The 138,963-nt window shown below is 45.7% G+C and overlaps 7 protein-coding genes, 4 long non-coding RNA genes and 1 other non-coding gene across 17 annotated transcripts in view; 9 read left to right on the forward strand and 3 right to left on the reverse strand.

The window, feature by feature from the left end:
- Hoxd11 (homeobox D11) overlaps nucleotides 1-1,205 on the forward strand; it is a 7,459-nt gene extending 6,254 nt beyond the window's left edge. For both annotated transcript variants that reach the window (NR_073086.1, NM_008273.2), the window contains exon 2: nucleotides 1-1,205. This exon is cut by the window's left edge and continues 1,909 nt beyond it. The gene's annotated coding sequence lies outside the window, so the exon portion shown is untranslated.
- Nucleotides 1-9,295, forward strand: part of Hoxd10 (homeobox D10) — a 10,834-nt gene extending 1,539 nt beyond the window's left edge. The window contains exons 2-3 of one of the 2 annotated variants that reach the window (XM_006498789.3): nucleotides 5,228-6,913; nucleotides 8,280-9,292. In XM_006498789.3, coding sequence (XP_006498852.1) covers nucleotides 5,959-6,913; nucleotides 8,280-8,557 — 1,233 coding nt within the window. In that variant the 5' untranslated portion in view covers nucleotides 5,228-5,958 and the 3' untranslated portion in view covers nucleotides 8,558-9,292. Of the gene's footprint in view, nucleotides 1-5,227; nucleotides 6,914-8,279 lie in introns of those variants that run through there. The other variant, NM_013554.5, reaches the window with a different exon arrangement.
- Nucleotides 9,296-11,951: 2,656 nt separating this feature from the next.
- Nucleotides 11,952-14,397, forward strand: Hoxd9 (homeobox D9). Its single transcript, NM_013555.4, has 2 exons — nucleotides 11,952-13,022; nucleotides 13,369-14,397. The coding sequence occupies exons 1-2, from the start codon at nucleotides 12,245-12,247 to the stop codon at nucleotides 13,608-13,610; spliced, it is 1,020 nt and encodes a 339-aa protein (NP_038583.1). The 5' UTR covers nucleotides 11,952-12,244; the 3' UTR covers nucleotides 13,611-14,397.
- A 2,794-nt stretch (nucleotides 14,398-17,191) lies between these two features.
- On the reverse strand, nucleotides 17,192-26,247 carry Gm38462 (predicted gene, 38462). Of its 2 annotated transcripts, none has more exons than NR_164327.1 (2): nucleotides 26,159-26,247; nucleotides 17,192-17,811 (listed from the first exon to the last, which is right to left on the reverse strand). It is a non-coding gene; the product is annotated as a predicted gene, 38462 (long non-coding RNA). The 2 variants fall into 2 exon arrangements; NR_164328.1 differs by lacking the exon at nucleotides 26,159-26,247 and adding an exon at nucleotides 19,706-19,790.
- On the forward strand, nucleotides 18,804-22,122 carry Hoxd8 (homeobox D8). 3 transcript variants are annotated; one of them, NM_001290731.1, is made up of 3 exons: nucleotides 18,804-18,913; nucleotides 20,160-20,307; nucleotides 20,703-22,122. In NM_001290731.1, exons 2-3 carry the CDS (start codon nucleotides 20,283-20,285, stop codon nucleotides 20,999-21,001), a joined length of 324 nt encoding a protein of 107 aa, NP_001277660.1. In that variant the 5' UTR covers nucleotides 18,804-18,913; nucleotides 20,160-20,282; the 3' UTR covers nucleotides 21,002-22,122. The 3 variants fall into 3 exon arrangements, with proteins under 3 accessions (NP_001277660.1, NP_032302.2, NP_001277659.1); NM_008276.3 differs by lacking the exon at nucleotides 18,804-18,913 and having other exon boundaries at nucleotides 19,678-20,307; NM_001290730.1 differs by lacking the exon at nucleotides 18,804-18,913 and having other exon boundaries at nucleotides 19,678-20,307; nucleotides 20,706-22,122.
- Hoxd3os1 (homeobox D3, opposite strand 1) lies at nucleotides 24,233-30,319 on the reverse strand. Its single transcript, NR_027899.1, has 3 exons — nucleotides 29,895-30,319; nucleotides 28,460-28,590; nucleotides 24,233-24,470 (listed from the first exon to the last, which is right to left on the reverse strand). It is a non-coding gene; the product is annotated as a homeobox D3, opposite strand 1 (long non-coding RNA).
- Nucleotides 26,182-62,460, forward strand: Hoxd3 (homeobox D3). Its single transcript, NM_010468.2, has 3 exons — nucleotides 26,182-26,505; nucleotides 58,117-58,744; nucleotides 60,511-62,460. Exons 2-3 carry the CDS (start codon nucleotides 58,201-58,203, stop codon nucleotides 61,266-61,268), a joined length of 1,302 nt encoding a protein of 433 aa, NP_034598.2. The 5' UTR covers nucleotides 26,182-26,505; nucleotides 58,117-58,200; the 3' UTR covers nucleotides 61,269-62,460.
- On the forward strand, nucleotides 36,167-43,349 carry Hoxd4 (homeobox D4). The gene is made up of 6 exons (NM_010469.2): nucleotides 36,167-36,366; nucleotides 36,742-36,820; nucleotides 37,521-37,556; nucleotides 39,652-40,167; nucleotides 41,065-41,894; nucleotides 42,451-43,349. Exons 5-6 carry the CDS (start codon nucleotides 41,468-41,470, stop codon nucleotides 42,774-42,776), a joined length of 753 nt encoding a protein of 250 aa, NP_034599.2. The 5' UTR covers nucleotides 36,167-36,366; nucleotides 36,742-36,820; nucleotides 37,521-37,556; nucleotides 39,652-40,167; nucleotides 41,065-41,467; the 3' UTR covers nucleotides 42,777-43,349.
- Nucleotides 40,259-40,326, forward strand: Mir10b (microRNA 10b). Its single transcript, NR_029566.1, has one exon. It is a non-coding gene; the product is annotated as a microRNA 10b (primary transcript).
- A 150-nt stretch (nucleotides 62,461-62,610) lies between the features above and the next one.
- On the reverse strand, nucleotides 62,611-77,085 carry Haglr (Hoxd antisense growth associated long non-coding RNA). The gene is made up of 3 exons (NR_110445.1): nucleotides 76,968-77,085; nucleotides 65,718-65,831; nucleotides 62,611-64,832 (listed from the first exon to the last, which is right to left on the reverse strand). It is a non-coding gene; the product is annotated as a Hoxd antisense growth associated long non-coding RNA (long non-coding RNA).
- On the forward strand, nucleotides 66,873-67,931 carry Gm14424 (predicted gene 14424). Its single transcript, NR_110447.1, has 2 exons — nucleotides 66,873-67,240; nucleotides 67,407-67,931. It is a non-coding gene; the product is annotated as a predicted gene 14424 (long non-coding RNA).
- Nucleotides 77,086-77,168: 83 nt separating the features above from the next.
- Hoxd1 (homeobox D1) lies at nucleotides 77,169-79,331 on the forward strand. The gene is made up of 2 exons (NM_010467.2): nucleotides 77,169-77,942; nucleotides 78,244-79,331. The coding sequence occupies exons 1-2, from the start codon at nucleotides 77,291-77,293 to the stop codon at nucleotides 78,576-78,578; spliced, it is 987 nt and encodes a 328-aa protein (NP_034597.2). The 5' UTR covers nucleotides 77,169-77,290; the 3' UTR covers nucleotides 78,579-79,331.
- Nucleotides 79,332-138,963: the final 59,632 nt, after the last annotated feature.

Raw genomic sequence — 138,963 nt, forward strand, 5'->3', positions numbered from 1 at the left:
TTCACCATAAATCTAGGAAAATTCCTAATTTCAGGATCAATAACTATAATTTCCCTCCCAACATTTGAGTAATTTAATAGCAACTGACTTCTTAGGAAAAAAAAAAACACTTGTTAGATTAAAATGCCCATTAACTATTACTAGAGCTAGGGTGTACTGAGAATTTGGGAAGATCTTAGAAAGAGTTTCTCTTTGCTGTAATGAAGAGCTGCAGTTTTTAAAAAGACATTTGACAGAGTAAATTCTGATTAGACTTACATCATCTCTAGCATTTGAAAGCAATTTGCCACCCTGCTAAATAAACGCTGGCACTTTATAAAATATAGAACAAAGTAAAATATAGTTATATTGTTTCGTAAACGCATTTCTAAATCTTTGGTAAAGGATAAAATAGAAACAAAGCAGACAATCAAAGTATTTCACTCAGAAAGTGATTATTTTGTTTAGAATTCTGGGCATTGGTTTACCTGTAAATACCCTAATAATATGATCTTTCTGGGATCATACTGTTTGTTTGAAACAAACCATAAAACTGGTTTGTTTCTTTTTCTTTATCTTTCTTTTTTCTTCTTCTTTTAACTGGGTCTAAATGTACAAGCTGTGTGCCAGCCAGCACACTCCAGGCAAACGAGAGAAACACTATTTTCCATTTGTAAGAACTTCTACAGCCACACGAGGGCGCGCTCATGTTCCAGAAACCTTATTTGCCAAGAGGCTGCGGTACCTTTTTTTTTTTTTTTTTTCCAATCCTAGAGTCTAATAAGGAATCTTGGCCCGCCCGTTAGAAACAGGCAGTCGTTAAGGTGTTTGCTATTTGCTTGTTCCAACCAGCTGTGAGTTTGAGAAGTTGTAGAGAGACAGAGGAAAAGAGGCAACCAGTCTTCCGAAACAGGAGATCCCCCTAATCGTTGTCTCCTTAAAGTCGCTATGAAAAAGACCTTGGTATATAACCTGATGGTGTCAAGAAAATAGTTTTAAAAGACAAATAGCTGTGGTTTGAAATACGTCATAGCCACTGGGAGTTAATTAATTAGGAAAATCTATTTTCATGTTGATTTGAGTGTGGAGAGCGATGACAAATATAAGACCCCTTCCCATTTCCCCCAAACCGCACGCGTCTTGTGAGCTTTCAGATGGCTGGGATGATTAAACGGCTTTTGTTTAAAACAGATTAGGGCGTTGGCAACTTAGCTGAGCATGTACTTAGAAAAAAAAAAAAGGAAACTCTTTGAGGATCGTGGGCGTCGTTTGGGGCTGAGGATTCCAGTCCATGCATGACTTGGGTGCTACCCCTGGCTACCCCAGGGGCAAAGAGGGCTAGAAATTGGGGTGCGGGTGCCAGACTGAACCGATGCGGATACTGGAGATAGTAGACTCTTTGTGAGGACGTTTGTATTTCAAAGTGTCGTGAATGGAAATGCATTTGAAGTAACAGGCCACTGTACTTGACTGAATCCGGGCCACCTTTCCTAGCTGCCCGCTGACCTTGAAGTGCGCAGTTTGCTTTGGGCACTGGCTCTTACAAACAGTTAAAATTGCCCCTGTGATTCACTGTTCCTGCAAATTCCGGGACATTGGGGAATGTCTATGTCCCCTTCCCTTGCATCCTTGCCCGCGGTCCACAAGTGTGAAGAAAGGGCTCCCGGACGTGGGCGGCTCAAAGGGAGGATGGCGGCTCCCTCTCCCTTTCACCCCTAAGTTCCTTGTTAAGAGCCTGCAGCCCCTGAAATTTGCACTGACCTCTGTCTCCCTCCATCCATTCGCTGCACCACAGGCTCTAGGGCTTTCTTGTCCGCTAGTTCTCCGGGTTTCCCAGAGTTGGCTTTGGCTTGCGGGAGGCTGGGGCGCCATGACTCCCCGGCTAGGCGCCAGAGAGAGGCGTGGGTGTTCCCCGCGCGGATGCCCGGCTCTGTCTGTCTTGCTGCCGTGCCGGTTGGCTTTGCTTCTGTAAAACGACCTTTCTCAGGGCCTAACTTCGGTTTCAGTCTAATTGGGTGAGACCCCCCTCCCCAAATGTCGTTGTGTTCCTTTGTAGGCAGCTTCATCGACCGCGCATCTGGCTGTGCGGGGGCCCCTTGGCCTTGGGTGGCAGCCGCCGGGCGGACCACTGCTGCTGCGCGGTCCACAGTGTCATTCCTCCCAGCCGCGCTCGCTCAATGTGGTCCTGATACGGGGCAGGGGATGAGATCAGGGACTTCAGGGGCTGAAAACCTCCCCATCTTGGGGCCGGCTAGAATGCATGGGGCTCTTGATAGAGGCTACCGATACTGAGGCGCCAAATTCCTCAGATTCTGAAGTAGAGAGAAAATGCGCCAAGTAGGAAGGAGTCTTTTGTGTCTGTGTAGAGAGGCTCGGCCCTTCTCCATCTCTTAAGCTTATCTCTGTAGATCCTTCCGTAGTAGTCTCCCAATTTGCTTTTCAAAAGTCTTTTCCAATTGCTGCCACAGTGCTCAGTGCAACCCAGATGGGCGCCCTGGGGAGGCAGCTTTTAATTTGTCCCTGTCCACTCTCTGTCCAAAAAGTGACAGAATCCAGAGGCAGCTCACGGCTCTAATTCAGGGAGACCATAGGAACCCATAGGTCCTCTTAGGCCCAGAGCCTCCACCTTACCCTTCTGAAGAAGACAAGAGAGTGAAGATACAAGCCACTTTATTATTATTATTATTATTATTATTACAAATGGTAATTTCTTGCTAAGGCGACCTTTTAGGTTTTTTTCTGTGGAAAAAAAAACTGCCAGGGAGACAGGCGTCTTGGTACAAATATGGGTATCCATCTTTTTTACGATGCAATGTTGACTTATTATTAATATTAACTGCCCTAAAAGATCTAAAGATGACTTTTAAAAAACCACCAACCACTACATTAAACACTCGAAGCAAAATAAAAGTTGGCCTTTAAAGCTACTGCCTTTCCCTTCCATTTGCTTTGTGTCAGCTCTAAGATCTTAAGGCACATTTTCTGTCCTCCCTTCTTACAGTATTTTCATTTTGCTCATGTTTTAAATTCTAGAAATCTAACATATTGACAGTTTTGACCCCGAGGAATCAGTCTGGAAGCAAAAATTCGAAAGAGAAAAAAATAAAATTTTGAGAGAATAGATTCCATTTTTAAGTTGGCATACACATTTCCCCCCTCTGCCTTTGAGTGAAAGTCTATTTAAACTCCAATCTAATACGAGGTGACTTTGAGCTTGAAGCCATGGAACACTGAAACAGAAAGACCCACACAGAGAAAAGGCAGAGCTTGCCTCTCCCACTTCACTGCAGACTTACCAGCTCTGTAAGGAATTGCTTGTTTTTAGACTGGGTGTTTTCTTCGTGTATAAATAAAGATTATGAAAGGGCATTTGATGGGCATAAAATTCCTGATTAGATTGAACAGCTCTGCATTGCTTGGGATTAGGAAAATTTGGCAGTGGAAACCTGGGCAGCTAGCTCTCCTGGCCGAGATGCAAAGCAACACAATGCCTAAGCGCCAAGCTGGCGTCAGGGGGACTGCCGAGAGCTGTGCTGCGGGCACATTGTTCAGCTCTGGGCATATTTAGCTGTAGCTCAGAATTTGATCGCCACAATGTAAAAAGGAAAATTTTGAGGTGCTAATCAGTGGTTGTTAGGTTTGATCAAGATCTTAGCAACTTAGGAACAAAAGTTCTTTTTCCCCCTATGCCTTACTTAACACCCTTCATCCCCTCCCCAGCTTAAAAATAGCCACCCCTGTAGAAAGGTAATGTTTAAATCTCCGGCTCCACCACCGGGGTGCAGCAGCCAGAGCAGTGAGAGGCTCCAGGCTTTAACCTGACAATGATGTTGTATTTGAACAGCTGCGTAAAGGTTTAAAAGGTCTGTCTCATTGCCACCGTGGAGTTTTTTAAAAGGGGTTATTGTTTGGGCGAGGGCACTGAGAGGAGACTAGCCAATCGGTCCCAAGGCCGAAAATAACCTCCAAGCCTGTTTTCATCAGGCCGGGAGAAATTCCTTTAGGGGAGGGAGGGGGACAAAGGACTTTGCTGGGGTGTGAGTGATTTTTTTTTTTTTTTGAAAAGAGCAACTAGGTCCCCCAGAACGCTGAGGGCTCCTTAAAGAGCATCGAACCCCACAGAAATGTTCTGTTGAGGGGAAAACAGATTTATCCACAAGTTCAGTCTCTGGGCCTGAAATCCAAGGCCAGCCCATTCCTGGGCGAATGTGGGAGAAGGGAACACAGATGTCTTTTCCGACTGGGAGCTGGTTCACGGTCACAGTTTCCGGGTCCGTTTTACTTTCTTGATTGCCGGGAACGGGACCCGGAAGGCCGAAGGACGGCTCCCACACACAGGCAGGGCCTCTGGTCCAGGGCAAGTCTTTGGAAATCAAGGTTAAAGCTCCCTGCTGCTGTCCTAAGGCCCCGGGCTTCCGCAAGGCGGCTCGCCGCCTGCAACCAAAGAAGAAGGGAGGAAGTTGTTCAAGTTTCTCATAAAATTCTGAGTTTCCACGGTGGTTGTGGCAGTGGTTGTTCTTTAATGAGCTGGACCACAACCCCAGACCATATCCTCTTTATAAAACTTTCCCTCACCAGAGGAAACGGAAGACTTAGACTCTCCCTCTTTATTCCCTTCTTGCCCAAACAAAACCTTGTCAAAGAATTTTAGGGATCGTCCAAAACTATAAAATTTAACTTCTGACAAAAGTATAGCTTTTAATATTTGACGATTTGTGTTAAAACAAAAATTGACCTTCTTGGTTAGTAGCGGAGGGGAAAAATCAATAGTATAATTTTCAATAATTCATAAAGCAAACGCCATTATGCTAAATCTTAACTATTAATCTTATCCTTTACAAAGTCTCGATTGATTTGTTAATAAAATATCTTCCCGTTTGTGGCAACAGCGGGTATAACTCTTTAAAAACCTTCAGAAGCAAGAAAATTACCAAGTAGCCCAAGAATGTAGATGAGAATTTTATTGATCGCCCTGATTCTTCTTAATATGTATTAATAAATTCCACAACCCCTTGTACCTTGCACTTGTCAGAAACCAATGCTTTTACAAAATCCATAAAAGGAAAACATATTTTTCTTTGCAGAAGATCTAAATGACAAGTTTGCTTTGCTCTCTCCTCTTTTTATTTTTATTTTTTCTTCTGGCCCGGTTTTCTAAAACTTGTGGAGTCCGGGGATCAGAGTTTTCCCTTTTCTTTTGAAAAAAAATTTCTTTTTCCCTTCCTTTCTCTCTGCCCTGTGTTATCAGGGGAAGGAAATCTGGCTTTAGCTGTTTCTGGGAGCCGGAGAGACGCTTTCGCGAATAGGGAACGGCTGGCGAAGGATTATCTCCAAGCTAGGAAGCTCCCAGCGGCCGGTCCTCAAAGGTCAGGGTGTGGTTACTCTCAGAGTCAAGGCTCCAGGAGCTCGTGGGTGCCGATTCCCCCCCCCCCTTAGTTCTAGCAGAAAGATCTAAGGAGGGGGTAGCTACGGGCTGGAACCATCATCCGAGCTTCGGGTTTGCCCAGCTGCGTGGTGGCCTCTCGACCCTCGGGGCCCTATTCGCCAGTGCTTCCCCGACACCTTGGTCCAATCTTTGCACTGAAGATTTTCACACAGCCCCCTTTGGAACCCTAGGGAGGGATGTTTCCGAACTAGAGAAATCGGACTCACCTTCCTGGCTGCCCAGTACTAAATTAACCAGCCCGCGCCCCTATCCCTTCCTGGGAACCGGCCCTCTTGGGCGCGTTCTGCCTGGGTATGTGCAGGGAGAGCGCTTCTGTGAGCAGGCGCCACAGCGCTCTGACTTTCCTCAGTACGCGTGTCCTCCCGGAGGCCCCTCGAATCAAGCCTTTCCTTCCGCTGGCGGGGCCCGGTGGCCGGGTGGGGGACTCGAGTGGGGCAGGCCGGCCGGCCAAACAAGCCCCGGGAGACAGGCTGGCCGGCAGCAGAGCTCTGGGCCGGTTGTCTCCAACGCGCACTATCACAGGCGCTTAGTAGATGTCGCTGTTGTCCGTGCTTACGCGGCCAGCCGGCCGGGCTGGGGAACACGTGACCTGCAAGGAGGCTGCGGCTCAAGGCCATTTTCAAATCTCATTGGCTTGGTTGTCATGTGGTCGGCAGAGGCATCCACAATTACACCGGGAATGTTTTCCTAGCGATGTCAGCCTACAAAGGACACAATCTCTCTTCTTCAAATTCCTCCCCAAAATGTCCTTTCCCAACAGCTCTCCTGCTGCTAATACTTTTTTAGTAGATTCCTTGATCAGTGCCTGCAGGAGTGACAGTTTTTATTCGAGCAGCGCCAGCATGTACATGCCACCACCTAGCGCAGACATGGGGACCTATGGAATGCAAACCTGTGGACTGCTCCCGTCTTTGGCCAAAAGAGAAGTGAACCACCAAAATATGGGTATGAATGTACATCCTTATATACCTCAAGTAGACAGTTGGACAGACCCGAACAGATCTTGTCGAATAGAGCAACCTGTTACACAGCAAGTCCCCACTTGCTCATTCACCGCCAACATTAAAGAAGAATCCAATTGCTGCATGTATTCTGATAAGCGCAACAAACTCATTTCTGCCGAGGTCCCTTCGTACCAGAGGCTGGTCCCCGAGTCTTGTCCTGTTGAGAACCCCGAGGTTCCTGTCCCTGGATATTTTAGACTGAGTCAGACCTACGCCACCGGGAAAACCCAAGAGTACAATAACAGCCCCGAAGGCAGCTCCACTGTCATGCTCCAGCTCAACCCTCGTGGCGCGGCCAAGCCGCAGCTCTCGGCTGCCCAGCTGCAGATGGAAAAGAAGATGAACGAAAGCGCGAGCGGCCAGGAGCCCACTAAAGTCTCCCAAGTGGAGAGCCCCGAGGCCAAAGGCGGCCTTCCAGAAGACAGGAGCTGCCTGGCTGAGGTTTCCGTGTCCAGTCCCGAAGTGCAGGAGAAGGAAAGCAAAGGTCGGTATGAACAGAGTTGCCACCCCAGCGGGGCGTGCAGTCCGGTAAAACCTCGAAAAGGGAGCGCTCGGGTGCCCAGAGCAGAGCCCGGGCAGCGGAGCCCAGAGCCCATACTCCGCAGGTGCTGCTCCACCCGGCTTTTAGAAGGGATATCCCTGCCTTGAAAGGGTCGGGGCTTCTCTCCCGCTGCTCCGGCCAGACCTGGCCCCAAGCTGATGGCGCCTGGGCAGAGGACAGGCTTGCCGGGTTTATCAGTCTTGAGCCAGATCCGAAATACAACAAAAGAGCTAAAAGGAGACCAGCCGTTTGTAAACAGGGCTCCAGTGCCCGCTTTTCTTTGGCTCAGATTTGCAGCCCTAGTTTTTGCCTTGAACCCAGGGATCATTTTAAGGTAGCCTAAGACACCGTGTTTGTGTTCAAGGGTTTGCACCCCGCATCCTGCGATCTAAGAGGGAAAGGAAATGGTTTGGCCTGTTGGTGCTTGGGTGGGGAAGCAGAGGTAACCTTGGCTTTGTCTGGCGAAAGTGCCGCAGGCTTTGCAATCTTCTACAAAGGGGGCAAAGGCGGAGGAGGGGGAGAACAGATCTGCATTGCCCACCTAGGGCTGGGGTAATGCAAAGAACCAGGGATATGGGTTTCTAAGAAGGAATCTTGAGCCCCCACGCCCATTTCTGCAGTCTGTCCCTCACTGTCTACCGGGTGAGCCACAGAGTTACATTTCTGGAGGAAGGCTTTTGTGTGAGAGCAAAGAAAAATTGAGGAAATTCTGGGGGGAAGGGGGGAACTGTAACAATGCCCAGTCAGGGTGGAGAAGGGATCCCTGCTTCCTCATTATCTCTTGAAACAGCCTGCATCCCTATAAACCTGGTTGTGGATCTCCTTGTCTGCCTAGGAGGGGTGGGTAAGAAGCGGCCGACTTGGGGCCCTGGAGCAGTAGTGAGATACTGGTAGATGAAGCAAGCTATGGTTCTTTCTGGTGGCCTGACGGCTTAGAATGTTTTTGGGGGGACGGAGGAATCCTGTAAAGTTTGCTATTATAGTCACATTTTGTGCAAGCCAGAAAAGTTGTGTAGGAGAGAGAGAGAGAGAGAGAGAGAGAGAGAGAGAGAGAGAGAGAGAGAGAGAGAGAATATGAGGAGGCAGCCTCTGGCACAGAATATCCTTTCATTCATCGTGTTAAGTATTTAGTTCTAAATTGGTACCAATTTACAATCCCCTTCATGCCCACCTTCGTAAGTGATGTTTAATACCAGCATTGTCCAAAGCAGCCCATCTGGCAGCAGGGTCATGGCCAAGGGTATATTTGAATGGACTGAGAGAAAAAAAAATTCTTGATTTTTTTTTCTTCTCCCTTTAATTTTGTTAGAGGAAATCAAGTCTGATACTCCAACCAGCAATTGGCTCACTGCAAAGAGTGGCAGAAAGAAGAGGTGCCCTTACACCAAGCACCAAACGCTGGAATTGGAAAAAGAGTTCTTGTTCAATATGTACCTCACCCGCGAGCGCCGCCTAGAGATCAGTAAGAGCGTTAACCTCACCGACAGGCAGGTCAAGATTTGGTTTCAAAACCGCCGAATGAAACTCAAGAAGATGAGCCGAGAGAATCGAATCCGAGAACTGACCGCCAACCTCACCTTTTCTTAGGTCTGAGGCCCATGTGAGGCCAGGATCCGAGAGGGGGCACCGAGTTCCAGGCCTGAGTGCTGGAGGACTGGCAAGGCGGAAACAAACCCTTCATTGCTCTTTGGTTTTTTTGTTTTGTTTTGTTCTGTTCTGTTCTGTTTTCCTGCTAGAATGTGACTTTGGGGTCATTCTGTTCGTGCTGCAAGTGATCTGTAATCCCTATGAGTATACATATATATATATATTAAAAAAACTTAGCACGTGTAATTTATTTTTTTTCATCGTAATGCAGGGTAACTATTACTGCGCATTTTCATTTGGGTCTTAACTTATTGGAACTGTAGAACATCCATCTAAACGTATCCATCGCATCCCACCCATCTATCCCGCCAGCAATGTGACTTTTCCATGTTTTTCCTAACATAAAAGTTCTCTGTGTGTGGTTAGCCCATGAACTCATGGCATTTTGAAAACATCCAGTATTTAAAAAAACAAACAACCTATATCTATATATATTTCAAAAGATTAAGAAAACCCACAAGCTTTGGGGGGAGGGGGACTTTAAAAAGCACATTACAATGTATCTTTTCACAAATGAACTTAGCAATTGTCCTTGGTGAAATGGAATATTGATGACTTATGCCTTGTAGCCTTTCCTTGTGGTGCATCTGTGGTTTGGTAGAAGTACAAGCGCAACCTGTGCTTTTCTGTGCATGTTCTGGTCGCATGTGTAATGCAATAAACTCTGGAAATGGGTTTGTTCCTTCTGCTTTCTGAAATGGAAATATACGTTTTGGTGGAGAGGAAAGCCTTTGGGGAGGGTTTCTTCTGACCAAACTGCTCTTCAGGGGGCAGTGGACTAGGGGACTGGGAGGGGCAGGAGAAAGGAGATGGGAGGAGAAAAACTGGAGAAGACCTAGGCTGTTAGAATATGGCAATGATGGGTTTGAGAAGGGTTCGTGATTCAGCCTGAGAGCTCAGTCTTCATAACTGGGAAGACCGTTCTCGCCTCTCCCACCCCCTAATCTTATTAATATAATTGTATTCTCAATGGGATGAGCTTCCCTCTACCCCTGAGCCTGGTAAGTAAGAACCCACTGCAGGCTTTTGCCTCCAGTCCCCCATTTGTGTGTTTTCTTCTCTTTGGTTTTGGTTATGTTATTTTTAATGCTTTCAGTGAGCTCTTGGTGACTTCTGGCTGGGGAAGCCATCTTCAGGGGCTAGGTTGAAACTAGTAATGCCCACCTGGAACCTGGCTGGCCTCCATTGCAGGAACAAGCAACAGCTTAGCAGGGCACTGGATCCAATTGTGCCCCCCCAAGTCCCTTTCTCTTTCCCACCCGCCCCAAGCTCAAGACAACCAGACCCAGTGAAGCCAAGGTTGGGTGAGTTTTCTCATTTTATTCTACCTTGGTTCCTTTCTGAAAAGGATTAATATTCTGCCATTGCCTTTGAGTGGCCCACAGTAACTATTTAAAGGAAAAAAATGAAACTATTCCCCCAGTCAAATCTCTCACTATTTAATTACAAAATGTTCATTTGCAGCCACTGTGTCTGAGCTGTCAGGTGACTGAAAGCAGTTGCAAGTGACCATGACTGCTCAACAAGTCTGTCCAATGGGCCTTTTACATACATGGGTTGGAAAATTCAAACCAACGTCTGTAGAATCCCTGTCATTGAGCCCACATTCATCTTGTGCTACCAGGAAAAAGGGAAGAGGTGACTGAACTCGTTGCCCCAAGTCTGGCCTGTGGTTTTTAACCCATCTTCAAAGAATTTCACAAAACAGGATCCCCCCCCCCCCAACACAGGCCCTTTTCCTCCCAAAGAACGGTGCATTCAGCGTCTCTGAGCTGCCTCGCCCCATCCAGACAGTCTTTGGGATGCTCGGTACTGATTTTTTTAAACCTCCTCTCCCAGACCCCAAATCCTCTCAAATTCCAAGACAGATCCCTTTAGGGACGTATTTTTCTGAGGCTAGCAGAGAGAGAGAGAGAGAGAGAGAGAGAGAGAGAGAGAGAGAGAGAAGTGTCTGATTCCATTCTAGCTTGAGAGGACTGGAATAAATTTGCCCCTGACTTACCTTGGATGGGCAAAAGAAGTAGAGTGATTTTAACCTCTGCGTTTCTCCCAGCGATGTGGGGAGCGCCATTAGTTGCTGATGGGGGGAAACCTGTGCTACAGGAAAGGGCAGGCCCCCTGAAACAAAATCAGAAAGCCATTCGCCAAGGCAATCAATCAGGTCCTAAGTAGCCATTTACCCCCTTTCTTGGCGGGGCTAGAGGTGGGTTGGGAGCCCTCCAAGGGTGCTCTGGGCAACTTGTAGAGCGAGGAATATGTCCTCTCAGCCGCCGCTGGCGTGCGGCTTTTGTCTCGGCTCCCAGGCAGGCTTTGTACCATGGATTTGGGAGTGACAATGGGCATTTCTCTCAGATTCAAGGCTGCCCGGCCTTACCTCTCAAGGGGAAAACTGGAAAGGGGGTGGATCAAGGACCTGTTCTTTCGTCTGGATTTTGAAGACATCTTCAGAATCCGTTTGCAGGCACGTGTGAAAGGCACGCAGCGAACCTACCCTCGGAGATGCGGTTCCTGCAGGCCTCTCTGAGGCTGGGCTAATTCCGGCTAGTGAGAACCGGTCTCACTGGCCTTTAGGTTTTCCCCTCTGTGGCATGTTTTCTTGCAGGGCCATTCCAGAAGGCTGGGGAAAGATGAGGCACCATGGCCATCACTGTCGGCTCCTTGGGACTCCAGTGCTCACCACCCATGCGAGGGCAGAGAGACAGCCCTTGGAGGCCGCCCCTTGGAAGCCATGCTGAGCTGGACCAGGCCCGAGAGTCCAGTTGACCCAGCTCACCCCCTGGGCCTCGGGGCGTGTGCCTAGCTTTTTGTCGAGGGTTTACATGTGGCTGCCCCGGGAGTGTGAGCGCGGTAGAGGGAGGGGCACTCCGAGCTGCTCCATCCGTCCGTTTTATTAGGGACACATTAATCTATAATCAAATACACCTCATAAAATTTTTATTGAAAGGCATAATATCATTACAGAGGTCTTCCACCTGTTTTAAACAACACGCCAAGCTGTGTGAGTGTGTGTGTGTGTGTGTGTGTGTGTGTGTGTGTGTGTGTGTGTAGGGATGGGTTTAGGTAAGAAAAGAGGCGAGGGGAGAACGACTCCCTTTGGGCGACAGGGGTCCGCCCTTAAAGGCCAGCCTGCCTGGGGCAGCCCGGGCCCAGGAGCCTCCAACTGCTCCGGGGCTTTGGATAATCGCCTAGGTGTGACTTAGAAGCCCGGCCCAGGGCTCAGAGCCCAGGAGTCGGAGAGCCAGAGTCCGGGTGGAGATCGCAGGACCCAGAGAGGCAAGAAGAGATGAACAAATAGTCCCCAGCGCCTCCTGCGGCCGCAGTTAGGCCTGTGGCCGCCGCCGCCACCAGGGCGGGCTGAGCCGGGCCAGGCCGGGCTGGTGCGTGGACCTGGGCCCGGCAGCTCTAATTGCAACGCTCCTGTTGATGATGATTTTTTTTTTTTTAAATCACAGCAGCCCCCAGTTTAGCGGACTGATTTACTCCGGGTATTGGTAAATATGATCACGTGGGCCGCGCGACCAATGGTGGTGGCTGCAGCCTGCGAACTAGTCGGCGGCTCGGGCGCCGGCGAGGAGCCGCTCGGCGGTGGGCAGTGGAACCTTGGGTGGGAGCGAGCGGCGCCTCACCATGTCGTCCAGTGGCACCCTCAGCAACTACTACGTGGACTCGCTCATAGGCCATGAGGGCGACGAGGTGTTCGCCGCGCGCTTTGGGCCACCGGGGCCGGGGACACAGGGCCGGCCCGCAGGTGTGGCCGATGGCCCAGCCGCCGCCACCGCCGAGTTCGCCTCGTGTAGTTTTGCCCCCAAATCGTCCGTGTTCTCCGCCTCGTGGTCCGCGGTGGCCGCCCAGCCCCCGGCGGCGGCGACGATGAGCGGCCTGTACCACCCGTACGTGTCCCCGCCGCCCCTGGCTGCCGCCGAGCCGGGACGCTACGTACGCTCCTGGATGGAGCCGCTGCCCGGCTTCCCCGGCGGCGCAGGCGGTGGCGGTGGCAGTGGTGGCGGCGGTGGCGGAGGCCCGGGTCCCGTTCCCAGCCCCGGTGGCCCAGCCAACGGGCGCCACTACGGGATTAAGCCTGAAACCGGAGCGGCCCCGGCCCCCGCTGCAGCCTCCACCTCCTCCTCCTCCTCCACCTCCTCGTCCTCCTCCTCCAAAAGGACTGAGTGCTCCGCGGCCCGCGAGTCCCAGGGGAGCGGCGGCCCAGAATTCCCGTGCAACTCGTTCCTGCGGGACAAGGCAGCGGCGGCGACAGGGAACGGGCCCGGGGTGGGAATCGGGACCGGGCCAGGGGCGGTAGGCTCGTCCGAGCCCTCAGCTTGCAGCGATCACCCGAGCCCGGGCTGCTCGCTGAAGGAGGAGGAGAAGCAGCCGCCGCAGCCGCCGCAGCAGCAACTTGACCCAAGTAAGTGCAAAAGAAATTGCCCCCTGATTTATTGCTGAAACCTGTAAGGCTCGAATGTGCAAAACTGATAGTTTTACTAACCTATAAAAACGTCTAGACGCCTACCCAAGCCTAGGCGAGCAACACGTATCCATAAAAAGCTTCCCATAACCACCTACCTTGGGCGCGCGGTTTGTACGGTAAACAGAGCGCGGGCATTAAGGCTTTTTATGATAATTCCCCCAAGTTGTGAAAAGCGTCCATCCTTGGTGAAATTAATTTAACGACCTCTCTTCCCCACCCTGTCGTCTCTCCCTGCCTCCCCTCCGCCCCTCGCTCCCTTGTCTGCAAACCCCCCTCTTCCTAGACAACCCTGCAGCGAACTGGATCCACGCTCGCTCCACCCGGAAAAAGCGCTGTCCCTACACCAAATACCAGACGCTAGAGCTGGAGAAGGAATTCCTCTTCAACATGTACCTCACCCGGGACCGGCGCTACGAGGTGGCCAGGATTCTGAACCTTACAGAGAGACAAGTCAAAATCTGGTTCCAGAACCGTAGGATGAAAATGAAAAAGATGAGCAAGGAGAAGTGCCCTAAAGGAGACTGACCCAGTGCGGGTCTGGCCTGCAGCACTCAAAAGGCAGCGGGTTTTTTTGTTTGTTTGTTTGTTTGTTTTGTTTTTTGTTTTTTGTTGTTGTTTGTTTTCTTTGTGGGTGCTTGATTCAGAAACTCTGCAGCGACTCGGACTTTCTTCTTTTTTTAGGTAGAAGTGACTGTGTGGTTGGTCTCTGTGAGTTATCTGGGGGACACTGTATTTGCTCGCATATGTATTGGAGAAACCAAGTGGCTTTGGAGTCTTGTCCTGTCCCACTCCCTCCCTTCCCTGCTCCCCTGATTCCTTAGGAAATGCTATATTTTGTGAGTGCACGCAGGCTTGATGGAGCCCTATTCTATGTAAATGTCCCTCATGTTTCTGAAAAGTGCTGTAGTTTAGTCTCACCCTATCCAGCCTCCCAAACAGGGCCAACGATCTAATTCCGAGAATCTGAAGGAAGACAGAGTGTGGACACCCCCACCCTGCTCTCCCAACTAAAATCCAACTCAGCTGCTCAAGGCAGGAAAACCCCTTTCCTCGGGGAGCCGGCGGACTGACTTCCACAGAGGCCTACCGAGAAACCTTGGGCCCTGGGGCGCGAGATTGGGGGTGGGGTGGGGATAGGCTTAGTCCTCAGAGCACCGGGGAAGCTACTTTCTCCCCGGGAGGGCTGAGCTCCCATTGGGCGGCCTCGGGAGGTTGCCTTCCATATTCCTGCCTGAGGACCAGTTGTAAATGTTACCGCTTCCAACAAATAAATGCTGATCTGAACAAATGGAGCCCAGCCGCTGGCCCTGAACGTTGTGTGACTGCTCTCTGTGTCTTTGCAAAATAACATAATCATCAGACTGTCCCATCCCTGAAAAGGGACACGTTGCTAAAGGTTGGCGGTCCGAGCACCTGGAGGGTCTCTGAGACACCTTGAAGCTTCCGATTGTGTAAGCACACCTGGCGGGAGAGCACAACTTTGGAAGGTGTCTTGGTACTTCCACTATCCTGTAGCCAGGGCCACAATGAATTCCCAGCCTTAGGCCCTGGGTGAGCCTCTCTGCAGAGCCACTGGCGCCAGGAACCAGGCACCCTTTTGCTAAAGCTTTGACACACCGCACCTCTGGCTTACTTCTATCCTGGAGACCCAGCCGCCAACCCCCATCTCCAAACAAGCGAAAGGGCACTCTGGAGTAACTCCCCCAGGCCTGCGAGGCTGGCTGGCTCCAGGAGGTCCTAGCCGGTTGGACAGTGAGCTTCCACCCCTCCCCACCAAAGCCCCAAAGTGACCTTAGCGGACCAAAATGGTCAAGGCTCTCCTCCCCATATCCTTCTCCTGCCGCCCATCCCCTTCAAACAGCTTCTGTGTATGTTTAGCCCCCAGCTTGGCCCTCTGAGGCCGCTTTGAGAGGCTAAAATGAAGGTCATTGTGAGGGTTCAGGCGAATCACTGGCGTTGTAGGCCCTAGAGGAGGCCGCGGCGCCGGACAGCCTGGGTTGGGCGGAAGGAGGGGGTGATGGTAGAGATCTTGGGGGATCCTGATGAAAGAGGGGGACTCCAAGAAAAAAGCAGATGGGGGCTGGGAGGGAAAGCCAAGGGCCAGATCCGGCCGAAGGTGCTGCATCCTCCGCCCCTTAGGCCAGGCGGATACCTACAGCTCTTTGAAAACAGGAAGAGCCAAGGTGTCATAAAGCCATCGAGCCGGCGAGACGTCTGGAGGTAATGAGTTTACGACAGCCCAGGCGCTTCGCTTTGAAACCATCTCATTTTGATGTTTGTGGGAGGAAAGAAAAAATGCAGACAAAACTGGGTCTTAAAATCTGGACAATAAAATATAAACAAGACCTAGACCAAGAAGGAAAGGGCTTAGAAGCCCCCCAGCGAGGTGTGAGCATCCAGAAAATAAAAATGAGAGGTGATATATTTCTGAATTTTAAAATGGGGCGAACGTTAGAGATAGTCTATGGCGGGTAGCTCTTTAATATTTTGACTGTGGCCATGATCTATCTGGTTCTTTTAATAATAAAAGTGAGACAATAATGTCATTCTGCTGTTACTTGAGATGGCCTGGAGTGATCTTGGGCCATTTACTCAAGCAAGCATCTCTTAGAATTATGTCTTGTGAGAAAGGGGGGAGTTACACCCCTCTTCACACCAAATTTCAGACAAAAATATAGAAGTTTGTTCACTTATTACAGATACAGTCATTTAAGCTAACTTGGCAAAAACATTTCTGAAAATGAGAGACAGAAATTTAGCAAGAAACACACTGATTTGGTAATGCTTGTTTGTTTTTTTAAAAAGACAAATAGACCGCTTATCCAATTCGGTTCAGTCTGTCACTTATACAACCTAAAAAAAAAAAATCTCATTTATTGTCTGGAGAAATTTGAATACACATAAGCCCAACAGGGACTTTCCGGACAGGCGCTCGAGATGTAGCAAAAGCTTCTAATTTGACTTTAATCCACCCCAAATTATCCAGTTTAATGGGCCCAAAACATTACAATTAGAAAGTTGAATTAGCAAATACTGATGATTTAATGTTGTGAGTAACAGCTTTTAGGAGAAAAACAATAATATTTGACTTCCAGAAAATTTTTAGCTGTCAAAATGTCTGCTTTCTTTGAAAAAAAAAAAGTCTCATCAATTAATATTCTTAAAGTTTTGATTTTTGTTAAACCTTGCTTGTCCTATAATTGTGCCTAAAAAACACAGCTGGGAGGTTAAAGAATGGGGGACTTGCGGTGTCTGGCAAAAGACAGGCTGGAAGCTTTTGGCAAACACGCTACTTGCAAGTTCTTGCGAGCACAAATGAGAATTTCCTCTGTATTCAGGAGCCCATGGTTGCTGCACTTGACTTGTTGACAGTCAAAGAGATGAAGCAGTATTAATGTCAGCGGTCCAAACCCAAGTCAAACTAAAGAATTAAGATTAGAATTGGTTTGAGCCAAATGAAAGGAAAATCAAACTCGGTTGGCTTGCGACCGCATTTGGCCACTAGAGAGCGCTGTTGCTCCACTTTCTGATCTCGTAAAGCTAGCGTTGTGGTGCAGGAAGGTTTTGATTAAAAATATTTACAATCTTACTTTTAATCTTAAATTAGGATAAATTTAACAAAAATAAACAACGTGAACTATTAAATTCTCAAGCCGTGCTAGTAAGGCATAAAATTTTGGTTCAGTCAGCATTTCAGAAAATCTGAACCGTTGTGCAGAAATTATAAACCGTAAATGCAGTCCATCAAAACAGAAATGTGTAAAAGCAGAGATATTTATGAAGTTAACCAGCTTTTCTTCTTTTCCGACAACAGACAGAATGCTTAAATAACATTGAAAAACCCACATTATTTTGCCATCAGAGAAAACGTGTTGTTGTGTTTTAAAAATTAGGCCTGAATCTGTAGAAATGACGGCCATATTCATGGGCAACCTCCCAAATATATGGAGTTTTTAAAAGTGCCGTGTGTTACTGAGATCTGGGTCCTCAAAATTCCCCCCCCCATTCCATTCCCAGACCTATTCATTCAGTCAATGTCCAAATACACCCACGTTCCCCTGAACATCCAGGCCAAACAGTAGAATAAAAAGGGCACAGTTACCGAGTTTTGCTCCAAGGCTTTATTGAAAAGAAAATCATTTCATTGCACATTTGCAGGGCAGAAGTTCAAATCCTAAAAAGTCAGAATCAGTTGTTAAACTTCGCATTTGAAGGATACTTGAAAGAAAAACGAAACCTAATAAAACACCCTTGCCCTTGACCACCCCCAATAACACGTCCCCTATACTCTCTAATGTAAATTTTAATAACACAAGTCTTTATCATCTATAGGGTCATCAATAATTTGTTTACCTTCACCACTTTTAGCTATTCCTTGTCGAAATAATTGAGTTATACATTACTAACGAAAATGCCTTTCTATGATGACCTTATTTATAAAAAGGAGATTCAGACCTCTCGGACTGACCTCGCGATTCTTTCCACAGGGGCTGAACAACCCCCGCAAGGGATGGAAGGTCGTTAAAATTCTGGCCTCCTGAATCTTTGAGTCCATCTGGGTTTTTAGGCATTTGTATTTGGCCGTGGGAGGTCAGCACGGTGTGATTTAGTGTAAGCTGGAGAGTCTTTGGTGAGCTGGGGTGCATCTTCTAGGTCTGTCCTCAAGATCAGAGAGCCTGGTGTCCTCCCGGCACCGGATTATCCCAAAGGATAAAGGGTTCAGCACCTAAAGGGGGAGGGAGGGAGAGGAAAGGGGGTAGAAAGATGAGAGGGGGAGGGAGAATAAGAATATCAATATATTTTTATTGGATATTCAAACGAGAGGGGGAAGATGACTGTGTAGGGAAGCGATTGTTGGTGTAAAGCCACGCAGATTTGCACAGGTGCCACGGTAAGGGCACTGCCTAGTCCAGAAGATGCTAATCCTGGACTTCTGCAGATGACACTGCGTCTCTTCCTTAACGCCCACAAACCAGGCTTCTCTTGACTTCCGAGCCTTCTCTTTATTTCTCTCGGGAAAATCAAGTTTATGCTAAGGCCTGCATCCAGTCTCTGGCAGTTCTTTCCCAGTGGTGTGTGAGCTAAGGTCGTTAAGCACAGGACAGGGAAGGTCTGCCTGCAGCTGCCTGGAACCAGCACGGTCCGAAAGCGGACTGAGGAATTCAATTTCTCCTGCCCCATCCCCCGGCCCCCGCCGCGCTCCACCCGGGACCACAGCCCGCCCGAGTCTGGGCGCCTGGGTTGGGACCCGGGAGCCCTGCGCCCTGCCCTAGGAAATGCCACCCACCCCGGCATGATTCCTTCTTCCCACTGGGAACGTTTCTGCCACTCTTCTCTTCACTCTCTCAGCGACACTCATGTCCCCTTCCCACATTCTCTCGCCTCCCCCTCCCTCCCTGTGGCCAACACTGACGTCTATCAAGGGTGAAATGATGGAAACTATATTCATGGGCATGATTTCCATTAAATATCAATTAACCTGGGAGCCTCAACCAGGCATGCAGTGCGTCAAGGGTAAATGTACATCTCATTTCCACAGGGCCTGCTTGGCTGGAAAAAGCAGGACTTTGATTCGCTTTGATAAGGTCAGGATTCGGAGGCTGGATTGTGGCTTTTTAATCAAAACCACTTAGCTAGGCCCAAACAAATGCAAGGACCAATCAATCCGTCAACCTCGCTCGTCCACAGTAAGAAATGCAAAAAGAAAAAGGAAAAAAAAAAAAGCCACAGCCAGTCTCTGCTGGGCAGATCCAGGAGCCTTGCTGGAGGAGAGACCGTCTGCTCCGAGGCCTCCTGGGAGTGACCACCCCGCCTGGCCCAAGGCTAAGGTTCGGCCGCGCCCCCTCTCTGCGGACCCGGGGGGCCCCCCGCGAGCCCTTGGCAGTGCGGCTTTATGGGCCCCCTTTAAGGCTGGCGGAGGCATCCCGGGGCCGGCGTGCGGCGTCCCGTCCGGCGCAGGGGCCGCTTCGCCGCCGGCGGGATCCCTCCGCGCGGTTATCTCGCCCCCCATCTCGCTCCCTCTCCTCGCAGTGGCGGGGCGCGAAAATGCCTCGCCGGCGCGCACCGGGGCGGCAGCCTCGGCGGCGGCGGCGACAGCGCTGGGAGGGGGCGGCGGGGGGGAGGGCTGAGGTGAGAGGTGGCACCGGGCAGAGGGTGTGTTCTCTTTTCGTCTCCCTGCAGAGCGGGGGCTCGGCAGCCCCAGCCTAAGCGTCTCCCCCGTGGGCCGCGCGCACTCTTTTTTTTTTTTTTTTTCCCCTGGTCCGGGTGCGCTAGGGCCGCCTGGAGCCGGAGAGGAAACTGGAGGCCGCGGGGCAGGTCGCCCGGGCGTCCGCGGTTCCACTGCGGCCCAGCAGGCGCGCGCCGGGAGAGGCCCGCGGGGCGGAGGCGGCGGCAGCAGCGCGCGGGGGCGGGCGAGGCCGCGTGGCCCGCGAGGGAGGCGGCGCGAGGCCGAGACGGAGGCGCGAGAGCCAGGCATGAGCGGCCGGCGGCCGGACGGTCGAGCCTGAGCGGGGCGGGGGAAGCGCTCGCCGGGCGACGAGGCCCGGCGGCCCCCGCGGGCTCGAGTGAGCCGCCCCAGAGGCCCCCGCGGCGGCGCGACCGAGCTGAGGCGCGCCCCTTACCGGCTCCGCGCCGCCGGCGGCCGCCGCCCCGATGAGCTCGTACTTCGTGAACCCGCTGTACTCCAAGTACAAGGCGGCGGCCGCGGCGGCGGCGGCGGCTGCGGCGGCCGCGGCGGGCGAGGCCATCAATCCCACTTACTACGACTGTCATTTTGCACCCGAGGTCAGCGGCCGCCACGCCGCCGCCCTGCAGCTCTATGGCAACAGCGCCGCCGGCTTCCCGCACGCGCACCCGCACCCGCACCCGCACCCGTCGCCGCCGCCCGGGTGCGGCGGAGGGGGCGGCCCGGGGCCCGGCCAGGACTACTTCCACGCCGGCGCGGGCAGCCCGACCGCTGCCTACCAGGCCGCCCCACCTCCTCCGCACCCTCCGCCTCCGCCGCCGCCTCCCCCCTGCGGCGGGATTGCCTGTCACGGGGAGCCCGCGAAGTTTTACGGATACGATAACTTACAGAGACAGCCGATTTTTACGACCCAGCAAGAGGCCGAGCTGGTACAATATCCTGACTGTAAATCGTCCAGTGGTAATATTGGCGAGGACCCAGACCACTTAAATCAGAGCTCGTCTCCTTCTCAAATGTTTCCCTGGATGAGACCACAAGGTTGGGATGCGCTATTTTTTTTTTTTTTTTTTTTTTTTTAAGGAGGGGAGAAAGGGAGAAATCTGCTTTCATCTCACGTTCTAGCTTTAAAACTCCCCTGTCCTTTCCCTCTCCCCTTCCTTTTCCTTCTGGTGTAGCCAATGTGGCTCTTGTACAAAAACTAATACAGACTTTTTAAAAGTGTGTAAAGACGGGGGCAGAATAATTGTGAAGAGCTTGTCTCTGCCTCTCTTGCCTCACACCCTATATCTGTATGAGAATTAAAGACCACTGTGTATTTCACCTCTTAAGCCCGTTCCAGAAAACTCCAACAGCATTCAGAGAATCAACCATTAAAAAACAAAAAAACGTTGATTTTCCTCCCCCCCCCCCTTTTTGTTGTTGTTTTTAATCAGCAGCTCCTGGTAGACGGAGAGGAAGACAAACCTACAGTCGCTTCCAAACCCTAGAGTTGGAAAAGGAATTCCTTTTTAACCCTTATCTGACCAGGAAGAGGAGAATCGAGGTCTCCCATACTCTGGCCCTCACGGAGAGACAGGTAAAAATCTGGTTCCAGAACAGGAGAATGAAATGGAAAAAGGAGAACAACAAAGACAAGTTTCCTGCGTCCCGGCCGGAGGCAAAGGATGGAGACCCCAAAAAGGAAGTCTCGGGGCTGGAAGAAGACGGAGCTGAAGGCTGCCCCACAAATTAAACTCTACCTTTACACTTCTACCACAGACTATTAAGACTGATGATCAGTATAAGTATATACTGGTGGACACCACCGGTCCTCCCTCTTGTGTTTTGGAAACGGACTTTACCTGTGTTTCAAGCTACCTTAATGTCACTGCTCTTGAGGTTTCTGCGCTTTGAAAGGGATTTCTGTGTTTTTAAAGAGAATAGTTTGTAGTATCGCATAGAAGCAGTCCTTGAGCTGTCCTATAGAAGGGTAATTTGATACGGACCTTGTGGCTATATTTTTATAATGGTAATTTTTAACGTCTGAGCTGGTGGTTTGCCTCAACAACATAAACTTCCTAATGATCAGCGCTAGATGATTGAATATAAAATGCTTTATTAATCAAACAAGTGCACTTGAACATTTTAAATCTTTATGGTGAGTAAATTAAAAGAAGTTTATTAATAATGTTTTTAAAAATTATGCCTGCAGAATATTTACTTTATTATTTGATTAAATGTATTATTTATATTTTTCTTTCTGCTTTTGTAACGATGGTTCAGGTGTCTTCTGGCTCACTTCCAGGAGGTTTCTTTGAGCATTTTTGTAAATGTTTGTCAGGGAAGAGTCTGGGCCAAATATTGGAAAAGCACATTAGCTGAAGAGTGCAATGTATTGTCCAGGCTGCCGATTCCTTAAACTTGGGAGAGTGTTGTCCAGTGACAGGAGTTTGAGGATAATGTCAAAGTCGACATTTAGTTGGGCTTCTGTAGTCCATACAAATTATGGCCATTGAATAATCTAGAGAATTAATACTTGAAAACTAATTGCAATATTTTCACTAACTATTCATTCTGGCAAGTGGCCTTGCTTTCTTTTTGAACCCTGCTTGTAATGGCCTGGGGTTTCTAGGTCTCGATGCTCTGTGTTTCTGCTTTGTCAAGTAGGTGCCATATTCATTGTATCCTTCTTGCACTGCTCCTGTGCTCCCGTGTTGTAAGCCAGCTTGCTGTATGCATCTCAGATGTCGGTTGGTACGTCCACCCTCTGCTGTTCTTCAGGAAATCCGTGGCCTCACAGATTGGAAATGAGCCCTGAGTGTAAACAGCCGCTCCAGAGCATAGCTCCTTAATAAAGAGATGTACCTCCATAAAGAGCAGAGCTCTTTCGTCTCAGAGAACACCATTCTGGCCAGTCACAAACATGTGGCTAAGGCTCACATGAAGGGGGTGACTTAGTCAAGCCTTCTATTTTATAAACAAACAGGTGTGGGGTGTGGGTTATATACTTCCCAACCTGTTTGGTGGTGGTGGTGGTGGTGGTGGTGGTGGTGGTGGTGGTGGTGGTGGTGGTGGTGGTGGTGGTATTGGTATGGAGGCCTCCTAGAGTGAACTAACTATCCACACTTGTTTCATTAAATAATTCTGGCATGATAGTGTGACAGCTTTGAACTTCAAAAGGATTCAAGTCAAGTCCTAGGCCTGATGACCCAGAGTCCAGGTTACACCACAGCCTAATTCCAAAGACTCCCAGTTGAAGCTGGGGTTTGGCATCTATTATTAACAGGATATCCATTTCCCATTTGAAGCTGTTCATGCAGCTGCTTTTTTATATGGGGGTGGGGGTAGAGAAAAGAAGGAAGGAAAGGAGAAATACAAATAAATGTATTTCTCATGGGAAAAAATGGCAATACTTTAAAGTAGACATTGAGTTGTGGCTGCTTTTTCTAGCCACATTTACTTTTATGAGTGTGGTTTTTGTTTTATTGTCACTTTCCAGGCTGGCTTCTATGACATCAGTAAGAAAAGAAGGCTCTTGAGCTTTGCACCAGGCTCACTGGCAGGCGGTAGTGGGTGGTTTGTCTGCTGTCTTGTGGATAGCAGTAGGATTGGTGCTGGCTGGGTTAAAGGCAAGTCACCACCTGACTCTCCACCCAGGGAAGAGGCCATGGCTGTGACATTTGTCAACCTAAGCCCGGAAAGATGATTTAATCAGGAGTGGCCAAGGCTTAAACATTTGTACAGAGCAGACAGCTGCAAAGGCCAGTGTTGGATTTGGGGATGTTTGCGTACTCTTGTGTACTGCCTGAACCAATCGCTGTCTGTGTTAGCTGGAACAGAGAGCAAGGACGCCTTGGGCTGAGAGCCCAGCTGGAAAACAGCCTTGGGCATAAACTACCTGAAGACCAGCACTGGCTAAACTCCAACTGCTTTTGATTTAAGGGACTCTTTAAACTTTGCTCTCTCTGGGGTGGGAAAGATGGCCCAGCAGTTAGAGCACTTGTTGCTCTTGCAGAATATCAAGGCTCCAGTTCTTAGCATCCATGTGGTGACTCACACCCATGCACAAGCCTAGTTCCAGGAAATGGAATGGGGTGCACTTACGTGCATGCTGCCAAAACATTTGTACACATATAACAAAAATTAATAAATTAAAAAATTGGTATCTCCAACTCAAGAATGCTCCCCCAAATATCACTCTTCAAACTAAAATTTGACAAGCTTCAACTAGGAAAAGGACCTACTGAGTGAAGGAGTGGGAATAGAAATCAAAGATAGAAAATAAGGTAAAAACACCACATCTTTGACATTCTGACAGACTTTGCAGCTCTGAAAATGCACCTTCGTTTAGGGCCACACTGGCCCCTGAACCATAGATTTACACATACAGAAAATGCTGATAATAAATGTAAAAATGAATGTTTCTGCAGCTACCAAAGAGCATAGGTTTCCAAATAAAGACCTTGAGGAATTACCCTCCCCCATTCCTCTCTTCCTCTCATCAAGGTTGGACCCCCACCCCTTGATGCCATCTCAGTGGGGAGGGACTAGTGGGGAAGCAGGCAAGGTGCCTTTCTGATTGGTTCAGCTCTGTAAACAGTCAAGCACTGCAGCAAGAAAGGAACTTTTTTTTTTTTTTTTTTTTTTTTTTTTGCTGCACAAATTTACATAAACCTCCAGAGACCTTGTAAAACCAGGTGGCGCTTTTCTATCCTGAGACCTAGCAAAGTCTGTAATTCCACAAAAATCAAGGGCCCCTCAATGTGAACACTGGCTACAAGAGAAAAGCCTTCTGAGTGACAACACCGGAGCCACAGACAAAAAGAGGGTGTGGTGGTTCCTCCCTTTTAGAGAAAAGTCGGTTCTAGGATTCCATTTTCCGAGTCCTATTGCTTGCCTCTGCACAGCAGACAAACAGCACAACATGGCTGCCTCTCTCTGCAGTCTCTCCCCATCCCTCATTTCCCCCAGGCTGAAAGGGCATGGGATAAGCTCTGCTTTTATTTGGATAGAGGGCAGATGATACAGAGGCAAATTGAGATTAATTTTTAGAATGTTTTAGAATTGAACAATCTCTTTACCCACTTCTATGTGTATCGACCAGGGAATAAGCACCAGCTTGCCCATTTCCTTGTGTAATAACATATTGTTTAATTCACTGCATAAGAATTCACATCTAGTGTCTCCTCCATATCTTGGATGTTTGCTGAATCCTTGGGTGTCTAGAGGTGGAAAGGGAAAGAGAGAGGAAAAAAAAACCATTTTAATGGACCAGCAAAATTAGAGCCCACTGGCCTTTTCAAGAATTAAGAATTTTGCTGACAGATGGTGGCAGAAACCCTTTAATTAAAATTATCCAAGTTCATGAGAACTTTCTCTTAGGATACAAATGACCTGCACAAAGGGGCGCTATGCTTCAGTTCATCTCCACTAGTAACTTAGAGCTCCAACATCTAATGCGGATACTCAGAAACACCTTGCTAGACTGTTCTGAAAATGACTGAGCAGGATAGTGGTCCCTGTCAGGCAGGCTCTGGTCGCAGTGCTCCTGAGAGGAACCTGCAATACCATTGACTTTCAGGTGAGCTCCCCAGAGAGCTTCCCACTGACAATACAAAGGTGATACCACTCCAACCTTTGAGGAATTTTTTTTTTCCTAGATTGTTCTTTTCAAGAACAGATAAAACTCCTTCCCTTCCCAGAGCTGCATTGAGCGTTTTTCAATGGTCAAACATGGAGGCCAGGGGCTGAAATGATTGAAGAAAGAGCAGAGAGGACTAGTACTAACTTCCCCAATAAGCAAGAATTGATCGAGGACCTAAAGTGAGGGATGGGGGGGGGGGGGAATTTCCTTTCTGTGGCAATAGATTAAAAGCCCAATCGTGGGTGCTCAAAATGGTATTTCAGAGAGGTAGACAAGTATCCCAAACCATTCACAGCCTTTGGGATGAGTGGTTGCTCCCCCACCACAGAAACACGTAGGAGGCGGGAGGGACCCTAATTTAAGTTGGAGCCAAGTGGCAAATGAATGTGCTCTCTTGGCCTAAACAGCCCCGTTTTCTGGGTAAAGTATTGGGATGTGGCTTTCCTGAAATGAGCGGGTAAAAACTGAGAGTGCCTGCTTTCCTTCTGGACAAGTGTTTTTTTGTGAGGGAGAGGAAGAGAGTAGCCAAGTGACCAACGTTGGGGGGGGGGGCAGACTTGGGACTGGGGGAGGCGCTGTGGGATGACATCCCCGGAGCTTAAGCACTGCCTGGTCTCATTTCCCTCCCACATGGCGGCCAATTGCACAGACGTTTTGAGCCAAACAAAACCAAAAATGCCCAGTAATTCCTAGAAAAGGTGTGGTGCGTGCGCGCGTGCGTGTGTGTGTGTGTGTGTGTGTGTGTGTGTGTGTGTGTGTGTGTGAAAGAGGGGGGGGGAGGCACAGAGACAGACAGAGACAGAACGAGAGAGAACTGACACACAGAGAGGAGAGAGAGAGAGAGAGAGAGAGAGAGAGAGAGAGAGAGAGAGAGAGAAGAGAGGAAAGGGATTCCGAAGAGAAAGGAAAAGAAAAGAAGATAAAAAGAGGAGAGGTAGTAAGGAGAGAGAGAGAGAGAGAGAGAGAGAGAGAGAGAGAGAGAGAGAGAGAGGAGAGAGAGGAGAGAGAGAGAGAAAGAGAAGAGGAAAAACATGGCGCTCGCGAGCTGTATGTGCAAAATCCGCAAGGAATTGCAGTAAATTCCTTTTTGTTTGAAGAAAATTTACAACTTGGTAATAGACCTTTTTATGACCTATTTGCGGTCGTCATTGGCTGCGGCTGGTCATGTGCAGGCGCCGCTCGCCTTCACGGCCTTTTTCCTGATTTCCCAGGCGAATTTGCCCCCGCATTCTGCTTTCCCAGAGCCTCACCCCCTCTTTTTCTAACCTTTGTCTCTGCAGAGGTGGGCTCTAGTCGCCGGCTGCGGGATCGCGTGGTCCGCAGCGGCCTGGGCTCCCGCCGCGACTCCACCGCAGCTCGCCCCCGGTCGCGATTGCGGCCGCTTCCAGAGCCGGCGGGGAGCCCGGAAGGAGCCCCGGGCGCCGAGCCACCAGCCGCCTCTCACACTCCAGCAGGGAGCCGACCGCCTGCTTCAACCCTGGTCCCGAGCTTCCTACCCGATCCCTCCAGCAACATGAGCCCAAACCTGCCGAGGATGGTGAGCGCAGCCGGGCAGCGCCGGATGGATTCCAGCCACAGTCCGGGCCGACCGCCCGCAGTTCGGCACCCTCCGGGTAAGAGCCACCCTGCTGGCGCAGGAGCTGCCCGCTCCACCGCCTCGGGCAATGGGTGCCACTTCCCCAGCTCCCCGCGTTATTCAAGAACCTGGGGATCGCTCTCTGCATCCTCGTCCCTAAAGTATGTCCCTTGGGGCTCGAGGTAGGGTCCTGCTAGGCTCAAAAGTGCATTGGGGACTCCTTCGTGTCTCTCACCTCACCCCACCCCCTCAGAGATCCCTTGACTTGGAAACCCGCAGATCCCGAGCTCCCCTCCCCCAATCCGCCCTGTGAAGAAGAATGTGAAAATGGTTTCTGGACTCCTCAGCTTGGCTGGGGCTGGGGGGTGAGGGGTGGGGTCAGTAAAGGTTTCGTATGGTATAGAATACCGTGTTTCTGTGGTTTGATGGTGGTCAGAACTACCCTAGGTTAACAGGTGTTTTTCGAGGGTTGGGTCGTGGGTGGGGGTGGGGAGACTTCGGTGTATTCAGGATGTCTTTCATGGGTGAGGCCAATTTTTAGGATCTATATTTTATTGGGCCTTGTGTATAAAGACGCTTTAATTATTTAAAAACATTTCTCTAATTCTTAAGGGGAAAATGGTAATAATAACCCAAGCTAGGTTCTTCCTGCATCTGATAATGTGTCAGGTGAATTTGGACTATTTTATGTCACAAATGGATGTTTGCTATGGGAAGTAATATCAGAAAATCTGGTACAGGTTTTAGGATAAACCCAATAGATATTTGAGAAATGTGAGGCATTTCGGCGTTCAAACATCGCGTGTGTTTCTCATTTGTCAGAGTAATGAAAGAGTAGATCTTTTTGCTTTCCAAATGCGTTGTGTTTTTTTTTCCATTTTCCAATAAACACCATACTGCAATATTTCCCTTATTTCGAAACTACTGAACCAAACACACAGGAAAAAAAAAGAAAGAAAGAAAAAGAAAATCTTTGCAGAACATAATGTTGTTTCACTCCCCAAAATTTTGGATGGCATTTGACGATGCACTTTGAAACCCCTATTTCCTGTTCCTTCAGGAACACATAGGGAAACATTGAAACCTTAGACAATCTGCCGCATTGCGCATAAGACTGCACATGGCGGTGGGCCATAGTCCCCAACGTGCTTATCGACAAATCCTTATTGTTTGCCCAGATATTCCAGTATAACAGTGTTGGCTGTACAAATACTTGTGAACAATAGGTGATATGTTTGTAGAAAGGTGTTTTTAGTAATTAAGGATGGAATCACTCTCATTTCAAAATGGAGGACCAGTTGATGTCTGCAGAATTGTTCTGGGTCGGTAACTCAGAGGGCTCACTGTCTCTGGAGTGGGTTTTTGTTTCTTATTTTATTTTTATTCGGAGCGTCTGTATCTTGTAAGCAGTTCCCTATTACACATTGATGACGCTGAGAGTAAGAGGAAACATTCCCTTTGGAAAAACAAGCTCCTTGACTGCGTCCATAGGCCCTGCAGCTAGCTAGGTTCATTGAAGTTGGGTGGGGCTCAAAGACTTGATGGCCTGAGTCTGGGTGGGGCTGGGGGTGGACTTGGAGTTCTGAGGCTGGGTGGGGCTGGGGTGGGCTGGATGCTCGGCTGGCCAAGTTGTAGGTTTGGGGTTTCAGCTGCTTTTTCCTGGGTTTGGTGGCCCAGCGTGTTTCGGTGAAGAACGTGGTTCTGATTACACAGAGGAAGGTGGTGCCAGGTGCAAACATGGAGGATGTAGGGTATCATTGTGAGCCTCGTGGTGATATTCAAAGCTTATTGGAAAGAAACGGTTGGTTGCCACTTGAGAAATAAACGTTTGGGAAGTCGCACATTTTCTCTACAAGGAAAGGCTAAGAGGCTGACACCGCCATAACTGCCTTCATTGTCTCTGTGAACCTAACAACAAAAAATAAACAAAAAAGGAAAGAAAACCGGAGAGAAAAAGAAACGAAATTTAAAGATTATTCGGAGCCTAAGACCTTAGAGGTTTCTGGGCAAAACTCCCAGCGTCCTGGGTCCAAACTTCTATTTATAGACTGGGGAGCCAATGTCCTGGCCTTGGTTTCTTCTTGGGTGGACACAAGAGCTGGGAGTGCAGTCTCTGGAAAGTCTAGGAAATAAAGCAAAGTTCGCTATTACAAACGTAGCCAAGAAAACTGGCTGAAAATCAACCGTCTTTTTCCTATCATATCTTTCTACTAATACGTATATTTTGCCAGAATTCTGTTCTCTGAGTCCAAGAGGCAGGGGAAACCGGAACAAAGACAGTATTTCACCCTGGGCTGGCAGGCAGCTGTTAGAGGTGTTTACGGCCTTGTCGCAGTGCGGCGGAGGCCAGTGAGGGTTTTCGGGGGCACAGGAAGCTGTGGAGAAGCAACCAAGAACTCGGAATTCCGATTTAAATCCAATTTAGGTGCACTTTTTCGGAAATGATAAAAATAGATACCATTGTTTCAAAGGAAAGTATCTCCTAGACTTGATAGTTTTGCAAAACTAGAGGAGAAATTATGCTCTCTAAACCCAGGGTGGTGTTCCCCCTCTCTGTTAACAGATGACAGGGAGAAGCTGCACCCCATATGTGAAAATTCTAATTCAAAGACAACACTGAGTGTCCATCTGCAACATGGAGATTTTGTTGATTTGATTGAACCAGACTAGAAAGATTGATTTGAGGCATTAATTCAGATTTTCCTGCAAAAGAAAACCACGTGTTTCATGCCTCTTTTAGATAGGATTCTCGAGTCCTTCCACAGCCAGGCGCTGGAGTGGTGTGCGTTGGAACCCCCGGCACTGTGCTTGAGGCGGCATCGCTCAGAGCCTCTGCAGTGCGGGGCCGCGCACGCCCAGCGCATGTGCAGTGAAATAGCCCAGCCCAGGGATTGACCCAGTACTGCACAGACTGGGGGAGGGAGCGATAGGAGGAGATAACCAGACCCATTACCCCTTCCTTAGGCTTTGCTGCTCACCGTTTCTTCCTTTCATCTAAAGATAGCCACGACTTTACCCTTGACTACAATTACTTTCAATCTTAGACTTAAACCACCCCACCCTAATGTGTCTGTACACTAGAAATAGGTTGCAAATATGAGCTAGTAGTGAGTAGAATTTTTTTCTTTTCCAGGTGTACACACACACACACACACACACACACACACACACACACACACACGACCCTCAGAAATAGTTTTTTTTTTTTTTCAGACTGGCGCTGCGGCTCTGGGAAAAGGCCTTTCTTCCTGGTGCCCGTTCAAACTGACAAACTTCGGGACGATCGTTCTTGTAACGAACACCAGCACAGCACATTCTAAAGCTCAGGCTCAGCAGAGAGCAATCAGATAAACAAATAAGTAAATAAATAAACAAACAAACAAACAAACAAACAAACAAACTGGAGGGATTTTCCTCCTGCCTCACCTAATCAAGGAGAGATGAGATGCTCGCTTCTGGGTCACAGGCTTGTTGTCTGAGCTGGGGGTGGGGCGGTAAGAGGTAGCCTCAAGGACTTTTGGACTCCTTTTTGCCTCTCCAGTGGACGTGGCAGAATCAACTTCTGATGTCCCAGGAAGGAAGTGCCTAGTCTAGGTTTTCTAGGGCTGGTGGTGTCCCTTTTCGGTTGTCTGGAGCTTTGTCCAGGAGGAGGCGCTGTAGGACAAGCGTCTCGCTGGCTTCGCCGATGCCGCCCATGCCCTGGGTGGGAGGGGAATGGGAGGACACAAGAGCCACCCGTTCTTCTGCCCCGCCTTCCACCTCAGCTCGCTCAGCGCTCAGCGTGCGTGGCATCAGACAAGGGTGGGTGGTGTGATCACTTGTCCGCCAGCTGCCCTCAACCAGGCATCTCTGAGGTCTTTGGAACCTGAAAACTGATGCCGGGGTGAAAGGCCACCTTGTTTCCCTCGGCGACCCAGAGGGGGCGTTATTTCCTCATTCTGTACTCTAGGAACAGGCAACCAGATTTTGTGATAGAGCAAGCTGTTCCTAAACCTCAGGGCCCCAGTGAGAAGCAGCACCCCATGAACAGCTTCAGTTCTTGCCTTTCACTTGTCCCAAGTTCCTAGTACCCAGGACAGGCAGCTTGGGGAAGCACAGCATGGATGGAGACCCTTTCTAGCAAGGCAACTGACCTCCTCCTGCTAATTTAGAACAGCGCCTGGGCCCTGTGACACATTTCTGACTCTCTGAAAGTCTGAGGCAATCCCACCTGCACCCCATAGCTTGCGAATCATGCTGGTGTGTGGACTTCTGTCCCCAACACTCCTGCCTCACCACTGTGCTCGTCGCAGGCCTACTGTGTGGTTCGCCGGCTGGTCTCCGTTCAAAGGTGACAACTCACCCAGCTTCACTGATCCTCAGTTGACCCCTAGCAATGTCCCCCTCTTTGTTAATTTAGGGCAATGATTCTCAGAGGTCTGTGTGAGCCCAAATGTCTGGATAAATGAGGTTTCTAGGTTCCACACCAAACACCCTGAATTCAAATGTCAAGAAGCAGTGTCCAGGCATCCTGAAAACACTCTCCCCAAGGCAATGAAGATATGTACATAGGTTGGAGAGCCATGGGTTAAGGGTGTCTCCTGCTTAGCTCTTTATTCTCCTGGTCCTGAGTTTCTTCTTTGTCTACACTGGGCATACCCAAAGCCCCTGGAGTTACAATCATGACTATCTGGGTTTTGTTTTTGTTTTTGTGTTTTTTTTTTTTTTTTTTAGTTACCACACTATAGGTGAGTAATTTCTTCCATTTTATGCATGAAATTACGGGGTCTATGCATTCCTCACGCTGGGTTTTGCAAGTGCCAAGAGCAGGTTCTAAACTAAGTTCAGGCTTAATTGGGTTCAAATTCAAACCCTACACTTGCTTGATGCTTGGCCTTCAGTGAGCAGGACAATGTCTTTGAGCTCATTTCCTTCTTTGAAAGTAGGAATAGAAAGAGTATCATCAAGAGTTCTTATGAGGATCTTACTTTTTTAGAGACAGGATGTCATTATGTTACCAGACTGGCCTTGGACTTATGGCAATCCTTATGGCAGTCCCCAGGGTACCATGGGGTGTAAGCCCACCACACATGTCTTAGTTTTTACTTCCATGTTACTTTTATATTGAGCACAATCCTAACTGTGTTGAGTATACTTATTAGCTAAGTACTTAAAACAGTGCTTCGGCACATAAACATTTAACACCATTAATGGTATTGGCCCCGCTTTCTCATAAGTAAGACCTTGGATTTTCCAGGCAAAAGAAACTAGCTTATTTTCTCACTAAATCCTTGAGTTCTATACAGGATAAAAGAGACCTAAACTGGACATGATGGTTCATGCCTATAGTCCCCACACTTAGGAAGCGGCAGCAGAAGGATCAACATTTGAATTTGAGGCCAGCCTAGGCTTCATATGGAGTTCAAACCCAGCCTAGACTACTTAGCAAGTCCCTATCTCAATGAAACAAAGCAATAAAATAAATCTTGGTCAGGTGTCATTGGCAATGGCCTCTCAGATCTCAGTGTCTAGTACCCAGGAGGAAAGCTCTCTTGGCTCTTTAACAGGTGGCCTTACACTCCAGTAGGTGTGTTTGGAACTTCTTGGGAGGGCTTGCAGTCTCTCCTAAGCTCACTGTCAGGTCCTCTAGTCCCTTTCAGCATCACCCTGTTGTCCTGTCAGCCGCACCCACCCAGAGGGTCATTCTTGTACAGTCCCAGGGCATCCTAGTCACCTGGACTGTGAATGGGGTGGAGTAAGAAAGGAAAAAGCCAGGCCCTTCTCCCTAGCTTAATCTACCTGAACCCTGTGATTTAGGCATCGTGGCCATGGCCAAACCCAAGTCCTAACTTGGGCAAGGGTAGTGACAAAGTGTGCTTTTGGAAGGACTTATCCTTCAAGTTTTCCAAGGTCCTTCCATTTCCTTGAAAGGAACAAACAAAAATTTGGAGATAGGACCCTGTTGCGAAGCTCAAACTTGTCACAAACTGTCAATCATCCTGCCCCAGCCTCCCACAAGTGAGGGTTGGTTGTAGGTGTGTGCCTCTGCGCTTGGTTGAAATTCTCCTCTCTTATGAAGAATCTCATGAACACCACTTCAGGTTGTAACCTCACACACACACACACACACACACACACACACACACCACACACACACACACACACACACACACACACACACACACACACACACCACACACACACACACACACACACACACACACACACATACACATGTGTACACTTCCTGAGACCAGGTTCCCACCTCTTCAGCTCTGGCTCCCACCACCATTTTCCAGGCTACATCTCTTGACTACACCTGAGTACAATCTGAGTCTGGGTCAGATTATCCTGAAAACATAGAGAGTTTCTTCTCCCTCCAGTTTGTGCTTTGTGAAGTTTTGCCTATAGCCTAAGGGAGCAACCCAACAGGCCATCCACTTCCCATGTCATCCAGACCAGCCAGTCCTCTCTAGCACTAGGATACTCTTCTTGGAACCACTAAAGCCTGTCCTAGCCTCTGACCCCAAGTCAGACATCCTGCCTCCAGGCCCTTTTCCACCATGAAAGGTTCTTGTATCCTACTGAGAGCTTTTCCCTTTAGGGTCTTCCTTTCCTTACAGAGGACTCTAAACTAGTAAGCAGCTCCATCGAGAGAAACTTCAGTAGTAGCGCCAGGAGGACAAAAATCACATTTCTCGATTGTTCAGAAATCCCAGTTCAGTTCTTCTCTGGCTCTAACCCTAGCCTGTGTACTTAAGCATAAATCCTGGGCAGACTCCTTGTTCAATGTGTCTCTAGCCAGAGATTCAACCAAGGCTTCATTCACTCTATCCATCCCTGCTTGATGTGCAAACATTTAGCTTGAGTTCTCAGCATCCTCTCTGGGCAACAGGACTCTTACTGAGCCAACATTAGCATGAGTTTCTTTAGGGTGTACTGAAGGTTGACCTGTATTGAGCCTGAAATATCTGATGCTGTCTTCTGGGACTCCTTCCCTCTTTCCTTCCTGGGAACATCTGGGTTGGGGAAGTCTTATAGGGGACCTTATATCATGGAAGGCCACGGGGAAGAAATTCTCAGGATTGGCTCTAGCTAAATGAGAAGAGGCAATACCCAGTTTACTGGGAAACTAATTTCTTACAGGGTTTTCTTTTTCTTTTTTCCTTTTTGATGCTGGCTGTTGTTGTTGGTTTCCTGTTTGTTTTTGTTGGTTTATCTTATTTTATTTTATTTTATTTTATTTTATTTTATTTTTATTTTGAGCCAGGGCTTCTCTTTGTAGCCCTGGCTGCCCTGGAAACTCATCAGGCTGCCCTTGAACTCACAAGAGATTCACATGCCTCTGCCTCCCAAGTGCTGGGATGAAGGCCTGCACCACCACTGCCCAGCTTCCTTACAGATGCTGCAGGAAGGCTACCCTCTTTTCTCCCTTCCTTGTCGACTGGAACAACTACCAACATTCAAAGTCCTTGGGAGCCAGAATGTTGGCTGGGGCTCAGAGTTTGGGCTCTTGTCTAGCACTCCCAAGTTCCTACTGGGAGTTGCAATGGCAGCGGATGGGGTGGAGAAGCCCTGGGGAACCTGGAGCACACTAGTACTCTCTGCCAGATCCCTATTCTTTCTCTTTCATTCACAAAACCTGGGCCACTGGAGGTGTGATGCAATGGCAAGGGGTGGAGGAAGATGCATACTTGTTTCTTAATCACTTTGTCTTTGAGCTCTAAGATCAGAAAACAAAGATGTCTGCCTCAGTGTATTTCTCCCCTCCCCCCCCCTCCATTTTCTCACACCTGATCTGATTTCCTGTCACTCCCTTAAACACCCAGAGTAGGCTCCGTCTTCCCGTGGAACCTAAGTTTGCAAGCATGTCTCAGGCATCATTCTTCATCATTTCTCATCCATAAAAAGTAACTACTGATTGCCAGCCAGACACCGGGCACTGTTATCCATCCACCATGTCTCAAGGCTTGTCTTTAACCGGCTCTTGCCTCCTTACAAAGGACTCATCACAGTGGCTTGGAAAGTCAAATACCCTTTGATTCATCTTATCCTAAAAATGAAAACTTTTCTCCAGGCCCTGCGGTTTGTTATCTCTTTCAGGTGATTAGCATTCACTTCAAAATTGCTCATCCAGTGCTACCAAAAAGCAGTTTTTGAAGGATTATCTCTACTTACTTTAAGAATGTGCCACCGATTGGTATAACAAAACAAAAACCCACAAAAGTCTTTCTACATGGCTGATGGGATTTTTCTTTCTTTTTTTTCTTTTTTTAAAGGGTCAGAGGGAATAAAAGGTTGCCCTAGTGTCTGAACTAACAACCCCCTGTTTTCTGGCTAATGAGAGTCAAATCAGGAAGTGGGTTTGCAAATGGCTGGAAATTAGCATGCAAAGAGATCTTTATACAAAGAATGTTCTGGGCTGTGTGGGGTTTCTGATAGGAAAGGTTGTTAGTGCATTTGATTTATAAATCAAACGTGTGTGTGTGTGTGTGTGTGTGTGTGTGTGTGTGTTTTACAAATCTGTGCAGCACATCCATTATTTTATCAGAGTAGCAAAAAAAAAAAAAATCACACATTTTCACAAGGTTTGTGGCACCTCTGTAGGGCCAATGGAGGGTGATGGGGGCCAATTCTCTTCTTTTTTTGTGCCTCTTCTTGGGAGGTGGGGGACTTCCTGCCATTCCCCACTCCCTTCTCTCATGTCTCCCACAAGCAGAGACAGCCACATTCTCTGTGTGGAGTGTCCAGCCCTTTTCCTGGATTGCTCAGCAGGATAGACAGAGATAGTCCCACACTTCTTTCTTAGGCTCTCCCTGTGATGGGGGCCAGCAGTAGGGAGGAGTTACAGAAGAGCCCACTCAGATGTGGGCCTTCAGGGACCCTTGAGCACTGAGCTAAATGACTTGGGCACACAGTGGGGTTGTGCACATCTGACTTCCTGGGCTCAGGTTCTTTGAGAGCCTCCTGTGCTTCCTCACACCCCGCACGCACCCGGCCCCTTCACACCAGGGCTGTTTTATTGCTTTATTGCTTTAAGGCTCTTCAGAGCCTTACTCGCCAGAGTCCGGTGGGGCCTGTTCTCCACTTTCTCACTTCACCAAACCTCAAGTCTTGCTGTTTTAAGCAGTTTGGTCACTTGCAAAGGCTTCTCTTTCAGATCTGAGCAAATTATAAAAACCCCTAGGCATGTGGCAATCTTCAACTTTCACCAAGCCCCATCCACAACAATACAGAGGACACTAAGTGTTAATCCCAGCTGCCTCCCCACCCCCAAGGCCACCCAGCCTCTCCCCTGGCCACTCTTCCCTATTGAATCAAGCAAAAAATCTCAAAAATAATTTCCAACTTTTGCGATAAGCAAGTAAGAAGTAGCCTTTGTCTTTCCTGCTTACCACATCGAATGCTAGAAAATGATTGAAATAAAGGCGGTGATGGTACTCACAGTGGATGCAGCCCAAGAGTCATAGGACAAGCCTACCAACCAGCCTTGTCCAAATAGCACTATCCCCCAATTTAAACAGCTTTCTCTGAAAAGATGCAAGTTGAAAAGCCCGGGGTATTGATATGAATATGACCTCTCTCGCATTCTGGATATTTGGAACTATTTAAATCCAAGGGAACAGTTGCAGTGAACCTTTATTTAGTGAATAAAAGTTTAAAGCCAAAGGTTATTTATGGTTCTGCAGAGCCGGGACCTGAGTGGCTATTTATAAGCACGTGATTCCAATAAACTTTGTTTTATGGCTTGAGAGTTGACAAGCCAAAATATAATTCCCACCATAAATTAGGTTAAGAGCATACAAGTGCAGATGCTTGGTTCCTGTAGCAGCGATAGGCAAGTGAGAGGCTCCAGCCAGCGCCCCGGGCTCAGGAGACAGCTCTCCTCTAAGCTTCTCTACCAACGAAAAGAAACCCAGTAAGTCACTCATTACTTTGTCCACAATAACTCTAGAGTTGTGGGGCAGGGGGTCTGAGCCCAGCCTTCTCTGCTTGGGGAAAGCCTATCTATTGAAGTTCATTTTAATTTTAGCCTAAGCCTAACTTAATAAATTGAATGGGGGGTCTTGGCATTTCCCTCTCCTGTGTATACCTGGAACGTTGGGAAGTGAGGGCCTTCTACCCCAAAAGCAGGACTTACACTTGCCTCTCAGTAGTGGAGCAACAACTTTAAAAGTGGAAGAAAGCAATGATGGGGGGTGGGGAGGAGAGGGGACCGGTGTGGAGATGAGTTACCTCTGAGGTAGTTCAGAGCGGGGTTTGCCCCCCCTTTTCTTTTTCTTTCTGTTCCTAGAAGACTAAAAACTTGAAGATGGACATGAGTGCCCTGGGAACCACTGTTCTCTTTGATCGGTCTGTAGGTTCTCCTGCAGGTATGTTTAAAAAATTAATGTCAAACAGATAGAATGAGATCATATTTTAGACCATGTCTGTAAGATCTAGATCATTTTCCTTTAAACACATCAATTTCCCTTTCTGGTTATCTTTTGGGTTCTCATTTCCCCTCGGAAGGAAATGACTGTTTTGAATTGGAGACATGGAAAAAAAAAAATATGTCCCTGCCTGCCATGCCTCCTCTTTGAGGAGAATGCAGGTTTGGACGCTGGGGTGGAATTAAAAACCAACCTGAAACTGGAAAAGGAGGTCTGAACTGTTTCCAGAGGGAGCAGAATTGGGGTCGGGACAAATAGAATGTCTGCAGGCTCTCACCAGTGGGCTCGCACCCACCCTCCCACACCAGAAGGAAATGCACAAAGGCCTATTTTCTGACTTCCCATTTCCCCCCTGGGGAAACCCTGCCTCAGGCAGTCTGAGTCAGGCCGTATAACTGGTTGGGTTTTGCCCAAGGGTGCGTGAAGTAGGGTAGGTGACCAGGACAGACTCCCATAGCCCTTAGCTCTGCCTTTGAGGATGCTATCAGAGGAAAACTTTGTGCAGTACCCGAAGGCGGTCACCAGAAGCAAGGAGTTCTAGGTATTGGTGGAATGTCTGGGCCTTGTCACGTTCTGCATGTCGCCTATGGATGCTTTATTGTCCTGTGAAATTTGAGAGACCCCACTTTCATTGCAACAGGTTTTGGAGCGTCAGGGAGAACGAGGGAGAACCACTGTAAGTACCTTCCCTTTTCTTCCGAGGAACGAAAGGGTAGTGCTAAGACTGGGAGGAGGTGGGCGGAAGGTCCGCGCCAGCGGTGATGGGAGGGTTAAGGAGTAGCGGAGTGGCGCTGCCTCCCCAGGCCAAAACGGACTCGCTTCGTGGAGGGATGGAAGCTCTAGGCTGACCCTTTAGGAAGTATTTCTGGGACCTAGTTCACAGTCACCTGCTCAAGTAAACGCACCGCAGGGGACCGCCCTTGTCTTCCCGGACCTCTCTGGACCATACAGGCCTTTGCCAGGCTTCTCTGGCTCGCACAGGTGCAGCAGACTTGCAGCTAATTAGCAGCCCACCCTATCAACGAACTGAACTACGGGCGGGCCAGCATCCACAACTGCTAGAATTGACCCAATCAACACCAAGGCAACGGGGGTCCCTCTCTGCTGTCCAGCCATTATTCTCTCTGCCCAGTCTATCTCAGCCTTCTCTTGCTGTATATAGGTTTTAATTTAAAATTTGATTTATTACAGACAAAAACAAACATATAACCCTTGATGGTCTTGGGTGTGTTGGATTGGCCTGTTTCCAGGAAGGGCTACAACTTCTGAGCTTATGTAGACATTCCTCTCCTGTCCCTTTCTGGGTCCTAGCTTCACTGGTGTGGGTCCCAGTTTGGGATACCCGGTGAACAAAAAGAGTACTTTCTCTTTCCCTCCGTTTCTCCTTAGCTGCAGTTGAAGAATTTCTACTCTACTCCAGAGTCCAGTGGAATTGGGTGGGATCAGAGGCAGGGACTCCAGTTCTTTGGCTCTGAAGTTTGAAGCTGAGAATGCTGGTGACATCTTCTGGGTGTCATTAGAAGGGTTGGCACTAGAAGGAGAGTCAAGGAAATAGTAGAGGCTTGCCACTCACTGCAAACCACAGGTAGTTTAATTTTAATGGAACAGTAGCAGATTGGTAAGGACCACAGGGACCAGGCATCCTCCCTCTCTTGTGAGATGTCTTCCCTTCCTGGTCAGAGAAGCTGAGACTGGGCTCAGGGCCAGGTTTCTTTGCTGGGCCCCTGGTGAGGCTGAGCTAACAGGGAAGTGAAGACCTTTACAGCTTGTAGTTCCTTCTATGAACCAGGCCTGCACACAGTGAACCAGGCTCCATGGTGAAAAATCTGGACTCCCCAGACTTTCTCTGGCCTTGCCCCTGCCCTCTTCCTTGGCACCCTTGGCTGTGAGGGCTCATCTCTGCTGAGGCTGCTTGCTTGCTGGCGCCTTGTAGCTGCCCACAGCACAAAAAGCCGGAGAGATCAAAAGCATTTGTATGGGCAGTTGAGAGGGAGGTGAATATTTAACGCTTTTGTTCATCAATAACTTGTTGGCTTTGACCTGTCTGAACAAGTCGAGCAATAAGGTGAAATGCAGGTCACAATGTCTAACAAATATGAAAATGTGTGTACTCATCTTGGTCCTCACTCAACCCATCGGACTTCCCCAATTTGTCTGGGTAAAACAGAGGTAGGCCCAGTGTCCCCAGAAAGGCCTGTCAACGTGTCCATGGGTGAAAGGGCTGGCATTAGGAGAAACTGGGGAGAGTCTTTAAACAAACGGATTTTAACCCCCTTTTTTTTTTTTAGAACTGACACCTGGGAAATCCCTGCAAAATAGTGGAAGTGAAAGATGGTGGGAGGGCATGGAAGGGCAAAGTACAGGGTCAAAGTGAGCACCTAATTTTGCCAGATATGATGAGGGGAGTCTCCCTGCCCCACCCCATCAAAATCAAGGCATGGGGCTTGAAAGTGATTTTTCGAATTATATAGGAAGGGATCAAAACAATACTTAGAAATGTGGACATCTTCAATCTGTTATCAGGCATCCATAAGCTCGGCCCAGGCCAGGGCATCCCTCTGCCCCTGAAATCAGCCCAGCCCCAGAGTGCATCTGGGCTCTTGATGCCCTGAATTGAGGGGCAAGCCCAGGACAGCGGAGGCGCTGGGGCGGCGAAATTCGCGAACTTTTGTACTCTTCTGTGCTGCTGTCGGCAAAGCAAAAATAATGAAACTTTGTGATATGTTTGTAAATGATTTCGAATGACCCCTCGCCCTGCCCTTCACCATTAGCTCGACAGTCTCAGCCCAGGGAGGCTCGGTGGCCGCAAACAGCGCCTGCCTCCGGGTCTGCAGCAGCAGTCATAGCAGCAGCAGAAGCAGCAGCAGCGGGATCCGAAAGTCCGGCGGGGCTGAGGGCCCAGAAAGGTAAATGCTCGAATTCTAGGAGGACTAGCTGTGACCACTCACTTGGCTTAGGTTCTGGTGAAGACTATTCCTTTTGCCTTTTTCAAAACTCCCTTTCTGCTGCTGAGGGCCTTTGCTTCTTTTTGGGAAATACCACTTGATAAGGGGGCGGGAGATTTGGGTTCTGAGAAGGGGCAATTAAGCCGCCATCTCTGGGGTGAAAAAAAAACTCCCCTTCTTTTCTTTTCTTTTTTTTTTTTTTAAGAAGAAGAAGGTCCTGGCTGCTCAGCTACTTGGTGGCCCCCATCCTGGCAAGCCGATGAGGGAACTCATTGCTGTAGCGAGCAGCAATACTTAGAAATGCACCGAGCCTACCTGCACCATCTCTGAAAGCCAGGCTTGGTGAGTTCCTGGTGGCTGTGCTGAAGAGATCAGGTCTGGCAGCTGCCTGAATGTCTGCTCTGGGTAGGACCCGAGGTTGTAACGTTGTCTATATATACCCTGTAGAACCGAATTTGTGTGGTACCCACATAGTCACAGATTCGATTCTAGGGGAATATATGGTCGATGCAAAAACTTCATATATCTCCGACATGGCCAGAGACTGAGGCGCGGAGAGTACTGGCAGCCCAGCCGGCAAGCCACCTCTTTCTTTTTCATTACCTTAGACTCCAGGATGATCGACTTTGCCTGGTGAAATTGTACAGCCTTTTCCTGGAGAAACTCCTATAGATATTCCAGTAGGTGCTCAAGTGGTTGTCTGAGTGTAAAGCCAGAGAGCCAGGTTTTAGGGTATTAGAGAGTGAGGTGAAAGGCCAGAAAGCTCCAGCAGAAGCCCTGCTCTGAAGGAGCATGAGACACAAAGGTACCCAAATGGGGCTCACCTGCCCTTGTGTGGGAAGAAGACAAACTGAAAGATAGGCCATCGGAGACCGTTGGGGTACATTTAGGCAAGGTTAAGGTCCCCCTCCCCACCATCCCAATATGACCCAACCCCTCAGCCACCAGACTCAGAACTGTGAGGGCCTCCTGCAGAAAGATCCAACTTCAACTAGAAACACCCCAGCCTGCGCATTGGCAGAAAAGCATAGTGGTTACTCATTGCCTAACTCAATTCAGGTCCGCCAGATTCTGGTAACTTTTGGGTGACCCTGATGAAGACAAAGCCAAGACAGGTCTTTGTATGTCAGAGTCCAGGACTCCTGCCAGCTGGCCGGGCAGCCTGCCTGCCTGCCTAGGACTCTACCCAACTCGGAGGCCACATTGCCCACACTCATTCTTCCTTATTTTGCACCCCAGTAGGAGAATTCACTCTTCTTTGAACTATGTCCATTCTGGGGGCTGCTTCAGGCGATGGTGAGTAAGGAGGGCATGGGAGGTTAGCAAAGTCAGTGGAAGACAAAAGCCGAGATTACCTGCCGGAAATTGGGACCCCGGGGATAGAATTAGAACTCTATTAGCATCTGTCAGGGACTCTCAAATGTGGCATGGCAAGTCACTTGATTACACGTATGTTATTTAGTTAAATTTGTGAAAATTATGAGATGCTCACCAACCCGGTGATAAACATGCTTTCTTCCTATTGGCTGGCCTGGTCACATGGCCGCCCAACTTTATTCAGTTGACAGCAAGTAGGAGGGCCCAATGGAAGGAGAAAAAAGACAACACGAGAAAAATTAGTATTTTCTACCTTCTGAAATTAATGGCCATGAGTTCGTATATGGTGAACTCTAAGTACGTGGACCCCAAGTTTCCTCCGTGCGAGGAATATTTGCAGGGTGGCTACCTAGGCGAGCAGGGAGCCGACTACTACGGCAGCGGTGCACAGGGCGCCGACTTCCAGCCCTCGGGGCTCTACCCACGGCCCGACTTCGGCGAGCAACCCTTCGGAGGCGGCGGGCCCGGGCCTGGCTCAGCGCTGCCCGCGAGGGGTCACGGACAGGAGCCGAGCGGCCCGGGAAGTCATTACGGTGCCCCGGGAGAGCGGTGCCCAGCGCCCCCGCCTGCGCCCCTGCCTGGCGCTCGGGCCTGCAGCCAGCCCACCGGCCCCAAGCAGCCGCCCCCCGGGACAGCACTCAAGCAGCCCGCTGTGGTCTACCCTTGGATGAAGAAGGTGCACGTGAATTCGGGTAAGGAGTGGGGGCAGCGACCTCACAGCCCTCCCGCACCACTCCTTGCATCTTTTGGCCTGCACCCCCCACCCCAGGGGTTGCGAATGGGTAGGGGCTTGTGCAGCTTCCTTGGGCGCCGCAATTACTCTCTCCATAAATTTTTATAGCTGAGGGAGCAGGCCGGGACCATGTGGCTGGCTGCTTGGCTGTGGGCGCAAAAGGGGGTGGGGATGGGGATGGGGTGGGGGGAGGACTCCATTTCCACAGCAGAGGGAACGCAGAGCAAAACAAGGACCTTTCCAAAATGTTGGCGATACCGAGCTCTTGGTGGGCCAGTGGCAAGGGAGAACCTTTGAGGAGGACCTGTGAGCGTGGGGAGTGTGTGCATGGAAGGGCTTGGGTGGGAGTGTGTGTATGTTTAGGGAGAGGGCGGGAGGGAGGAAGCTGGCCAGCTTGGAGCACAGGGGGGGCCCGAGGGCTGCGAGACGCGCCAGGAAGTGAGGGCAGAGGCAAGCCTGGGGCCTAACTAGTGGCCGGGCTCTGACCTGGCTGTCTTGTATGTTTTGTCTCATAGTGAACCCCAACTACACCGGCGGGGAGCCCAAGCGCTCCCGGACGGCCTACACCAGACAGCAAGTCCTAGAACTGGAAAAGGAATTTCATTTTAACAGGTATCTGACCAGGCGCCGTCGGATTGAAATCGCTCACACCCTGTGTCTGTCTGAGCGCCAGATCAAGATCTGGTTCCAGAACCGGAGGATGAAGTGGAAAAAAGACCACAAACTGCCCAACACCAAGGGCAGGTCTTCTTCCTCATCTTCCTGCTCCTCTTCAGCTGCCCCGGGCCAGCATTTGCAGCCAATGGCCAAGGACCACCATACGGACCTGACGACCTTATAGAAGTGGGGACCCTGGGCCTATCCCTTCTTGCACTCCAGGTTGAGGCGAAGCTGCGGGTGCAGGCGGGGCCTGCTGTCACCTCACTGGGCTCTAAGGTACTGTGGGGGTGGACCTGGGACCTGCAGGCCGCCCTCGGACTAGGTTACCTTCCTGCCCGAGGGCAGCCCCCTCCCTAAAGTGGGGAAGGGTGGGAGGGTGGGCGGGCTTCTTTAAGTAGATTATCATATGGCAGGAGCTACTGAGAACATAAACCCTTGGCGAGTCATTAAACTCCTGAAAATCTCTGCTGGTGGATTGAATTTGCAAATGAAGGTTGGAGGCTTTACCCCAGTGGGAACCGGGATGGTCTCCTCCACACCACCCCCTTCAGGGAGCTGTGTGGCTTAGTAACTGTGGGGGAGTTGAGGCAGAAGGCCAGCCAGTGCTAGGTGCTTTCAGTGCAAGCAGGAGAGGCTGAGCCAGAATCCCAGAACTTTCTGGATTATCTATAGAATTTCTTCTGTGATTTAAAAAAAAAAAAAAAAGAAAGAAAGAAATTGTTTGCTTCCAGTGGCCCATGCCCAAAGAAATAAATCCAAGAAGGAAACGGGTTATTTTATGTTTAGTTTATATTTGCTTAAATATTTATTTGTTCGGGGAATGGACTGCAGAAAATAACCGACACCTGCGTGCCAAAAACCTTAAGATGGTGAATAGTCTTAAGCTTCAGGGAACTGGGTTAGAAAGCTGTGGACTCCTTTCTGGCCCTATTCCGGATTTTGAGCTCCTCCCTCCTAAACTACCCACCCTGGAGATGTGTGGAGGAGGCCCTTAAGCCTTCAAGAGGGAAGCTGAGGAGCCAGGAGAAGCGAGTTTTTGAAAATATGTTTCCGAATGTGCTTCTATAGCACTGTGTTTACAAGCAGTTCCGGGTGGATGAAAGAAGGGGGTTGGGGAAGAAACAAATGGTCTAATATTTTCTTCTGGGGAAAGAAAACCAAACCTGTATGCCCTGGGCCATCAGATAATGTCTGAATTTCCTACTTCAACTAGATTCCAAATGCTCCAACTATCCCCAAAAGCAGCCTTTTATAGGATTCTGTGTATGGCCAGTGTGTGTGTGTGTGTGGGGGGGGGGGTGCTGTGCAGTAGGGAGAGAGTGTGTAGGTAAGGAAGTCTTATTTTTAAAAAGAAACTAATAGACTCTAGAAGCCCACAGAAGTTGATCTTAAAGGGATTTCCCTTGAAGTCTTTTTTTTTTTTTGAAGAGACATTAATTAGAAGCAGAAATTGTAAGCTCTGAAAGTTTTCAGGCCTACTTCAATACCTTGAAGATAGTAACTTCAATCTCAAACAAGAAGGAAGATGTTTTAATATACTTTTTTAAATTTTTATTCCATGCCTGGGAAAAGCTCAAATCTCATTTTCTTAAAAAATGCTAACCCTTAAGGATAAAGAGGATAAGGGTCAAAGGTAATGCCAGGGTTTATATAGTCAAATGAAACAAGTCTTTGAAAGTTTGAACCCCAGAACTCCAAACAGAAACCCCTGGTTGCAGTTACACCCCCCCCCCACACACACACACATAAAAAACACAAGTAAGAAATGGAGGAAGGGCTAGCTTAAATTTTAATTCTATGATCCTTGGTGGTAGTATTTTTGTCAGAATTTCAGAACACTTTAGAAAGTTTCAGTGGTTGTTTTTAAAAATAGACTTAGGTGGAGAAGGGAAAGGTCTGTTCTTTGGTTCTATGTCTCCTGAGAGCTGAGGGCAGAGATTCACTGCAGTCCCTAGGCTGAAATTCTACTCTCTGAAGTGTCTTCCAAGCCTTGGTCTTTTGTATTAGACCCTGGGGAAAGGGTCTTTGTTCCTCCTTGGGGTGAGCCTGCCTCTCACACTTGCACATGGCAATACTTGAATATCACCACGTCGGGATATTAAAGATGGATATTCCTGCATTATTTGCGTCATTGTTTCTGTGACAAAAAGCACAGAGTTCATACATAGTTAAGACGTCTTTTTTTCTGACGCCCTCACGTTGAGAAGCTGAAAAGGTATTTTACTGAAGTTCGGCTAAATTACAGAATCAGGTTCACCCAGAGGACAAATTTTCTGTTCGATTAGCTGTATTTCAGCCTGGAGGACTGACCTCTAAACCCTTAACCTTTTGGACTTTAACTACCCTTCTCTTCTCTTTTTTCCCCTCCCTGTAGCATGGAGGCAGTCTTTGGAGACAGCATTTGAAAAGAGGCGGTATCTTTAGGCCAATTGGAAAATTGTTACTACTCTTTCCTAAAAGGCAAATCTAAGCATACATTGGACCATGTCCTTGGGGTGGGAAGTGTGTATTTTCACAATATTCAGCTCTATAGCCACTGTGGAGATGGTTATACAGATTTTTCCCTCTCCTCAGAAGTTCTGGTTACTCATCCAGCTTCAGACCAAACACTAGCCCTCCTTCCTCCTGCCCCAACAAAAAGCTAAAAGTTAAGAGAGTGCTTTCCTGAAGAAAACCCCAGCTTCTTCTCAAACAGCCCCACTGCTTTGGAAACTAACTAGAGCTGAGAAACAACTTCTTTGTTTATAAATCTCAGCTCTTCCTCTCAGCTGGGAGGGGTTGTCTTTTGAAATGCTAATGGCATTTGCATGGCCCAGAGAGCAGTTACTAGTCCTAAAGTCTTATTCTGGCCCTAGTACCCATTTGGGCCCAAAGGAGTGGACAAGGAAAGAGGTGGCCCCTGCCCCCACCCTAGTCACCTAGAGCAGGAAGGTCTCCATCTGGGAACCTGCTCTAGAGAAAGCAAGCTGTGGAAAGGCTCCAATGCCCATTTGTTGTTATTTATTTCCAGTTTGTTCCTCCCCAAATATGAGCCAGAAGCATTTGTTTGAGTGTTTTAGAACCTGTGTTGGGGCCGTGCCTGGTGTTGAGGAGTGGAATGTTTGCTGAGGGGAGGACAGTTCGCCTCTGACTCTCATCTCACTTGTCCGGTTACAGCCTTTTGTTGTGAGATGACATTGCCAGTCAGCCCCTTGGAGTCTGCTCACAAAAGATGCTTTTAAAAATAGGACTGAGCACTGGTTTTGCTGCCACTGATTAAAGTCTTATTTATACTAATTGTTGCCTGTAGTTTTGATGTAATTCATTGATCTATATTTGAAATAATAAAAAGGTGTAGTAAAATCTCCCTCCTGTTTGGTGCCTTGTTAGAGACTCTTTGTTAAGTTTTCTGAAAGCTAACATTCACTATAAACATCTCCTCTTCTTATTTTCTACAATAAATTGGACACCCATTTATTTGGTGCCTGTGGTGTGAAAGTTAAGTCACTGATGGTGGTTTAGCAGTTCCACAAGCCCCTTCCACTCCCAATTTGGCTACTATGTTTGGTGAGCAGCGGCAAGTCCTGTGGGGGTGGGATCCAGGCTGCAAGGTGGAGGGCATTATTTGTAGAAAGAGAAGCAACTGCTTGGGCTACCGGGGGCTCCAAATCGGCTTTTGGCCCTGGCCAGTTTTAAGATTTTCTTCAGAGTAGTTATGGGAAACCTTTGCACTCTTCAGAGGCTGGGTGAGAATGCTTTTTCTGGGCCCAGCCAGTACTGGCTGGTGGTTGTTGCTCCGACCTGACCAGGCTGGCCTCCCATATTGGACTGCCACTTTTCTGGGGCTACTGAACTCCTCTGGTGTTTCCAACACCTGCCCCCCCCCCTTCCCCGCATCTCTTTTGCCCCTCAGACAACAATAAACACTCTCTACTATAAAAAGTACCATGTACTATTTTTATCACGAGGGCTTTCCCACATCTTGGCCTCAGCTTTGAAGAGGGGGCCAAGATAGGAGTTCCAAAATAGATAGGGGGTGTCTTACTGGAGACAGGAAATAAGCAGGATGCATAAAGTAGGACATATGTCCTTAATATATGGAAGGGCTCGCCCCAGACGCGTGGACATGTGTATTTATAAGTGCACAGACAGAAGTTTAAATATTCAGACACATTTTATGATTGTCCTCTGCCCGTCTTCTGGTTAATGGCTCCTCCTGTGCCCACCAATACATCAATACCGCTGTGTGTATTGAATCACCGGCAGGGATGAGGAAGAAGCGAGTCCATAGCTAAGCCCGTTGAGTACAGTACAGTAAATCGGACCCTCGGCAGACGGCGCCATGTTGGGGAGCCCTCCCTGCCCCCCACGCCGGGATGGGAGGCTGGGGGCTCGGCGGCAGTCAGGGGAGGGCCGCTCATAACCGGAGAATTTTCAAAGTGCGAGGAAGATGATAAGAATAGATTTCTACAAGTCGCGACCACGTGATTGGCGAAATAATTAATTCAGCACGTCCCTTAAGAAACACGGAGTCGTCATTAATCTGCCACGCAAAGGGCTCTCTCCGACTTGGAAAGTGCAGGGATCCCGAGAACACGGCCCGCCGAGGGGGGCCCCCTGCGCCCGCAGACCAGGGCGCCCAGCGCGGCCCGCAGGTAAATATTTGGGCGACTTTTATTTCATCAGATTTCAATCCTTAATGAACTTAGCTGTCAGAGCCGCTGACAAATAGTTGCCTTTGCTTCTCTGGTTTGGAACAGCGCGCCGGTCAGAAGTTGTTAGTGGCTTGGATGGTGACCTTTGGTTCAGCGAAGCTTTGCACTTATGAAAAATTACTAGGGGCGGCCGCGGGCGCGCGCGCGCGCGCGTGTGTGTGTGTGTGTGTGTGTGTGTGTGAGAGAGAGAGAGAGAGAGAGAGAGAGAGAGAGAGGATGAGGATGTGAGGGTGTGCAAGGGGTGAGGGTGTAAGGGGCGAGGGTGTGAGCAGGCTGCTCCCCAGACAACAGGAGTTTAAAAAAAAAAAAAAAAAAAAACCGCCTGGCTGGGGACACTCCTGGCGCACGCGGGCCGAGGTTGCCCGGTCGCCTGTGTCTACCAGGAACAATGGTCGCTGTCACCGCATCTGCCGCCTATTCTTAAACCAGCGAGGAAAAAAAAAAAAAAGCCCCGGCCCTCTTTTCAAGCTAGGCTCGTAAATTTTTCTTTGCGTCATAATAGAAGGCTATAAAATCGAGTTGAAATTTTACCCCAGGCAGGTTTTAACCAACAGATAATGATTCCAAGCTACTTCTCTTTGCTCTCCGCCTTCCCCACCCCAAGCTCAGCTGCTGGTCGCCCCAGCGAGCAGCTTCTCTTTGCTTCCTCTTTAGTTTTGTATTTGTAAATTTTTCTTTTTCTTTTTTCTTTTCTTTTTTTTTTTTTTTGTTTTGACTATCTAACAAAACAAAAAGAAGTCCTCCACCTCCCAAGTCGGAGCAGCGCAGGCAAAGAGAAGCCTCCAAGGAAGAGGAGGCTGCGGCCAGCTGCAAAAGCCATAGGGTCTCTTGCTCCCATGTTGCCTTGGTTTCCCCTCACTCCAAGAAGATTTGACATCCCAAACGTGCCTTTGCTTAGGTCCTACCCCAGCTAGCTCTGTCCGTGGGGTGGGGGCAAGTAGCAAACATTCTCTTCCTTTAGCTGCAAGCTCCAGCTCGGGTGTCTCAGCAGACAGTCTTTTCAAATGCCTCCTTACCACCTCCCAACTTCTGTGCTTTGCCTCCACTGACTTTAAGAAGGATTTCGGCAAGCAGGAACTGTCTCTGTGTGGTGGTTGTTTAGGGTTGTGGTTTATTTATTTATTTATTTATTTATTTATGGTGTGTATATATTTCTAGTCAGGACAGCAACAAAGTTTCCCCCGTTATGAATTATACATCCAAACAATAACACATTAATTCAATTATTCAAAGATGACAAATGTTTATGTGCTTAGCAAGTGACTCCTGCACGCAGATTCAGGGCGCTCTCTCTGCTTGCGTTTTTCTCAATGAGAATCGTCGCCCCTCTCACCCCACCCACTTCAATCCACTCAAACATCCCCTTGTAGGCTCAGAAAGGAACCCACAAAAAGGCTCCCCAGCTTCACTAGAGGCTGGGCTTCCAAACAGCCTCCAAAGGCCCGGCTTGGCGGGCACAGGCCCGGGCTATTTTATCAGTGTGACAATTGCCGGGGTTGGTGTGATAAATCATCGTAAGTAATTCCTGAAAGGGTGTGAGGCTGTTGGGGGCCGGGCGAGGACTGTAAATCTTTCCGGTTTATTGCTCTATGAACATATGCTCCGATTGAAGAAGGCTTAGATCCTTTCCTGGAGACAAATTCCCGCAAAGCAGCCCCCCTCTTTGGCAGGGGATTAACACTTGCCGGGGGCCGGCAAGCACAAGCCCCTGGCTGGAGGCTTGGAGGCGGGGTTCTCTGAATGGGGGTGGAGTGGGGGCAGCCTACAGTCCCTTGCGACAAGCACCCCAAGTGGGCCTGATCCTTGACTGGGGCAGGTGAACAAAAAGGAAGGAATTCCCTATCAAGTTTGGGATCTGGGTCCAGTGCCTCTTGCTTTGGGACCTGCCGACTTCTCTACATTGAGGATTGAGAACCTCTTTTTCTCCCCCCCCCTCTCCCGGGGTCATTCAGGGCTTTGGGGCACTTTCTTTCTTAGGAGGGTAGGAGGCCGTACAAGCCATATGGGGCATTAACTCCGTGGCAGAACCGTTTTTTAAAAAAGCTCAGAAAGCCAAATTCGGAGTTTCCCACAGTGTGAAATTCTATGGTGAGGGAGGCCTGACAGGGGTAGGTTAGGAGCTCGCTATAGTCCAGGAATGAACCCTGGCCTAGATTCGCTTAACTCTTCTTCCCACATGCAGGATAACTACCGCAAATCTCTTCTAGCCACTTGCAGAGTGGTGAAATCGTGCTCTGATACAGTAATTTTAACATAGAAATCTCCTTATCCCAGGTAAGGCCGTTTCAGAAGCCTCCCTTGTCCTCTTTGGAGATACCGCAGGAAGCGGGAAGCGGCTGCTTGGCTGTTGCTTGGCCTGCTGGATCCCGTTGGCTCCGAGCCGATCTGGATTCACACAGGTCAAGGTGGGACTCCTCACCTAAGCGGCTCCAGACCCCAAAGGACTTGGGTGGAGTGCTCGGGGCTCCGAGAAAGGAGGTCACGCCGAGTCCTGCCCTGCTGCTAGGCGATTTTTTTTTTTTTCCTGGCTCAGAAGTGGCAGCTTGCCTGCTGAGTCTGCGAACCCCAGCCAGCGCCCCCAAGGAGAGTCGGTGGTGGCAGGGTGACAAGCTAGAGTTGAGAACCAGCGGGTCCCACCTTAAGGCAAGAGCGGGTGCTGTGACCCAACTTAAGTGCTGGGCAGGTTGTGGGGATTGTAAGGTATCAGCCTAGGCGGACGGGCAGGGCATCTTGTCTAGGTGCGTGCAGATGTGAAGTACAGGGCGCTGAGGAGTCCGAGACTTCTGTTCCATAGCCCTGTTCCAGAAAGGCTTTTAAGAAGCAACCTTTAAAATGTCTAATCCACTGGTAGGTCTGGCAGAAGGCCGGGTCGGGGGTCAGAGGTCTTTGCCCGGAGAGATTTTCAAGCCTCCATCCCACTGCATTGGGCCAGGCTGTGGCTGCGCTGATCCCAAGCTGCAAGGACCAAGCCTTTCCTTTTTTCACCCTCCGTGTCTGCTCCGGGGGGAAAGCGCCTGGGTCCCAAGCTTCCTGCGCCCCTCCTCCCAGCCCCCAGGCCTGGCTGCGCTCTTGGGCTGGATGGCGTGAAAGTTTCAGCCTCAATCAGTACAATCTTCCCTCGGGGTCACGTGAACAAATATGCTCGCATTTGAAGGCAGCGTCTGTATTTCCCGACTATGAGGGGGTTTCCGGGGCTCTCTCCAAATTCAGAAAGGACCACGTTCCGAAAGCAAAACAAATCCCGAGCTCTGGGGGGCCTGGGAGGGCTGGGCAGGAACCCAGGAGTGGGTGGGGGAGCCAGTGGCCGCCGCTCTGGGCCTGGGAGCGGACCGGCGGGCGGGTGGACCGACCAGCGAGCAGCGCAGGCGAAGCCAGCTTGGGGACTACGAACTCGTTCCTCCAGCGTTTATTGGTAGTTGAACCTCAGCCTGGTTCCGTTCTACCGGGAATTCCGTGTGCTCTGGTATATGGCCGAGTCTGCAAGCGCGCAAGACCAGGGTTGGGACACTGTTGTCTGCAGACAAAGGGGGAAGGCTAGCTCTGCCCCCCACTGGCGCCCACTCTGAGACCGAGGACACCCAGGTTTATGATAAATTGGGATCCAGGTAAGCAATTGCATGACAAAATGGAAATCTTTGGGCACAGGGCTGCTTGCTGCCCTGAGCGGGATACTAAATATGATTTATTTTGTGTAATCTGTGATCTTGATTATTGCCAATTGGTGAGGCAGCCCGCAGACCTACATACACTTCTACATATACATTGAGGACGGTGATTAATCGTAACGAGGTGCGCTTTTATGGGGACATTCCCCGCCTACAAAAGGTTAAGAGGACACTACCTTACCAGGCTTAGAGGGTGGCCGGCAGCACTGGGGGGTGCGGGGGTGTTTAGCAGCTTGAGGACTAGGTTTGTTAAGCGGACTAGGGGCTAGGAGTTAGTATTTTGAGGGTAAATGTGTAGTTATGAGAAAGGACTGAAAATAGAATGAATAAAAGGAGACTTTTTTTTTTTACACTGTCACTGCCAAAGTAAGATGGAACATCATATTAATTCTGTATCTTGGGTGCAGGAGGTTGATTTATCCATATTTAAAATAAACCGTGTGGCCAGCCAGCTCCCTGTATTGTTCTGAGAACCATCTCTGCACACTCAGCCTTTACCTCTTGCTGTTGGCTTCCTATGTTCCCCCATAGGAGTTAAAACGTCTCGGAAATTAAAGACACCCCCCCCCCAAAAAAAACTACCCTGAGGAGTTTGAGAGGGTTCCCCAGTGTATCAGCAGCATAGGCTTTGGCTGTTACAATGATGAACAGATTTAGTGTTTCTGGGTCCTTCTCTCCAAATAACCCTACGTGGTGAAAGCTAAATCATATTGGTTCCTGCATTCCTCATATCCTTTGTTGACTTGTTCCTCGTGGCTCCAGGCTAGAAGTGTAGAAGACAAATATCACAGGTCTTTTTCCCAACCAAGGCAAGCGCGAGTGACCCTGTGAGCAGAAGTGGGCCGAATCTACTAGACTACCCCAGAGACCGGAACCCCAAGTGAGGAGGAGAAGCACTGTCTAAATTTAAGTTGGGACAGTCCCCAGTGGGAGGAGGACTGAGGTCCAAAGTCTTAGCCATCAAAGGGAGCAGGAAAAGTTGTTTTGTCAATCAGCTGCACTGGGCTCCATCAGAATTTGAAGTTGGTGGACATTTTTCTTTGCTCATTGCCTCGGAGCTGCAAGCCTGCCAGCTTAGTCAGCTGAATCCAATTACTGCAAGCAGCATTTCATTTGGCCCCATGGAGCACTCACTTATAACTTCCCCGAAATTTTCAATAATCCCCACCAAGGCTCTACTCTGGTCCTATCCTGAAGAGTTTTCCCTGGGTACTGCTGGTGGGTGGGGTGTGGGGGTATGTCTGGAGTCAGATCTTCCCCAACAGCTAGCGGACAAGATTCCCTTCTGCTTCTGAAGTTTCTGGCTGCGAAAAGTGTGTTGGAACTCAGGCAGGACGAAGTCAGCCGGGTTCAGACCACGACAGGGGGGGGGGGCACTCAAAATCCAAAATTAGGCCAGTCCTGCGTGGCTTGAAGCAGGGCAGGGCAGAAAACGCAGAAGAGAGCTCTGGGGGGTTGCAGGGAGGATGTTTTGCTTGTGACCCAACTGACTTGAGGTCCTTTCCCCTATCCACTTCCCAAGACCCCTGTACCCAGAGCTCAGAGAGCACCCCTCACTATAAAAAGCCCAGGCACGAACTTACCAGGTTCCTCAACGCCTGGAAAGCAAAATTTAGCTAAATGCTAAATTTTGGGACTGCGAGGCTCTTCTTCTCAGGGAGTGATCCTATTTCTAAAGAAACCTTCTAAAAAATAAGTAAAAATGATCAAGCTGCGCAGGTTGATGTCTGCCCGTGCTATTGTATGATATAAAACGGTATGGGGACTGAGGCCACCGGTTTGAGCATCCTGATAACCCCTGCACCTACACTGTGTCACCCTCGGGGAGGGGGTGCACCTACACTGTGTCACCCTCGGGGAGGGGGGGCAGCCAAGAGGGTTGGAACATAGAAAGCAGACAAATGAGGAGTCTTCCCCAACACAGGCCATCTTGGGAAGCTGAAGTCGGGCCGCGAAGTTAGGAGTCCTACCGGGCTGGCATCTCTCTGAGGCGCTTCCGTTGGGTGTTCATTAAGAGGTGACTTATTGCAGCATGAGCCAAAGGTCACTTCAAAGGCTTATGGCTACGCTCTCTCGTCTTTAGAAGCTCCCTGGACGCTTTGTGTGGGGTTTTCCCGGGTGCAGTTTAGTGTTTGCAAACTACTGAGTCGACAAATTGCACAGGGCAGATGCAAGAGAGAGACTGCCTCTCCCTCCTTTCACCTGACCAGAGACCGGCTCGTGCTGAGCAGCCGCAGTGGTGAGCGGTTTGGCTTGGTCTTGGTTTGGGGTTGGAGATAGGGAAGGTTGTTGGCTTCTTACGATATTTATAGTCTAGTCCGGACCCAGAACTAAGCAGCCCAGGCCCAGATTGGTGTGGGCATTCTCTAACAACTTCCAGGAAAGCTAGCTGAGCCAGAGAGATAATGTGCAAATCAGGATATAGCTAGAGCCGAATTTCCAGTTTACCTAACTCCCCGTTTACCCGGACCCTGAGGAGGCAGCTCCAGTAACATCCACCCAGGTGCCCTTGCACATCTACCCTCCTTTCCTGTCCCTCTAACCTGTAAGCTTCCTCCTACCTTATTTTAGGGCTTCTCTGAGAGGGCTGACCCACTTGGCTCACCCCCTGGTCCTTTCCTCATGACCAGGTTCTCTCTCCCCTCCCCCATCCAGCCAAAGATTTTTGCCCTCAAGCTCCCCTGGATCCAACTGTGTCTTCATTCTGCTGGGGCCAAAGCGTCTGGAATAGCTGCAGGCACCACATACAATGGTCACATTGATTATGACACCCTTAAAGAGGGTAAAGGCTCTCCTGGTATGTTTGGAAGACAGAACCAGCTGCTACTGAGTTTTCCATTTTGTTCCAGATCTGCTTCCGCAGAACACCAAAGAAAACTGAAGAGCCTACAAAAAGTGTTAGAGATAAAATTCAAGACAATATACATGCAATATTGTGGTGAGTGGGGGGTGATTTAAATAAACAAATAAATAATTTGCTCTACATTTCCATGCCCACCCCCACCCCCTTAACTCAAGATAGCCATCCCAGGATTCATACATCAAGACATAAAACAAAGGGTGGCTTTGAAGTGGATCACCTCAGTGTGAACTGCTGCCTGTTACATGAGAACCGATCATCGGCCTTCAAATTTATGGCGCTTTAATAGAGTGCGTCCGCTGTCTTAAATGCAGGGTATGCTACAGTACTGAGTTATCCCGGCTAAACAGGAGTGATTTAGAATGGGCGTCCTGGGCTTCCCAAAGGGCAGAAGAGGCTCAGGCTGAGAGGGGTCGGGAGAAAGTGGGCAGTCAATTCTCTTCTCAGCAAACCCGCTGAAGACTGGTTTTCCAGAAGTAGCAAAGCCATCAGAGCAAAGAGTGTCACCGCTCCGTTCTACTGAATTAACAAGAATGCCCAGTAAAAGTCGCCGCCTCCAGGATAAGATCCCTGGGTTATTGGAAGACCCGGGTTAGACAAAATAGGGAGTGGAGGTTAGACCAACTTGAACCTCCAAGAATTTTAAGAGAAACTGACACAACCAGTGTCCCATCACCTCCCACTTCTGCCACCCAAGACTGGCACCGACTGACGGTGGCAGTAAGCTATTCACTACCACAGCCGCGCTTGACACATCCAGAGACTGTGGCCTCCCTCCCAGCCCAAGCCTTCCTCTCCGGCGGCCTTCCCATGGCAGCCGCGGGCGGGCGAGCGAGCGAGCGAGCAAACGCCTGGCATCCATCGAGCCTCCTAGAGTCCGAGACCAGGCGGGCAGCAGGTCTGTGGTCCTCGGCCGGGCTTGCGATCCTCTCTTTCCAACTTGGACTGCCGAGCACAGCTGCTACTAGGCCAGGCTGGCGCCGGCCACTTTATATAATCCCCGCAGCTCGCACGCAGGGTGTGTAAACGGGAAAAGTGCGGAGTAGGGGATTCTTTTGCCGTGCTGCCTCCTACGCGGAGCCTGCTTTCCACTTCTGAAAAGTGCCGGGCCTTGGGAAATGTTTTTCTTTTCATTCCTTACTGAAGCGTTTACTGCTGCCGTGGTCACAGTCATAAATTTTGTTACAAACCACAATGACAGGTGCATTGATATGCACCGTGAGAGCTCCAGCTGCTTAATAACCCTGTCCCCTGGCCGCTGTGAGCGCCTTTTATTTATTCGGTATCATATTAGGTATTGATCTGGGCAGAATTAAGTGCAGTGAGCAAGTATCAGGACTCCGGTGCTTCTGAGGCTAGGCCAGCTGGGCGGGCCGGCATGGCTGGAGAGAGAGTGGTGGGAGCTCTGCGAGGGTGCCTGGTCTTCCTTCCGGTTGGAAACCATTTGGCCCTGTCTTGGGGCCTGCCTTTAGGCCTCCAAATTGAGTTGGGTAACTTCCGGGGACTTTGGAAAATGACTAGCCTGTCTGTTTGGTGACTCTTCTCTAAGAGGTCTAGGGGTGCTCCAGGAGACTGAATGGCTGCACAGTCCCATTCCTCGGGTTGGAGTTTGGGTGGGGGGGGGTGGATGGCCGGAGGAGGAGGAGGAGGAGGAGGAGGAGGAGGAGGAGGAGGAGGAGGAACTAAGCAGAAGGAGAGAGGGCAACAGAGGACTACTCCAAAACAAGAAATCCTGATCATCTGCCCCTCCCCCAACTGCCCCCCCCACCAGCATTTGGGTCTTGGTGCTCAAATGAGCAAAGGTACCAAAGGGTGAGAAAAGAAAGCCTTAAAGGGGGGGGGTGTGATGGAAAAGATGAGCCACTGAACAGTTGACCATTGTCCAAATGATTTATGACCCAGTCCTGCTTTTTAGGTTCAAGCAGAGTTCACAAGGAGTAGGGATTTCTGGAAAGAAATAAACTGGGTTCCCCCCCCCCAGGTTTTATAACAATATTCTCAGGTCACCATGCTTTGGAAGAGGGGCTTCTTTAGGGTTCTGTCTGGTGGGTGCTGCAAAGGCTTTTTATTTTTCTTCCCCCAAAGAGAACAACACAGTTACTACCCTTGCTTGTACAGAAATGGACACCAGGCCATGAAGCAGGTCTGGAAATTCCTTACAACAGTGCAAACAGGCAGGAGATGACTCTGGTTGTGCGCTCTAGTTGTACCTCTGAGTCTTTTTTACATAGAGAGTTTTCTAGGGACATGCCACAGAGCAAAAATAATATGTCATCTGTTCCACGGGCTTGCTTAGCTCCTCAAGAATCTATTTTGATGAGACTGGTCCACCATTAAAGACAAACTTGGTCAACAAGGAGGCAGGAGGGGATGTTTTGCTTCCACAGTTGTCAAGGAATGACAAAGCAGCAGCAGTGAATTCTGGTGGTCTCATAAGCCTGACCATTTAGACATCCAGAAGTAAGCAGGATCCCTGAAAAGCCCTAGAATTTAGCAAGCCAGCACACCAGGTTCTTTGGCCTGGGGCAAACATATAAATATTAGTCACAGACTGAGGATTTAACTGTCCATTTGCTGTTTGGTAACTCTAGCAGTCAGAGATTGGTATTGAAAACTAATCAAATGAATTAGTCTAGCTTTGTTAGGTAGATATCTTAACTGCACACATTTATATATTACTGTAACCCACTGAGAAGGACCCTGTCTCGCATCAAGATAAATGACATATTTACTTATATTCTAAAACAAAATGGAGAACAATACTACCAAACAAAGGCTAATTTGGAGAGTTTTTGTACTTGGTTGGGTGAAAATACAGGGGGAAATGAATGCAGGACTATTTTGGTTCCTATATTTAAATTCGATTTGCCAGAAGTTGCATGATAGGTTCTCTCATGGTGATGGGAGCCAGGGAGATTTTTTGGAAAGAAACTTTGCCTAAAAGATGAGATCAAGAATTAAAACCAGAGAGCTGACCAGTGAGTTTTCTTTATCAAACAGACAAAAGTGATTGAATGATATTAGTTATACATTAACTCCTCAGGAACCTTTCAGAAGGGTGGGAAAAGCATCCCCCATGAAGAGTCAGTGCATACAAAAGGGGAAGAATTTTTCTTACTCCCCCATCCTTCTTATTCTGGGTCCATTCATCATGTCAATAGAACTTTTCTCATTGGTTATAGGTTGGATGAGAGGTGGGGCAGAATGGAAAGTCCAGAGCAGAGGTCAATAATAATATCTGTTTATGTAAAGATCCAGAGGAAAATGATAAAGTTATGAGAGCATTCACCATTCAGTCATACAACAAACATTTCAAAATCTAGATCACATATTTTCAGGGATGCCCTTTTAAAAGTAGGAAGAGGAAAAAGTAAGGGGTGTGGAAAAGTGTGAAGAAAGAAAACCTCTTTCTTTCTTTCTTTCTTTCTTTCTTTCTTTTTTTTTTAAACTTCAAAGTAAGTCTGGGAGTCTTTAAGTCTTTTTTGATTTTTTACCACCTAGGCCTTTACACCTTAGATTTCATAGTGCTGACCCACAAAACTAGCTGTGTAGATTCTCACCCTGACATCCAAGTGGATCATCTGGGTCTTCAAAAAAGATGGTGTGATTCTGAAACCAAGTGGAAAAGATACTTTTGGAAGGAAGCTCTGGAAACGCTGGGTGTGCAATGGTCCTTTTTCTTTCCTCTATCAAAACATGGAGATTAAGGTTTTCGGGGGGTATGAGACCCCACATAGCACACACAAAGCCCCAGGGTTGATTTCCACCACCAAGCAAAACCAAACCCCAGGACTATCCAAAGACTGGCTGACTGTGACCCACACATCCAGCTATTCAATAACCACTTATTGAACTTACTGCATGCAGGACACTGCGCTTAATGCTAGTAATATGTAGATGACAAAAACACAGTCCTCTCTTTTAGGAGTTCATAGTTTAGGGGAAGAAATAGCCAGTCATAAATGGTTTCCCGAGCAGCCTCAAAAACTATGTTGACAATCTTGGAGAAAGACAATTCTCCAAGAGAATCTTGGGCTGGAAAGAACTCCTTCCCAAGGCCAAAAAAGTTGAGCTCAGGAGAAGGAAAGGTCTTTTCTCACATTTAGGAGACATTTTCTAACTTTTTCAAGAGTTTCTATAAAGTTGAGCTCCATAAAACCCCCAGCCCAGAACTTTGCCCATCCTTCTGCTTCAAGGTGAGTGGAGTGGGCAGGGCAGCTAAGAGCATCCTCTAGGTCTTCTATACTGATTGGTCTTGCCAATGACAGTCCCTCTAGGATCTTTCATTTTTCTTCTTGGCAGGTTACCTGGAGCCTGAGAGCTGGCCCAGCTCTCTCAAGATTCAGCAGACATTGGCCTTGGAGGAGAAGGAGACCGTGGTAGTCAATGTTATTTGAGCAGGGTCAGCTGACCCTGGAACTTCCTGAGTGCACCATGCAGAAGGCTGCATACTACGAGAACCCAGGACTCTTTGGAGGCTACGGATATAGCAAAGCCACTGACACATATGGCTACAGCACTCCTCATCAGCCTTACCCACCCCCTGCTGCTGCCAACTCCCTGGACAGTGATTACCCAAGTTCTGCCTGCTCCATCCAGAGCTCTGCACCTCTCCGAGCCCCAGCCCACAAAGGAGCTGAACTCAATGGTAGCTGTATGAGACCTGGCACTGGGAATAGCCAGGGTGGAGGTGGTGGCAACCAACCCCCTGGTCTGAACTCAGAGCAGCAGCCACCACAACCTCCTCCTCCACCACCACCCACCTTGCCCCCATCTTCACCTACCAATCCTGGAAGTGGAGTGCCTGCCAAGAAGACCAAGGGTGGACTCAGTGCTTCTAGCTCTTCATCCACCATCAGCAAACAGATCTTCCCCTGGATGAAAGAATCCCGACAGAACTCCAAGCAGAAGAACAGCTGTGCCACTTCAGGTAGTTCTCTAAGTAGGTCATCCCTGGACCAAGTCCCTTCAGATGGGCCCCAAGAACCTTTTACCCAGGAACCAAGTCTATTAGGTCTCTTAGGGCAACCTTAGCAACAATGTATCCAAACTCCCACTTGTGTAGAAATGTCTATCCTTTTTAGTGACTTTGATTGGGTACAGAGCCTTGCAGAGATAGGGCACTCTTTCATTGCTGGTTCCACTGCTGGACTGGTCTGATACTTATTAATAGAAAGTCCTTCTTTATATTGATATATTATCTGCCTTCCCAGGCTGCTGGTCCTAAATCCGCCTCCTCTTCTACTCAACAGCCCTTCAATGTGAAGATAGGTTGGGTATAGTTTCATACACCCATAATCCCACCCACCACTCAAGGCTGAGACTGGAGTGTATTGAGTTCAAGGAGAGTCTGGGAAGCATAGTGAGTTTCCAGGACCCTTTAAGAGATCTTGTTTTAAAACAGAAACCCAAGTAGAAACAAACAACACCCATACAGAAGAAAAAGGCCCATGCCCAAGTAAATTATAAACATTATCCATTTATTTTATTTAACTTTCCAAAGAACGCTTGAAAATAGATACAAGGTAACATCCTCACTTTCCCCAGAGCCACAGAACTGCAAAGTGCTGCAGTTGAATCTAACCGGTATGGCTTCAAGGCCTTTAAGGCATAACTGTGAGGTTCAGCCCACTCTAGTGAAGCTGTAAGTGGGAAGAGCATGTTCTGGGGGCGGGGGGGGGGGAGAAAATAATTAGGAACAAGAGCAGCTGTCCCTTTCTTGCCCTTGAAAGGGAGGCTCTAGAGCTGAGAGTGGTCCATTCTGAGTTTGAAAGAAGGTGGGCATGGTGAGGAGCTGATGCCTTCTGGTTGCTTAGATGGCTGCTTCTTGAAAATGTCTAGCTTTGTGTTCTTGATGGGGATTATTTTCCAGGTCTAGGGCTAGTCTGCAATCCAGGATATGGTTTGTTATCAGGTCTCTGTTCTGCCTGATGCTCCCTGGGCTGTTGCTCCTAAGGGAAAGTGTCTTCCTGCCTGAAAGCTCTCTCCTCTGCCCCTCCCTCCTTAGCTCAGACACAGGCCCTCCCTCCCAGGAGAAATCCATTTGTCTTCCCAGTGAAGGAGTGGACAAGCAGCTGAGGGGTGGCAGGGGAGGTGAAGCCAGTGCTGAGCCTGCTACTCCTAGCACTGCCATATGCGACATGCTTTCAGCCTGGCCTTGGGATCCCCTAAAACTCCAGGGCAGTATCTTTGGGGAGGGTATTATCACTTCTGTCTTTGGGTGCACCTGGCTTGACTGGGCCCCCTACTTCCTTCTTGGCTCTTTGGACTGTTTGACCTGTAAACAGACAAGGCAGGCTCGAGCTGCCACCTTAGTCCCCAGCCCCAAGCAGCAGAGGCTGGGAGGGGTGCTCTGAGAAGAAGTCTGCTCTTTTGGTGGAGCATCTCATGAGCTGCTTATAGCCTCACAATAATGCCCTGTATTGCCTTTGGGTTAGGATGAAACGAAGGGCTAGGATGGAGGGGAAAGAGGGCAGAGAAAGGCAGAGAGGTTACAGGTGCGACTGACAGGTAGGCCCAGAAGTGTGTGGGATGAGTGTTCCCAAAAGACTTTTATCTCTCAAAAGACCCCACCCTGCTCTAGGTAGGGATGGAGGTGAGAGTCGGGGAGGAACATGGAGACAGAGAAGCACCTCTTTCCGTTCTGGGATTCCTTACTCCTCACTCAGCACCCTCTCTATCTCCCTCCTTGCCCAGGAGAGAACTGTGAGGACAAGAGCCCACCCGGCCCAGCATCCAAGAGGGTGCGCACGGCGTACACGAGTGCTCAGCTGGTGGAGCTGGAGAAGGAGTTCCACTTCAACCGCTATCTGTGCCGGCCGCGCCGCGTGGAGATGGCCAACCTGCTGAACCTCACCGAACGCCAGATCAAGATCTGGTTCCAGAACCGTCGCATGAAGTACAAGAAGGACCAGAAGGCTAAGGGCATCCTGCATTCTCCAGCCGGTCAGTCCCCGGAGCGCAGCCCACCTCTTGGAGGAGCGGCGGGCCACGTGGCTTACTCCGGCCAGCTGCCGCCGGTGCCCGGCCTGGCCTACGACGCACCCTCGCCGCCCGCTTTCGCCAAATCGCAGCCCAATATGTACGGCCTGGCCGCCTACACGGCGCCGCTCAGCAGCTGCCTGCCTCAGCAGAAGCGGTACCCGGCGCCCGAGTTCGAGCCTCACCCCATGGCGAGCAACGGCGGCGGCTTCGCCAGCGCCAACCTGCAGGGCAGCCCGGTGTACGTGGGCGGCAACTTCGTCGACTCCATGGCGCCCACGTCCGGGCCGGTCTTCAATCTGGGCCACCTCTCGCACCCGTCTTCGGCCAGCGTGGACTACAGTTGCGCCGCGCAAATCCCTGGCAACCATCACCACGGACCCTGCGACCCTCATCCCACCTACACAGATCTCTCGGCTCACCACTCGTCTCAGGGACGCCTGCCCGAGGCCCCCAAACTGACACATCTGTAGCTGTTGCCGCCGGCCAGGCGCAATTACCTCTCTGGTTTTGGTGGCAGAGGTGGTGGTGGGGCGGGGCGGGGCCCGAGGGGCAGTTTAGGGGATCCCCCTCCCTGATCTGGCCTGGCGGATGCCTCACGAGTGGCTTCCAGCGGCCAGGGCTGACGCGACTGGGCCTCCCTCCAGGCGCGTCCTCCTTTGGGTGACTCGCCATAAATCAGCCGCAAGGATCCTCCCCAGTAAACCTGACAGTGCCATAAACTGCGGACCGAGGGACTCTAATCTGGTAATGGTGTCCCTAAGGTAAGTCCTCGACCCATCCGTGGCGAGTCCTGAAGAGGGACTAGGGCCTGGAGAACCCTGGGCCTGGCCCTTCTGTCTAGCTTAGTTTCAGAGACCTTAATTTATAATGCTCCGTCCCCTCCTGTAAAGATTGCATCGGACTAAACAATCTGTATTTATTATTTGAAGCGAGTAATTTCGTTTCCCTGATTATTTATCCTCGTCTTAATGTATTTATGTGTATATTTGTAGAATTCTGAGGCTGGGCCTAGGTACACGCTCCCAGGCCTTGGGGGGGCCACTTTTCACCTCTTTAGTCCCCTTGGTCTGAACTAGTTGAGAGGATAGTTTTGAACAGTTGTAACCATGGCTGGTGTCTGTAGTTGATGTTAAAGGATTGAGATCACAAATGGTCCTTCATGGGTAGAGTCAGGCAGCCCGGTGGCAGGACTCACGCTAGTCGTTTCTCAACAGCCGAAGCCCTCACCACTCGACACAGCTTATTGATTTCAAATTGTCTGGTACTATTTGAACAAACATTTAGAATAAAACCTTTTTTTCAGTTGGAAGTGTATCTGTGTTAATCGCACACATCTGCAAGCAGATCACTCTGTCTTCATCCCTCTGTATGATCCCGGGTTGGGGGAAAAGGACCCTCTGAAACATTTTATTTATTCGGAACCTATTGCACAAAATTGGCGTGGAGAAATACTTGATTACATTTAAGCTCTTAAAACTGAGCGGCAGTAATTGGAGGATGCAAACTCGATATCACCTAAGTGGGGGGCAGTCGCAATAGGATTTTGCCAGAGCAGCGCCTGCATGCTCTTTCTATACATGATCGTCACATGGGCGGGTGTGTGTTCATTTTTTCTGCATTAAATAATAAAAAAATAAACTTTGGGGAAAAACCCTGACAATCAAAGAAAAAGCATAAGAGAAACAGGCAGGATTAAGCGAGAAAAGCTAAGGTGCTGTGGTATAAAAGGAAATGATCATGTAGAGACAAGCATCAGGCTTTTTCCCCCGTCCCCCAACCCCCTTAGGAAGTGCTCACAATTTTTTCCTTTGTAGTGGTCAGCAGTTCACTTTTAAAGAAAACAAACATTCTTCACAATGTAAAATAACGAAAGGTTCATTAATAGAACACAACACGTATAAACACCTTGCTTACTCCTGTTTCTTTGTGCAAAATGGGCGAATAGTCTACAGAATTTATAATCGTTTTGTAAATATTATTAGTGTGGCTCTAGGAAGGGTCGAGCACTTACACCCACTTCTATAGAAGGGAGCACTTGGAAAAAGGCCTTCAGACAAGGTTCAATTATTTTGTATTTCAGCAAAGTCCACCCACGCATCTCTAGTTGGTTTGGCAAATATGCAACTCCCACTACCAGCCTGGTGACACGAGGTGAAATTCCCATTGTGTGGAGATAACTTCTACTCTTCTGGTGCAACAGCAATCGTTTTCTATTTGGATGTTTGTGTTTCGCTCAGTAATGATGGCTCAAAAGAATATTTAGTTTCCTTGTTCCTTTGTGCTGTTTTAAAAATGGCATGTTAGGCTGGGGGTGGGAGGGGTTATCCTTTTGCTAAATTTCACTCTATCTGAGCAAGTTTAAAGTATATATGTTGTAGAATTGTATCAACAGAATAAATGACTTCAATCGAAGGCATATTTTACCCACTCTCAAGGCTTAACATTGTTTTCTCTGAAATTTGCATTCCTAGACAGAATTTATAATTGTAAGAAATTATTTTTTAAGCTATTACGGAAATCAAAGAAATGCTAGCTGCCTCGTAGGGAACCACAGCCACCTTTCTTAACTGGCTAAATATTAAATAGATGAATTGTCAGGCTGTTTAGATTCAGCCCGGTTTCTCTCATCTCCTCTTCATACCATAAATAATAATAAAAATACATAATGCATCATGGCTCCAGGCGTTTCCCAGCGCGGTGTGTTACCACAGGAGTATCTGCTGAGTCTGCGGGTGTCTGCAATACCCCAAGCGTCATCTGTGGCTTAGGGTTTCATGGATTACTTTAAACAGTGTCTAGCCCGGCTGACATCAGCTTCCTCTCACACATAGGCTCTAAGGAAGTGTCAGGTTGGGGGTTCCCACCGTCTAGGCAGCCGCAACCTCACAGGCCCGGCGGTGGAGGGAGGATGTTGGAAGAAGGGGGAGGGGTCGCTTCGACCAAACCTGCCGCCTTCGCCTACCTTCTGAAGTTCTGGAGACTTCAGAGAATTGCTTGGTTCTTTCCTGCCACCAACGCGAGTCACGTGACAGGCACACTCACTCCTAGCGTGGGTGGGGGCGGCGGCGAGTTCTGGGAGGGCACACTCCCACGCGGCCGCCCGCCGGAGAGAGCTGGGCCCGCGGCACAACCATTTAAAACTTCATAAATTATAAACAAGCCGCCTTGGCCTTCGCCATAAATTCCGCTCCTCTTGAGCCTGCAATTAGTGTTAGGAAGCACCCAAGTCTAAACACAACCAAACGCTCTCCGAAGGGTCCAAGTGCCCGAGGTTGCAAGCCTTTATTTATTCCCGGGTGCCACCCCCTCTGCACTCGAGGCTTGCACACAGTCACCTCCTCCCCCGCCACCGCGGGCAGTACACACTCCGCTGGGTTCCCCGCTTAGCCCGGGAAGGTCACAATAGCAGCTCTATCCACCGAGGCGCTCGCCGCCTCCTCCCTCCCGGGTCTTCGAGAAGCAAAGAAAGGAGTGTGGGGGAGGGGAGCCTGGCCAGCAATGGCGCCCGGGTCTCAGGCCTCTGCTCTTGTTTCAAGACGAGACCCGGGAAGTTGGCATGGGTAGGGAAGCAGCAGCCTAGCTTGTCTTTCTCCCACGACGCTCCTCTCCCACGACGCTCCTCTGCCCCCAGAGGCTTCACCGCCCGATTGAGGATGCCCCAAAGCAGTCAGGTCTACCCGAAATCCAGAATCCATTGAGCCAGCGGCTTCCTTTCTGATCCTTTGCAGAGGAATAGATGCCAGACGGAATAGATGCCAGACGGAATAGATGCCAGAAGGGAGGAGCACCTGGGCCCCTCCGGAGGGCGTTGGCCTTGGGAGGTGTCTCTCTTTTGAAGAAGGGGCAGGATGACTTCGGTCCAGCCTTGGGCACACCTTCTTTTTCTCCATAGTTTTTGAGGCGCGGGGGCGGGACGAGGAGGGGGTGGGGATTAGGAAGGTTGTGGATCTCCGGTAGAGTATTAGGTCTAAAGGAAAGAGATCAGGTCCTTGGCTCATGGGTGGCAGTCATTTGGGCCTCTCTGGTTGTTCCATCTAGGCAAACAAATGTGGATTAACGTAGGATGGCGGTCAGGCAGAGGTATGGCCCTGCTGCAAAATGGAGGTGGGAGTGGAGGAAGAGGGACCGTTTCCTTAGCATCCCTGTAAACCTCGGGGTCCATTCTGGAGTGGAATGCCTAGACCTAGCGAGAGGGTGCGAAGTTGTCATGGAAAGCCCTGGAGGGTGGCCCTGGCCACTGGTAAGGAGGTTAGGAAAGGAAAGGAAAGGAAAGGAAAGGAAAGGAAAGGAAAGGAAAGGAAAGGAGAAAGGGAAATCAAGTACAGATTCTGCCTTCTAGCTTACAGACCAACCTCATCCAGGGAACTGACAGAGAAAAATCTGCCTCTGATAGAATCATTAAGTTAAGCATCCATTTGTACCATTTCTGTGTACAGGCTTTCAAATGGGAGAGAGGAAGAGGATACTGAGCTTGTACTTCCCTTGGTTCAGCCCCAAGTCCAGTCCCTATCAGAGATGTGTCAGCTACATTGGTTTCTGAGGCCCCAGAGGCTGCTAACCTTGCTGAACAAGAGTTTTCACATTTCTGTCTAGAAGAACTACTAGCAGTGATCTCCTACGCTAGCTAGCTACTGTCCTTTCTCCCTCACTGGGTACCACTCCAATGGTTCATGAGTGAAGTGCTCTCCTCAGCCACCAGGCTTGGAAGCCCAGACGGTTTTCCTTTAGAGAAGGTAAAGAGGAGAACATGAGAGAGAGAGAGAGAGAGAGAGAGAGAGAGAGAGAGAGAGAGAGAGAGAGAGGAGAGAGAGAGAGTTTGAATAACAAAGAGGCTAACTCTTCCTTCCAAGTATTTGACCCCATGGCGGGTACAAGCTTGTTTACACCCAGGGATTGTCACAGGTCTGTTTTGACTTTACCAGAATTGGTTGAAACTTCCTTGTGAAGTCAAGAACTTGGTAATCCCAGTTTACAGGTCTAGGAAGGTCTTCATCTGGGTGTTCTTGACAAAACTTTGGTCCTTCTTTGAGAAACTTAAAGAAAATAACAGAGGTTTATGAGTATGCAAGAAAGGCAGGTGGCTCAGACCGTCCCCTCACCCCCTTGGGCTTTGCAATTTCCCAGATAGGGTATATTTAGAACCTGGGTCAACAGACCTTTGGGTGTTGAGCCACTTAACCAACTGAGTCTGAGTTGTCCCTAGCCAAGCCTTATCTAACCTTACCTAAGCCACACTTTTAAGGGCTGGCTCTTGTAGATTTCTCTCTCAGAAAGTCTGGATGGATAGCACAAGGCCTGATGGATGAATCCTCTGCCCTTCCTGCTTTGTTGGTGCTGAAGGAAAGTGATGGAGAGGACCATAGCTTACCTTGTTTTCTACTCCACTACAAATGCTCTTACCTTTGGGGTCCAAGGTCAGTGTCAAGTGGATTTATAAACCTGATCTGAAGCCCTTCCTTAAACATTTCCCTCAGGTCTCACATCCTGCCTGTCTAGTTGCAAAGTTCAAAGACAATCCATTTTAGGTCATGTCCAGTGTGTCCAAACTGAACAGACTGGCAGGAGGCTCAAGGCCCAAGGATGCCAAATCTTTTGCCATAGCAGAGAAATATAAATGCCACCACGCCATCCCATCAGGTCTGTGGGGGTGGAGGCCATTGCATGTGTCTTCATGGTCTTCATCTTATGATAACCACTTTTTAAAAGCAACCTGGAAGTTGGACTGATGGTAAATATGGCGGATGGCAAATCTACACGCTACCACTAAGCTACACCCACAGCCTGTGACAAAAACACTCGATTGGTTACTCTGGCTAGTCTGGCTCATTTTTCAATAAGGTTTGGAAAAATTGCCAGAGTGGGGATTAACATTAAAGAGAACCAGAGGAAAAGCAGATCGCGGTATAAGTCAGGATTCACGGAGAGCTTTTTGTACAGATACATAGATGATGGACCAGAGGGGCAGAGACTTAAAGCAGACAAGGCCCTTTCTTAAAGAAAGGAGACTGGAAGACCCTTTAATGGCTCTATTGTTCACTTCCTTGGCCTGCAAATACCCTAGCCCTCCCCACCTTCTTCTCTGTGCCACGCAGGAAAGTGGGTCACAGGAGGATTGCTCTGGGGAGTTGGTCCCCGTGTCCCTCACTCCTGTCTGCCATTCCTTAGAGTAGAGCCGACGCCATCCCAGGCTGGCAGAACACAAAGGAAACCCCTATTCGGTCCCCGGACCTTAGGGTCACTGTAAGCAGGAGGCTGGTGTGTTTTCCAGTCTCAGAACTCCGGCCGCCCGCGGGAACAATAGCGGCCGCCTGCCCGGGAGGTCGGACGCTCGGCACAAAGCCGGCTTGGTCCGCGCGGCCGGCCACACGACGCGCGCTGACCCGGCTGCCGTCGCTCGCCGGTGTTCCCGCGTCCACCTGGAACTCTTCGAGAAAGACAAACGGTGAGTTAATCACCCTACCGGCTGGCGGCCGCGTCCTCTGCGCCCGCCCTGGAGGCGGGATGGGGAGTGGGGTTCCTCTGTGTGTGTGTGTCTGGGGTGGGGGGCGGGAAAGGTTAGTCCTATTAAGAGTTCATCAATCACCCGGTGTGCACTTTTCGCTCGACAGCGGTTCCTCCTACTTTAGAGCAAGTCTGGGCCAGCTGGGAGCCGACCAGAAACCGCAAGCGAAGGAGACGCGGGCGCTCCGGGTGAGCGCTGAGGGAGGGGGCGACACACAGTCCTGCGGCTGCCCAGGATAGCGCTCCAGGCACGCAGGAGGGGAAGGTCGGTGGACATCTCTGTGCGGCACCGAAGGGAGGGCCACTGCTTACTTCTCAGCTCTAACCGCAGCCCTCCAGCACGGACCTCGAACTTCATAGCAAATCTACACCCACGCTGTCCCCCGACCCATTGTGACCCGGCATTCTCCCTCCTATCCCAGTGACACTCACACAAGCCGCTCTATTTCTAGAAAGGGAAACTCTTTCTGAAGGCAGGGCAAGAACAGTCCCAATGAATCAAGGTTTCTTATTGACCCCAAGTCTGCCTGCAGGCCTCTCTGCGTGGGAGTAAGTAGGTCAAAGCGGCCACTGAACTTGGAGTAAACTTGAATTCCCTTTAAAGTTACAATAAAAGTATGTATATATTCATCACATCACTCACAACATCTTTCCTGTCTAATGCAGCAGCAAGACCAGTAAGTATTTTACTTCAGCTTTTTGGAAAGTTCATCTAGACATACAAAGCAAAGACTGGAAATTTCTACAGACAGTCACGAACCTTGGAGTTGTTTGCACCAGGTCCGTTTTGGGTCGAGTAGGTGGTAACACACTCCTATACCACTTCCGGAGTGACAAATGCTCTCTGTAAATTACAAAAGCTTTGGCCTGGTCCCCTTTGTGCCCTTTTCTCTGGCTGAAATGCTTCTTCAGTTATGTAAGCTGCATTACTCAGCCTTCATCAAAGTTCTAGAATGTCCTTCCTTCCCTCAGTCTTCCTTGTCGTCATTATTTTGGGTGGAAATTAACTTATTTTGGAAAAAAAAAAGTCCTACTACCATTTTGTTTCAGACAGACCTACCATGAGGCATTTGAACACAATACCCCAACTCGCTGAGCAACAAAACAAAACAAAACAAAACAAAACAAAACAAAACAAAACCGCTAACCTTGCTTCTTTTGTTACAGTTTGTCCTGCCCTCTTGATCTGCCAAACCACTGAGCAGTTCCTGTGTACACTGCATCCTGCCTTGGGATAGATACAAGGCTAGGTAACTTACAGGAGGTGCCCTTCAATCTACTGAGGGAAAGAGAGCCTCCTAAAACCAACCTGATAGGTTTGCTCACAGGGTCCCCGGAATAAAGGAAAATGCCCTCAACCACATTGTGGTGTCCAACCAGCTACTCAGGTGATTTTGGTTTTCTGAAGAGTTAAGAGCTTTGCAGGTCAAGGAAGAAGGAACATCCTAAGCAGGGAAAGCAAATTGTGCAAGAAAAAAAAAAGGGGGCCGGGGGGTGGGGGGGGAGAAAGAACAATGGTTGTAGTAGGGCAGGATGGCTGGCAAGAGTGTGTCTACAAGGTACCCATAGAAGGGTCTGGACCTCTCCTGTGGGGAGTAGCTGTTGAACCAGGTCTTAATATGGGACAAGAGGTTCATTATCTGACTGGAAAGCTAACTATTGGGAGCACTGTATCTAACTGGAGAAAGGAGCAAGGCTGAGAAGAAGAAGCATGTAAGAGGTTGGGTATCAAGGACTTAATGATAAGCTGCATGGGCAAACTCCCTGGCTTTCTGTTTCCAGGGCCAGAGTGGGAGTCAAGCCATTAGCTACAATGAATAGAGGAGGAGGAAGAGGCTGGAAGGTCATCTAGTATGCTCAATTCAGGTCTACATTGCGCTTCCCATGTTGCGGCTGATGCACTGCAAGACCCTGAGTGATTCACTTAATCTTTCTGAACTTAACTTTCATCAATGAAACAGTCAATAAAGATATCTACCTCATAGGTTCATCATGAGGTGTGTGTGTGTGTGTGTGTGTGTGTGTGTGTGTGTGTTTGTGAGCACTCAAGCTACAGTTATCTTCTCCAAGTTCAAGTAAATTCTCTCTATAAAGCTCAAACCTAGGGGAAACATACTCCCACCCTCATCATGTTGATCAATACTGAGATCCTGGGTGAAATAAGTCCCAGGGAAATTAAAAACAACACCACCCTACTGTTTCCCAAAGATTGAACCCAAGCGAATGCTCAGGACGAGGTCAGATCAGATTAGTAATCAGAGCCCTCTCCTTCCAGAGGGGTGCTCTCAGGAGAATTGATAGAGAAATGTGGTCTTGGTATTAGACCACTAAAGAGGAGGCCTCTTAGCAGATGTCAGAAAGCTTTTGTGCTTTTTTTTATATATATATATATATCATAAAAAACCAGGGGATGCTTGAGTTCCATAAGTTCTCTGAGGAACGGCACTCTATAGAGAGAGTATTGGGTACCTGACCTTGGCCGTTCACAGGGATGTGGCTACCAGTTGCTTGTCTTTTCTGTACCAGTTATCATCTGTGAAATAGATCAGATAGGGGGAAAATGACATTTTATGGAATGCTGTAAGGATAAATAAAAGATGAAATTTTCTGCTTATCAGATTAAAACACACACACAACAAACCTTTAATATCCCAATGATTTGATAAGGGTGTAAAGAAACAGGAACCCTGATAAGTAAGTTACTGATAGAAATACAAGATGAGTCTTTGTTTTGTTTGAGACAGAATGTTTCTCAATTGCCCAGACTGCGCCTTGTATTCCTTCATTTTAAAATAATTTATTTTATTTTTTTTTGTATACGATAGTTTGCATGAAGATATGCGCACCATATATTTGGTGTCTAAGGACTTCAGAAGACGGAATCAAATCTCCTCAAACTGGAGCTACAAATAGTCGTTAGCTGCCACGTGGGTACTGGGAATCAAACCCAGGTCCTCTGAAAGAGCAGAGGCCAGTGCTCTCCACCATTGAACCATCTTTCCAGCCTCTGGACTCTTCATCTTCCTTCCTCTTGAGTGCTGGAATTACACGCACATACAGACGAATCTATCTCGCTTTGCTTTTAAAATGAGAAACTTAACAAAATGCATTTAAAGGTGTCAGCACATACGTACTTTGACTTAATTTCACTTCAAGATTTTTTTTTTTTTGGAAACAGGATTTCTCTATGTAGCTCTGGCTGTCCTGGAACTCGTTCTATAGACTAAGCTGGTCTTCAACACATAGAGATCTTTCTGCCTCTGCTTCCTGAATGCTGGCATTAAAGGCATGAGTCACTGCTGCCTAGCTTCAAGGAATTTCTTAATGGGTAAACATTTGTATATACATATTTATTAGCAAAAGTTTGAAACAGTTGAAGAACCATCATCAGGAACCAGTAAAATCAATTTGGAAAGTGTACATAGTACAACAGTGTGAAGTTTCAGAAGTTGGCTATGCAGTTCTGTGTGTATTTTGCATGGGAAGATCTTAAGATACAACAGAGGAAAGAACACAAGAACCATAGACTCTGACTAGCAGGCTACCACTGGGTTAAAAATATGGAGAGACATGAACTGTTCATGTATAAAGTGTCTCTGAGGGGCTGGAGAGATGGCTCAGTGGTAAAGAGCACTGAATGCTCTTACAGAGGACCTGAGTTCAATTCCCAGCACCCACATGGCAGCTCACAACTGTCTGTAACTCCAAGATCTGACAACCTCACCCAGACATACATACAGGGAAAACATCAATACACATAAAATAGAAAATAAATTAAAAAATGTTCATGAAATGAATAAAACTGGTTGCTTATATGAAGAAGGACTAGATGGCTGGGGACAAGGGTAGGAGAAAGAGTGCATGTTCCTTTGAATGAGCCTTATAATTGTCAACTTATTACTTATTTTAAAAATAAAGCAACATACCACCACCACCACCACCACCACCATCATCATTATCATCATCATCGATTCTGGGCATGGAACCCCAGGGCATTGTGAATGCTAACAAAGTACAATACAACTGAGCTACATCCCAACTGTCGAAGCAACAAATTAGGGGTTGAGAGATGGCTCACCAGGTAAGAGCACTGGCTGCTCTCCCAAAGGACCTGGATTTGATTCTCATCACCCGCATAGCAGTTAACAACTGTATCTCCAGTTCCAGGGGACATGATACCCCTATTCTAGCCTTCATAGGCACTGTACCCATGTGATAAACAGAAATATAGGCAAAATATCTATGTATATAAAAAACAATTTAAGCAACAAAGTATAATGGTTAGTAAATATGTATCAAATTAGTATATGCCTTGTGCACTCATCTTTTAAAAATATGAATACAACCGAGGAGAATGGAAGGCCTTTACACTATCAAAGACAGAAACCACAAGTAGATTTGAAAAGTCCATCTTGTACATGCCAAACAAAGAAGAAAAGAATGGTATGCTGAGAAGTTTTTTCAGTGCTGGGATCAAACTACTGCCTTTTGTATGCTAGATAAATATTCTACCACCAGACACACCTCAACCCTTCTGCTAAGAAGATTTATAGCATGTGACAAAGGGTTTATAACTCATAAAGAGAAGACACAAACCTTCTAATAGAACTATTAAACCAAAGATAGGCCATCTCATGTCTGTTGCGTTTTGTACTTGCTCTACCCAATGAAATAGATTTAGGGTCATTTCTTATGGTCCTTCCAGGTTCTGATGGTAGTCACCCTACATGGGAAGTGTGGTAGAGGGGATGGGGACCTATTCTCCTCGGAGACTCAAGGTGGAGCTACACAAGTCGAATGCACAGGTTAAGCAAACTCTCAAAGGAAGAAGAGCTCTCCCAGAAAGGAAGGCACCCTCAACACTGTTCTGCCTGCTCAGAATTGGTGCCGTAGTGCCAGTGCCAGAAAGGGGCTACCTTCGTTCTTCCTTTGTCCAGGCTGCAGGAAGACTGGAAAGCCCAAATTCCATGGTTTTTTGATAGGATCGCATTCTCCTTCAACTCCTGAGTAAAGCAACGTTCTCCCTAGGACCAAGAGTTTGACAAATTCTATGTGTAAAGAGTCTTCTAGCTTTGCCATCGTACGCTATGGAAGATCATCCCTTAGCCAGAGGAAGTTAGGCCAAGGTACATTTCACCCCTTCTGCATCCCTTAGGCTCAGAGGCCCCTTCCAGATAAGTTGAGAGATGGACGGAAATGAGAGTTGAAAACCCCATCCTTATTCCTCTCCTTACAACACCGCTTCAGAAGCACTCCTGGATCTCTCTAAAGGAAGGAAGAAGCAAATTTCACTTCCTACACATCCAAGGTAGCTAAGGGAATAAGCAGCAGATGGTCAGCCATTGGGAAACACTAACTGGTCAGTAAAATTTGTGAATTTCCTACTGATCACTTAAGATTCATTCATTCATTCATCCATCCATTCATTACTTGTGTATTTATGTCTGTGTGCATATATGCACACATGTGTAGGTATCCAAGGAAGCCAGAAAAACATATTAGATCCTCTGGAGCTGGAGTCAGAGGTCATTGTCAGCTGTCCAATGTGAGTGGTGGGATCTGAACTCAGGTCTACAAGAGCAGCAAGCATCTCTAACCTCTGAACTCTCCAGACCCCAACTGAGCACGTCTCTAAGACATTTTCTGGAGCTGTCGACCATTTAGCCTTAAATTTGACCTTTACACTCACTTTTCTACACTGCTACTCATGTAGACACTCTTCAGGAATACTCATGTGTCAGCTGGCCAGGTGACACTGGTCTTTTACTCTGCTCACTGTCCCCCTCCCCCCTACAGAAGCATTCCCTTGCTGTTCTGTTCTCCCAGTCCCATGTTCCACAGCAGAAAATGTCAAGGTGTAGTTTTGAGTAACAAGAGGCTTGTTTAAAAAATATATATATATATATATATATATATATATATATATATATATATATATGTTCCTGAGTCAGACCAGTAGGATCAAAACCTCTCATAGTGTGCCAATGAAACTGTACTTTTTTAAAAAAATATTTTTATTAGGTATTTTCCTCATTTACATTTCCAATGCTATCCCAAAAGTCCCCCATACCGTCCCCTCCCCACTCCCCTACCCACCCACTCCCACTTTTTGGCCCTGGTGTTCCCCTGTACTGGGGCATATAAAGTTTGCCTCTCTTTCCAGTGATGGCCGACTAGGCCATCTTTTGATACATATGCAGCTAGAGTCAAGAGCTCCGGGGTACTGGTTAGTTCATAATGTTGTTCCACCTATAGGGTTGCAGATCCCTTTAGCTTCTTGGGTACTTTCTCTAGCTCCTCCATTGGGAGCCCTGTGATCCATCCACTAACTGACTGTGAGCATCCACTTCTGTGTTTGCTAGGACCTGAAACTACCTTTAGAGAGACTGTATGGCACTGGTTCTCAACCGGTGGGTCACGACCCTTTTGGAGGGAGGACTGACTCTTCCACAGGGGTCTCTTAAGACCATTGGAAAACATAGATATTTACATTACAATTCATAACAATAGCAAAATTACAGTTATGAAGTAGCAATGAAAATAATTTTATGTGGGGTCACCACAGCATGAGGAACTGTGTTAAAGGGTCACAGCATTAAAAGGTTGAGAACCACTGCTCTGTGGTCATTCCATAATTGCAAAGTAGTTTTGGGTGTCAGTAACTTGAGGGTACTCTTACTTAAGCTAGTACTAAATAGTGGTAGAATATACCACTGTTTCTGTGTCAAAAACTGGCTTGGCTTGGTCCATGAGTCTCATCTGTGAGATTCGGGGAAAGGCACAGCATTCGTCTGTTTCCTTAGGGAGGATCCTATTATTAGACTGCTAAGAATTTTAAAATTCCTATCTTTAGGACCTCTTAATCCTTACCTCTATCCTTTGATTGCAGAAGATACTATACCCTAATCTCTTTTCTCTTAGTCTGGCATAAACATTTTGGCTCCCTTAATTTACTCTCATAGGTAAAGAGATAGCCTCTGCTTTGCATCTGTGGAGTCAAGAGTTTGATTGTGTGTGTGCTTAAGTATCTCCCAGGGGTTAGCACAGCAGTGTTTACAGCAGAGGGTGTCCTGGTGTTTCTTAAGACCAGCTTTAAACACACAGAAGATAGGCCACCAGGAGCTGCTTCTATCAGAAGAGAAGCTTACTATTGGGATGGGAGAGAAAGGTAGTGGGGGAGGGTGGGAATGTGGATGGCTGCTGTGGTGAGCAGGCAGGCTATTTCAAAGCATTCCTACATCAAACACATTCTGGCAATGGGGCCCCTCGGCTGTCACCTCCCATGGAGAGCCCACAGCACCAAGACTCAGAGGGGCAAGTGGCCCTTAGGGATTCAGGACTTACACATTAATATAATTTGTAAGACATTTCCTTCCTATTCTGTTCACACTAGAGACAAACTGGGTAGTTACTAAAAATATTCTCTATTCACATATTTTTAAGCACATTTCCCCCAATAATACCTTCCAGCCTCTCCTCAGATGATTATAAACTGAGATTACTCTGAAGTATGAGCTGGAGATAGTTTCAGAGCATTTGCCTAATCTGTGTGAGGTTTGGGTATATATTCTCTCTCTCTCTCTCTCTCTCTCTCTCTCTCTCTCTCTCTCTCTCTCTCTGTGTGTGTGTGTGTGAGAGAGAGAGAGAGAGGGGGGGGGGGGGAGAGAGATCGATCTCTTAGACTTGAAGTACAGCAAACGGAAACAGGATGAACCTTGCAGGAATGAATCTTGCTCCTTTTCCTTAAGGATATCTTTTTCTAGGCATAATAAAGTGTCCTTACCTAGTGCAAATGGCAAACATCTGCTGAATTCAGGCATGGAATGAAATGACCAGAGGTTTGGCTTCCAACAAACAACAAGCAAACCAACTCAAGGGCTGAGTATGTAGCTCAGTGGTAGAGTGCTTGCTTAGCACGTTGTCAGGCCCTGGGTTGGATACCCAGCACATCAAAACCAAAATAAAAGAAGACAGCAGTCTGAGCTCCAGAGCATAGGAAACCCCAAGGACTCAAAAACTAAAAGAAGAGAGGATGATAAACAGACCATAGCTCTCTGGTATGGATTCATCAGGGAGCTACAATTGGGTCTGAACAAATACTAAAACTACTCCAACCTCCACATCTGATGTCCACTCTCAATACAACCGTTAAAACAAAACAGCAACAATAATACAAATACCAACAGCTGCTCATTTCATTTTAGTACGGTTTCTACTTCAAGCAAAGACAGAATCGCCAAAAAATATGCTTCAGGGAAAGCAAATAATGGGTAGTTTTAGGTGGAAGGTCTGTTTTTAGTAGAAGGATTCTACTTTCCGTTCATTGTCAAGAACCCCATACTCTTGTAACGGTGTGCTCAGTCACGTGACCATTCCCAAGTCTAGGTGCTTAAGCTGCACCAGGTCCACCTCACTAGCATAATAGGCGTTTGCTGTAGCTTTATTTACTTACAAGTCCACAGCCCTGAAAGGGGCTCACTCCTGGACTATGAGGCCTGAGTGGAATTTTAGGCAAGTGCTCAATCGCTGTCTCATGACGAGTGGATACATAAAGCAATAACAAAACCTCACTCATTCTAACTTGGAGGCTGCAAAAGATCAAGTTTTCAAGGGCACTTGAATAAACCTGGAGCCGACTCTTTAGACTCGTCAATACAGAGGCTTTTAGAAAACCACCTTCATTTACTTATGGCTGTGTGCAAATAACCTGTATTTATTTCTCTTGGCGTTTTTCTACTGCCCTAAAGAGGACAACATGAAAAGAGATGGTTAAGGAAGCTGGAAAGTTTGTCCGTGTAAAGCCTGTCTGTATGACCCTTCTCCTCTCCATTTCCTGTGCCAATTACACTTTTATTTCCCGGCTCTCTACACTCAGTAAACAAACCATATTATCAAGGGAAAGACGTGAGCCCATTAACATCGTGAGCCCTCAGATTACACTCGCAAGAGACGACGCAGCACTTATCTGATGGAACAGAAGCTTTAATTGCTTTAAGGTACAAGCCAGTCCAAAGCTCTGAGATCTGACCAGTCCCCAGGATGCCCAGCGCCCTCCAGCCAAGAGTCTCAGTGAAAGCGTGCGCAGCTCGCGTGCCAGCCTTCTAAATAGTGTACAAGGGCCTTTCTGCCACAGAGTGGATTCCGTATTCTGATGACCTCATCAGAAGGGAAAATCCAAACTTATTTTCTGCCCAAATCGACACTGACACTACAAACATCCATTCTCACCACGTCGCCACAAATTGGAAGGGGAGCTGAAGAGGATAAATTCTGGGGGCGGGGGGGAATGGTGCAAAGAAAAGCTAGTGAAAATGATTTCACCCCCCGCGCCCCCGCGGCCCCCCCCCCCGGCCTAGGTGGTCCCAGGAGTCATTGGTGAGGCAGAAAAGAGGGAAGATGCAAGGAATGTCTGTTCTAGGTTTAGGACAAGAGGGATTTCTGGGTCAAGGAAACCCGAATGCACCCCCCCCCCCCCAAAGAGGGGCAAGAGTAACTTGACCTTCTCAGAGGGAGGGCTGGGTAGAGTCCCCTCAGGGCAAAAGCAATACTGTTACCCAGCATCATCCAGGCTCGCCCATCATTCCCCGGGAAATAGCCCAAGGGGTCCCGAGAGGGACCAGCCCTGACCGCTGCATCCCTCGCCCTTCCCTGCCTTTCTCCCGCAATACCTGTCCCAGGAGCTGATGTCCAGGGCTCTCGCCCCGCCCTTCCGCCGGCGCCGCTCTCCCCCGAGCTGGGCGGAGGCCCCTCAGCCACTTTGGCTAAGTTGGCAGCAAGGCAGGCGCGTGGAACCGCACTCCAGTCGGGACCGGCCAGTGCGGGGAAGGCGCCGATTGGCTGGCTGGCGCCACGTGGCTGCCGCCGCCGGTATATGAAGCCACTATTTACCTCGGGCTCGCTCGCCATGGCTCGGCGAGGGCAGCGGGGGTAGCGGGAAGGCGGAGCTGCGCAGACCTGCAGGGTGCGGCGCCTAGGTCGTGCGGAGCGAGCCATGAGCTCTTACCTGGAGTACGTGTCGTGCGCCGCGGGCGGTGGCAGCGGAGGGGTAGGCGGCGACGTGCTCGGCTTCGCACCCAAGTTCTGCCGCGCCGACGCGCGCCCTGTGGCCCTGCAGCCGGCCTTCCCCCTGGGCAGCGGAGACGGCGCCTTCGTGAGCTGCCTGCCCCTGGCCACCGCTCGGCCCACGCCGTCGCCTCCCGCAGGCCCCGCTCAGTCCCCGGTCCCACAGCCCGCCGCGCCCCGGTACGCGCCCTGCACCCTGGAAGGCGCCTACGAGCGGGGCGCCGCACCTGCCTCTGCCGCCGAGTATGGCTTCTTGGGGTCCGGGCCGGCGTTTGACTTCCCGGGCGCACTTGGGAGAGCGGCGGACGAGGGCGGGGCGCACGTCCACTATGCCACCTCGGCGGTCTTCTCCGGCGGGGGATCATTCCTGCTCAGCGGCCAGGTGGACTTCGCTGCCTTTGGCGAGCCTGGCCCCTTCCCCGCGTGTCTCAAGGAGCCCGCAGACGGCCACCCCGGGCCCTTTCAGACTGTGTCCCCGGCCCCTGGAGCCTGCCCCAAGCCGGCCTCTCCCACCTCCAGCCTCCCGGCCGCCCACAGCACTTTCGAGTGGATGAAAGTGAAGAGGAACGCCCCCAAGAAAAGTAAGGAGGTGGGCGCTGAGGGGAGGCACCTGGGGGTTCGGGGGGGGGGGGCGCCTCCTTCGTGAAGAGCCGGGAGCGTGTGGCCACCAACCCTGGAGAGAGATTCTACTCCTAAGCCCTGGTCAGAGCCCAGGGTCAGAAAATGCCCCAGGAGCTGAGAGGCCTCAGCAGAGCGCTTCTTCTGGTTCAGCTGTGTCCATCACTCAGGAGGGCTGCGCTGTGACTTTGATTCTAAGTCTTAGCTCCACTGGATAGTTTCAGCATCTCCTCCTCCTGCTCACACCTTGTCTTTATGTTGCAGGCAAACTGTCCGAATATGGAGCCACAAGCCCTCCCAGTGCCATCCGCACAAATTTCAGCACCAAGCAACTGACAGAGCTAGAGAAAGAGTTTCATTTCAATAAGTACCTAACTAGAGCCCGACGCATCGAGATAGCCAACTGTTTACAGCTGAATGACACCCAGGTCAAAATCTGGTTCCAGAACCGTAGGATGAAGCAGAAGAAGAGGGAACGAGAGGGGCTTCTGGCCACAGCTGCCTCTGTGGCCTCGATTAAGCTTCCCCGGTCAGAAACAAGTCCCATCAAATCTGGCCGGAATCTAGGAAGCCCTTCTCAGGCTCAAGAGCCTTCCTGAGGCCCACTCTTAAGGCTGAGGACCTTGGGTCTACAGAAGTCACAGACTGCTCCCCACCTTTGAATAGACTTGAGAGCTTAGTTTGGGCTGGAGGTGGGCATGGGTAGAAATTAATACGGATTTTACTTGGCAAAGGAATTGTCTAAATTGGCTTCTGAGTTCCAGAGGCTGTGTATAGAGATATATATTTGATATCTTTTATTCGCATATTATTTTTGCCTCATGGGGAGGAAAGGTGTCTTAGCTACCTGCCTAAACGCTGCTATGTGAGCCACTTAAAATTCTCGGGTGCAGAGTGGCAGGCCTTCTTAGTCTAGTGTGGTCAGAAACGTATCTCTCTGAAGTTGTTTCAGTTTTAATTTCCTGGACAGACTACATATATTCAGCTTCCTGAGATGATCAAAGCTAGCTAGGGTTTCCTCTATGTAGCTAAGCTGCTTCAATGATGATCTTCATATTGTGCTCCAGTTTGTTTATTTAAAGTGGCGCTCCTACCTCTTCGTGTGCCTGGGTGAAGAAACACAATCACTGTTTAGTTAGTAGCGGAACAAATCCACAGGGTAGGTAAGGATTAGAATCTGAATTATACCTTGGCATCAGTTACTCAAACTTGAAGTGTAAATATATACAGTATGTATATTTTTTAAAGATTTGCTTGCAGTGAACCTTATATATGACATTTAATGTCATGCATAGCATGTAAAGATTTTGACTTTTTTTTTTTTTTTTTGGTAATAAAAGTTACAGAATCTACTATTCTCTGCCTTTTCTTACATCCCTTTCATTTTGATTCCTTAAGCTGATCCAGTTTCAAAATGGGAGTTTATTTACATTGGGGACCTAAAAGTACCACCCCCACCATCACCGTCTCCTCTTCGTTGTTTTTTGTTTTTGTTTTGTTTTGTTTTGTTTTATAAGAGTTTCTCTTTGTAGCCCTAACTGTTCTGGAACTCACTCTGTAGACCAGGCTGGCCTTGAACTCTGAGATCTGCTTGTTTCTGTATCCTGAGTGCTGGAATTAAGAGTGTGCATGGACCACTACGCCCGGCAAAAGTAACGCTTCTTACAGGTTGTAAGCACAAAGCAAATAATCCATAATTATCTGGGCAAATCTGATGTACATAGCAGAGAGCTACTCTGCTAAATTCAAAACACTACGGAAATAGTTCTTTCCCCTGAGCTTTATGGTGGACATGCACATTAACTCAAGGGCTGGGAGCCCATTACAGGACTGCTGAAAATCCAGAGACACTTGGGGAGATCTCCTTTTTCTTTTTCTCCTGTTGTCACAAAAGGAAGTGGAAAGGTGACCTGAAGACTTTGTTTCTTTATCCTTTGTGTTCTCTGAGCAAAGCCGCTGCCCACCCAAAAGTTCCCATTGGCCGATTTCCTATCTAAAGGAGGCTGAGAGGAGCCAGAATTAAGAGCATCCTCTTCCTATAAGCCAGCATTCTTTTCCTATAAGCCAGATCAGGCTCTGGCTGAGAACACAGGGTACTTGTCTGGTGCTTGTTTGTTTGTTTGTTTGTTTGTTTGTTTTAGTTTTCTGAGGCAAGGTTGGGTAGCCCTGGCTGTCTTGCAACTCACTCTGTAGACCACGTTGGCCTTGAACTCACAGAAATGCTCCTGCCTCTGCCTCCCAAGTGCTTGAATTAAAGGTGTGAGCCAAAACCACTGGCTACTTGTCTGTTTTTAACAGTGGAATATTTTTAAATTAATTTCTTAGAAGAGGTACAACTTGAAATCTGGCCAGAGGGTAGATTACAAATAAACAAAACACAAAACCCTCTACTCTTATTTTTCACTTAGTCTCCCTTCTGCAGAAGGTGCCCACAGTCAGCAGGGCTCCTGGGCTACCTCGCAGTTACATAAACGGGGAAGAAAAGTGCAATAGAAACACATATAAGCAAGTGGGTACTTTATCAAGTTAGGATGTTTCTCCTACTTTCTCCCCACTTCCTTAAGACTTCTAGATAGCTCAACAGAAAGACTTAAAGGTGCAAATGAGTCCCACAGAAACTGTATGCTATTATGTTTAGGCTGTAGTACAAGCACGCCAACTCTGATAACTCAAAAGTCTAGACAACAGTGGACGATGACTTTTCTTGATACGCAGCAATGTGATAGGAATGTGAAATTGCACCTGAATTCTTGTCCTCATCTACCATCTCATGGAGTTGAAAGAATTCAAGTTCTAACAACCTCAGCTGTTGGAGGGGGGGGGGAGGAGATCACTTTATGAGTAGGTCTGTTGATATTATTCTCATGTTTTATTATTTGCCTCTCAATAACTTGATGCGGATCAGATCTTGCTTAAAACAGCTGCTTCCTCTCTGCATTCTACAGCTGTTTGAAAAGACTTGTTAGAAGTCCTACTTAATTGCTCCTCTGTAGTCACCTCTAAGAGTTTCCTGCTGTGGTCTTTGACATGACTAGTCTTTCCTTTTAGACAAGCATTGAACTACCTAAACAAAAACTACTACCACCCTGGATCATTTCTTTAATCTACCACCCGTTCTCTGAGAAAGTAAAGTGTGTTTCTCATGAAGCTGGCCCTAGCACTTAACAGCCCTGATGGATGTCTTCCTTGATGAAGGTGGCTATTTTGACATTCATATAATGCTGTTCTATGAATCAGGCCAATATTAGCTATTTTTTGACCAACCCCAGGGATCTTTAAAAGCTTTCTTAATGCAGATCACTATACAGCTATATTCAGTATTAGGAAGAGTCCTGGCTGGAGATGGGACGAACTAGGTGACCTTTGGAGATCTCTTCCAGTAAAGAAACACTATAGAGAATGCTACGACTCAATGGCTTTTGCGTATTTGATTTTCAGATTTCCATGTGGAAAAAGTTGTTGCTAGGGAAGCAAGTCTGTAGGATCACAGGGACACTGCGGGAGCTCAGAAAAGGTGGATTTTAGACATCGTCAACCACAGCTTATCATGTGATTCACTTAGGGAACACTCTCCTACATACTAGTGGGAGCTCTGTGCTATTTTACAGCAGCCATCTTTGTACTCTGACGCTGACATGCAAAGAGTAGCCACTAAAACAACCCCATTTATATCTCACAAGATTTCAAACTAAATATGCTAATTCACCCTCCAGCAATCTATTATAAGAATGAATACACAATGGACAGTTCTGGCTGTTGTATAATTAAGTATTCAATGTTCCTTTGTCTTCATATAATGACAGAGTGTCTACTTTTCTGGATTCAAGATAATTGGGAGGAAAAGGAAAGAATTCAATAACATAAAATTTCTCTAACTTGACTATTGGCAAATGAAGACCTTGATGATGGAAAAACCTTAAAGCAATGCCACCTAGATTGTGAAAAGATTAATCATGAGTGATTTATTCTGCCTCAAACCTATGTGTGACGGGACACAATACAAGAAGAGGTTATGTCTGATTATCATGTCATCATAGAAAGTGAAGCAGGCTCAGGCAAGTTACATCAGCCCCGAAGTTCTTAATTATTTCTTATGGCCAAAGAAGTGCTCTATACTTGCTGAATATTGAATTTGAAAACCTCAGGATCTAATCAGGTTCTGTGAGATGTTTAGTCTGACCACAGACCTCTCAACAAGAAAAATGCCCATTGTTAAAACTTTATTTGTGGTTTTAAAGTAAAACCATGGTGGACATATCTCACAAATAATGATAAATCTCTATCTAAATAGAAATCAAGATTTCATTGTTTTTTACCTCTATCCTGTTTCCAAGATATGAAAATGCAATAAATATGCAAAACAGCTCTATTGAACATCTCATTTGTAATTGCTTCTTAAATTATCCTTGTTGCTCAGAAATATAATTTCAACAGAAACTGTTAAATTAAATTCAATAATAAACTAAGAGGAAAGAGATCCTAAATATTCATATGAAAAAGACTATCTATCACTTAGCTTGTAGAACTTTCAACATTATCTCTTCTGCTTCACATCCTATTATTGATGTCATTGGGAAAGGAGGGCCAGAAAGTGGTCATTTGAACTTGCAACAGTTAACAAAACAAGCCACAGGCAATTGCAACGCATTTTTAGGGGACATCAAACTGTTGAGTACATCCTATCATCAGGAGCCTGCACCTATGCAGTTTGAAAGGGCTCCATTAAGAAGACGAATACAAAACTATGGCTGAGAGATAAGGCTTTCATGGGACCAGAAAGGATCCCGATGAATTCAGCTTCGGTTTTGTTGGGCTCATGGAAATGCTTGTCCACCTCTTCCTTGAACTGATTTCTTTATCTCATTGACCAGTCCTTGCTCCTGCTGACAGGCACTGTTGCTTTCTCCCAACTTTGAGGAACCAGAACCCTTGTTGATTTCTTTCAAATGCATCAGCTAGCAAATAAGGGGAGATGAGGGCTGGTTGGTACTCTATTGCACCCTCCAGTCATGTGCTCTTCTGGGCCTCTGGGCCCCTGGCCTGCCTATATCACTGCAGAAAATGGGAGTGCCTCTTAACTCACAGGTTCTCAGCTGCGTGCTTCTGCTTCCAAGACAGAGGAAGGTTCCGATGGAGACACCAGAGCTGCATTGCTAGTTCCTCTGCTGGGTGGAGTCAAAAGGCTGAGCTGAAAGCCTTGAGGAAAAAGTGACCACTGGAAGAGAGGTGACCTGGGGTTTATCATCAGTTAGGTTTTATAACTAAAAGAAAAAAATAACTTCCCTGACATCAGCTCCTTCTACAAAATAAAGGGTAGATTGCTCTGGGTAGTCATTAAGTATCTTTGTGACCTTAGTATTTCGCTGCAATCCTTTACTCTCTTGGTTATCACTGAAAATACTACTTAATATTACCAAGTTTTGTAGATTAATATTGACAAGCTGTTGGTTTCAAGTTCATGTCTGGTCCTTTAGAAAGTCATCTATTTGGCTTCAGAACTTGTTAATGTAGGATCTACATAGTGCTTCTCTCTGCTGTTGATGTGAATAAAAAGCTACCGTTACAGCCTGCCAGAAGTTACTGCTTCCTCTTGAATAGATAAACTGGGATCTAACAAGAGACTTCTCAAGTGAAGGTAAACATTCCATGTTCAGATTCTAAAACTCACTGCCTTAGCTCTATCCTTCAATGTTGATAACTTCCAGAACATCAAAAACCTCAAATCTATTCCGTTCCATTAAAATGTGTGAGACCCAAGTGAATGGGTGTGTGCATAATCAAATCTCTCCCCCTTTCTATTTGACACCATAGAGTCCCCTCTGCATTCACCTCAGAACGTCTTGGGACATTTTCCCTCCAACACTGGCTCAGGTTTTATGACCTCTCAGGAAGCCATGTCCTGGTACCTGGCTCGTTTCTTTGATCCTTGTTCTCAACTGAGGTGGCTCATTTGAAATCCTGGCCTTGGTTGAATGTATTGAGCGTATGCCCTTGAATCCGAATTTTGGTTCTTTTCTCTTTCCTATCTTGGTCATGAAGTGAGAAGCTTTGCTGCTCCCCACCATGACATATTGTCTTGCTGGAGGATGAAAGACATGGGACCAATATGACATGGGACTGAAGTCTCTAAAACTGTGAACCAAAATAAACCTTCTGTCTTTTAAAGTTCATTGCCTTGGGTATTTTATTACAGTAACAGGAAGCTTGGTAAAACAATACTTGTAATGGCTGCACTCTCGTTGAATTAAGGGTCTGAGGCTCAGGAGAAGCCTGGAAGTAATAAAGATGACCATTAAACACTTCACAGTGTACTGGCTCATCCCAGGCATGGTAAAGCTAAGTCTATCATACATCCCTTCATTTTTTTTTTGCCATCCAAAATGACATATGAATTCATATACATAGTATTTGGGGGACTAGGTATCATGAATTAGGATGTGCTGGCTATTTAATTGGCTTTACTACATTGTGGAACCCTCCACAGTTGAATTTATCATTCTCTCTTGAAAAAAAGATCATTTTAACTTTATGAATTTCATGTGAGTGCTGTATTTACATCATTTCCACCACACACTATTTCCCCTCCAACTTCTCTGCTCCCCCTATTCCGACTCAACTTTCATGACCTTTTCTTCTTTATCATTCTTAGATGTCTGTTTGCCTGTCTGTCTTCTGCCTGCCTACCTGCCTGGCTGTCTATTTATCCATTTACATAAGTGCATATAAATACAACCAGCTGAGTCCACTTAGTGTTGCTCATATGTACATGTGTTTAGCGTTGATCTCTTGGGACTGGACACCCATCCGTGTGCTTGGCCCTGGAGAAGACTGATCCATCTCTTAGCAGCCTGTAGCTCTTTATCTAGGGGTGGGTCCTTGTGTGATGCTCCCATCCACGCTGGGATGTCAGTTGGTGTTGTCGTTGTCTAGGTCTTGTTCACATTTCATGAGTGCAATTCCCTGTTGCATAGAGAGGACACTATGTTGTGACAGTGCTGATCCTCTGACTCTTACAGTCTTCCCATTGCTTCCTCTGTGAATCTTAGGTTTAGAGGTTGAATGCTAGATACATCTATAGGAGATGGGTACTCACAGTCCTTTGTTTGCTGCATTTTGACCATTGTGGATTTCTGTGGTGGAATCTATCTGTTGTTAAAAGAAGAAGAAGAAGAAGAAGAAGAAGAAGAAGAAGAAGAAGAAGAAGAAGAAGAAGAAGGAGGAGGAGGAGGAGGAGGAGGAGGAGGAGGAGGAGGAGGAGGAGGAGGAGGAGGAGGAGGAGGAGGAGGAGAAGGAGGAGAAGGAGAAGAGAGAAGGAGAAGAGAGAAGGAGAAGAGAGAAGGAGAAGAGAGAAGGAGAAGAGAGAAGGAGAAGAGAGAAGGAGAAGAGAGAAGAATAAGGATAAATAACACTCAGAACTATCATAAAAGCCACAGGGAAACAATTATTTTATGTTTGCTCAGAAATACATGCTCATGTGTGTACATGTACATACAAACAATTCAAATAAAGTTATACCATTTGGGGTGATAATGATCCCCTAAAGGAGCGTAAACTCTTTACCAAAGTCCTAGTGTCAAGCGTGGGAAACGTCCTGATAAAAACAAAATATTTCTAAATCTGTTTTTCCTCCTGGCCACTTAGTTCCCAACAATGGTGACTCCAAGACTAGTTATTTGTTATTAAATGCCTAGGCCATAGGCTTTGGCTCATTCCCTGACTAGCTCATAACTTATTTAACTAATTTAAACTATTCTATGTATACCATTTGTTTATTCACCTCTCCTTCAGTCCTGGCCCGTTTCTTTATCCCCATCTCCTCAGGCTCTCCCTCAGCATTTCCTTGAGTTCATCTACCTGCTGGTGTACGTCTGCCTCCTCTATCCATCTCTCCTCTTGTCTCTGGAATCTTGCTCTTCATCTCTCTTGAATCTTTCTTACATTCTCACTATTTCCCAGAATCCTCTCTCTTCCTTCACTTGCCTCAGCTTATTGGCCATTGACTTTTTTTAATGACAGGTGATGTTTATAAGAGATCCTCTTTGACTTATTGACCAGGGAAGTTCAAAAGACTCTCCAAAAATGTAGGCTATTGCCATTGCCCATGGTTGCCTTCTAGAGCGTGAAAGTAAGATCCTGTTAACAAAGATACTACACACTTCTAACACAGGACTTAGCAGAATCAAGGTATAACTGACCTGGGAACCTTCTTCTTGAGGAAGAGCTCTTACAGTATGCAAACACGATACGCAAGCTGCCAAGGGAGACAAGCAATTGACAGCCCCACTAAGCTGTAGAGTCTGTGAGCTACAACAGTAACCAGCATGGCAAGATAGAGCCAAGGGTATAATAGTGGCACTTAAATCTTGCTATTAACTAACAGCCACCTAATTGGACATAAGGACTGTCAAATAGGAGGGAATTCATGACTAGTACTGTAAACCTAGCCAACTACATGTGGCTGAGGAAGTCATGAACCTTACAGAATATATTACTGCAGTGTTCCTAAGTCAGTATAATGCCTAATTGTACTATAAACACCTATCTTTATATTCACAGATTAGTGTAGACACACCACCCTCATTATCAAAGAAGTTTCTTTCTGCAGAAGACAAGATTCATCATTTATTTATGTATTTGTGTATTATTTATTTATTTATTTTAGATATAGTTTCACTTTGTAACCTGGAACTCAGTATGTCAAACAAACTGGCCTTGAACTCACAGAGATCCACCTGCCTCTGCCTCACAAGTGCTGGGATTAAATGCGTCCCACTTTGTCTGGCTATTTTAAAACATTTTTAATGTTATTTTATACATATGAGTATTTTAGCTGCATGTGTGCCACATGATACATAGTGCATGTGAAAGCCAGAAGGGGATATTGGATCCCCTGGGACTGGAGTTATGAATGGGTGTGAGCCACCATGTGGGTCCTGGGAAATCAAACCCAGGTCCTCTGGAAGAGCAGACAGTGCTCTCAACTGCTGAGCCATCTCACTAGCTCCTATGAAGTGGAAATTTCTGGTTTCTTTGGAAATTCAGTTGTGTCATGCGATATTTTTGGGGGAGGGAAAGCTGTCTCGTGATAGGATATTTTGCTGAAGCAGACATATGAAAGGATGTTTTGCTGAAGCAGATACATGAGAGAGCACATGATGTTTTGCCTGAGCAGAAGCTTCAGAGGGTTTGTGATATTAGAAAGAATATACATATAACCTTCCAGACAGTGCGAGGATGCTTGTGCACTGCTGTGCCTTGCAAAGCTTCGTTGGTGTTTACTAGTTGTGCAACACGTTGCTTGTTTTCATTGGTCTTTGCTGGTCTTCAGTTCTTAGAGAGAAACACGCCAAAGAACTTCTTGAGGTATTCCAGCTGCTTCTTGCTGCTTCTGCTGACTTATGCCAATTTGGTGGCGTCTTGCAGTTTCTGCTGCATTGGGCCACTGTACTGATCCATGTTTGGTGTTTGCTATTGGACTAGACTGCTGATATCCTGACAATGAAGATTGTTGCCCCCCAAAACTTCTCCTAAACAGGTCCACAGCCCCCTCCTTTCCTTCTTTGCTACCTCTGGTCCGTAGGCTAGAAGGGAGGTTGAAATGTTTAAGAACACTAAATAAAGTAGGCTTTGAAAAATCTAAGCCTATACTCCTGTCTGGCTATTTTTTAAGAGTGATGAGTTCGAGGGGCTGGAGAGATGGTTCAATGGTTAAGAGAACTGACTTTTGTCCAGAGGACTCAGGTTCAATTACTAGTACTCACATGTCGTGTTACAACTGTCTGGAACTCCAATTCCAGGAGACTCAACACTTTCACAAAGACATATATGCAGGCAAACCACCAATGCACATGAAATAAATATAAATAAATTATAAAAAAGAAGGATGAATTCTAGCCAGGGGTGGGTTTGAGTAGTGCAGGCCTTAACCCCAGCACTGGGGAGTCAGGGACAGGTGGGCTGTTCCACGATCAAGGCCAGGCTGATCTCTACAGTGAGTTCTAGAACAGTCAGGACTACATAGTGAGACCTTGTCTCTCCATCTCCCAAAGAACAAAGTATTCTTTATTTTTATTCAGTTGCTACTTTTATTCAGTTTTATCTGTATAATTTTATTTCTGTATATCTTTTTGAAGTTAAAAAATAGAACAACAACAATCAATCTTAGCTCTGCTGATGCAAAGAGAAGAAATTTCTTTTTGGATCTACTTTGGAAGTAGAGGATTGTGAATCTTTTTAACTGTATACAAAGCTATTTCTACTGAAAGTTTATTAAAATCTGAACTTAAAATGAAACAAGCAATCAATCAAATAAACAAAGACACAAAAAGGACACTTTGGAGTCTAATAAATGTATAGAGTAAATTTCTTGGTAAAAACAATTGTTTATTTGTCTAATTGCTTATGATCTAACTGTCGAAAGAGGGCTACCATTCAACAGATCGTATGAGTGATGATACACACACAGATGTTTGACCTCTTCTTATATTTGGACCCTGAGCCATGTTTCAGATGACTATATACAGGTTAAGGAAAGAAAGTCATGGCTTATGAACCATTTGTAGCTAAGATAGATTCAATGTCAATAAATAAAAAGAGCTGCAAAGGAAAAATTAAAACTATATATATATTTTTTTGTTCTGATATAGACAGTATACCATTTGTCCCTAAAACTCTTAAGTTGACTTAAAAAGCAACTCAACCTGCCAAGACAGCCAATTTGGTCTTCTGTTTTGACTGCAAATAAAAGCACACCTACACAGAATAATCTTGTCTTTTCTAGCAGCATATGGTGCAAACTTTAAAAACAGCTATGCTTATATTTCTGAAGATGCCTTGCTTGAAATTTGTCACACGGGGACGATATCTGAGAAGTTTTTGAGTCTATTTTTATAGAAAATTTGTCATGCTTGGTTTGGCTGTTGACTTGGAGAATTTTGTAATAGAGTAGTATAGGTCTTTCAATTTATTCTATAAAAACAAACAATATAACACATATATTTTAGCACACTGCTAAGATTGCCCTAAAATAAATGAACACCTGTAAATAAAACTGTTAGTCCCTACCATCATAGTAACAGGGGTCACTCCAGGTTATATGCTAATGAGGAATAAAGGTTTCAGATTTCTCAATCTTGCCCCTTTCAGTTGTAGTTATAAAATATTATTTACTTTTTTTTTTTTTTTTGCTCATGGTAGTGCATGCCTTTAATCTCAGCACTCCAGAGGCAGAGGCAGGTATGAATCTCTGAGTTCGAGGCTAGACTGGTCTACAGAATGAGTTTCAGGATGGCCAGGGCTAGAGAAACTCTGTCTGTCTCAACGTCCTGCCCCACCCCCAAAATGTTATTGTTAGCTTAAGACTGTTTCACTAAGGGCTCTGTAGCATGAGGGCACTCTTATGAAACTTAAAATGGCATTTGGGTTGCTAAAACAAACAGCAAACAAACAAACAAATAAACAAACCACAAATAACTTGTCAAGCTCCTCTCTCCTCTTAGAAGGCTTTTTTCCCCAGCTGCTCTCTTAGTGAAGAAGACACTGTTATCTGATAGTTTCATCGGTTTCTCTCCCTTGCTAAATGTAAGCAGAGGTAAGCTTCATATTTTATTTAAAAACGACAGGTACCGATTGTGTCTGCTTGTTCGCCATCACTCCTCGGCTCTCAGCCTCAACACAGAGATGTCAGGAAAGAAAGACTGTTTGGAATAGTGACTTCTAGTATACAGGTTTGATACATTGTTACTGATGGCTTGATACATTTTGATACATTGTTAATGATTTGATACATGTTACTGATGGCTGCTTCTAGGTAGTAGGGTTTTGTCGATGTTTTTTTCTTTGTAGGGCTTTTCTATATTACTTAAAGTTTTAAAAATAGTGAATCATTAAATGTAGAGATAATGAAGTCATTACTTTCAAATATAAGAAAAATGCAGTTGATGGCCACACTCTTTACATCTATTTTTTTGCCAATGGGAGGCCCCAGAGGAATTAGATAATGCATCTCATGTGCCTATTCTTGAATAATTAAATAAAAATGTCTGTAATATACATGGGTATACACATGAGTCAAATAAATGATAGATAAGGTCTACCCTTCATTTCTCCAACAGGGAATTCGGCATTTGGATACTACATATGTTCAATTTTCTCCTTACCAGTTGGAAACTAGTTCTGAATTGTGCTGATAAAATTAGAACTCATTAGGAAGGAAGAGAAAAGTTTGCCACAGGGCTAGGTAAGATGGCTTAGCAGTTAAGAGAAGGCACTGATCAGAGCTTGGTTTTCATCCCCCATACCAGGCAGTTCACAACAGCCTGCAACTCCAGCGCCAACAGATTCAAACGTTCCGGGCCTCTTCAGACCAGGAACATGTCCACAGGGGTGCATCCATATCATTAAAAACATTAAAAAAAAAAATAAGTACCTAAAATATATACCCTAAGTAAAGTTGAGAAACAAGTAGATATGGAAATGATATTTATGATGATCATTTTTCCGTATTCATAAAGCAAAACTAATGAAATACAATATTTTTGCTTGCTATTTATTTATTTTTATTATTTTAATTATTCATTTTACAGCTTGCTCACCACCCCCTTTCATTCAACCCCTCCCACAATTCTTCCTCCCATCCCCCCTCCTCTTCTCCTCTGAGCATGTGGGGACCCACTGGGGATCCCTCCACTCTGGCATATTAAGTTCCTGTGAGGCTAGGTGTATCCTCTCCCACTGAGGCCAGACAAAGCAGCCCAGCTAGAAGAACATATCCCATGTATGTACAGGCAACAACTTTTGGGATAGCTTCTACACCAGTTGCTCTGGACCCACATGAAGACCAAGCTGCACATCTGCTACATATGTGCCTGGAGGCCTAGGTCTCGCCCGTGGATGTAGGTTAGTAGACTCTGTTGGCCTTCCTGTGGTGTTCCTATCCCCTAAAAGGCTGCAATTATTTCTCCTAATCTTCCATAAGAGTCCACAAGCTCCATCCACTGTTTGGCTGTGGGTGTCTGCATCTGGATGTAGCCTCTCAGAGGACAGCCATGCTAGACTCTTGTCTGCAAGCATAGCATCATTGATAGTGTCAGGGATTGGTGCTTGCCCATGGGATGGGTCTCAAGTTGGGCAGGTTTGGCAGTTCCCTCAGTCTCTGCTCCATTCCCCATCCCTGCATTTCTTGTAGACAGGATAAATTTTGGGTCAGAAATTTTGCGAGTGGGTTGTTGTTCCTATCGCTCAATTGGGTGAAATACAAATTTAATGTTAGAAGCAGGTCAATATATCTCTTTTTGTAGTGCTCGGAATGAAACACATGGCTTCATACACAAGTGGCAAGCATTCTAAAACTGAACTACGTGTCCAAACTTTGGCTTTTTGAGATAGGGTGATCTCACAGTCCCTATGCAGTACGGGATGCCTCCAGCACAATCTTCCTGCCTCTTCCCACAGAGTGCTGGGATTGTTACCACCTTGTTATGGATTTACATTTTTAAGTAGGCTTTGCATTTTCTGCAGGGTCCCCTCAAAACAGTCTTTCATTCCTACTAAGCAGATTTGAAAAGCTTGATGATACTCCATGGGTTAAGCCTTAATTAAGGAAGCTATTATGGATTAAATAGCTGAGATTAGAAATGGTTTTATTCTGAAGATGGCTTATTTTCCTAGCAACTGGATACCTCTAGGTTCGGATGAGGAGACTGGAAGGGGGTTTTGATTTATTTTTTCCTTTGCCTAGCTGTATTAGCTTTCTTCATTTGTCTAGAATCATGTACATTTTGTGGAGTGTCTACTTCATGTTTTGAGTCACCCAACATTGATCTGTTCTTCCTCTAACAACAGCCCCTCCTGTTGCTGGTGGGAAAAGGAAGAGTTGATTCTTGTGGCCACGGTAGTAATTCCAGCACTGAGGCTTGTGCTAGAGTCATATTCTAGACGGCAGCACGTGCTAGCTGTGGCGTTGAAGCCTAGTTCACCACACATCGGAAATTCCCTGTTCTAGCGATTCCAGTGCTTGCCACTCAGAGCCTAGTGTCCTGACCTTAAGGAACTTATAAACCTCGCAGTAAGGGAAATAGGATAAGTTCAAAAAGGATAGTAAGCGCTTTAGGGAGCTTCTCCCGCATGGGACTGTCTATGTAGCACAGAGTGGAGTGGCAGTCTGGCCAGCATCCAGTTGCTTTAACAAACTTGGCAGCCCATTGAATTCGTAAGGTTTCAATGTCTACTAGATCTCTGGAGAAGGGAACCCCACAACTCCCACTGGTGGCTGCCTGCTGGTTGTTTCATAGGCTATGCTAATGGAGGGGCGGGATCGGCTTTCTCTTGCTACTCTTTTTGGTTACCAAAACCCTTCTTTCTTATGTTAAAGTGGTTATGTTGGACTAGATGCCAGGAAAGATCGCCAAATCAATTTCTTCTGGTTTTGTTTCAAGGTTTGTTTAGTCTTCTCTATAATCTGATCTTCCCTCCATCCTGTCCCTCCCTCCCTCCCTTGCTTCTTCCTTCCTTCCTTCCTTCCTTCCTTCCTTCCTTCCTTCCTTCCTTCCTTCCTCCACTTTCCCTTCCTCTCTCCCTCCTTCCCTTTCTCCCTCCCTCCCTCCCTCCCTCCCTCCCTCCCTCCCTCCCTCTCTCCCTCCCTCCCTCCCTTCCTCACTCCCTTCCTTCCTTATTTTCTTTTTTGAGATAAGGTCCTACTCTGTAGCCCACACTAACCTGAACCTCTCTGGCCTCATGAGTGCTGGAATTAGTGTGCCCTTCCATGCCCAGCTTGGGTTTTATTCATTACAATTCCTTCTTTCCCTTGGCCCATATTACAGTTTGTACATGTCTTTGCTATAAAAGGACTGCTAATTATAGCAGTAAGAGCACCAGGGTCAAAGCTAGAACTATGTTATATGACATATGATATGTGATATGTAATATCTTCTCCACCTTGCCATTTTCCTTTACATTCTGTCTAGGATTCTGTTGATTTTTATTTAACTACTTCAGAGAGGTTTGTTTTGTTTTTTTAATTTTTTTTTTTCCTTTTAGTTTTTGAGACAGGGTTTCTCTGTGTAGTCCTGGTTGAGTCTGTAGACCAGGCTGGCCTCAGAGATCTGTCTGCCTCTGTCCCCTGAGTGAAGGAATCATAGACATCTGTCACCATGCCAGCTTTGATTTTTGTTTCTTAAAGCACTGTCCATGTGTCCCACTCTGGTCTTGCTAGGAGGTGCTTCATTCTGTGGTTGGGTGAAGTGATGAGGTTCAAGAAAATTATCTTTAGCTCTTCTCTCTCTGTCTCTCTGTCTCTCTCTGTCTCTGTCTCTGTCTCTGTCTCTCTCTCTCTCTCTGTTTTACTCCTTCCCACAGGGCCTCCCCTTTCATGCCATGAGAGTGGATTCAGCAGGTGCAAAGCACTAACCAGCTTAAAGAAGTGCACTAGTGTGCACCCTGAAATATACAAGGTTCCTTCTGAATGAGAGATCGGGCTGCTTGAGTGGGTTTTAGGCGCCTTCTAAGGGCAGGAGTAAGAATCCGAGAACTTAAGCAGCTGTAGCGAACAGATTAGAGAGGAAGACAGAGAAGTTACTCTGGCCCACTTAGGATTGACTTCAACGGCTTTGTTGTGAGATGATGAGGCCTTGAAGCAATGAAGACAGAAAGGGAAGCAGACACGGTGGAGGGAAGTGGGTGGGGTAGAGACAGGCAAAAGAGGGGGCTAAGAATAGGTTAATACTCTAGACATCAAAACAATTGAAAAAAAATGGTCTGTTTTAAACATAGAGAAAGAAATGGATTGAACCCAAAAATATTACTTTATCCATTTAAAGCATGAATCTTAGCGGCATTAAGTGTGCGCACAGTGTTGTGCAGCCATCGACACTGCCCAAAGCTGACATTCTCCACCCACTGAGCACAGACTCCCTCTTCCCTCCTCTGGCCTGAGGCCACTGCTCTGCATTCAACCTTGGTGACTGTCCCAGGCCTCGGAGGTGCAATGACTTAATATTTGTTCCTTTGTACCTGGCCTGTTCCAGTTAGCCTTAGGTTCTCAAAACAGAAATCATATGCTGTGCCTCCTCTCTGTCACAAAGTATTCCTAAATTCTTAAGAAATAAATAGCAAGCACATTGACCAAGTGTGGTGGTGCATGCTTTTAGTCCCAGCACTTGGGAGGCAGTGGTAGGAGGGTCTCTGTGAGCTCGAGGCCAGCTTGTAGACCAGTCTACAGAGCTTAGTTCCAGGACAGCCTGCGCACAGAAAAAAAACGTGTCTTAAAAACAAAATAAAACAACCAAACCAAACCAAAACCAAAACCAAAAGCCCCCCAACCCCCCAAAGGATACCACATTACATACATGCATAAGTAAAAGTAGGCTACTTCTGGGTTTTCTAATCACAAACTTCTAGAAAATTGAATTAAATTTTTGTTTGTTTCTATGTTGTAGCCTAGGTATGATCTCTCTCTCTCTCTCTCTCTCTCTCTCTCTCTCTCTCTCTCTCTCTCCTCTCTCTCTCTCTCTGTGTGTGGGGGTGTAATGGGACCTGAAAGCAGCCCCAATGGGGAAATACAATCACCTGAAAGTGAGTTTCATTAACTTCTCTCAGAATAGAGGGCCTGGAAAATCAGGAAGATTCAGAGCTCAGAAGCAAATCTGCTTTAAAGACCACCGATCGCATGACTCATAGTTTGAGTAAACCAGGCACAACTTAGAATCTCTGAAGGGTTTTCCAGTATTTATTGTTACCTGGGGCAGTGGGTATGTAGTAGATTCTGCTGCTCCAAGGAACACACTGTATACACAAGCAAATTGTCTGTTTGCCACCCTGTCTGCGTCTTTAGAATAGCATAGGCAATATTAGCTCAGTGGTGGCTGTTTTGAAAAACAGGTTATCATTACAAATATGCCGTGTATCTATTTTCATGTTATTATTTTGCTTAAAAATGTTCACTCATCTGGTTAAAAGAGAGTGTAAGATCTTCCTAGATAAATTAATCAACATACTTACTTGCTCATTTTTCTTTTAATTTTAGTTTTCAAAACACCCAAAGGCTACATCCATTACAGGGTAATGGACTGCAAAATCTTACTTAATTGCAGTAAACACACTTACAGGAGTTACAGGGGGAAATATATATATATATATATACATATATATATATATATATAGTCTACAAGTAAGAAACCCTGGGCCAGAGCTTTTTTTTTGTATTCTAAAGGCCATGGAAACTATAGCTTAGAACTCTTGGGGGATGGTTGTAACCAACACACTCCTAGTTTGATTTTGATACCTATTATCAAGCAGTTCTCAGATCTTTCTTCCTCTGTAGGCTGTGTATGCTTACTTAGCAGGTAGCTGTCACTGGATGAGGGCCTCGATCATGAGTTAATTGGGTATATTTCCTACTTACCTCCTGGCTAGTATGCACATTCCTTTTTTTTGTCCTTACCTTAAAAAAAACAAAAAACAAAAAACTTATTTGTGATTCTTTAGTGACAAAATATTTTAATGGAGTGATTTCTCTATAAATTAAAAAAAATCACTAGGAATAGATAAGATATACACATTCAAGATTATTCAATGTATCTAGACATTTCTAATAGATCCTGATATCATTACAGATAGAACTATAGTTAATTCAATCTAAGAAGGGTTCCTTAATTCAAGCTGAATTCTCTTGCTGTGCATTTCTGGTTCCTTGGGGAGCCTATGAAGAATCTCAGGAAATTCTTTGCTGATTGGGGAGATAGTAGACTGTACCATATGGCCCACACATGTCACTAGCATTCCTCTAAGGAAGAATGCAGAGGATTATATTTAGAATACAGGGTATGTGTTCAGATGACCCAGGGGACTATTAGAATCTTCTTGTGGAATTTTTCTATAGTTAAAAAGACGACTCCGGAATTATGACCGTGTGGTGGACACTGCAGGCCATCTGTAAGTTTCTGCAGCAGTGAGTTCTGCAAGGTTTTTGCTATCGTGCGGTATTTTGAAAGCTATTCATACTTATCTTCCTATTCGATAGTCTCAGGTTTTCACAGACATCTTTTAGAATGCATCTGTGTAATTTACGTGTCTGGGTGCCTTGCCCCCACGCACACATGTATGTGTACCAGGTATGTATCTGATGACTGAGGGGTTGAGAAGAAAGCAATAGATCCTGGAACTGGGAATTACGGAAGGTTGGGAACCACCATGTGGGTGCTGGGGATGGAATCCAGGTCCTCTGGAAGAGAACCAGTGCTCTTAACCACAGAATCAACTCCAGCTCTAATCTTTCGTCGGACCCTTTTTTTTTTTTTTTTTTTAAAGATTTATTTATTTATTTATTACATGTAAGTACACTGTAGCTGTCTTCAGACCCTCCAGAAGAGGGAGTCAGATCTCATTACGGATGGTTGTGAGCCACCATGTGGTTGCTGGGATTTGAACTTCGGACCTTCGGAAGAGCAGTCGGGTGCTCTTACCCACTGAGCCATCTCACCAGCCCTCGTCGGACCCTTTTGACACAGGTGTTGTTATAGTTGCTTTTCTGTTGCCCTGATAACGCACCACGACCAAGGCAACTTACAGAAGAAAGGATTTATTTGGACTTATGGTTCCAGGGGAGTAAGAATCCATCACTGCCACGGTGTGTAAGTGTGGCCGCACAGAGGCCCAGCAGTAGGAGCAGAAAGTTGAGGGCTCACATCTTGAACCACAAGCTAAAAACAGGGAGCTCACTGGAAATCTTTTGAAACGTCAAAGCCTGGCCCTAGTAACATACTTCCTACAGCAAGGCCACACCTCCAAAACCTACTCAGATAGCTCCACGGAGGACCAAGTATTTAAATAACTGAGCCTATGGGGTAGGGGTGGAGGGTGCATTCTCATTCAAAACACTACAGGTACCTTGTGAAGTGAAAACAAAACAAAAAATGCCATCCATTATTGATATATTGATATATAATGGTTGTCCAAATAAAATGAGTTGAACTTATAACAGAAGCCAGAGTCAGTACACCCTTTTCTCCGTACTTCTTTGCTTACAAATGTTCATGGCAATGATTTGTTGGTCTGGTTCCAGGCCTCTGGCTTCCATTACTCTATCACTATGGTACCTCACTGGGACTCCTCTCGGATATCCTATTGTTGCTCCATGCCATGGAGATCCTGTAGCTTTGAATCTGTAGGAACAGCCCCTTCATGTGCTCCAGCAGTTCATCAATGTGGTAGATGCTGGGGTGGGCCAATCCAACGCTCTGGATCTGGGCCTGAGAGGTATGTGAACTGGTCAGTATGCTGGCTTTCTGGCTCTCTCACCCTGGCTTGCCTACACCCCTGCCACCAGGGTCAGCTCTACTGTGCTGCCCAAGAGAGGTACAGGGACTACTCTATAAAGTACTGCAGCTGGCTAGGGGAGGGGTCAGCTTTCCTCCTCTCATGCCTCCAGGGCCAGTTCTCCCGCAATGCCCAGGTGAGGGGTGGGGGCCAGGTCTGTCTGCACAGCTCTCAGACATCAACATATCCCTGGGTGGCAGCCCAGACCAGGGATGTCTGCCTGGCCTTTGGTGGTAACGGAACCAACTCTGCTGCTGCAGGGCCACATACCCAGCACAGCCCAGAACGCCCACCATGGTCTCAGGTGGCACCACTGGCTTCTCACATCAGGCTGTTCCTCACTACCACCAAGTCTCCAGTTCTGCCTCTCTTCACTGTGCCCATGTCCTTCTGCTTCTCCTTCTCTTCCATTTCCCCATCACTTGCTTTCTCCACTTAGTGGTTCTCGGGGTCTCTAAGTGTCTGGGGGTCCTCTCAGGAGTGCTATGTCTCACCCTCATTACACATACTTTTAAGACTACCTAAGGCCTCCTTTCCTTATGAAAATTTAAAAATGAAGAGAATTCTACCCATTCAAGTAGTTTTGGACTAGAGAACCAGTTACTCAGACGACTTCTTACCTATGGTATATTTTATATTCTATAATAATTCAGTATCCTACGTTTGATAGACTTCAGATGAGCAGAATATAAGCAATCAGCATAAGCATCTCACGTAAGGATTTTGTGATGGAGAGATTTTAGCCTTTCCTGTCGTATTGGTTGGAACATTGACTAATGGTTTTATTTTTAATAAAAAGATGACTCTGGGCAGCATTTTATTTTCCCCTCACCGGGATGAAAGTGGTATCAGATGCTTGTCTGAAGGCTGTGAAAAATAAGAGCCCCATGATGCCACCAGTGACCTTTGGCAGGCAACTGATCCCTTGAACTGCCTTTGCCTCTGGAGTTTCCAACCAAGGTTTCTCCTGGTCAAGCCATCGACAATCCAAATGTCAAACAACAGTGCGGCCATTTTTCATCTCAAGATAAATGCTTCTCTAATAAGGTGGTCAATTAGTCATATTCACATTACAATACATCCCCTCATGCATTTTATGTTCTATGAAGATCTCTGTAGTCTGTGACCTCCTTATTAAAAAACCTCTTCATTCAGATTTCAGGCTATGAGAACACGTAATCAATTCAGATGTGCCCCATAGACGACCTCATATATTGACAGTTTCATTATTCCAATACATTTGCCGAAGGTGGGACATGGGAAAAAAATCTCCATCTCAAGAAAAACAAAACAAAACAAACTGCAACTGTGTTTCATTCGAGATGACCCACCCTTGATAAAGATAATGTTCTAGAATGGTCTTTTTGCTGAGGCAGAACTTACATTTCATGAAGTTCTTTTAGGATTTCTTTTTTCATTTGGAAACAAGGTTCTCCTTGGAATTCTTTCTAACACAAATTCTAAGTTTGCTTTTTGCTAGAAAGACCATCTTGTGTGAGAAACAAAAGGAACACATTCTGAGTTCTCAAAGCCTTAATATATATGTATACTGTTTTAAAGATATGTTTCTGGGTTTGTTGCTATGGTTTAGAAACAGGGTTCCATGTAGCTGGGGTTGGGGGTGGTGTGGGTGGTATGCAGTGGTGTGTATGGGTGTGTTGAGGGGAGTGGTGTGTGGGAAAGTGTGTGGGTGGGGTGTGTGTGTAAGAGAGAGATAGAGGGTGTGTGTGTGTGTGTGTGTGTAGAGTGGTGTGTGTGGGGGTCTGTGTGGGTATGTGGGTGGTGGTGTGTGTGTTTGTGTGTGTGTGGTATGGTGTGTGTTTGTGTGTGGTGTGGTGTGGGTATGTGTGTATGTGTGTGTGTGTGTGGTGTGTGGGGTGGTGTGGGTGGTGGTGTTTCTGACCCACTCCTCCTCTGTCTACTGCCTCCACTTCTCTGTGTGGTGATCACCGACACAGACCACCATATTCAGCTCTGTTACTTTTAATTTTCAATTCTTGTTAACGGTAACACCATCTCTCTCTCTGTATTTGCATGTTCTTAAAATTATTTTTATTACAATTGTACAGTTTGTCCAAAGGCAGCTGCTCTTAAGGGGGGGCTATGAACGCCACCATTCTTAGAGATCTCCTTATTTTAACTTAACAGAACGTGGCAAGGCTGTGCCTCTGTTGTAGAGTCCATGCAGAGCACCTTGTGACTTTGGATTTCATCTCTAGCTCTAAATTAATCAAGTTTAAAAAGACCCTTTTAAAAGATGTTAGTTGGGAACTCAGCATCCTCAGACATTAGACTTTAAACTGTTTCAACTCCGTTTTGGAAATGTACTAAATTATAGTACTAGATATGTGTGTGTTTATAGTGACAGAGAAAAATAGTTCCGTGCCCAGCCTATATCTTTGGTAACTCATCAGAAATAAGAAATAGTTAGAATATTTACATAAACTGGCTGAAAAAAATGAAAAAGCGTATCTTACATTGAAAAGTAGAGTAGAATTTCCAATAAGTATTATAAATAAAGTAACCCTCGTGGAGTCAATTATTTATTGGCTTATTCATCCTTTCTTTCTCCTGGAGTCAGTGACAAGCACCTATTCTGAGCCAGGTATTGTATCAGGCAGCAGAGATACAAAGATAAATGACACTCTGCCCTCTGGGAGACTTTTCTCCTCCTGGAGTTTTAATGTTTAATTCAATCAGTGCTTTTCTTAGGAAGAAAAGACAACGGAGGAGAAGGGGAAATGAGGGTCTGAGAAAGGTATGGAAGCCTGACTCAGAAGCGCCTTGGCTTTTCCTGTGAGGTTTTGAAGTCGTTCTATTAATATAATGAGGTCACTCCGTTACTTTCCCAACGGAAATGAAGCACATAGCCCTGTCTGCCCAGGACGAGTGAAGGTTATCAGTGCAAGGCTAGGTGCATAAATGGAGGGCAGGTGAGCGTTGGCTGGAGTCCTGGTCCTTGTACCAGCTCACTTGTACCTTTGTGTCATTGTCTTTTTGTTAACTAACACTAATTGTGAATTGGTTTCCTCACTGGGAAATGTGAATAAAGACACGAACATGGTGGGTTATGCCTGTAATTCTTTTTTTTTTTTTTTTTTTTAAACTTTTTTTTAAAGATTTATTTATTATTATATGTAAGTACACTGTAGCTGTCTTCACACACTCCAGAAGAGGGAGTCAGATCTCGTTAAGGATGGTTATGAGCCACCATGTGGTTGCTGGGATTTGAACTCTGGACCTTCGGAAGAACAGTCGGGTGCTCTTACCCACTGAGCCATCTCACCAGCCCATGCCTGTAATTCTTGCACTTTGGGGAATCAGTAAGAATCCAGACCTTGTTGCTAGCCCGAGCCAATTCTTTTCCTATCTATCTATCTATCTATCTATCTATCATTCTATCTACCTCTTTATCAATGAAATGTGATTGTGATTGAAACCTTGGAAGTGTATCTTTCAGTGTTACATAGCACCATTGCTAACCTTAATGTTTTATAAGATTTTGGAGTAACTATGGTACAACCTTTCCCCTCATCCTCTGGTCTGGCTATGCACGTTTTGGCATGGATCCCAGACTAAATATAGCAAGTCTTGTTTCATGGGCCAATATAATTTCTAATCCCTGGGTTGATCGAGCAAGCCTTTCCAGACAAGATCTACTTTACAAATGCATTTAGATGGACATTGGATATATCTAATAGCACATCAGAATTGAAAACTCAGGTCATCAGCATTAGCTCGGCTAACCGAACAGAGGCTTGCATTAGGGAGCCAGCAATCTCACCGGCACATTCTGTTGGGAATTGACTAAACATAACTGTTAATTGAAAAAAATTAAAACTGGAGCAGTCAAGATACACTCTCCCTCTGATAGCTGCATACAATTCCCCTAAGTGTTAATGGAAATTCAGCAGAGTGCATCACCCAAAGAACTTGCCTCTTAATGCCATGCTCACCTGCCACTCTTCCATTTCATGGTCTCATGTGGGGGTAGTGGGGTGGGAGCGGGGAAAGGGAAGACCCTCCCCTGAGAAAGTTCGAAGGAGGTTGAAGAAGGGGCAGTCCATCTCTTTGCCCTCACCAGCTCATCACACCAGGCTTTTGTTAACACGGCCCAACTGCTCAGAATCACAAGTTCCCACGCTTGTGGGACTGGCTGTTTATCTTTCTAGAGTAGATAGCCAGGCTTTTACCTTGTTTATCGTATGAAAGAAAGGCTTACAGTGTCCAGATTCTGCTAGAACTGGTAGGGTATGCCTACAGTCTTAGCACCCCAGAGTTTGAGGCAGGAGAACACTGAATTCCAGGCCAGTGTAGACTAATAGTAAATTGGAGGCTTTAAAAGACAGCCTGAGCTATATAGTGAGACTGTCAAAACAACACAAAACAAAACAAAACAGAAACAAACCTCCCTATGTGGACATTAAAGGACATTTGGTGGTGGTGGAGCATTGACTGAAATGTCGTGTTTCTGAGTTCTGGGGCTCACAGAAAGCTTTGAAGAGATTTTGTGTTCCGAGTTTCAGAAGAAAAGAGATATTTTTATTTTCCCATTCATTTTGATTAAAAAAAAATCAAGCCCACATCTTTTAATTTCTGCACTAGTCGAAATCAGTTTCTGCAGTGGATCCAAGTTACTATCATAGCTCTGAGTCAATGAGGAATCTGAGACTGCTGTGTCTACATTCGCCTCTAGTCTCCTCAGCAACACAGGTGTATATGTTTATTTGTTTATTTGTTTGTTGTTGTTTTTTCAGCACCCTGATGTACCTGCCCAGCGATCAGCCCCAGTGTGCCCTGAAGCCTCTTCAGGGAAGCAACTTCACTGTGAGCACCACGCCAGCCTTGTCTTTGTTTCCCATGGCTGTCTTATGAAGGTACTGCAAACAGTGGTTTAAGACAGGCCTTCTGTAAGTTCTGGGGGTGAGTTCTGAGTTCTGTCTCACTGGGCTGGAGTCTAGACATTTCCAGGACTGCGTTCCTCTCTCAAGGCTCTGGAGAGAGCCACTCTGTGCCTTCAACTTCTTATTTCAGCTTTCTGAGGTTTTGCATTTCTTCTTCCGGGTCCCTTCCATCTTCAAAGCAGAATAGTTCACGAGTCTTTCTTACTCACATGGACATGCCTTGGCAGGCAGATTTCTGAGTTTGAGGTCAGCCTGGTCTACAGAGTGAGTTCCAGGACAGCCAGGGCGACACAGAGAAACCCTGTCTCAAAAAAAAAAAAAAAAAAAAAAAAACCTTAAAAAAAAAAAAAGGCCAGCATCACTGAGGTGAAATCTAGGAAGTGATTTCTGAGAACACAAGGAAGCTGCGTTCCAGAGGTAGCCAAGGTTGTACCTTGTGCTGCAGGTGGACTTTGTAATCCAGAAGAGTTACCCAGGTGGTACTGGTTTTGAAGGTATGCATGCTAACTAAAAAATAAGATGCAATTTTTAGCTACCTTATGTATAGCAACAGTATACAAATGTGTGCCTCTGTGTGCAGACTGGAATAAAGTATGTGTCTTAGGGTTTTACTGCTGTGAACAGTAGATTAAGCTATAAGCATTTTCATGTTGCTATGAAAAATCTTCATTCTTATGATTCTTACCGGCTAAACAAATATTCTCTCAAGGGAAAATGCTGTAGCAGAGCTAATCTCTTGTCTATTCGTGGCATTTCAGTTGCTTCTTGTTTTATTTGCAATTACAAATAAGGTAGCGTCCCACGTCTTTGTTTATGGGCCACCGTCTTCTATTTTATTAACACTTACTTTCCCCCATTGCTGTAGTAACGCTTTGACTAAGGCTCAGTGATGGATGGGCTGCAAAATTTGATCACACCCCACAAGCTGCTTTTATTTTTCTCTACTTTTCTTCTTCTCTCCTTCCTTCCCTCTCTCCTTTACTTTATGGTCTTCCTTCCTGAAGTGGAAGTTTCTGGTCCTGTCATTTGATGCAGACTCATGTGGTGTTCTGCTGAAGTAAGACCCGAGACAGTACTGGCCTATCTTTTTTTGGGAAAGCGTTGGGTCAGAGGGTTTGACCTGTGCTCAGTCCTCAAATTTCAGAATACTTTGATGTCTGTAAGTATTGAAATTCTGAAGGTGAGGGGGGGTTTTTCAGTCATTGGGAAGTTACTCAACTCACTGTTAGGGTTGTGAGGGAAAGATGTGGTGGGATGGGAGGGGAAGGGAGAGAGAGACTCTTCCAGGGAATGGGACCTAATTTCCTTTGCCTAGATCTCACCCCTTACAGGACTCACCAGATCCCAGTAGCACCACAGGCTGGCCACCCACCTGGAGCGCACAGGCCTTGGGGGAACATTTGAGATCTAAACCACAGAGAACATCCCTAGCTTCATCGTTCAGTACCATAGCTGCAGCTCTAATAAGAAGCTGCAGCTGCTGCTTCATAGAGTGAACTGCAAGGAGGTTTCGAACAATTATCTGCGAACAATTTTTTTCTCTCGAAAAATTGTGCTAAGTTATGAAAGGTGTCATTGGGGTAACTCAACCAAGAATCAAAAGACTAGCTTTTACAGAGTCAAGCAATCGCTGTGACAAACACGGAATTAAAGCACTGAACGCCCACGGGGCGGAGTTCAATATCAGGTGAAGTACAGAGAGGAATGAATAATAAGAGAAGCAGAGAAGTTCCTGGTTATTAAGCTATTAAGGGAAGTAATTGCAATTTTTTAATAAAGCAGGTTAACATACAATCAAGTATTAAATATCCTCAGATTAATCTTAGGTGGGCAGAGAAGCAAAGAAGCCCCCACACAGAAAGACTGTCCCCAGCACCACACAGCAGGATGAAACTTAGGTCCCAGGTTCTGTAGTTAGATTTGTTTGTGCTTTTCCATGTTAGCTTGTGTAAGGATTAGCTCCAGAAGCAAGGCCTTTCACCAGCGAGGAGAGGTCTTCACGCAGCTGGAGACTGGAAGGAGGAAACTGCTGGAAGGTTCCCTTTTTGCCCCTGGAATCCACACCCACCATTTTCATCTGCAGGTCTGGCCGGATCCCCACCTGCAGAGACAGCTAGCATCAAAGGCTCTGTGCCCTTTAGCCCTCCACTGGCTCTGCCGGGGAGAGTCGCTTATTTCTCTGCTTTCCTTTCAGAGATTTCATCGGCTGGCTTTGTCATGGCTACAGAACCAGGTATGCAGCCTCTGTGTCTTCAGATTGCAGTGACTTCTCTACACCCCATGTCTACTGCCAAGTGCAAACAGTCTGAGGGCACTACAGTACTGTGCCTGGACGACCGGCTCACACATTCCAACTCCTCAGATTATCCTATCTGGAGTATGCTGCCTTCTTTCTTCTGGGACTCTGACTAACACCACCAGACCTGTGGATGCCAGATGTCTTCCTCAATCAGTTATTCCTCCACGTTATTATTCTTGTTGCATTGTTGTTGTTGTTATTTTGAGTCAAGTCTGATGAGACCTGGAGCTCACCAATTTGGTGATATTAGCTGATGAGTGAGATTTGGGGGATCCTTAGGTCCCTCCCCCCGTGGTGGAATTATAAACTTTACCACTATGTCCTGCCTCTCTTGTGGGTCCTGGGGATCTGAACTCAGATCCTCATGCTTGAGCCACCTCCCCGGTCCTTGCCGCTGTGCTAAAGCATTTGTATTTATTATTACAATTACTGTGTGTGTGTGTGTGTGTGTGTGAGTATGTGAGTGTGTGTGTATGTGAGTGTGTGTGTATGTGAGAGTGTGTGTGTGTGTATGTGAGTGTGTGTGTATGTGAGAGAGTGTGTGTGTGTGTGTGAGTGTGTGTGTGTGTGTGTGTGTGTGTGTGTGAGTATGTGAGTGTGTGTGTGTGTGAGTATGTGAGTATGTGTGTGTATGTGAGTGTGTGTGTATGTGAGTGTGTGTGTATGTGAGAGTGTGTGTGTGTATGTGAGTGTGTGTGTATGTGAGTGTGTGTGTATGTGAGAGTGTGTGTGTGTGTGTGTGTGTGTGCAGGTATGCACTCATGCTGTGACACATATGCACATGATGTGTTTATAAAGAGATAAAGAATTATTAAGATATGTTCTATGGGGGTGTGGTGAGGTATGGGGGAAGGGGGTGCTTCGGCGGGTACATGCCCAGGCATCTTCCCCCTGAGGGACCAGACGCACTACAGTATAACATAGAATAGAGTTTATTCAGGGCATGAAGAGGGGAGTTAAGAGAGTAGTAGAGGAGAGAAAGGAAGAGAGGGAGAGGGAGAGGGAGAGGGAGAGGGAGAGGGAGAGGGAGAGGGAGAGGGAGAGGGAGAGGGAGAGGGAGGGGGAGAGGGAGAGAGGCCAGTCATGACCACATGGAGAGATGGGGGAAGGGAAAGAGGGGGGCAAGGGGGAAGAGGCAAGAGAGAGAAGAAGGAGTAAGAGAGAGAGAGGAGGGGTCAAACAGCCTCTTTTTATAGGGCCAGGCCTAGCTGGCTGTTGCTAGATAACCGTGGGGAAGGAGTTCAAACAGAATACCAACACACAGGACACAGGACAACTTTTAGGACATGATTTTCTCCTTCCACTGAGGTCCCAGGCAGGGGTTGAGTTCAGTTTGGCTTGTGAAATTGGTGCTTTTACTCAGAACCATCTTGCTAGTCCTTGCTACTTAACAAACCTCAAATGCCCACTTGTCTCAACCAATATACTTTGAGATTATTTGGAAATGGACACTAATCTAATATCTAACCTTCTTAAGCAGGGTATGGTGGGGTGGATGTATAATCCTAGCAGTAGGGAGATGGGATAGAGAGATTGTCAAAAGCTCAGAGTGCACTTGCCCTACAAAGGGAGACTCTGGCTCAAGCCACAAAATGAAACAAAAAATCCTAACTTTCTTGATATTTTACAGTTTTAGTTAAGATGAATTTTATCTATTGAATGCTTCAGGGTCTTGATGATGGGGCCAATTCTGTGCAAGGGAAATGAGGAGGGCTTCCAGCAGGCAGTAGTCTATGTTGGTCACTTGGTAATAATATTGTGCCTTCTACACAGAGCCCCTCACATTCAAACTAAACAGCTTTATCAATAATCAAATTAAAACTACACCAATAGGTTTTTGAAAACTTTTGTTTTAATGCAGTAAGATCTATTTCTTTGTAAATATTATTTATTTTTATGTGTGTGGGTGTTTCGTCTGCATGTATATCTGTGACTACTTGTATGCACTGCCCATGGAAGAGAGAAGAATGTGTTGGATTCCCTGGCACTGGAGTTATAGACAGTTGTGAGCTGCCTTGGGGGTGCTGGGGATAGAACCCAGGTCCTCTGGAAGAGCAGCCAGTGCTCTTAACCACTGAGGCATCTCTCCAGCTCCAGTGACATCTATTTATATACTTTAAGTTTTCACCCCTGCTAGTAGGTTTGTCCATATTTGTAGGACTTCTCCGACAGTTTGAGTATTTTTAATCTTTAAGCCACTGGTTCTTCTCCCTTGTTCCTGACTACAAGGTATAGTATGTAGACCCCTCCCTGCACCAGTGCTGACTGTAAGGCTAGGCTGGGTTGGTGTCCCCATTCCACTCTTTTCTGGAGACTTTCAACTCCTCTCTCAATTCCTCTTTTGGATTGTAAACATACCAGGTGCATGTACCTTTGTCATCTCCAGTTTCTCCCATGCCAGTGATGTCTTCAGTGGCCACCTTAAGAAACATCGACCCATGCTTACTTAGGAAGGAAATTAACCTTTCCATTAGACTTGTTCCAGGCTTAGTAGAACCAGAGGCCATGTTCTTAATGTTTCTGTTCTTTTCTTTTCTTTTCTTTTCTTTTCTTTTCTTTTCTTTTCTTTTCTTTTCTTTACCTTTTTTTTTTTTCTAATAAAAGTATGGCCCTACTGGGATGAACAGGATTAGAAACCAATTTAGCTGGGTGTGGTGGTACACATATTTGTAATCCCAATTCTTAGGAAGCAGGGAGGAGGTTCCAGAGTTTGAGGCTAGCATAGGTGTGGTCGTTTGAATGAGAAATGTCCCCCATGGTCTTGGACATTTGAATACCTGGTCTGGGTGGATGGCACTGTTTGGGGAGGTGTAGGTGTGTAGACATCTCTGACTGAGAAAATAGGTCACTGGAACAGCTTCGGGATTAAATCCTCCTGCCAATTCCACTTTACTCTCTCTGCTTCATGCTCATGGATGCGATATGATCTCTTAGCTTCTGGCTTGTACTACCGTGCTTGTCACTTTTGGCAGTGCTTCCTGGCTATGATGGACACAATCCTTCTGGAACAATAAGCCCCCCAAAACTCTTCCTTCATAGTGTTTTGTCATAGCAACAGAAAAATAACTAAAGCATTGGGCTGTGTAACCAGATCAAGGCCAGTCAAGCTCTGTAGTAAGACCTTGTCGCAAGAAACTAAGGGATGGGAAATATAGCTCAGTAGGAGAGGATTTGCCTTCCATATGTCCATGTGTGGGGTGCTGGGTTCAATTCTCAGTTCCACAAAGCAAACCAACAAAAAAAGGTAACCTAGTGTTGAGTGGTTTAAATAAACCAGATTTTTCTTAGAATGAAAATGGATATGTATTGACAGACTAGTAGCTCATCTTCATCACTATTATGCTCATGTTTTCAGTGGCTATTTTGTTCAAATCATTTTTATTAATAGGGTTAATTAGGAGGGATTGTGTAAGACATAATTTTCCTAAGGACTTGCTAGGAGAGGTAAGGCTGGAGACATGACTCCGTGCTTATAGCACTTACTGCTCTTGCACAGAGCCCAGGTTTGGTTCCTAGCACTCAGATGGTGGCTCCCAACTATTTGTGACTCCAGTTTCAAGGACTTGAGGTTTCTGACTTCTGTAGGTAACAGACACACACAGGGTGTGCAGACATACACATAGGCATTCACAATGAGTAAAATAAGAAGAGATTTATTTATTTTTAATTATGTGTGTGCCTGTATAAGAATATCTGCATACAAGTACAGGTGTCCTCAGAGCCAGAGGAGGGCATCAGATCCTCTGGAGTGGAAGTTACACATGGTTGTGAGAAGCCTGATGTGGGTGCTGGGAACCAAACTTAAAGTCCTCTGGAAGAACAGCAAGTGCTCTTAACCAATTAAGTAATTGTTCCAGCCCCAAAATTTTTAGGGTGTAGAAGAAAAAGTGTAAGTATTAAGATTGAATTCACTTAGGCAATGAACCAGGAATTGATAGTAATCTCTTTTTAGTTAAAATTAGATATGGCTACAGGAGCCAAGATGGAGTTTCCATTTTTCATTCTTGTAGAAAGCTAGAGGCAGGTAGTAACTGAAGACAGCAGGGGCTCGGCTCCCTGCTGACTTCCTGTTTTTCAGTCTCCAGTGTTTCAATTCATGGTCCAAAGAAGGTCTAGCTGTCATAACTGCCATCCAGCCAACAAGGACTATAAGGATATATGCATATTTCTGTACTACATAAAAATAGACATAAAACACAAGCCATAGTGTAAGTTGAGAAATGTCGCTTAATGCTTGGCTACCTCACAGCTGAAATTCCCCAGCACCGCTGTGAGGCGGAAGGAAGGAGCAGACAAGCAAGCAGCAATCGGAGATCACCAGCAGTAAAGCTCCCATAAGCATCTCCAGAAAACTTGTCTTCCAACATCGAATGGTTTTAAATACACTTTAAATCATTTTTAGGAACGTTTTTATAATCAGACCAAATGCACGACTCTCAGGAGCCTAGTATCAGGCGCTCATCACAAGGGCTCTCCATGCTGGTGCTGAGAATGAGGAGAGAATGAAGTTGAAAACAAAGGACCTTGGAGTGAGGGATGAGTGGACTCTGGAGCCCGGCAGCAGCCTGGCACTCTGTGAGCAATGGTTTTGATCATTGTCAGTGGAATTCCCCAAATCACAGATTTGGGATTTGGGGACGTCCATCTTGGTCCAATTCTTCTAAATAGCATCTCCATACTTGGTTTTACAAATCAGGAAAACTGAAATTCAACTCGAAAGAATAACAGTTTCTCTTCTTTTCTTTTCTTTTCTTTTCTTTTCTTTTCTTTTCTTTTCCTTTCTTTTCTTCTCTTTTCTTCTTCTTCTTCTTCTTCTTCTTCTTCTTCTTCTTCTTCTTCTTCTTCTTCTTCTTCTTCTTCTTTTTACTGAAGGAGCATTTGCTTTTCCCAAATGAGTCAGTTTCAATCCTTTCTTGCCATTTCCTGCAGCACTAATGTATTCGTCTAGTAGTGCTTTAAGTTACAAGTTCAGTTTGCTATTAGGGAATAATTTATGTCTCATGAAAAACAGAGCTTTTCTAATATGTGTGAAAAGAATCTCCAAAGACCTTTCCCCTCATCCAACGTCCATCACATTTTGGCTGTATGCAAAATTCCCTCGGGATGACCATCGAACTTCACCCCCTAGAAGGTGGGGACTCTCTATTTCACCTTTCCTCTAGTGTATGGCACAGTGGTTTTCATAGATAAAACTGGCAACCCCCCCCAAAATTTATTCAAAAATTCTGAAGCTGGCGCATCATACACAATGCCAATAGAACTAACAAAAACTAATAGTGGCTTCTGATTAGTCATCTCTTCCAGCTCCAAGAGAAACAGAAAGTCCAGAGTCAGGCAACCCAGGGGAGTCTGGAGCTTTTGCAGGACGTGAGAAGGGAAAATATTTACCGTACTTGACAACAGCTCAACGTGTGAGAAATCCACAGCTGTGTACGGCAGTGAAGCAGAGGAAGCCCCACGGCTGGCCTAAGCTTTTTACCACGCCTGCTTGCAATGCTGCTCCTTTTGCTGCCTCTGTTGCCAATTCTGCCCATTTGCCAAAATAAAGATGTTCTTTAGGCAGCCAGACCTCAGCTGCCAAGATGAACTAATGACTTCAGGATGGGAGGCAAGGGCTTCCTGTAGGATTCCCTGGACAGATACAACTATACATCAGTCCCTGCGGAGTTCCTGTTTAAATATAGAGGGAAGTAACTTAAAATTATTGACATAAAAATTACTAATATAAAAATTATTTTTCCAGTCTTTCACTTGTGTTACAATGCTTTCTTGTTTTATTTTATTTTTTGTTTTTTTTATGTTGAGTTTTTTTTAACTTAAATCTTCTCTAAGTAAATTTAAAAAATGTAATTTAAATGGTTGTCATGATTTTTACCATTCATCTTTACGTAGTGAGACTACCATTATAGATGTAAGTAAAATGTTTAACCTGTGAACAGAATCGAGGAAATTATGCAATTTATATTTTACAGTACAAATATGCATATTTATTTTGCTCTTATCAAAACTCTGGAGAGAAAAAAGAAAACTCTCAAACAGGCTTCTATTTCCCCTCTTGGTACACCTTTCTTCCACTCTGTAGATGTTATAAAATGCTTGCCTTGGACTTGCTCTGAGTCTTGCTGTCTCTCTTGCTGGAACTGCTATGTTCATGTAGCTCCAGAAATATTACAGGCATCTGGGCCTGGTACTGCAGGTCTATAAACCCAGCTATTCAGGGGGCAGATACAGGAGGAGTTCAAGGTCAGCCTGGGCAATTTAAGAAGATTCTAATTGAAATTAAAAGGAAAAAGAGACCTGAGGATGAAGCTTAATAGTAGAACACTTGCCTAAAACACACAAAGCCTTCATAAGTCCAGTCCCAGTACAGAAGGAGAAAGGAAAACAGAGAGGAAGGGAGGAAGGAAGGGAAGGGGGAGAGCTTGTACACAAATAGTGTATGTGCAAGGACTTGTGGATGGACATGTTCTCTGAAAACTTCACTTAGAAGACATTTTCAAACTGACACCCTCAAAATAGCAAACCAAGTGTGGGGTTATTATGAATGATGGGCTCTGTGTACCTGCACAGGTCAGATGCCCACGAAGCCAGCCCAGAAGATGAAACCAAAGTAAATATAACCTTTCTTACTTTTCCTTTTTACACATGCAAACATCAGTAATCATGTAAGCACATGCCGGCAGGGAATGATAGCTCAGTGGTTAGGAGGCCTTGCTGCTCTTCCAGAGGACCCAAGTTTGGTTTCTAGCACCCAAATCAGGCAGTTCACAGTCACCGATAGCTCTAACTGCATGGGGTTTCAGTATCGTCTGGCCTCTAGTCACTTGCATGCTTGTGGCACACACATACAGACACACACACACACACACACACACACACACACACACTTAACATAAAATAAGACATGCTAATAAAACAGTATTAAAAATAACTCAGTGAGCTAAGGAAATATAGCTCAACTGGCAAAGTACTTTTCTAGCATTTTCAAGGACCTGGGTTTGATCCTTAGCACCAAATAACTCAGGTGTGGTAGCGCACAGCAGCAATCTGAGCACTGGAGAGGTGGATGCAGGTGAATCAGAAGCACAGAAATTCAACATCATCTTTTGTTACAAAGAGAATTTAAAGTTAGCCTGGACTACTTGATACCCTGTCTGAGGGAGAATGAGGAATGGAGGGAGGTGAAGTCAGGCTTGGTTGCATACACCTGTGATTCTGTTTGGGGGAGGTTAAAGTAGGAGTTTTACAGTTTGAAACTGTAGTGAGTTGAATGAGAGTGGTCCCTATAAGCTCAAATGTTTGAGTGCTTGGTTCCCAGTTAGTGAAACTATTTGTGAAGGATTAGGAGACGTGGCCTTGTCGAAGCCGGTGTGTCACTGGGGGTAGGCTTTGAGGTTTCAAAAGCCCTATGCCAGGCCTGTCTCTTTCTCTGCTTGTTCTCTGTAGATCAGGATAGAGAACTTTCAGCCCCATGCCTGCTTGCATGCCTGCCTGTGTGCTTCCATGCTCCCTACCATGATGACCATGGACTATCACTCTAAAACTGTAAGCAAGCCCTCAAATAAATGGTTTCCTTTAAAAATTGCCTTGGCCATGGTGTCTCCTCCCAGAGACCATCATAGGCTACATACTAAGTTGTTCAAAGCCACCTTGAGCAATACAGCAAACAACAAAAGGAGACAGAACAAAACAAGACGCACAGTAACCGACTCAAGCTTTAGATGAATCTGAAGATGCTATAACATGACAGACGGAACGACGGGCTAGCGTTGAACTTGTGTGGGAAATCAGTGGGCTCAGTTTTTAGAGACTGAACATTCTAGTTGTTGCCACAAAACTTAAAAAAAACTTTTTGAAAAATGAAGGTTAAAAGTTACAGAGAGGTGGTATTAAAAACCTGTCACAATTTTAATATATTTTGAAAAATTTGTTGCATATGTCGATGGCATAACTATTTTTACTCCTATCTCAAGAAGATGATACAAGAATAAGTAAAGACACCAATCTTGCTTTTTTCTGCTCATATTCTGAAATTCTGTATTCCTCTGTGGATGTGAAACAGCACTCTAAGAGCCCCCAAAGAAAATCTATCTAAGCAATTTCAATTTGAAAGGCTTAAATAAACAATGATGAAGAAGCTATCAGTTTGTTTTTATTTTAATGTGTCTTTTTTATATTAAGGTGAAAATTCAGCTATATTTTCAAATGATCAATAAAAAACTACAAGTATGTTAAGGTGACATGAAAAATCCTCATAAAAGGGCTATGAGTAAGCTGTGTGCTTTTTGGTAAATATATGTTGCTATAAAATAAAGATCTATCTTATATTCATCAGTAATGGTTTCTAATAAAATTAAACAAAACCCAGATCATACTGTGCTTACTCAAATGCTCTTTTAAAGTGACTTACATCTATACACAGGTGATCAAACATTGCTGGATGTACACTCGAGGATGTGAAAATAGCCAGCCGGGTGGTGGTGGCACATACCTTTAATTCTAACACTCCAGAGGCAGAGGCAGAGGCAGGAGGATCTCTGAGTTCAAAGCCATCATGGGCTATAGATCAAATTCCTGAACAGATAGGGCTGCACAAAGAAACCCAGTGTCTCAAAAAAAAAAAAAATCAAAACCAAAACCAACTCAAATCAAACCAGAACATGAAAAAAGAAGCCAGGTGTGGTGGCACATACTTGTAGTCCCAGTACTTGGGATGCCAAGGTAGGAGCAGCAGAAGTTCAAGGCCAGCTTCAGCTATAGAGCAAGTCTGAGTCTGCCTAGGCTACATAAGACCCTGTCTCAGGAAGAAAAACGGAAGAATACATAAAGTGAGAGATCTTTCTGGGGGGCAGGGCATTAGCATTATTTTATTCAAATAATTTAAAAGCTTAGCTAATTAACAACTGAAGTCACTCAAGAGGTGTACTGTTATAATCCTTAGCTGTCAGCTTGACTGAAACCTAGAGTTACCCAGGAAGAGGGACTCTCATTTGCTAATTGGGCAGGGGGGTTTGGGCTGCATGAAAGAGGTAGCTAGCTGGCCAGGAGCCTGAAAGCAAGCTCTGTGGTCTGTGTTTTAGTTCCTGCCTCCAGGCTCCTATGGAATTCCTGTTGCTTTTGGCCATGGTATGTGTACTGCCTGGTTTTGTGTCAACTTGACACAAGTTGGAGTTATCACAGAGAAAGGAACTTCAGGTGAGGAAATGTCTCCATGAGATCCAGCTGTAAGGCATTTTCTCAATTAGTGATCAAGAGGGAAGGGCTCCTTGTGGGTTGTGCCATCTCTGGGCTGGTAGTCCTGGGTTCTATAAGAAAGCAGGCTGAGCAAGCCAGGGGAAGCAAGCCAGTAAGGAACATCCCTCCATGGCCTCTGCATCAGCTCCTGCTTCCTGACCTGCTTGAGTTCCAGTCCTGACCTCCTTTGGTGATGATCAGCAGTTTGGAAGTGCAAGCTGAATAAACCCTTTCCTCCCCAACTTGCTTCTTGGTCATGATGTTTGTGCAGGAATAGAAACCCTGACTAAGACGTGCCTACATAAGGGTCTTATGTAGCCTAGGCTGACTCAGACTTGCTCTATAGCTGAAGCTGGCCTTGAACTTCTGCTGCTCCTACCTTGGCATCCCAAGTACTGGGATTACAGGTATGTGCCACCACACCTGGCTTCATTGTTCATATTCTGGTTTGATCTGGGTTGGTTTCTGTCTCCAGTCACAGTGCAGCTGTATGTCCATAACGCTTGCCTTTTATTCTTTCAAAACATGAGAACATTTTATTTTGAATGGATAAATTCTAGCTATGTTTATTTATAGGGTTCAAATTAACATGATGGTTTATGGACACAGTGTGAAATGGTTAAAGCAAGTTATTTTTTATATCAGTCACTTCAAATACAAGTCTTTTTGTGGTGAGCCCACCTGAAACTTGTCAGCAATTGTAGAAAGATAACTTGCTGATAGTAACTATTCACCGTCTCATGGAGTAGATCCTTATGAGCCCCCATGCCCCCAGCCCCCACCCCCAAAGTCTCTAGTCACTCATCCTACTCTCTGCTTTGTAAGTTCAACTGTGTTAGTTTTCTTCCTTCCTTTCTTTCTTTCTTTCTTTCTTTCTTTCTTTCTTTCAAAAACAACTAAAGTTTTTTTTTTTTACTAAAGTTTTTTATTGTTCTCTAATAGTTGTGTGTATATATGGGATATAATGTGATAATTCAATATATACTGTGCATAATAATAAAACCAGAGTAATTAGCATTTCCTTCTTTTTCAGTGTCCTTCCTTCTTTCCTTCCCTCCTTCCCGCCCTCCTTCCTTTGTTCCTCTTCCTTTCTTCCTTCTTTCCTTTCCTCCATCCTTCGTTCCCTGCCTCCTTCCTCCCTTCTTCTCCCCCTTCTTCTCCCCTTTCCGTCCCTCTTTCCCTCCCTCCCTTCTTCCTTCTTCCCTCCCTCCCTCCCTCTCTCTTTCCTTCCTTCCTTCCTTCCTTCCTTCCTTCCTTCCTTCCTTCCTTTCTCTTCCATCAACCCTAGAGATTGAGCCCAGGGTTTAATTCACACCAGACAAGTGTTCACCACTGAAATACACTCTACCCCTCTTTATAGGCTTTATTATGAGAGAGGGTCTTATTAAGTTGCTCAGACTGGCCTTGAGCTTGTAGGTACTGAGAATAGTGAATCACCACATATTTATCAACCAACTTCAAATAATTCTCAATCCATGTCCAATTTTGCTCTGTTTATACTCCTGCCTACTTCCCTGCCAAGTGATTGTGGCGGAAACACAAGTTTTTTGTTTCCCATCTAGAAATATTTTTACTGAGTATTTCTAGAAAGACTGAAAAATAAATAGCTTTGATGCCATTGTCACATCTTTTTAAAAATAACCAGTTTTCTTAGTATTGTAAAAATGAAGCCATTATTCAGTCATTAGCTGACTCAGAAATGTGTTCTTTTTAAACAGCTGAATTTTCTAGAGACTATAAGCTGGTTTTCCATTGGGAAATTATTTCCTCTTTAGCTGTTTTTTTTTTTTTCTCTCTTAACCCTGATTGGTTTAAGACCAGATGATTTTCCTGTAGACTCTCCCCACTCCCTACCTCCCTTCCTTAAACACTCTCTTTCGTTTTATTATTTTACTTCTATGGATGTTTTGCTTGCATGCATGTCTATGCTCCTCATACATGCCTGGTGCCTGAGGAGGCCAGAAGAAGGTGTGTAATTCATTGCAACTGGTATCCCAGAGGATTAAAAGCCTTCATGGAGTTTCTGAGAACCCAACCCAGGTCCTCTAGAAAGCAGCCAAGTGCCCATGAACTTCCAAGTCAGTTCTCCACCCCCCTTTCTTTATTTCTTATTGATTTTTAGTACCTTTATTTCTGTGGTGGGGACTGATCCAGGGCTTCATGTATGTAAGCTCTACTGCTCAACTATGTTCCCCAGCCCTGTAGGGCTTTTCCAGCCTGGACTTTGATGCTTTTGCTATGCCTTAACTGTTTAATACGCTTTCTTTCCCCATGCGTTCTATAAATTAGTAGGTAGATATGAATACTTAAGCTAAGCAGCTTCTACTTCAAGAAAGGGCCATTTTCCAAGTGGTGGTGTGTCCTCTGTGCACAGGACTCCAGGAGACACATTATGCCCATCCCCCCACCTCCACCCTCTTTGCATTGATTCAGATGGATGGCTTAGGGGATGTCAGCATAACCTACTGCACTGTTCTCTTCATTGGTGCCTTCTCTTCCCTGTGTTTGCACTTCATAAAGTGGCATGTTCTTTATGGTGGGTCTGAGCTGTGTGGTGGCTGAGCAGTTCTGCTGATCTTGGCTGGGCTTGGCTAATGATGTTTCAGGATTCAGCTAGGACTCACACAGCAGCTGTCCAGCTGTTGTCCCACATCAGACAGCCTTTACTGGGACAGTGCATCTGCTCCTTGTCCTTACTCTGCAACAGTCACATCCCGCCATGATCGTCTGGTGATCACAGGAGTCCAAGAGCCTTCCATATTTAAAGCATCTGAGTCATTATAAGATTGTTCATTCTTAGTAAATTCTTCATTAAACTTCCAATTAGTTTTCAGTATGAGATTCAATACAGATACAATGTATGATAGATCTGACCTTTCTGAAGCGGAGGCAGTTCATTTTGTCTCTCGTGAAATAGGAGAGGTTTTATTATTAACATTTTCGAGCCCTTGTACTTACACAGTTTTATAGACTTTCTGACGTGATTAAAGGTCTTTATCATTTTGTTCTTGAGCTTGTCAGTTCAATCCATACCAGAATTCTTTATTTCCCCTAATTTGTCTCATTGGCTCTTTTACTTCCTGAATAATTTTTCTTCTCTTCTTTCTTTTGACAACCCAAGTGGATTGACAGACAGTCCTGTTTAACTTGTCTTAGGGGACATTTAGGAGAAACCTGGGGGAGTTTGTGTTTGTAAGTTTTTGTGGTATTTTCTTAACAAAGATGTCTTAAGAGATAAAGGTAGCCATTACCTGAGTTAAGAAATAGGAAAACAGAGGGATACAGTATGGGAGGATGGAAGGGTTTCTCTGGGATTGCTATAATTTACAATATGTCCTGCCTTTTAAATTATACAGTGTGTGTGTGTGTGTGTGTGTGTGTGTGTGTGTGTGATTTCTCCCCTTGGCTTGACCAAGCACAATAGTGGATATTTTATTTAACATCTCATATTCTACAAACTATTTAAAAATATTAATTTACCTAATACTAATAAAATTTTGTGGGCTACTCTGAGAAGCACTAAATTTAATTTATAGAGGTGAATATGATTAAAGCATATTATACATGTATGGAAATCTCATAATGAAACCCATTATTTTGTACAATGAATGTATGCTAATAAAAATGTCTAAAATTTTAATTTATAGACTAAAAAAATGCTAAAATCAAGAAGGTGGTTTTTCTCTAACTAGTGGCAAAGTAGAGGACTAGCTACATAGCCTAACTCTGTCCTCAGAGGGAATCCATTACTCCTTAATCAAGAGTAAGATAGCTCCCAATGGATGTTACATAATAACCTCCTCTGAGGGTTAAACTTCACCAACTTGAGCTAATTTGCAATCACTTAGGAGACATTCCTCCAGGTATGCCTGTGGTGATGTTTCCAGGAAGATTTAACTGAGGGGAAAGACCTGCTCTGAGTGTGGGCATCACATCCCATAGATGGGGTCCTGCACCAAATAAAAAGAGGGAAATGGGCTGGAAAGACGTCTCTGTGGTTAAGAGCACTGGCTTCTCTTCCAGAGGACCAGAGGTTCAGTCCCTGTCACCCACATGTTGGCTCACAACACTCTGCAACTCCAGTCCCAGGGGACCCAATGCCCTCTTCTGGCCTCTGTGCCAGGATTGCTTATAGTAAACAGACATACATGCAAGCAAGCATTCATAAATTCATATATATATATATACACACATACACACACATATATATGTGTATATATATATGTATGTATATATATACATATGTGTCTTGCCCACTATGTATGTGTATGTGTATGTGTATGTGTATGTGTATGTGTATGTATACACACATACATATATATATGTGTGTGTCTTGCCATATATATATATGTATATATGTATATATATACATATATATATATATATATATATAGTGGGCAAGACGCCACATGTGCAGTGCTTTCTGAGTGGTGAGTCAGTGAGACCAGACACCATGCCCTTGCCTCCTGAAATTTTGGACTATTTCCCTGTTAAACCAGAAGCCCAAACAATTCTTTCTTCTCTTAAGGTGATTCTGTAGGATTTTTGTTACAATAACAATAAAAGTACTGAGATTTTCTTTTGAGATATGGTTTCTCTGTGTAACCTTGGCTATCCTGGAACCTGCTCTGTAGACCAGGCTGGCCTTGAACTCAGAGATCTACCTGCCTCTGCCTCCTGAGTGCTGGGATCAAGAGTGTGCACCACCATCACTGCCCAGTTTAATGCACCTCCTTAATGATAAGATGTATAAAGTGAAAGCACTGGATGAATTTTGCTTGTGAAAGCACTGGATGAATTTTGCTAAGAAACAGAGTGATCTCTAGATGTCAAAACCACAACAAATAAAAAGATGCATTTTTTTTTCTCAGAACGTGGGACACAGCTTATGTGGAATAAGTGTAACAATAATAAAAGAGTATTAAGGACTCAACAGTCTTATATTACACACATCTTTATAATTTATTTTGGAACTACCAAAACTGATGGGCAGGATGAATATGGGCCAAGAACCTGACACACAGTGGTGAAAATGTCAGTGAAATGCGTCGCTTTGTACAGTCAATGCCAATGCTAATGACAAATACCTTCTTTTTTTTTTTTTTTTTTTTTTTTTTTTTTCCATTTTTTATTAGGTATTTAGCTCATTTACATTTCCAATGCTATACCAAAAGTCCCCCTTACCCACCCACCCCCAGACAAATACCTTCTTGAATACCATTAGCAGTAGCCATGCCACACAATGGTCACTTTTCTTCTAACAACAACTAGAACATCATCAGCTTAAGCATATGTTTTTAGTGTCTTAACACTACGCTCAGAATATTTTCAAAGAATGTAGATGGAGAGAAGATTTGCCCTAATAATTGGTTTTGGAGATGGGATTTCCCTGTGCAGCCTAGGCTGGCTTGAAACTCATAATCCTTTGGATTCAGTCTCCTGAGTGTTAGGATAACAGATATGTGCTACCATACGAACTGTCAAATAACATAAACAATCCTATTCATCTCTTATTGTGGGTATATGCATGATGATAGTGGTGGTGATGATGTGTATGTGTGTGTGTGTGTGTGTATGTGTGTGTGTATGTGTGTGTGCGTGTGCGTGTGTGTGTGTGTGTGTGTGTGTGTGTGTGTATGTGTGAGTGTGTGTATGTGTATGTGTTCCCACACATGGCATGGTAAGCATGTGGCGGTCAGAGAACAACTTCCTGTGGTCACTTCTCTCCATCCACCTTTCATGGGTTCCAAGGACTGAACTCATATCTTCACCCTCTGACCCATCTTGCTGACCCCACCTAGTAACTTAACACTTCTTTTAAAGATTTATTTATTTGCATATGTTTGTAGATGTATGAGTGTTTTGTCTGCATGGACTTTTGTGAACCGTGTTCATGCGGTAACCACAGAGGTCAGAGGAATGTGTTGGACTCCCTGGAACTGGAGTTACAGGCAGTTGTGAGAACCCAGATGTGTTCTGGGAAATGATTACCGCGCAAGAGCATCAAATGAGCCTCCCCTTCTCTCCCCTCCCGCATCCCGCTCAAGTAACTTTTTAAAGTGGCCAGATTCTTTTCAATTGTAGAGTCTTTTAACGACTATGTATTCACTTTATTTTTATGTGCATGGGTGTTTTGCCTGAAGGCATGTAAGTGTACTTATATGTGCATGCCTGGTGGCCTGGGAAACCAGACGAGAGCACTGCATTCCTTGGAATCGAGTGGAGTTGGAGATGTTTGTTAGGCACTGTGTGGGTGCTGAGAATTTGACCCAGGTCCTCTGCAAAAGTGGCAAGTTCTCTTAACCTCCGAGCCACTTCTACAGCTCCCAGTTACATATTCTTAAAGATCTTTTGAAAACTCTGAAGTTTCTCCTTAGAAAATGAATGTTTGAGCACATGCTCAACACTCCACATTGTGTTTTGTGGTTTTATAGGACCTCTGGAAGAGCAGCCAGTGCTCTTAACCACTGGGCGATCTCTCCAGCTCCTCAGGCTCCAAAGAGCCTCTTTGGTGGAAGTAGTGGGGGTGGAAAAGCTGCCTTAGATGGATCAAGGGACACGTTGGGAGAAAAATTTGAGATCACTAGTTTTAAAGAGTTTGGGGAGGGTGGGAAGGAAAGGAGCTGTAATAGCAGCATAACTATTCGGATGGGATTGACGCAGGGAAGAAGTGAGGCATGTCAGAGAGAGAATCTGTGACAAAGAGACAGGGGAGGGAGGGAGGGAGGGAGGGAGGGAGGGAGGGGGGGAGGGGGAAAGAGAGAGGGGGAGGGGAGGAGAAGGCTGAGGGGGAAAGAGAGAGACAGCAGAGAGATAGACGCAGAGAGAGAGAGAGCGAGAGAGCCTCAGAACAGAACCTTTGAGTCAAAGGGCCTTTGCTAGGAGCATGGCAACTGTCCTTCAAAAGCATAAAGAGGATAATACATACGTACATGGATGCTGTCAGACAAGAAGAAATGACATAGAGCTTGTGAAAGTTCTCTTGTCATTCCTTCAAGCATCTTGGTAAATCAAAGTCATCCGCTGAGATGAGAAAAGACTGGGGAGGAAGAGGTGGAGATCTCAGAAGAGAGAAGGCACAGGAACAGCCACGCCTTTGGAGACCTGTTAAGTCGTATATTAGTTAGGGTTTCGATTGCTGTGACAGAGTACCATAAGTAAAAGCAGCTTGGGGAGGTAAGGGTTTTTAGCTTCAGATCTCAGATTACACTTCCCCACTGAGGGAAGTCAGGATGGCAATTCAAGGCAGAAAGCAAAGCAGAGGCCAAGGGGGCCACTGCTGACCAGCCTGCTCCTCCAGGCATGCACACTCTGCATTTTTTAAATTAGATATTTTCTTTATTTACATTTCAAATGTTATCCCCTTTCCTAGTTTCCCCTCTGAAAATCCCTCCCCCCCGCCCCCTGCTCCCCAACCCACCCACTCCCATTCCTGGTCCTGGCATTCCCCTACATTGGGGCATAGAGCCTACAAAGGACCAAGGGCTTCTCCTCCCATTAATGACCAACTAGGCCATCCTCTGCTACATATATTGCTAGAACGACAAGTTCCACCATGTGTTTTCTTTGATTGGTGGTATAGTTCCAAGGAGCTCTGGGGGTACTGGTTCATATTGATGTTCCTTCTATGGGGCTTCAGTCCCCTTCAGCTCCCTGGGCACTTCTTTGGCTCCTTCATTGGGGACCTTGTGCTCTGTCCAATGGATGACTGTGAGCATCCACCTCTGTATTTGCCAGGCACTGGCAGAGCCTCGCAGGAGACAGCTATATCAGACTCCTGTCAGCAGGCTCTTGTTGGCATCTGCCTAGTGTCTGGGTTTGGTGGTTGTTTATGGGGTGGATCCCCAAGTGGGGCAGTCACTGGATGGTCATTCCTTCAGGTTCTGCTCTGAACTTTGTCTCTGTAACTCCTTCCATGGGCATTTTGTTCCCCATTCTAAGAAGAAACGAAGTATCCACACTTTGGTCTTCCTTCTTCTTGAGTTTCATGTGTTTTACAAATTGTATCTTGGGTATTCTAAGTTTCTGGGCTAATATCCACTTATCAATGAGTGCATATAATGTGTGTCCTTTTGTGATTGGGTTACCTCACTCAGGATGATATCCTCCAGATCCATCCATTTGCCTAAGCATTTCATAAATTCATTGTTTTTAATAGCTGAGTAGTACTCCATTGTGTAAATGTACCACATTTTCTGTATCCATTCCTCTGTTGAGGGACATCTGGGTTCTTTCCAGCTTCTGGCTATTATAAATAAGGCTGCTATGAACATAGTGGAGCATGTGTTCTTATTACCAGTTGGAACATCTTCTGGGTATATGCCCAGGAGAAGTATTGCTGGATATACCGGTAGTACTATGTCCAATTTTCTGAGGAACCACCAAACTGATTTCCAGAGTGTTTGTACCAGCAATGGAGTTTTCCTCTTTCTCCACATCCTTGCCAATATCTTCAAAAGTAAAAGAAATAATTTTAAAACTATGGGCCGACTGAAGCAATTTCATAGAATGACAATCTGTGCCCCAACAGAGGCCTGTGGAAACCGTTCATTACATGCCTTCTTCCATAGACGTCACTGCAACCTGATCATCAAGGCACTGCTATCTATACCAGAAAAAGGAGGGCTGAGAAAAATATTCATGTTTTAAGGACTTCTGCACAGAAGTGGACTGACTACCAGCAATGTCCTGCGACAGATGGCCGAGGCAATTTCTCTGGAACAAAAGCTGGGTTGTGCTGCAGTGTGGTAGCCTATGTGGAGATGGGAACAAGTTCCATAAGAGCTGAGAGAACAAAGCCTAGCATCAGTATTAGGGGAGGACTCTTGCCTACCCACTGGCCGCATCAGCCTTTTCTGCATACATAGGCCCTAAGTGCTATCCTGGGCACCCTCTGGAAAAGGCAAAGCTGAAATATCGTGTACTCAGAGACAGAATTAAAATTTTATATCTATACTTTAGAAATATGAGTGTTTCATAAATATAAGCCATTAAAATGATTTAGATTTTACAAAGTAGATGGGGAGCGGGAACTGTTTTATCAGATTGGTCTCAGAAAGCTCACTGGCTGCCAAAACACTAGTGCCGAAAAGGAATTAGGTGCAGACGACTTGGGGAAGCCGTGTGTGCTGCCAGCTTGAACTTCTCTTCTGTTCCCACTGAAGCATGTTTTGGAAAATCTATGTATGCATCCTATTGTACAGAGAACTTCAAAAGACCTAAGTGGACCACTGCAGAAACCTCAGAATATTGTCTTGAGAATACTTCAAATATTTTCAAAACACATCAGCATAAAACATCTGCACTGTGAGTTAAAGATGCCAATCGGGTTGCCAGCAAAGGCAGAGTTTAATATTCCCAGATGTTATTATATAGTATCTATGATATGTTGGCTGAGCAGAGTATGCACATTTGTACATCACAGTACTTTTTCAAAATGTAAATGTAGTCCCCGAAGATATAACAAGAGCAAGGCTGAATAAATTGTCTGGAAAGTAAAACTCATATTTCTTTTTTATTCCTAGCTTAAAATATGGGGGAAGGGAGAAAGCAAGGGAAACTAATTTCTCCATTAGATATTACTTGTAAAATTGAGCTACTACTTGTGAAAACTTATGTACATCTAAAATGAGCACCTTGCCTGGCAGTGGTGGCACACACCTTTAATTCCAGAACTGGAAGGTAGAGGCCGTAGATAGATCTCTGTGGGTTCGAGGCCAGTCTGGTCTATGGAGTGAGTTCCAGAACAGCCAGACTATACAGAGAGACTCTGTCTCAAAAAAAAAAAAATCCAAAAAGACCTTGTTTTAAAATAATTGACTGAACTCTACATAGAGTGTTTAGAACAAAATAAAGCAAGATAATTTTACAATAATAACTATAGTCACATCTCAAGTGAAAAGTACTTTGTAGCCACCTTGTGTCCTTGTGAGAGTTGGTAGTAAGGACAGCACAGTACAAATAGTTCCGTCTTTATTTTCCTAGCAGTGCATCCATTAGCCGTATAGAACACGAGCTTCATTATGGCATCTCCTACATGTATACAACATACTACAGTTATACTCAGGGCCATTGTCCTCCATTCTTTCTCTCTTCCTTTTAGTCTCACCTCTTACTCCCCTTTATATCCGCGTGTCTTTTTGAAGAAAATAGATTAGATATCTGGCTGACTGGCCTATCTTACTTAGTATGATGGCTTCTAATTTATCCATTTCTTTCTTTATGGCTAAATAATAATCATATACATATAATCATACACACACACATATATCCCTCTTTATGAGAACAAACAGACAATGTTTGTGAGGTGTTAGAGTGAGAGTACTGACTTCTCAGTCTTCATGTCTATAATCTGTGACCATGTGAGTTATTTAGTCCCTATCCTTTAGTTACCATCAACAACAAGTGTTAGGTACCCACTATTTTACTACACTGTGCTAGGCAAGAGAGGTACTAAGAAATTTAAGATTTCCTTCCAAGCTGACAGGATGCGTTCAGTAGATTAATGAATTAAGTTGATGAACACCAGAAGGGCCAAGGTATTTGAGAAGCCCTTCATAGACAGCACTTGCACAGGGTGAACAAGGTACAAGAGTGGGTGAGAGCTTGACAGAATAAACAGAGCCACCAGAAATACAGGAGCTGGACTAGTCAATGCCTGTTTTTGGTCCATGCCTGTCTTTGAATAATGAGTAGAGCAGTTTGGTTGGAAAGAACTGTATTATTATTTAATGAGCCTTTAATCCCAAATTGTGTACAGCAGCTTAGCTGTTATTTTAGCAAATGTGGTAGTTATTATTGCTATATTTAGCTAGCCTTTGGTATATCAGACCATCCAACTGTTTATAATTACTTTTATGAACCCTAGGGAAATTACTGATGTGTCTCAGAATGTAACACTGACACCGTAGAACAATAGGCAGATATTCACTTAATCAATGTTGTGCACAACTCTATGGGGCATAAAGTTGCGTTGGAAAGTTTCTTGCTCTAAGGGAACAAAGCAGTTGCTCTTGCAAATAGCTGCAGGGGGTGGGCAACAAGATGACTTAGCAGGGAAAGGTGCTTGCTGTACCACTTAAATACTTTGAGTTTGATCCCTGGAACCCACATGGTGGAAGGAAAGAAGCAACTCCTTCAGATTGTCCTCTGACCACCACATGTGTGCATGGCATGTATGCACTCCAGGGCAAAGTAAGAAAATGTTCTTAAAATGGCCTTAAGTAAAAAGCAAAAAGGATCATATAGCCAGTTCAGTGCTTCAAAGGAAGCTTCCAGTGACTCTTACTTTGAAATATGATCTTCTGCATGCCACAGCGAGAAAGGTTGTCTGGGTACAATGAAGACCCTAAATCTCTAGGTCTAGCTTAGGTCCTTTATCCCTACAGACAGTGTTCATGCTTCTCTTTACCCCCCATAAACACATCTTTACTTGGTGTCTTCTAGCATATTACACTTTAGGTGCCAATATTCCATCTTTTTCCATCCTCTACAATCAAATATAAAAACCATAGAAAACACTTTCATTGCTACTTCCTTCACACACACACACACACGCACACGCACATGCACACCTCTATGCACAACTGACACACTAAAACAACAATAAACAAAATCCTAAGTCAAACTATCCTTTCTCTTGAAAATCCTACTGGCACGGGGCAAACATTCCAGTCACCAGGTCAGATGATTTGTGCCCAGAGAGAGGCACAACGAAGACTGGGGTGAGGTGGGTGGGAGCAGATGGGTGAGTTGGGAGTGGGAGGTGGCTTCTAAACAGGAGGCAGCTGGAGATGAAGGACTGCCATGGGATCAAGGAATATGTCTATCTTATTCACTGCACTTCATAAAGTCTGCTGCAGTACTCAGTAAATGTTTGTAAAATTAAGATTTGCCCAATGATGGAAATAGCCACCAGAGGAGAGTATAAGGTGTCCTGCTCTTTCCACCTTATTTTTTTGAGACAAGGTCTTTTTGTGAACCTGGAGGAAGTAGGGCAGGGAATGAGAAACAGGATCTTGATTGTCAAGATCTATGAAAGAAGTCTTCTCTGTAGGAATGTGTGTATATATATACATATATGCGTGTGTGTATGTATATATATGTGTGTGTATGTATATACATGCATATATATGAGCATATATCTATACATATAAATGTATATACATATGTGTGTGGCATATAGATGCATATATTCATATATGTGAAACACACACACACACACACAAACAGACCTGCAATGAAGATTAGGCATGTAAAAAGAGGATAGGCAATAATGAAGACAGTTTAGATTTTGAACTATATTTAACCCAGATACCAGATATAAAATAACAAGACCAATTCTTCACCCTAACACCCATGAGAATGGACCTTCCAATCTGCTCTGGGCTTGCTCAAAACTTCCCAGAGCTTGAACAAAATTACAGCCTAAAATCAGAATGATTTCCAAGAGCAGGTACTGATACAACTATCTATATCTATGTACCCACTTATCTCTAGACTGCAATGCCTTTCAGCTTTAAAAAAGAAAAACCTTACATTAGCTTTGGATAACAAGACAACTGTCACCCTTTAATTTACTACGATATACCATGTAAAACATTTCTTGCTACATTGCCACCACTTGCATTAAGCGAATGATGAGTCTCAGAGAACACACTTGGGTAAATCGTTCAGTTCTCTGCTCTCTGGCTTCCATCGTTGCTATACTTTCTTCTAAGGTATTTATGAACAAACTCTCTGTGATCGTCTCTGCCCCACCCTAGGTACCTGTCAGGTTACTGCCCATCTGCAGGTTCCGTCTAGACCAGCTTTCTCCCTTCTGGAAACAGTCTGCAGCGAGCACCTTACTCCCCAGGTGAACAGAACGTTTCAGAAAACCACAGGGTCTTTCTGACCTCCAGATCAAGCCTCTTGGGAACTGATACTTACAGCTACATCAAGACTCCAGAAGCCTCTGGACCTTCTGACCCAGTGGCTGGCTATTTGTCTCCCCTGCCACAGCAGGACTCCTCTCTTCCTCCCAACTACCCCTGGCTGTCTCATCTCAATTTCTAGAGTTGGGAAGGTGTTCAGTCTGGTGTTTAGCTTGTGCTCTGGTATGAATAATGCTGGAGAGATCTTCTAGCAGTACTGAGGGCTGTTTCCTGTAAAACAAAAGACATTCTTAGCTGCTGGTTTTGCCTTTGAAAACAAAGAAGAGGCTAAAGAGAATTCGTTCAGTGTTTCCTAAAATTTTTGGAGTGTGTTCCAAGACACATCTCATCACGGGAAATCCTTTTGGAAGAAAAGGTTGGTTAAGGAATTTTTAAATCATTTGGTTAAAGAAGTTTGATTCAGTGTGGTGGCTCATGCCTTTGATCCCAGCACTCAGAGCGCATATGAGTCTTTGTGAGTCTGAGGCAGCCTCATGATTTTAGTGACATCCAGGCCAGCAAGGGCTACACAGTGAGACTCTATTCTCCCCCCAGCCCCTGACAAGAAGAAGAGGAGTTAGAGAGAAGGCTCAGTCCCCAGCATCCACATGATAAATCACAACTGGCTATAATTACAGTGCCAAGGGATCAGACACCCTTTAGCCTCCACAGGCACCAGCCATGCACCAGAAAACCACCCACACATATAAGAAAAGAAGAGAAATATACAGAACTCTACTGGCTGCTCTTATGCATAGAAATACATAATGCATATGAGCACAGTAGTAGCTCTGAGAAGTCCTGCTGGAAAGAAACCTACTTAGAGTGGAGGTATCTATCGCTCAGTGGTAGAGTGCGGATTTAACACGTTCAAAGCCTGTGTTCAATCCCAGCACCAGAGGAGGGGAAGAAAATAATTCAGTGTCTTTTAAACTGGATTCTTTTTTTCAGATCTTTGTCATGTTTGTGAGTGTGTGACGTGTGAGAGTACATGTTTAAGTGTGTCCAGGCAAGATGCAAGCATGTGTGCAGGTCAGAGGACAACCTGTGGGTGTTGGTTTTTACCATGTTTAGAGACAGGCTCTACTCCTTTCTAGGTGAGCCAGGCTAGCTGGACCTTTAGTTTCTGGAGACACTCCTGTCTCTCCCTCCTACTTCCATTCTTTCTGCTGGCCCTCAGGGCTTCTCTTCTGCCCCCCCTCCCCAATATCTGATGATCATGTTCCCCTCTTTCCCTCCCCGCCTCCCCTCTTCCACTCAGGTCTCTCCCTCCCTCTGCCTCCCATGATTGCTTTCTTCTACCTCCCAAGTGGGATTGGAATCCTCACTTGGGCCCTTCTGCTTGTTAACCTTTTTGAGTTCTTTGAATTATATCTTAGGTATTCTGAAGTTTTGGGCAAATATTCACTTAGTGAGTACACATCATTTCATGTCCTTTTGGGTCTGAGTTACCTCAGGATGATATTTTCTAGTTCCATCCATTTACTTGTGAAACTCATGATGTCCTCATTCTTAATAGCTGAATATTAATGTCCCATTGTGGGACATCTGGGTTGTTTCCAGCTCCTGGCTATCACAGATAAGGCTGCTATGAACATAGTGGAGCAAGTGTCCTTGTGGCATGGTAGGATATCTTTTAAGTATGCTCAAGAGTGGTACAGCTGGGTCTTCAGGTAGATCCATTTCCAGTTTTCTGGGGAGCCTCCAGATTGATTTCCAGAGTGATTGTACCAGTTTGCAATCCCACCAGCAATGGAGGAGTATTCCTCTTTCTCTACATCTTTGCCAACATATCCTGTCACCTGAATTTTCGAACTTAGACATTCTGATTGGTTTAAGGTGGAATCTCAGGGTTATTTTGATTTGCATTTCCCTGATGACTAAGGACTTTGAACATTTCTTTAAGGGCTTCTCAGCCATTTGAGATTCCTCTGTTGTGAATTCTCTGATGTATCCCATTTTTTGATTGGGTTGTTTGGTTATTTTTTGGTGGTTAGCTTCTTGAGTTCTTTATATATTTTGGATATTAGCCCTCTACTGGATGTTAGCTTAGTGAAGGTCCAGTGACCAGTCCAACCTGCAATCAATCTCAAGGGGAGGCTTCAAGGCCTGACACTATTACTGACGCTATGATGTGCTTACAGACAGAAGCCTAGCATGATTGTTCTCTGAGAGGCCCAACATGCAGCTGACTGAGACAGACAGATGTAGATACTTACACCCAACCATTGGACTGAAGTCAGGGACCTCTGTGGTTGATTTAGAGAAAGGCTGGAAGAATCTGAGGAGGAGGGTAACCCCATAGGAAGACCAGCAGTCTCAACTAACCTGAACCTGAGTTCTCTCAGACAATGAGCCACCAACTAGGCAGCATACATTAGCTGGTCTGAGGCCACACAAGTACAACAGAGGACTGCCTGGTCTGGCCTCAGTGGGAGAAGAAGTGCCTAACCCTCAAGAGAACTGAGGCCCCAGGGGGTGGGGAGGCATCCTCTTGGAGACAGAATGGGGAGAAGGAATGGGATGAGGAACTATGGAGGGCAGACAAGGAAGGGGGCAACAACTGGATTGTAAAAAAAAATAAAAGTAATAAAAATAATACTTGAGTCAACTAGGTCTTCATTGACTACATTCCTTTGCTTTGCTTTACGGATGTCTTTGCTGTAAAGGTCTGTTTGTATTCTCTAAGCTTTCCTTTCTACTTGACTTTTGCTTTTCTGATGCTCTGCCTCCTTCTGCTCTCTGTTCCTGCCTGGTTTCAGCTCTATTTATTTGTTTGTTTTTCTATTCTTTCATCCTTGGGGATGACATCTCGTTTCTAATTTCAACTATCACTTATATACAGGCTTGGAAAACCCTCTCCTGTGTGATGGTTACTTTTAATTGTTAACATTACACAATCTAGAAACAGCTGGAAAGAGTCTCAATGAATTGTCTAGATTGAGTTGGCATGTAGAGGATTGTCTTGATTACTGTTTATCGAAGTAGGAAGACCCACGATAAAGGTGGGTGGCACCATCCTTTTCCCTGGGGTCCTGGACAGTGTCAGCAGGGAGGAAGTAGGCTAAGCACAAGCCTGCATGCACTCATTTTCTCTCTGCTTCTGCCTATGGATGTAGCTAGTTATGTGGCTAGTCCTGCCTCGATTTCCTCAAGATGACAGACTGGAACTGGGACTGTCAGCTGAACTGAACCTTTCTTCCCTTAGGTTTCTTCTTGTCATAGCAACTGGAAAGGACACTAAGACACCTGACTTCTCTCCTAGCCCTAGTTCTGTATTCTTAGTGGATCCCGATCATTTTCTCTGTAGGTTCTGCAGGAGACTCAAATTTAACATTTATGTTTCTCTTTCTACAAAAGCCACCCCTTTCCATCTTCCCTTAAGGACTTGTTGCTAGGATTTTGGGTTTGAATAGGAAATGCATTGTTATAAATATGAAGTTAAAGCTCCACTCTAGTAGAAATCTGTCCTTCTACCATGTTTTCATTGACTGGGGCACCAGGGAAAGAGTTGTTTAAATACATGTTGTTTATACTTATGCCTATATAATGTATCGCAGGCACAAGACTGTGGTGGCAGACGTGATATTATTTCTAATGTCTGTTTTTATCACCAAGAGTCAGTACTATTTGGTCACCAAAGTCATTAACATTTTAAATGTAAAATAAAATGCCAAACATGAATAGCCATGATATAGATGAACAATAACCATTTTTGGCCCACAAAGTTAGATGAAAAACCCATTTAGTGGCAATAAAGAAGATTAAATACTCAGAACTAAACATAGTAAAAACACACAAAGCCGAGATGTGAACATCTCAAAGCATCCTAGGCAGAGGCAGAGACAGAGACCAGCACGTGGAAAGTTGCCCTCTGTTTTTGCATCACAAGAGTCAACACTATAAAGATGCCAGGTCTCCTCAAGTCCACTTACAGAGTTAACGCAGTTCCAATAAAAATTCCAAGAAGCTTTTAAAAACAGAGCTACAGAAGTTGATGCAAAGGTCATGTGGAAGAATCAACACATGAGAATAGTCAGGACAACAGTGCAAAACAGAAACTACAAGGGAAGAAAGGCACTGAGGAAGATAAAAGACTCCATGTAGAAAGGAAAGGGATTTTAAGAAAATAAACATTTATCTACTCATGTGTGCTAAAGATATGCAAAGAAGATAAAGCAGAAAAGGAGGCTGGTTACTGCAAGGAGGAGACAGGAGCCAGGGTAGGGTGGGGAGAACATAGCAGGAGGGAGATGGCAATACTTCTGTATCAATCTTCTCGCGTTTTGTATGTTTTCTTTTAAAAAAAATGAATCTTAAAGTTAGCATATAGAATGAAGGGCCTCATTATGACACTTTCAAATATACATGCCATTATAAAGAAATCTTTCTGTAACTGCTTCTTAGAACTATGGTAATGAGACACATATCCCACTCCCTGATAAATAAAAGTAATTTCAACCAGGATATGAGAGAAACTAGAGGTAGAATTCAAAGAGTGAGAGGTAAATTTAAAGAGTAGAATTCATATATAATTATATATAGTATATAGTATTACATATACTATGTATTATATAGTAATTATCTACCTATCTATCTATCTATCTATCTATCTATCTATCTATCTAACATGAGCAATATATAACACTGAAGTAGATAAGGAAAGAAGACACTAGCATGGAAAATAATATTAGGACTATGAACTGTAAGACAAGCCAACACATATCTTTGCTTAACACCTGTTACTACAGCTCCAGGGGATCTGACACCTTCTTCTAGATTCTGAGGGCAGCTGCACACATGTAAAAGATACACACACCCTCACACGTGCGCGCACACACACACACAGATATACAGATATACAAACACAATTCAAAAACTTAAAATAGTTAGGAGCTAAAGAGATGCTCAGCAGTTAGGAGCACTGGCTGCTCTTCTAGAGGACCTGGGCTTCAGTCCCAGCACCCTCATGGTGGCTCATAACTATCTATAACATCAGTAATATGGAATCAGATGCCTTCTTCTGACCTCTGAGGGCACCAGGTATGCACATGATGCACAGTAAACATACAGGCAAAACATCCATACATGCGTACATACACAGACGTATAATAATAATAATAATAATTATTATTATAATATATATATATATACCAAATCCCTAAATACACTCAAAAATCTAATTAGACAAATTAGGAGAAATAAATAAGATAACTTAGTTATCAGTAGTATGTAAATACTCAAGAATTAAGATTAAAAATTATTAGGAAAACTATGATATTCAAGCTTTTGTTTCATTTTGGTATATTTTAATCTGCTTCATACTTAAAATATGCATTTTCTTACTAAAACATAGCCTGGCAGGGCTGGCATCCTACTGGGTTTTTGTTTGTTTTGTTTTGTCTTTGTTTCTGTTTTCAAGATAGGGATTCTTTGTGTAGCCCAGGCTGTCCTAGAACTTACTCTGTAGACCAGGCTGGCAGCAAACTCATGATATTCACCTGCCTCTGTCTCTTGAGTGCTGGGATTAAAGGCACATGTCACCACCACCCAGCTGTTTCTTCATGTTTTTTTGAGATATGGTCTCTCTATGAAGTCTGTTTTTGAGCTCACTGTGTAGACTAGGCTGTCCTGGCCTTGAACTCACAGAGATCTATGCCTGCCTCTGCTTCCCAAATGCTGAGGTCAAAGGCAGGCAGCACCACGCTCATCAACTTGCTGATTCCAAGCAGGCAAAAGTTTTTCTACAAACCTTGTTGTTGCTATATTCATTAACATGGTAACGGATATTACTGTCGATACATATATATATAAGTCTCACCATGCATTCTAAACTGGCCTTGAACGCAGTATTCTACTGCCTTGGTCTCCTGAATGCTGGGATTGCACACCTGGCCACTGTTCCGGGTTGACAACTCTTACACAGACAGAGAAATGGGCTTTCCTTTCTCTGCCCGTCAGGGTGCAGTTACAAATCTTCTGGAGAAAGCTAAGTGAGGAGATTATTCAGGGGCAATGAATTGTTTTCTCTCTCCCTAAACTAGCAAAAAAGTCCCCTTTGAGGGTTTTTTTTCACATTTTTTTCATATATTTTACTTATTTCTATTAAATTTTTGGTTAGTATATAATTAAATGGGATTCCTTGTGATACATATGTGTGTGTGTGTGTGTACACGTTCATGTGTGTGTTTATACTTTTTTGTTTGGTTTATATCCTAGTCTGTTCTTAAAACTCACTCTCTTATGGCCTCAAACTCCTGAGTATTTAAAGCCACCAAATTTGGCTCTGAGTTTCTAAATTCTTCAGGCTTGGGCTGAAGTACCAATGGGCCGTGAGAGCCTGCTTCTGTTGCCTGACTGAAGTGGTAGATATTTAGTAGCCTGACTGCTGTATTGTATAATACTACTTATATTATAAATGCAACTTAAAAAACACTGGAGGCAACAGATGAACAAACAACATCGAAGGCAGAGTACTTTTACTTAAAATTAGGTTGTTTCTTGCTATAAAATATACACAAAACTAAGGAGAAGATCTGGACAGAGTTTGTGTGGATTCGTATGAGTGTACTTTCTCTTCCAACAGAGAATTATTCAGTCATTTAGAGTCCAGAGGGGGAACGTGGTGTGGTAACAATTCCTGTGATTGGCAGTTGGGTGCCACTAGCTGAGATAAGCTGTTTCTATTTCTTTTGAGTGTCTGTATTTTATTTCTGGATATTTTTTTTAAAGGAAAGTTGGCGAGACACCAAATATTTCACCTGATCATCATCTTAAAGTGATTAATTTTGAAGAGTTATAGGGTGTGATGTTTTCAGTTTATGTAGGAAGGAAAGAATACTAAAGCGTCATAATGGATTGAAGCGTGTTGTACCTTTGAGGGATGGTGAGGGTCATGGAGTGTGTCAAAATAAGTCATTCACTCTCTCCACAAAGGCTATGGTTTTGGATGCCCTTTCAGGTTACTCTAGGGAACTACGAGGCCAAGCACTTAGTTCTTAAGATACCAAATTTCAGAAGGGTGCCTGTATCTCGGCAAGGGCATTTCACTTACAGGAGTTGTGGTAGCTCTTGCAACACTGCCACAACTGAAACCATTTCTTAGGCAACACTGCCTGTAACTTGCATGGGCTCACCTTTTCTCTAACATTCATTCCGCTGCATGGAAATGACCTACTTGCGGTGCCTCCACTTTCTCTATTGGATTGTAAGCACATAGAGAGCAGACACTAAGTTGTGTTTCCTTGAGTAGTAACTCTAGGATCTACTTGAGGGCCAAGCACCAAAGTGGGAATGAGGGAGTAAATGAATCTATAGCAGATTTGACTCGAAGGCAAAGGAAATGGTGGTGCCTATGCTATCTGGCGTTTCCTCTAGCTGCCAGCTTTTCATCAGTGGTGGCCTACGTCTCCATCATGGGGCTTTCCCTCAGAGGGACTCCAAGTGCTTGTGTCCTTTCAGAGTTTAGTGTTAGAGGACCATCTCCTCACCAGCTGGGTCACACGTGTGCTTTCAGGTACCTTAGCCACCATCACCGTCACTTCAACTTTGTTAAGGAACTAAAAGGTAACATGTATCAACTTGGTTAAGGGTTACAATTCACATCACACCAGATCACTGCCAAAAGCAAGTGTCTACACCTGGTTTACACAGCCTGTCTGCTTCTAGATCCACCCAGCATTCTTGCCTGTTGGTAGGGAACCTAAATAAGGATTTGGATGTTGTTCTTTCTGTATATTCTTGTCTTGTTCTTTAGGTAGCAGGGCATCTCTGCTGTGGAACTCGGAGAGGGTCAACAACTCAATGAATGAGACCTGTATCATGCAAGACTTGGAAGCAGAATGTTCTAAGTATTTCTCCTATTAGTCATCTTCAAAGGAATTCTAGCCAGTGTGATAGAAGAGGGTTTTTTTTTTTTTTGTTTTGTTTTGTTTTTGTTTTTGTTTTTTGTTTTTTGGCGTGTGTTTGAGACTGGGTCATCATCCATGAAGCTCCATGTGGCCTTGAACACATACTTTTCCTGCTCAGCCTTCTGAGTGCTAAGATTACAGATGTGTGCTGCTATGTCTGATTAAAACAGTTATTTTTCAAAGTGGCACAAAAAATATTACAGAAAATTTAGTAGAGAGCTAAGAGTTAAAGCACCTACATCCCATTCCCTTCTATAGCAAGAGTTTTAAGAAAAAAAATCATTGCACTTTTTATAACTATGTCTTTACATAATTAAATTCACAATAAAATATATTTTTGCTGCTTTTTTGTTTAATATTACACAAATTACACTGTCTTTTCTCCTGTTATACACTATTCACACTGTTTCCTATGCTGTTATATTGTTTTTAGATATACTAATTATAGATTTAGGGAGGGTATATCTTTGCTAGGCAGGACTGGAAGGGTCATACACACATCTAAGGATAAGACATGTTATTCTATTGCAGACATCCCTAGCTCTGTCCCTTTTAGTTAACACAATCATCTGAATTCCTCATTTCCTCCCCCGTGCTAGAGACAGCAGTTAAGGCATCATTACATTTAAGGCTCCCTTTATAGACATGAAAAATATTAAAGAGTTTGAATAACTCATCTATGTTCCAAAGCAAGTGATAGCCACAATGTAGCACTCCTTCATCCCTACAGTGCACAGTGGTTCTATTGTTTTCGTTAGCATGCGTATTTTCTCCATTTCCCTCATTGTAACTGGCATCTCTGCCCCATCCCCACAGCCTGCTCAGCCATCCAACCCATTCACTTGGACAAAAGTAGGGGTGAGGACATACAGTTGAGGATGACTGCAGTTCTTCTAGGGTAACTTACAAGTTGGAAGTATGTCAAGTTGGTGCTGCTGGCAGCTATTTCTTAAGTTACTTGGAGAAGGTTCAATTTTAGATAAAAAGAAAACTTGAACAGAGATGAGTTGGTTCTAATGGGCCTTTGTTAAATCTGTGAATTGTTGTCTTATCTTTTGTATCTCAATAGACCAATGAACTTAAACTTGCTTAAGTTTAGGTTTAATTGTGTTTCTATAAGTTGCATCCACAAAAGTCCTAGTTAACATAGTTCCTGTGACTTTAGATAAGACATCACTACCATCAAATGGTAATCAGGAAAACAAAAAGACTCCATTCCCAATAACAACTTATGAAATCAAGCAAGAAAATATTTAGAAGAATTCATTGGAAACAGCATTTTAATTTATTTAAAAAACCGTTAATATTTAAAAGCTCTTTGCCCCTAACAATCAATCATGTAGCTGTTTCTCAAAGAGTGTCAAGAAGGTTTTAGTTCATGTAATACTGTATGGTCTAAAATAGACGGCATTATGATCAGAAAGTGGGGAGAAAACTTGATAGTCCTGGTCAATTATGTTCCTTAGGTATTCCAAAGGGAGAGAAAAGGAATGAAGAGAAATAAGGATTAGCTACCCACTGTTACATTTATGGATCCTTTAACCATCTTTGTCAAGCTATGCATGGTGGCACACATCTTTAGTCCCAGCACCTGAAGAGATGAGTTTGAGGACAGTTTGGGATACACATCAAGATCTACCTCACCCCAACTTTAAAAATAAAAATAAAAAACAATAGAAAAAAAAGAAATGAAAAGAGAAAAAATGTTTGGAGTAGCTTAGAGTTATCTAAAGTTTTTTTTGTCTTTTAACTGTATAACATCCTCTTTGGGTTAACTGAATTAGCCATTATTAAATCTGTTGATAATAGAGGAGGGAACTAACTTAAGAAGCCTAGAGCTTACTATTTCATTATCAAAGCAATAATTTCCTTTTGACGGGATCACAGATAAGAGTTTTCTCTTGAAGACATCCTTCAAAAATACTTACAAAGTCTTAATATTCTGTCAAAAAAATGAAATGTACATAAAATGTCGTAGTATTTTATGTTTACATAACCCAATAATTGAGCATTTTCTTACATGTAATTCAGTAACATAAAGTCTAGGTTGGAGACATGCAACTATTCTATGACAGAATAATTTGGCAAGTAAATGATTTTATTAGGGCAAACAATAAGACTGCTAATGTCATGCATTAATAATTTATTTTCAATAATCGTGTGACTATCCTTATAGTAACATATGGATTCTACAGCACTTTTGTTTCATAACCCCATTCTTAAAAATTCCAGTGGCTTGTTTTCTTGTATTTCCCTTAATTGTGGTGATCTTAAACAGATCTTCAGTTTTAAATCTGCCAGTTGTTCTAATACAGATGCATAAATATATTTTCTCCAGTTGGCTCTTTCTTACAAACGAAGCTTGTTTGTGGGCACCGTCAGGACATCTGCATCTTATTGGATTTAATTTTTAGTAATAAAGACCTCCCACATTACACATTCTCCTCAGCCTAAATTCGCTTGTGTGGGAAGCAAAAGAACTGTCAGTCAGAGAGAAACAAGTAAATCCATATGCTGTGGAGGATTCAGCATCCTTGCCTACAATAAAAAAAGAAAAAAGGAAACCCGAGTACAGACAGTACCCCAGCAGATCTCATTTTTAATTTTCTTTTTCAAAAGGCTAGCTTCTGCGGTCTGAATGCTGGTACCCCATCAAATTCAAATGTTGAAACTCAATCAGCAATATGATAGTATTTAAGAGAGAGACAGCTTTGGGAGGGTTCCTTCCTCACATGGAATTAAAAGCCTTATTACAACACTTGTACAAAAAAAAGTTGCTTTTTTTAAAAAATGTAGCTTCACGCTTCTATTACAAGTGTTACTTCACGCTTCCAATTCCCTAATACTTATGATTTTTCTTCAATTGTAACCTATAATTTAAAAAACGATCAGGCTAAGAGGGAAGAAGACTCATGGGATCTAGTGCCTTTCCTTTACGAGTCCTCCTTTCCCTACCAGACATTGGATCTACAGAAGCCTTGGTTTTGGATTGAAGAGCTTTTCAAACTGAGCAATAAACCTGCTGCTTAAAAATGACCCAGTCTAGCTAGGTGTGGTGGATCATACCTTTAATCCTCTAGAGGCAGAGGTAGGAACGTCTGTAAATTTGAGGCCAGCCTGGTTTACATAGTTCTAGGACAGCCAGGCAGCCAGGGCTATGTAGAAAGACTCTGCTTAAAAAAAAAAAGAAAAAGACAAATTAACCTTAACCAGTCTAAGGTATTTTCTTCTAGCATCTAGGGCAGGTTAAGACACTTGCTTTAGTAGCAAAGGCAGAGTGTCTTAACCCAGTGCTTCAGAGGCACCCCAGCCCCTGTTTATCTGTGTTCCTGTGTAGCATGCCGACTGAAACTGCAGAATCATTCCATTTGTCTGACTCTCGCTCTCTTGCTCCCCAATCTGTCTCCAGCCTCTGACTCTAGCATCCTTCTCCATTTGGGGCTCACCTCTACCCCTCACACTTGCTTATTGTTTTCCCAGTCAAATCCTGGGATAGGACACTACATCTGATCCAAAACAGTCAGAGCATAGCATCTATAGCTTCAGAAAGGCAACGGATAAAAGAGGCCAGCACAACTTGATGTGACAATAGACTTCCAGTTTTTCAAAGCCGTACGTACATAAAATCCCTTGTGTAAAGGACAAGAATGGAAGGGTTGATTGGCAGGAAGATACCTACAACAGCTCATTTCTCTGGGTCAATATCAACCTCAGGATGAGGAGGAAACTGGGTGCCACATACACTGTTGGGGTTTCCTCCCTCAGCACAAACAGATGGCATCCTACCATCTTCCTTGTGTTTCTATAAGCCTCTCATGAACTCTGAACTTCAGGCAGAGAAAAAGATGCTTTCAGAAGTACTTTGTGTCTATTTAAATGAGGAAGCTTAAGTTTGGTTGAATAGACTTCTCATTTGCTGTGGGGGCTACTGATACCTGCTCTGGTTTACTCTTCAAAACTTCTTACCATTTTATGTCCTCTGAGAAGACTTCTATATACTAGCCTCTGGTATTTATGGATGTGACCATATTTGCAAATTGGCTCTGCAGATAAAACCAAGAAGAGGTCATAAAAAAAATGAGTAGGCCTTAATCCATTGGCTGGTGCCTTCAGTGGAAGACAGAAGTTTGGACAAACAGATGCAAGGGAGAATGTTGCCTAATGGTGGGAGCAAAGGTGGAAATGACTTGTCTAAAGCCATGGAATGCCCAGGAACCCTGGAAATCCTAGAAGCTGGGCAGATGGAGGAAGGACATTTATTTCTATGTCCTTGAGAGCAAGCATCGTCTTGCCAACACTTTAACCTCAGACTTCTAGCTTCCAGAACCAGAGAGTAAATGCATCCGTTGTTTTAAACACCCAGTGTGTGATAATCTGTCCCGCACCTCTAAGAAAGCAATATACTACTTAAG

The sequence above is a fragment of the Mus musculus genome, chromosome 2 (genome assembly GCF_000001635.26).
Source record: "Mus musculus strain C57BL/6J chromosome 2, GRCm38.p6 C57BL/6J".
NCBI lineage: Eukaryota > Metazoa > Chordata > Mammalia > Rodentia > Muridae > Mus > Mus musculus.

Coding starts and splice junctions, on each gene's coding strand:
- Hoxd9 (NM_013555.4), top strand. CDS start 12,245: ATGTCGTCCAGTGGCACCCTCAGCAACTACTACGTGGACTCGCTCATA. Junction 13,023..13,368: donor GCAGCAGCAACTTGACCCAA/GTAAGTGCAAAA, acceptor CCCTCTTCCTAG/ACAACCCTGCAGCGAACTGG.
- Hoxd8 (NM_008276.3), top strand. CDS start 19,737: ATGAGCTCGTACTTCGTGAACCCGCTGTACTCCAAGTACAAGGCGGCG. Junction 20,308..20,702: donor TCCCTGGATGAGACCACAAG/GTTGGGATGCGC, acceptor GTTTTTAATCAG/CAGCTCCTGGTAGACGGAGA.
- Hoxd4 (NM_010469.2), top strand. CDS start 41,468: ATGGCCATGAGTTCGTATATGGTGAACTCTAAGTACGTGGACCCCAAG. Junction 41,895..42,450: donor GAAGGTGCACGTGAATTCGG/GTAAGGAGTGGG, acceptor TTTGTCTCATAG/TGAACCCCAACTACACCGGC.
- Hoxd3 (NM_010468.2), top strand. CDS start 58,201: ATGTTATTTGAGCAGGGTCAGCTGACCCTGGAACTTCCTGAGTGCACC. Junction 58,745..60,510: donor GAACAGCTGTGCCACTTCAG/GTAGTTCTCTAA, acceptor CTCCTTGCCCAG/GAGAGAACTGTGAGGACAAG.
- Hoxd1 (NM_010467.2), top strand. CDS start 77,291: ATGAGCTCTTACCTGGAGTACGTGTCGTGCGCCGCGGGCGGTGGCAGC. Junction 77,943..78,243: donor GAGGAACGCCCCCAAGAAAA/GTAAGGAGGTGG, acceptor TTTATGTTGCAG/GCAAACTGTCCGAATATGGA.